The sequence below is a fragment of the Heteronotia binoei genome, chromosome 9 (genome assembly GCF_032191835.1).
Source record: "Heteronotia binoei isolate CCM8104 ecotype False Entrance Well chromosome 9, APGP_CSIRO_Hbin_v1, whole genome shotgun sequence".
NCBI classification, from domain to species: domain Eukaryota; kingdom Metazoa; phylum Chordata; class Lepidosauria; order Squamata; family Gekkonidae; genus Heteronotia; species Heteronotia binoei.
Genome location: NC_083231.1, coordinates 4003336 through 4134785, shown reverse-complemented (window position 1 = coordinate 4134785; position 131450 = coordinate 4003336). Strand labels below are relative to the sequence as shown.

Genomic DNA, 131450 nt, shown 5'->3' with positions numbered 1-131450 from the left:
CACGAGAGGAGACAGAACACGAAGGGACAGAAAGACAAGTCCAAGGGGAGCTCTTAGTTGAGGCAAAGAGAAGCATTCCGTCCATTAAGAAAGAAACGCAAGGGCAACACGGCCCTCCTGCAATGTCCAGGCCTGTGGAATCACCTTCACTTCAACAAGCCCTTCCTTTCTGGAAGTGAAGTGGAGGCTGGTCCTCGTCTTCCGGAGATTTCTCTCGGGATTTCACTGCTGTGGGCTACCTGAGCCTCTTCCTCCATGGGTCCCATCTAGAATCTACGGTGGGGGGTAGAAGATGCAAATGTCAGCAGAACCACCAGAGGACTCAGCTGTCCTGCTACCTTCTTTGGTTCTGGGAACACACAGAGTGGCAACCACAAAACATTAGAATTATATAATTATAGAGTCGGAAGGGGCCAGGGAGGCCATCTAATCCAACCCCCTGCTCAATACAGGACCAGCCTTGAGAATCCCTGATTCGTGTTTGTCCAGCTGCTGCTTAAAGATTCCCAGGGAGGGGGAGCCGACTCCACTGTCAAACAACTCTTACTGTAAAAAGGTTTTTTCCTAATATCCAGCTGGCATCTTCCCAACCATAATGTAAATCCATTATTATGAGTCCCCTCCTCTGCTGCCAGCAGGAATGGCTCCCTGCCCTCCTCCTCTAAGGGACAGAGCCCTCCTGTCCCCCCTCAGCCTCCCCTTCCCAAGTCCCCCCTCAGCCTTTCCCTCCTAGGGCTCTGTTGTCTCCTGGCCCCTGAGCATCCTCGTTGCTCTCCTCTGCACCTGCTCCATTCCGCCCACATCCTTGAAGGGAGGCAGCTGCGGGGGAAGCCCAGCCTGGAGCTGCAGAGGTTGCTGCTGCAACAGGAGCCCTGATGGAAGAAGGTTGACAGGAGTGCAGCTTCCCAAGCTGCCACCGAGGGAATCCCATGCAGCTGCGGAGGAATGGCAGCCCGCCTCATGGGGTCTCAGGAAGCCCACCCTGGCTACCTCAAAGGCTACAGGAGGCCTTCAAGGGGCAGGATATCAGGGGAAGAGGGAGGGGAAACGGTGTGCATGGGGGTGTCAGAGAGAGAGTGAGAGTGGGGGGAAAGGGAGAAGAAGCCTCAGACTGTGCAGCTGCCAATCCCTGAGGTGTGCCTGTGAGGGGAGGGGAGCCTTTAACACATCACACTACATTTTGTTGCGGGTCCGTTTATGTTTATCCAATCCCCTCTTGAAGCTGGCTCTGCTTGTAGCCGCCGCCACCTCCTGTGGCAGTGAATTCCATGTGTGAATCACCCTTTAGGGGAAGAAGGACTTCCTTTTATCTGTTCTAACCCAACTGCTCGGCAATTTCATGGAGTGCCCAGGAGTTCTTGTATTGTGAAAAAGGGAGAAAAGTGCTTTTCTCTGCCTCCTCTCCCACCTTCTGTGGGAGGTGGTTCTCCCGTTTGCATTTGTTCCTTCTCGTTCTCCTCCCTCCATTCAAGGCTGTCATTTTCTTACAAACACCCATCCCTCCCCAGCACCCTTTGGGCCAGACCAGGTGGTTGTAAAAGTACCATGAACGTTAAGGGGAAGCTTTGCACATTGAAAGTGGGACAGGGTGGGGCTGGTGGGAGACAGAGAGTGGTCCAGTTCTCCCCATCCAGAAGAAGGGTCTCTTTCAGGGTGATGAAGCAATAAAGCTATGGAGAAGTGCAGAAGTTTGCAGGAAGTAACTGAGGGGCGGGGGGGGGGGAAGGAGGGTGAAGCTGATTTATGGGTTCAATAAATGCCTCAGCAGTGGCTGGGCTGCATCCACAAAGGGCTCCGCTTGGAATTGTCTGCATCTTCTCTTGCTGGCTTGGGGGGAGACAGGTTGCAAGATACAAGAGGCCGGCACAGGCAGGAGAGAGAGAGAGAAGTGGCTTCTGATTGGAGAACAGCGCCTGCATGCCCGCCTAGCCCTGTGACTGGATCACAGTGACAGAGATAGCTAGAAGGAGAGGGTGAGTGGTGGTGGTGAGTGAGAGGAGGGCACATGGGAATGCAATGGGGTTCTGAGTGGTAGGGCCAGGTCCTTTGTGTGAGAGTGGAGGGGCCGGGACCCCATGGGCCCACTGTAGCTACGGGCACCTCACAATCCTCCCTGTTTCTCTCCACCTTGAGCAACTTAGAGTCATCCACAAACTTGGCCACTTCAATGCTTTCTCCCAAGTCTAAATCACTAAGGAACAAGTTGAAGAGCAACAGACCTAGTTCCGAGCCCTGCAGTATCCCACTGCTAACCATTCCCCATTGCAGAAAGCGCCCATTTATACTCACTCCCTATTTCCAGTTCATTAAACAGTTTTAATACACAAGAGGGCTTGTCCCCTGATCCCATGACCACTGAGTTGACTTAGGAGCCTTTGATGAGGAACTTTATCAAAAGCTTTCTGGAAGTCGAGGTCAACAATATCTACCGGGCCACCCTTGTTTGTTCACTCCCTCAAAGAACTCCCTTGCAGAATCCATGCTGATTCTTCCTCAATAGCTTTTGTTCACCAACTAGTGCCACCAACTTACCCAGTATCGTTATTAGACTGACCAGCCTGTAATTTCCTGGATCTCATCTGGAACCTTAGAATGGAGGCAGGTTTTAGTGACACATTGCATGTTTGTGGGCAAGCAGCGCCCATCTTCCACAGTGAAGACAGAGACAAAACAATACATTCCACTTCACTGAGAACTAGAAATAAGGCCCATTGTGAGATGAAATACAACAGGCTCTAGAAAACACAGGTGCCCCTGAGCTGGAGGTGGCATTCCCTCCCCCCACCCCACCCCCCGCAGCTCCCTACAGAGTGTAAAGCAAAAGAAATCCCCACCCCTTCCCTTCTCATGCCAACTCCGAGGCATCTCTTGAGCCAGCAGTATCTGCCCCCCCCCCCAACAAAAAGTGAGCAGAGAAAGGAGGGGGGTGAGGAATGAGAGAGAAAGAAGGGGTGGGGCAGAGCTGGCCCTGCCATGAGGCGAGATAGGTGACTGCCTAGGGTGCCAGCCTTCAGGGAGTGACAAATTGGACTCATTGATGCCACTTGTTGCCGCTGGCCCGCTTCCCTCCTTGGCTTCCACCTAAGTTGTGCAGCGCAGCACTGGGTTGCTCCTGCACAGAAGCGGCAGAGAGAGCCAGCGGCAGCGCACATGGTTCCCAGAAGAGCTGGCCATGGCAGGGAAGGCATGGTACTTGTGGGCTGACATGGCAGACACAGCAGTGGTGGACCCACTTGGCAGGCAACGTGGCTTCTTTCCACCTGGAGGAGAGGAGGGCCCCATAGCGGCAGGACTCAGCCCAGGCATGGGGAGGCTAGTAAAGGGGGGGTCTCTCTGCAGTTAGTGGAGCTGGGGAGGCACAGGGGCAGGAGAACACAAAGAGCAGGAGAGATCACTGAGGGGTCATGCATTGCACCCAAGAAGGTTAATGGAGGCGCCGGGGGGGGGGGGAGTGTCTGGGGTGGTGGCAATGGTTAGAGTAGGTTCTGGGAACAGCTGGGTTGAGAAAGGCCAGGCCTTTGAAAGAGGTTGCTCTCCAAAGGAATGAGAAAAGAATAGCAGGAATGGGGGGGGGGGGGGGCTGGTGCTGCAGTTAGGCTGTCTCCATGTCGGCTTTGAGAGATCAAACCCTGCCCATTTGGGGAGCAAGATAGGCCAAGGGAAATGGGGGGCTTTGGGGGATCCTAGTGCTGGCCTTTTGCACCAAGCACCTCAATTTGCCTCCTTCGCCAGTGACCAGAAGGTGACTTGAGTGGCGAGTGCAAGGCCAAGGCTCAAAGGAGGAAGGAGGCTGATCAGGCTGCAAGGAGGAGGAGGAGACAAGCTGACCAGCACTGCATGACCTTTGCCAACGGTGTGGCCCACAAGATGCACTGGTCTGAGCCCGACTCCAGCTAACAGCCGCATAAGTCGCCAGGGACAGGTGTGAATGAGAGATCTGCTGCCTTGGCCAGAAAACATTCCTTTCGCTTGGGGGCTGGGAGGACCAAGTTAAGCAATGGTGCAGGCCCTCCTGTGCTTTGTGTTGAGTGAGAGAATCCTTGGAGTTGTGGAAGGAGATAAGTGGGAGCAGACTAGTTGTATTGTGGTGCAAGGCCATGTCAGGGAGGAATGGGGGAAGGTAAGTGGCTCTTAGGTCAGTAGGTAAGTGAGCCATGGGGAGGGAGAGGCTCATCTGAGGTAGTAGGCTGATTCTGGGAAGGGGAACTGCAGGGGGAAGCTGGGGGGGGGGATCTCTGAGGTGTGGGAGGTTCTGCTGAGGGGACCCTTAGGTTTGGGGATGAGACCCACTTTGGCTGCATCAGGCCAAAGGTCAAAGTAATCCAATCATCTGATGTTGCTGGATCAGGGGAATGCTGTAGACATCGTTTATCTTGATTTCAGGAAGGCTTTTGATAAAGTTCCACATACTGTCCTTGTTGACAAGTTGGTAAAATGTGGTTTGGATCCTGTTACCGTTAGGTGGATCTGTCACTGGTTGTCAGATCGCACCCAAAGATCACTGAGAATGTCTGCTGGCAAAAAGAAAAGTACAGAACCATTCAAAAGGAGAGAGAGAGAGAATATTCTCTCCAAGGGTCTCCTCTCTTGGAGCCAACTGGAGAAGCGGCTGGTGTCTGGGGGCCAGATCCAGAGAAGCCTGCAGTTAGCCATTCAGGGATGCCCTGAAAACGGCGCGAGAGGTGAGCGGGTAGCAGGCAAGCCCCCAGAGGTCCCACCCTCCCGGGGAGAATGGCTGGACCAACAGTGGCAGCAGCTGAGATCGAACACCTGGCGTGGAGTTTGGGAAAGCTGAAGAAACATCAACCGGGGAGAAGGGGGATGGGGGTGGGGGTGGGGACAAAACCACACCTGTGATGCTGGGAAATCTGCTGGCAGGAGGCATCCACTTTCTCCTCCTGATGGTTCTACGGAGACTGCTAGGTGCACACAGGCCGGGAAAGAGGTCACAAGGGAGGGAGGGAGCTGCAGGAGAAGGCCGGTGGCAGCAGGGCTCCAGCCCGCTGGAAAGATCAGCATGGCCCGTAGGCCCTGTCAGACCCCACGGGGGGGGGGGTGGAGATGTGTGCGGCCGGAGGGAAGGCAGCAACTGCCTCAGCTTCTCTGAAGGGGCAGTGGGGGAAAGAGCCAGACCCTCCCAAGTTTCCCAGTTGCCAGGGAGGGCATCTGCTGGTAAGCACAGAGGCCCCTGCCCTGGCTGCGCCTGGCCTCTTGGCTCTTGCCCCGTCAGGGTTTGCTCTCACACACAGGCGAGCAGCTACAGTGGAAGCACCACAGGGAGCAGGGGGAGAGGAGCCAGTTGAGGCAGCACTTCACTCCATGAGGGGGCAGAGCCATTGGGATGTGCCAATAGGATGTGAAGGCAGCTTCCCCAGTGGCCCAATCCTCATGTGTTCTGGGGCTGGAGGGTTGAGTGACACGCAGCTCAGCCAATGGGAGAGTAGGTGAGTCATGGCTAAGACAGCTTGCCTTTTATGTCTAGAGGATGATCTTACAGAGTTCTGGTGAGCAGATTGATGCCTCACAAAGTGGAAGTTTGCCAACATTTAGGATGGAGATGACTGGAGCAGGAAATAGAAGAGGACAGAGAATAAGGCTGCCATGTCCCAAGTCTCCGAAACTCAAACAGCTGAATTTGAAAGCCCATTGGAGGCAAAAATTAAAAAGGTTCCTTCCATCGTGATAGAGATAAACCTAGGAAGTGATGCCCTGATGCCCTTTGTGAAAGGCTGTGCTTTGAAAGCTCTTAAGTGCTGCATTCACATGTGACAGGCTGTGTGAAGGGTTGATGCCTCACAGAGCCAAAGAACCTTGGAGGGACAGGCTGCTCCAATGGATTTAATTGGACAGAGCTTCTAGTTTCGAGCTTCTAGTTTTCTGGGGCTCCCTGCCCAGGTGAAAAGAGAGAGAGCTCAAAGAGAAGAGTGATCCCTGGCTTGTTTAGAAAGAAGCATTTGGGGGTGCTGTAATAATTCCACAAGTACACCCTGCCAGAAGAAAGGAAAGTTTTACTGGAGCAAAAGCAGGGCCTTTCCTGGCCTCTGCTTGAACAAATCTAACAGCCAACAACCAGCAGAGGAAGTGAAACCAAGCTGCAGCACTGGCCTTTTGACCCTCAGGGACCAGGGGGAAATAACTAAACAGTTCAATAAGGGAACATCACCAAATTCACAACTTGCCATGATGTAACAGGTAGTGCATCCCTGCCACCTGAAACCTGAAAAGTCTCAGAAACTTATACTGCAGTGTTCAGCAGACACTGAAAATACAGGGTCTCATCTTGGAGATTCGAAGACCTTGTGCAAAGCTTAAAGCTCTTGCTTGCTGGACACATACAAACTGGAGTTTGTTTTATTAATTAAATTTTATTCAAACTGGAGTTTGTGAAATTACTGAGTTCCCTCAGAGTTCTTACTGATTCACCTCAGACATTTTATCCCCGATTCCACCTGACCTTTCCCCTTCCACAGTGAATAAAATATTTTGATTATTTTTGAAATTTCAACAGCCTCTTGTGTGCCATTTTCAGAAATATAAGTTTGAGAAGAGGATCTGGTCTCTTCCCTCTTCCTTTCCCTGGGCTGAGCCTGCATCAAAATAGAACAACGTGACAGGGTGGGACAGTCATAAACCTTCAGATGAGGAGAAAATAGATAAAGGGGTTGCTCAGCCAGAAAGGAAGAAAAAGTGGAGGTAAAATCCTGCATGTGAGAGAGGGAAGAGGTCGAAATTGCTATACCCTTTAATGGACTCTCCAGATCTGCTGTGTGGGTCTAGATGCCTCTGCCTCAACCTGTGTAACAGGCAGCTGAACCAGAGCTGCCACCCACAGCACGTGCAGACAACTCGAAATGTTTGTCTCCTTGGCTCAAGACAGCTGGTTCTGTGGGGAACCCCGTGGCCATTCAGCCATCCCCCTCAGCCACAGGACAGCTGCTCCCGTGTGGCTGAGGCTCCATCTCACTTGCACCCTCCTCACCCATCCCAGAAGAATGTGTTGAGGAGAGAAAGACATCTTACCGCTTGAATCCTCTGGGAGGCATAATATTTCCCACATAGTCTAGAGGAGGGGCTCGGCACTCACTTCTCCGTCTGAGTTGCTCACGCTGCTTCATTTCCTTCTTTGCCTGGGTCAGAACTCGTTTCTTCTGTCGCTGATTCACAAACAAGGCTTCCCCTTGGATGAATCTGATGTAGGTGTTTCCATCCAAGAACGAGGGAGGCGGGACTGGCGGCTCAGCCATGGCGTCTCCCCTGGGAGCAGTGGACCATCGCCACATGTTGCTGTCAAAAGGCTCGTCAGGCCTTGGGCGACGGATTGGTGGCAGTCTCCCGACATCTAGCCACGTGTGGTATCCCCAGACATGCCAGGGGGCACTCTCTTCCACTCGGCAGCGCACTTTCTGACTAACCTTGAGTTTTGCATCTGTGCGTGGTGGTCTTTCCATGGCTAGTTTATGGCAGGATCTTCGAGAAAATCCCGTCCATGAAACAGGTTTCTCTTGATTCAAGAAGTGCCTCTCTTTCCATGTGTCCATTCTGAAAGGGAATTCAGAGGATCCTGGAGGGGGGAGGAACCAGGGGGGAGACATTAAGCTCCCCAGCATTTCCCTTGCATTGTCAACATCAGTTTGTTGAGGAACATCAGCCATGACAAATGCTCATGACTTCTTATGCTCTACTCACGGACGGTCAAATGTGTTAGGATGGCCTCGTGACAACGCTCCTGTATGCTAGTGGTGAATCTGTGATGGCTGGAATGACCATTTCCCCCCTCATGTTTTACTGGGCTGTGACTCTTTTCGTTTTCAGCCTCAAACAACTAATTTTATGTGGAAGAAGGTGACCTTGACAGGCATGTGACGCTAGCTCAGTTGAGTGTGACAGGAATTGTAGAGGTCAGGACAAGGCTTCCCCATCCCCTCCTTTTGGGCAGAGCTGCTGGTGGTGGTTAGTTTGTTAAGTGAGATGCTGAGAAAGAGACACTCTTCTTCCTTGTTTTCAGGATGATTCCACCGGGTGTCCCATTCCCTCCATTATTTCCTCTCTTCCCTCTCCTGGCAAACCCCATATCCTTGCCTTTTCCTGCTTTGGATCAACATTTGGAGCAGAGGTCCATCAGTGCTCTTAGCCACAGCTTATTGTTGGAACTCTGTCTGGGGCAGGGATGCTCTGTATTCTTGGTGCTTGGTGGGGGAAACAGTGGGAGGGCTTATAGTGTCCTGGCCCCACTGATGGACCTCCTGATGGCACCTGGGTTTTTTGGCCACTGTGTGACACAGAGTGTAGGACTGGCCTGATCCAACATGGCTTCTCTTATGTCTGGGGCAGTGATGCTCTGTATTCTTGGTGCTTGGGGGGAAGGAGCAACAGTGGGAGGGCTTCTAGTGTCCTGGCCCCACTGATGGACCTCCTGATGGCACCTGGGGTTTTTTGGCCACTGTGTGTAGGACTGGCTGGGCCATTGGTCTCATCCAACATGGCTTCTCTTCTGTTCTTATGTTCCTTCTCAGCCACCAACCAACCTACCTTTTATCGGACCCTCTCCCCACCCCCTCTTCAGCTATATTTATCATGTAATCACTTCATTTATACCCTGCCTTTCTCCACAATAGGGAACCAAAGCAGTTTACAGCATTCTCTTCCCCTCCGTTGTATCCTCACAACAACCCTGTGAGGTAGATGAGGCAGGGAACTGGAAGCTCTGCAGCAAAACAGGCTTCCTGTGGGAAGAGGAAAGCTGCCCAAAGTGGAGGCACTGAGGAAGGAAGGAAGGAAGGAAGGAAGGAAGGAAGGAAGGAAGGAAGGAAGGAAGGAAGGAAGGAAGGAAGGAAGGAAGGAAGGAAGGAAGGAAGGAAGGAAGGAAGGAAGGAAGGAGGGGGAGAGAGAGAGACCAACTGCTGCTTCTTCGACAACATAGGTATCCCACTGGTCATTCCACTCTGTTGAAGTTTTGCTTCTGAACAGTGAAAACCATTTGCATTACAAACTTGTACTGATGTTATGGGAAAGGAACAAATTATGTTGCTCCCGAAGGAGCTGCTTGCCTGGATTCTGTGGGCTTCTTTCTCTCCGGCCTCTCTATTCTGCTCTTCCTGTGCCTTGAGGTTTCAAAGCCTGAACAAAATGCTCCCTCTCCCACAGCAACAAGTGGTGATGTCACGTGCCAGGACTATGACTTCAGCCAAGGTTTGCAAAGTGCCATCCAGGGATCCTCATAGGGAGCTGGGCAGATGTGCAGGCAGGTGTGTTTGCTGGGGGGAGGGACGGAGAAACCTCGACTCCTGAAGCCCTCAGTCTCTGTGGAGCTGCCCGAGGACTGCTCAGAAGCTGCAGCTGGGACAGAAAGCCTCAGTCGGCAGAAGGCCTGTTCCTAAAATCCTGTTTCCCAACGTCTCCCTGCCTTTCCCAGTTAGCTCTCAAGCGGTGTGTGTTTTGCTGAATTAACCTTTCCATCGCCTCATTCTTCTTGTTAATAAAAAGACTCTTTGATTTGAACATATGGCCTGTTTATTTGGAGAGTTCTCCCAAGGACAATCCCTGGCGACACTGGTGTTCTGCTCCCAGCTGCCCCCTCGAGCGCAGTCTCCTTTTGCTAAGTCCCTCCACCCCCCACTAACAGGAGATTGCCCCTTTGGGTAAAGTAAAGGTACAGGTAGTCCCCTGGGCAAGCACCAGTTGCTCTTGACTCTGGGGTGACATCGCATCATGTTTTCACAGCAGACTTTTTACAGAGTGGTTTCCGTTGCTTTCCCCAGTCATCTACCCTTTCCCCCCCAGCAAGCTGGGTACTCATTTTATGGACCTCAAAGGACGGGAAGTTGAATCAACCTTGAGCCAGCTACCTGAACCCAGCTTCCGCTGGGCTTGAACTCAGCTTGTGAGCAGAGCTTGGACTGCAGTACTGCAGCTGACCACTCTGTGCCACAGAGCTCTTTCCCCTTTGGGTAGCAACAGTGATATTACGGGGTGTGTGGTTCTGCTATAGACCACCCAGCCAGGCAGAGGACTTAGACGAGTGTCAAGAAGAGGCTTCTTGTCATTGATTTCAGGCACCCAATTGCCAATGTTGGTTATTAATACTGATTGTGAAGTCTGCGTTTCATCTTTCATATATGCCTTTTAACATTTTATAATGCATTTGTTGAACGGCTCTGCTTGGCCTTGCTTTGCACTGGTCATTATTAAGCCCATGCGATTTCAGAGCAAACTGGAATGTGCTCACTTGGCCTTGAAACGCAGCTGGTTCTCTGAATTGCTGGAAAGAGGTTTGGAGCCTTATTCTCACAAAAAGACACTGAGTGACTATGGTGCGGGGACTGAGCACATAATTCAAATGCTTTTTGTCGCTTTTGCACACCTGATGTTGCTGATGTCATTAACTGCCATACCAAGAATATAAGTGTCCGGCCTTACCCTATGAGGTCAGTTCTGACAAGGAACGTCTTGCTGTGAACATGTATCTTTTCAATGAAGTCCTTAATTTATTCAAATCAAAGAGGGTGAGTTGATGAGAACTACTCAGAACCTGACAATGAGATACTCCTACAACAGACTGCAGTTTGCAAAGAGAAGGGACACAGTGGTCATGGAAGAACTTGGTGGGAAATTCAGAAGCTGAGTGGAATGGAGAAAAAAAAAAGCAATGGGATATGATTATCTCTGGATAAAAGGAGGTAGTAAGCATACAGAAGGACTCATCAGGACTGGAGTAACTCTGAATAGGAGAGAGCACATTACACCAATGCAGACTAGAGGACTGGTCCCTCTGGAGAAGAACGGGTGCTTTGGAGGGAGGGCTCTAATGGCATCACTTTCCTGCTGGACTCCTCCTTCTTGCCATCTGACACATTTTGGCCCAAACAGGCCTTCCTCAGTGGTCAAGCAAAATATTGTACATAAAGGCTCACAATACAAAAGTAAAACAATTTACAAGTTGATGTAGGACCAAAATGAGTTTTATAAGAAAGATCAATTTGCACAAGACGTCTAGCTGCATGCCAGTCAAATGCAGATGTGCTGAATGCTGTTGCTATTGTATTGTCCGCCTTCCCAATTGTGGTCCAGAAAATACAGGTGCAACACCTGCCCAGAACCCAGGGGTTGCAATAGTTCCTGCTTGTTTATGTTGAGAGTTTTGTTCTGTAATGAGGAGACAGCTAGGCCCATAACTGTTTTCAGCCCTTTGACAGGTGTTTTTGATATTACTTAGGTTATACATATTGTTTTTGTCACCGGCCCTATACGTGGTTTGTAACTAACCTTTTTGGTTCTCGATTTATTTCCCAGAGGCACCCGTATGGGAAAGGGTGGAATATAAATCAACCAAATAAATAAATAAACATTTTACCATTTGGTGTACCCCCCCCCTTCTGATGGAAACAGAAGTCAGTTCGTTAGGACCGTAACAAAAAATCTAAATGTAATTCAAGAGAATGGAATCTGTGGTCAGATTTTCACCCAGAGCATGTATTAGCACCTGCAACATACACAGCCAAGGAAGAAAACAGAAATGACTCAGCAGAGCTGGAATTCCTAATTGCCTCCTCCCCTACCCCCACCAATGCCCTGGCAGTTCCATGGGAGAAGTCAGAGCTGCAGGGCCTTTCCATGGACTAAGCAGGAAGGCAGGATTCCCTTGCCTTGGGAATGGCCAGCTTAGAAGGACAGGCTGCTGGTCACAGTGGAGAGGAAAGAAGGGTGGGAGTGAATGAGAGAGCGGCAGAGGGCGGGAAGAGCTGGAGGTTTCTCAGGCAGCAGCCGCTAGAATCGGAGCCTCTTGCAAATCAAACATTTTTAAAATTTATTTTTATTCAAATACGAATGTGGCAACCCACTCCCTTTGGTGGATAGTCTCCTTTCACAAGTAGCAATCCAGCTTCATTATACCACAGTCGTACAGAGTGTTGCCCCACCACTGGCTTTCCCGATTCAGCTTCCCAGTACTTGGGATGCAGAACCAGACTCTCCTCCTCCTCCTCCTCCAGAAATCTCCCTGCGGACATGACCCAAAGGGGTCCTGAGATTCCCTCCTCCCAGCACTCCCCCTGGAATTCTGCACCATCAGTTGCTGCGTTGTTTGAAGGCATATTTTAGAGTCTGAGTTCGATTCTTCAGAGGACTCTGATCCCTTCCTAGCGTGGTTTGGACCCTGACCCTTCCCCAGAAGGTCAACAGATCCCTCAACAAAGCACAGAGCTACCCTGGAAGAGAAGCCTCAAGAACCTTCTGCATCCTCTTTGACTGTACTGCTTTTCAAATGTTAAATTCTTTAGTTAAGAGTATGAATTTTACGTTTTACCATCTGCTTCTCTTTCCCCTTCTGCATCAACAGTCCCGGACATATAACGAGTTCTGTGCATTCGTTTAATTACTTTCTGTTTTGTACTCTTCCGTTTCGACAGTTCGATTTTGGGCAAAAGGGCAAGTATCTGATGAGGCGTTCACGTGAAGAGCGCGAGAGGCTTTTCCCAGCCCTTTGGCACCAGTGCTGCTGGGGGCTCCAGGCCTGGCCATCCGTCTTCTTGATGCTGCTGCTTAAAGCCCCACCCCACCCCCCCAATCGGGCACAGGGGACAGGGGCAGGCTGGAGCAGCAGACAGGGCCGTTTGGGCTCCTCAGGTCTCCTGGGTGTTGGTGCAGCCCTTGGAGGAGGGCTCTGTTCTGCCCTGACGCTGCCTTGGCTGAAGAGGTTCTGGCAGGTAGAGGGTCTTGTGAATCAGATCTTTGACAGCGGAAACATCAGCTCCAGCTAGGAAAGACAAGCACAGCCATGACCACCAACGGCCGCCATACCAATGCATTGAAGAACCTGCATGCTTTCTGCTCAACATGAGAGCACCTAAACATATAAGTAGCTGGGATAACCTTTTGCATCTATTGTGTCAAAGCATGGCAATAGTTCTGGTAATGATCAGGCTGGATTCAGAAGGTTGTCCATGTCCAAGAAGGGACTTTTTGCAGGCCCCTCTTGCAGGGAACATTCTGCCCAGCTGCCCCTCCCCCAGCCCTCTGCCTCTTCAGAGGGAGCTGCCTGGCCAGCAGCCATTCGCAACGCAGGAAGCAGCATGTGGGCGGCCGCTGCCCAGCCAGCTCCCTCAGCACAAGCAGGGACAGGGAGGGGGCCCCAGGCGGCCGCCTACCTCGCCAACTCCCATGTGCCGGCTCTGACCTTTGTGTTTCCTTTCTAGAATGAGGAAGTTCAGGGAAGGCAGGTCATGCCCTGACTCTTAAATCAGTGGCCTTTGAATAGCAGAGGCTAGGAGCAAGTGAGAAGGAAAGCCACTGCATTCATACCACAGCAGGTATTACAAAGCACACCTTCATATACAATGACCCATGCATCCCCATTCTACCAGTCTGGTTCTTGTAAAAAAAACCCTTGCTCATAAGCCCTGACCAGGCCAGCCCAATGATCTCATCAGGTCTCAGAAGCAAAGCAGGGCTGACCCTGGCAAGGACTTGGAAGGGAGACCTTAAGGAATGCCAGGGCAGGAGGCCGAGGCAGGCTGGATCCAGCCACTTCTCTGAACATCTTCAGGCCCCAGGAGGAGCCATCAAAGGTCCTAGTTGTCAAGAGTCATTCCATCTTTGTTCCTCTTGCCATATGTATCCAATTAGCTAACAATTATACAATGCTGACGCTGTGCTTGCTAATGCTTTGAAGCATCCCCGCCGCTTATCTAGAGGGAGTGTGGCATGTCTGGGAACTTGTATGTTACTATGCAACCAAGGTCAAGGAAGCTGGTGGAGAAGTGGTCGAAGGGATAGATAACAGACACCTGGGGTGATTGTAGAGTAGGAGGGAACCTGCGCAAATCCCCACTATAGCTTGGCGCACTTTGCTTGAACTGTAATGGTCAGGACAAGGGGTTATAAGACCTGGGAACTGGCAGGAGAGCCAGTTCCGATAACGCCTGTATCTGCCTATGATGCTGGAATAAAGATCTAGAACTTCGCTTGTCTTTTCCTTGCCTCTGGGTCTGACAAGTGACACCCAGGCATGGGCACATACCCATCCCCCCCCCACAAAATCTTGATTATAAATATTGGTGTGAGTGCATTAAAGCATGTGTTTTACATTTACTGACATTTTAAACACAGAATTTTGTTAATTTTAAAGCAAAATTCTAAATGTGCTGTTCCTAAGTCTCCTCTCATATATATACACACATACACCCTCCCATACAAACACCCCAAGTACCCCCACCACCTGGTCATGCAAGAAAAGTTGAAGAAGCTGGGGATGTTTAGCCTGGAGAGGAGGCGGCTGAGAGGTGATAGGATCACCATCTTCAAGTACTTGAAGGGCTGTCATTTAGAGGAGGGTGTGGAATTGTTTTCTGCGCCCCCAGAAGGTAGGACCAGAACCAAAACATTGAAATTAAATCAAAAGAGTTTCCAGCTCAACATCAGGAAGAACTTCCTGACCGTTAGAGGGGTTCCTCAGTGGAATAGGCTTCCTTGGGAGGTGGTGGGCTCTCCTTCCTTGGAGGTTTTTAAGCAGAGGCTAGATGGCCATCTGACAGCAAGGAGGACCCTGTGAATTTAGGGGGAGGTGTTTGTGAGTTTCCTGCCCTGTGCATGGGGCTGGACTAGATGACCCTGGAGGCCCCTTCCAACTCTATGATTCTAAGATGTGTCCCTCACCAACACCCAGCTGCTGCAGGAGTTCTGTGTATTCAGAATTGCTCTCCAGTATCTTCAGCAGGTTTGTGGATTCCATTCTCTCCAACTGCACATCCCAGTAGATGTAGATCTTCTGATTGAAACTGACGTACACCAGACAAGGGCTATTGCGGCCCCCCTTGCAGGCATAAAGACCTAGAAGAAAGAAAAGCAGAGGGAGGGCAGCTACTGCTTAAAGTCCAGCAAATACCCTGGAGGAGAGGCCAAATAGGGAAGGGATCGCAGAAGGCAGCCCAAGGATTAGAGGATCAGAAGGCAGCCCGAGGGTGGTGGGGCTGCAGGAGAAGCCAGCCCCAGCGCAGGTCAGGTCAGCTGGGTCAGTGGGGAGATGAGTGCTCCCAGCTGGTGCAGCTCTGCGCTGCCTTCTCCTGGGAGGATGAGCACTCCCCTCCGGCACAGCTCTGAGGGCTGCCTTCTTCTGCAGGACAAGGCAAGCCTGCCCCAGGATCAGATGGGTACATATGAACATATGAAGCTGCCTTATACTGAATCAGACCCTTGGTCCATCAAAGTCAGTACTGTCTTCTCAGACTGGCAGCGGCTCTCCAGGGTCTCAAGCTGAGGTTTTTCACACCTATTTGCCTGGACCCTTTTTTGGAGATGCCGGGGATTGAACCTGGGACCTTCTACTTCCCAAGCAGATGCTCTACCACTGAGCCACCGTCTTTTTTTACCAGCATTTTTCAGTTCGTGTCTACTGGAATCAAAATAATTTGAGGATTTCCAGAAAATCCCAGATCCAATACCAATAGAACTCACCCCCCCCCCAAAAAAAAACACCAGTGAAAAAAAAACTGTACACCCCTAGATATGAGGGAGAAGGTCCTTTTCAGTACAGAAATGCCAGGGGTTGAATGAGCAGGGAAAGCTGGTAGAGCCACTCTTGCTAACAGCAGATGATTATAGCTGTAGACTTGTTCTCGTGAGCATATGAAGCTGCTGTGAAGAAGAGCCCCTTTTTAAAAGCCGGAAAGTGGTGTACAGAGTATGGCATGAGAGGGGCTGCTTCTTTCCAGAAGAGCCTTGAGTGACAGGCTGCTCTGAGCAATCCGACTGGGCAGCATCAGCTGGGCAGGCACAAGAGGGATGCTGGGGAGGGTCAGTCAGAGTCCTGCCTGGACTGAGAGAGTCTGGTTGCAGCCTTAACTGGGAGCCGTTGAACACAGACAGGAGAGCCAGGCAGAAGTGGCTAGGGAGTTTGGGAAGGGGCACGGAGGTTCCCATTCAGGCTAAGGGGAAGGAGGAGATGCTCTACCCCGCTGAACAGGGAAAATAGCTCTGAAGAGCTCCAAACTCCATCCCTGGTCTGGTGTGAATGAAAACTGCTCAGAGAGACCTCAAGAGTCAGTCCCAAAGTGGTGTTTCAAGAGATGGGGTTTGGGTACTGAAAAGGATTATACTAACCTTCTGGGAAACCAAAAGAGCTGGAGAGATACTAAAGGAAGTTTGCTGGAGAGTGATGGGGAAAACTCTGGAACAAAAGCCTCTCAATAGAAGGTTTCAAGAAACTGCAAATAAGCTTAAGGAAAATCTCTCATTTGCCTGTACATAAGAACTAAAGTCAGTGCAAAAACTGGTTTTACCTCTGAACTTTCAGTCCCTGAATTCACTTGACCCTTCTCCTGTATGTCAAATGAAATATTTTGTTGTTTTTGAAATTTTAAAAAAAGAAGGCTCCTGGGCTATTCTCAGTGGTGTAAGTTCACGAGGGCTCCTGATCGTCCCCCCCCCCTCCAGCTCCTAAGCTGTGCCAAAAAGCCAAAATGCCATGAACTGTTGAAGGGTGGGACAGTCAGACTTCTGAGCAAAAGAAGAAGACCTCTCACAGGGGCGGCTCAGTCAGAGAGGGGAACGGAACAGCAGAAGGGACATTTTGCCTCTGAGGGAGGGAAGAGGGAAGGGCAGAAGGCAGAAAACAAAAGAACATCCAAATGGAAACACCAAATGGTTTAACAGCACCTTCAAAAGCAACAGCAGAGAGGGCCTCCAATGGCAGAAGCCCAAGGGGGTTTCTGACATTATCTACTTCCACTCATAGCAGCTCTCCAAGGCTTTAAACAGAGGCCTCTGCTACACAAGATCCAAAGCACTGCCACTCAACTGAGGCCCCTTCAGAGCACAAAGTTTGGAGCAAAGAGCCCAGAGGAAAGTTCTGACCCAGGCGACAGATCTGCCGAGCACTTCAGCCGCTCACCTGCACAGAAGGCGCTCACATTTTCATCTACCTGGAACCTGGCGACCGTCCGGCTGTGGTCTATGATATACGTCTGGCCATCCCAAGCACAAGCAATCACCTCCTCCTGCCCATTTCCCTGGAAGAGATCAAGGTGTCTGATCAGCACAGTTCTCTGTGATGTGTTGGAGCTCCCAGAAGCCTACCTGCCTATTCCTCTCCATTCCTACATCCATCCAGACACAGGAGAAACAACTTAGCACTAAACCCAAAGTGTGGATGCAAAAACAGCTAGCATGATGTGAGCATCGGAGCTACAAGCGCTGCAGCCTGCAAAATGGGGAGGGGGGACAAACAGCGGTTTGACTCTTGCTTCTCCGGCAGTAATGCTGGGACAAGTCTAACCCCAAGGCTGCCATCGAGGTCAGCAAGGATCACCTGGGAAGTGCCATGTGCTCCAGGGCCTCTGCCTTTGCAACCACATCACCTCTGCCATGAAGTCTCAGGGCCAACTTGTTCACTCTCAGTCAGCTAACTGGCTCATCACTGCTTGGGCCAAGAACTGCAGAGCAGGATGCCAGGGACTTGCTGAGGACAGTCTGTTCAAAAACCACAAATGGCTTCTCTATGGCTTTATGCAGAAGCTCCGCAAAAATGGTGACATACAAAGCAGCATTACAGTCCTCTTCTTAAAAAAACAAGGGTCAGCTAAAGGGAGGGAGAGGAAGTGGTGGCAGCGGGGAAGGAAGACACAGACCAATCAGCATCAGCATCGCTCTGTCCCCAGCGGAAGCAGTGGATTTCCCATCAGTTGCTCCGCAGGCGCATTTTGACATGCAGCTCCCTCCAGTTCCCCTCGCAGCTTTGTGATGCTGTCTTTTAAGGATTAAGAAACCACAAGGAGGACTGGAGGGAGCCGCGCATCAAAATGCGCCTGTAGAACAACTGGTGGGAAATCGATTGCTTGCGCCGGGGGGGAGCAGAAGCCTGGGGGTGCAGCAACACTAGTAAGGAACTGGTAACAGTGATGGGGAGAGCACTGGGGTGGGGGGGGGAGAAATGAGTTAGCAACTGGCAAAAGGGTGTGAATGGGAAGGCCGTGACAGAGCAGGAAGAAGAGGTGGTGCAAGGGGGGAAGGAAGATAAGGGGATGGCAGCCCAGGGGAGAAGTTGGCAGCAAGCAGAGGAACTGAGGTTTGGGGGGGGGGCCTTCCCTTCTTCCATGGGGCTCCACATGGGTCGCCCGCCTCTAATAGTCTATTTGACACACACTCTCTCTTCCTTCCTCTTTTTTGGCTGGTAGTGTCATCATTACGGCAACGATATCCAGCTTTCCCCTCCTGTTCTTCCTCCTCTCCTCACTAGAGCATCCAAGCGCCCTGCACGTCAAATGACTGGCTCAGACTTAATAAGCAGAACTCAGGCCAGGCCCACCCACCCCCGCCCCCCAAAGCCATCAATTTGACCCTCCTCTTTTTCTCTCAATTAGCAGCACCATCATTTGCCTTCCTTCTCAGGAAGTTCAGAGAGCTTGGGCGGGGCGCTGTGTCTGATCCTTCTCTTCACTTTGCAGCTCACGTTTCCCACGGCTCCAGTGGGATTCCCTTGCTATTATTTCTACAATTCACCTTGTTAATCTACCAGTTCGGCTAGAACAGTTTTTCAGTGTTTCTCCTGTGTTGAGCTTTGCCACTGTTTGCTTATGGATCTCCCTCTCTCTCATCTTAAGCCTCATGTCTTGCTTCTTAGCTCTAGCACACCTCTAGATACATCAGGGTAGATTTTTTTAAAAAAGTTTTTTAAAATTAAAAAAATTAACTAGATTTCTGATGAATGCTTTTCCAGGAAAAAAACCTACCTAACGGATTATGGATTGTCAATATGTATTGCATGAGGCAACATATTCATGTAATGTTCAAATAAAGTTTTTGCAAATGAGTTCCCATCCAGGTGGGCCTAATCGCATGTGGGTCCACAGCCGAGGGAGGGGAGGCACAGCTGCAACCAGAAGGCTGAGCAGGCAGCAGCCGGGAAGAAGGCTAGCAAAGAGAGACCACAGCGACCTGCCCCTTTCTGCTCTGACAGGCAACCTGGCTGGCTGCTGTCCCCCAGGTGGGCACCGGCTGCCCTCTGCCCAGCCCAGTCCTATTAGCTGAGAACAAAACCTAACAGGGAACTCACGGTAACATCCAGTTTCTCCAGAGCAAAGAGCTGGTGGTCGACCTGCACTGACCACAGCAGCTTGTCTGCCCTCTCCATCAGCTTCAGCGTTCCTGTAGGAGCAAGAGGGGAGAGAGGAGGAGGCATGAGCAGGACACACAAGAAAACCCCACCACAGTCTAGTTCAGAACTGTAGCCCTGCCGAAGACTGCCCATTCTCAGCCCAGTGCTGCTGCAGGACTAACGATGGCCAGCCCTGCGGAGCTTCCCCACAGGGACCATCTCGGGCTAGTCGGGGCTACCCAAGTCAGTCAGGGCCCAACAGAACACTGAGAGGATACTGGGAGCTGTGGCTTCCCCTGCGCTTGTTCCCAGGAAATCAGGAAGGCTTACCATCCAATGTGCAGAGTGCAAACAGACCGGAACCGCTGTGCTGCTGGGCGCCCCCTAAAGAGACAGAACACAAGGGGGCAGAGTTGAGTAAGCAGCACAGCCAGCACCTTCTAAATCTGGAGGGTCAGCGACTGGAAGAAATCCTCTCAGGGGTTTCCCATCCCTTAGCAATACACAACAGCAAGCAGCAGCAGCCGCCAGAAGACTCATGGCTTTGGAAAGGCCTCAATGCAACCTTCTCATTTGCACTGTGCCTTTCATGGGCTTAAGAAGAGCCCCAGGGTGCAGAGTGGGAAAGCTGCAGTACTGCAGTCGGAGCCCTCTGCTCACGACCTGAGTTCAATCCCGGTGGAAGCTGGGTTTTCAGGTAGCCGGCTCAAGGTTGACTCAGCCTTCCATCCTTCTGAGGTCGGTAGAATGAGTACCCAGCTAGCTGGGGGGAAAGTGTAGAGGACTGGGGAAGGCAATGGCAAACCACCCCATAAAACGTCTGCTGTGAAAACGTTGTGAAAGCAACGTCACCCCAGAGTTCGAAACGACTGGTGCTTGCACAGGGGACTACCTTGACCTTTTTTGCATGGGCTTAATTATGGCTTTTAAAGGTGTCTTCTGCTCAGTGCAGAAGAGAAGGTATAACGAACAGCAAATCTGACATGCTAATTTCTGTTTCAGGAGAAGTCAAAAATAATTTCACTGTTTCTCAAGCAAACTACTACTCCTTACCAGATTCTTCTGTTGCTGGTAGAATTTGTACTTTATCTAATAGCCTAAGCTAAATGCTGTATAATTTTTAACATTAAGTGTCTAAATACAAAGTCTAAGTGCTTTCCCCCCCCAAAGGCTAAGCTTAATAATGCAAAGAGGGTGGGGAACACAGCCACTCCTAATCAATCAGCAACGATCACCTTCACCTTCAGCCCACCTAAACCAAACAGACAGCAGTTCCCCAGCAACCACAAACTCAGAATTTTCAGCAGTCACACAAACTCAGGAATTCTCAGCAACTTCCCCAGCTGTTTAGCCAAACCTTATATCACTTATTCTCTGCTCTCTCTCTTTGTATATATATATACATTTTAAAAATTGTAAGTATTTTAATATCCAGTTGTCTTGTTATTTCATACATACACAATGAAGGAGCATACAATTAGATAATAAGCCAATCACAAGACAGGAAGCCCATGGATTACAGAACTGGGGTGTATTTTTACAAAGTCACTGAAGTGAAAAAGACAACGTTCTTTAAGCAATTGTACCAATAAAGATACAGACCTAGTCTGTTCTCAACTAGGTGGTTATGGCAGCCAATGTTACCACTCTGCTGCTACAGCATCAGCTCGCTCACAACCATCTGTCAAGCGTGCTTATTTCTGTAACTTAATTGTTTGTTAGACAAAGAGCAGGTCACCAGCTCTCTACTGCTCCCCCCCTTATTTACAACCATTGGGCAAGTAATAAATCCATCTGGCCCAAGGATGTTTATGCTACAGCCTGGCTGGTACCACTTTCAAGTCGCCTCTCCCACAGGTTCACACAGACAACTCTTATCTTCTGCTGGAGAAGTGCGAGAATGGGAGATGTTCCTTAGTAATAATCGATAGTGTTTAGTAACCTTTGAACCCGTGACTCAAGTATGTATCTGCAAAGTATGCATCTTTGAAGATATCCTATATAGCAATTGTGTAACCCTCTATACATCATTACTCCCAAGGCTTGTGTCCTTGGTACAGCTTCTGAATTTCTAACAATAAAACAGCTTTGATTTAAAACAAAAGACTGCTTAAGGTAGTTTAGCAACTGCTGGCACCTTCATTGTCTTCATTGTCTCAGGAAGAGATGATTAGCTGTGATACTTTCTCCAAGTCCTTTGCTGATAAAATACTGAGAACATGTTCTGACCTGGATACCAGCAGTGACACAGGCACACCAGGAGGCGGGACTTACAAACCACCTGGACCGTTCATGGATCGTTTTGTCCCTGTGCTGGATGTTGACAAGCTCCTGGGACCCCTGAAGGCCACACACCGCTTGCCCCCCGGACCTCTCCCTGCCCACCCTGGCTGCTAAAATCAGGTAAGGACCCCATCAACAAACCCATCTATCATGAACTAGCGGCTAGCTGAGGGCACCTTCCCTCAGCCACTGAAAGAGGCAGCTACTCATCTGCTCCTACAGAAAAACGGCCTGGCCAATCATCATCCAGTCTCTAACCTGCCCTTTCTCGGGAAAGCGACTGAGACAGCAGGAGCAGACATATGCTCCACGTCTTCTTGGATAACTCATCTGCTCCAGACGCTTTCAGTTTGGAGTCAGGCCGGGCTGTGGGACAGAGACAGCTCTGCTAGCTTTAGCTGATTCCCTTCATTGGAGTGTAGACAAAGGCCAAGCCTCTGACAGGATTTATCTGCAGCCTGTGGTACAGCAGACCACATCGTCTTGTTAAGGCGCCTGAAGGAAGAGGCAGCTCTCAGGGGACGAGTGCTGAACTAGTTCAAAGCATTCCTCACAACTGGACTCAAAGGGTAGCTGTGGGGGGAGCAGGTGCCATCAGCTGGGGGCCTATCTTGCAGAGTCCCACAGAATTCCATCTCCCTCCCCCTTAGCAAAAATCATTTGTAACTTCGGTCATCAATATGCCGATGAGACCCAGCTTTATATAATCCAAATCTCCTGGTGACATGGTAGAGGACCCGAAGGCTGCGGTAAATTGGCCAAGAGTGAGCAAATTGAAACTAAGCCCTGAAAAGACAGAGGTAATGGTGGCTAGGAAAGCGGAGGTCTTGAAGGACATTTTGCTCCCTACTTCTGATGGAATCGGCTGACTCAGTTAGGAGACTTTGGGGTTCTGCTGGACCCAACATTATTACTGGAGAAGCAACTTAATCAGCTGCAAAAAAGGCTTTCTTCCAACTCAGCCTAGCTGAAAAGATTGCCCCTTACCTTGATACAGCTGATATGGCAACCTGGATTCATGCCACGGTAACACTGAGACTACATTACTGTAACGCAACCTCTATAGAGGGTCTCCCCTCAAAGTCACCTTGGAGACTCCAGTTGATGCAGAACACTTGGCTATCATGGGGAGTCAGATGGAGCACACATATTACTTCTGTTCTGCAGACACTTCACTGGCTGCCCATCAGTCACCGGATTCAATGGAAGGTGCCGGCTCTCCCAGACAAGGCCCTTCCTGGCCTAGGACCCCCAATATCTGCCAGACCACCTCTCCTCCTGCGTTCCGCCTGCAAAGCAAGGCCGTCTACAGGTGCCAACCTGAAAAAGGGCAAAACCAACTGCCGGCACAGGTGCCTTCTCCGCTGTGGCCCCCGCTGTCTGGAACAGCATGCCTGAGGTCAGGAAGGCTCCTGCTTGCAATAGACAAGAGAGCAACAGAGCGGCACTGCACTGAATGAACCACAACCCTACTTGGAAAAATTATTAGGGACTGTGGTCTATTCCACCGTGCAGAGCTGCTGAAACTAGAATCCTTCCATGGAATTTTGCATCGTTGAATGTGTCACATTAAACCTATGCTTTGCTTCAGATGTTTTCGGATTTCTGGTTGATTCTACAACCCTAAAGCTATTGTGTACTGACAGTCGCATCCACTGTCTGTTGTCTGGACTCGCCCTGTGCAATCTGCCCGGAGTCTGTGAGGAGGGAGGACCAGAAATCACGTGAATAAATAAGTGCAGGAGCTGAGATGTCACCTACATACAGCTCCATTTTGTTTCGTCATTTTACCCAGCCCAGAATTTCTGCCACTTACCTCTGCCAATGTTTCCCACAAGATGGGTTGAAACATTCTTGTTATGAATTCTACCCGATGTCTGGTGCAGAATAACATCCCGGATTGGGACGTCCCTAGAAGAAAGAATGTGTGGAACAGAATGTCATTCAGAGAGAATGTTCATTTCAACCTGACGTAAAAGTCCTGATAAGAGCGTTCCTTAGCTGGCCCAGCAGAGCCCTGCCCCCATTTGCCCCGCCTTCTCCCCAAGGAGACCCCACCCTGCCCTGCCAGAATCAATTAATCAGGACTGTCCCATTTTGGATAATGGGTGGAGGAAGGTGGAGTATAAATAAATTTAATCAATATTGCTCCAGAATGGAGGCAGACAGAAGGTAATCTGGTGGGTGGGTGGGAAGGAGAGAAGGACACAGGGAAAGGGGAAAGGCTATGGGGGCTTCTAGGGAACAGCAATTGTGGTAGGGGGAAATCAGATGCCCCCACAACTCCTGGCACCATTCCCCCACTTGTTTAGGCATAATACACTGCATCATCCAGACCAGGGGTAGGGAAGGTTGGCTCTCTAGATGTTTTTTGCCTACAACTCCCATCAGCCCCAGCCATTGGCCATGCTGGCTGGGGCTGATGAGAGCTGTAGGCAAAAAACATCTGGAGAGTCAACGTTCCCTACCCCTGGCTCAGACAAACACAGCCACACAAAAAACTCAAAATGAACTTATAGGCTGTGGGGACATTCGGCAGGTGTGACACCTGTTCAGCCAGATGATTTTGGATCTGTTCTTCCCAAAATTTTTAGTAAGAACACGTATAATAACCTATCTACAGAGATGCCGCCCAAACTGGCCTCAGCCGCCCTCACTGGATTGTGGGAGAGTCACCTGGCAGCTGCAGAGCCATCTGCCTCCCCCTCTGCTGGACGCTGCCCATCCGCCTTCCAAGTACACAGCAGGACGGCATAGCCACAGCCAGGCTGGGACACGATCATCTCAGGAGCACCATCGGGGCCCGGATTCACAGAGAGGCTGTCCACCTGCTCTTGCACAGACGGGAAGGGGGGAAGGAAGCTGGCTGAAATATCATCCGCCTCCCTGAGAGCAAAATACCTACTTCCGACAAGAACAGGAAACTGATCAGGAGAGAAAATGCTGAAGGAGGGCTTGGAATGACAACCTGCATTGCAGATTATGTCACCCAGTTTCTAGGAGGGAGTCCTTCTAACTGGGCAGGGCCACAACAATGCTAAAATCACAGAAATGCAAGCTAAGTTGGGTTCCTGTTCAAACAAGGAACTGCCACCCCAAGTCCCGGCAGCTGAAGGGAGGGAGGGAGGGAGCGGAGAGGCAGGCCTGCCTCCTTTATCTTGTCAACCACATCCCTATGCTTCACTTGTAATACACCACACAGAACCTCTATGGCCCACATAATTGTCCCTTTGCAGGTTATCAGTCATCCAGCCCATGCTAGATACTACAGCAAGTTCACATAACTGTTAACTAGTGCAGCTCCTTGGCTACGGTTGCACTGGATGTTGAATGTGGTCTGCTTTAGGTGCAGAGAGTAAGTGTGCTATTGCACAGCTAGGGCAGGCTGCAGAGAATACTGAAGTCCATTCAAAATCTGGCACCCACTTGTGGGCCTTCTGGGACATCTGGCTGGCCGCACAGGGAAACGCGATGCTGGACTGGAGGAGCCACTAGGCAGGCCTGACCTGGCAGGGTTTTTCTGATGTTCTACTTCAGCAGCCACAAGGCTCTTCTTGCGGTTGTCTGGGTGGCCTCCTGGTTCCTGCAGGGGGTGCTTCCGCCCAGGGATGTGCCCGCTGCCCCTCCTACCTGTCCATCCAGCAGCCACTTCTTGAGCAGCACCAGTTGGCCAGAAATAGTCTCTGAACTCTCCGAGGAGTCTTCCCAGCGAAAGGCTCGCACCACACGGTCTGTATAACCCACAACTAACTCGTTCTTCCCATCTCCATCTGCCGGGAGTACAAAAACAGAGGACCGTCACATCACAATTCCATTGCATGTTCACACAAGAGCTGGTTCTTGCCCATAATGCTTCCTTCAGCATAACCAATGCTCTTGTATTATTTTGTTTTTGCACTGGTATGTCTTTGAAACAAGGTTATTTTAAGCATTCTCTTTCTGCCCTGGCTAAAGAAAGGCCTCTCTGAGGCTGAGACATTCCTCAGCGCAGCTGCGAATGTCATCTGTCATCTCTTTAGCCAGAGACTTTAACTTTTGATTTTGTAGAAAGTGGGTTTGAATTGGGGGGGGGGGGGAGGAAGAGTACCTGTTTGGGAATGATTCTTGAATTATATCCGCACCTAAATGCTTCGTGCTTTTTCCTTTGCACCCAATTGCTTATCGCTAATGGTCATAGTGAGGTATAAATATATTGCTTGGCCCTGAGGGGTCAGTTCTAACAAAGGATGTCTTGACTGTGAACCTGATGCTCATTTATCAAAAAGGTGGAGTTAACGAGAACTGCACAGCACTTGAGACACACACACACACACATTCAGAAAATGCTACATTCCAGAACCCATGTTGCTTGCTCAGAATAAAGTTATATAAACATACCCCCAACAAGCTGCAAGGTTCAATTAGCAGACTGATCAACTTAGCCATTAGCTGACTAATCAGTGGGCGGCCAGTTTTAGTTAGCGAGGTGAGACAACAACAGACTTGCTTATTCCAGGTCTGGTCTAGGACAGAAATGTGATCAACACAGCTAACTCAGGAGTCCACCCAACACCCCTTCTCAGGTCCTGAGAAGAAGGGATGCTTGGTGGTCTGCTCGTGCCCCTCTTCCCACCCACTCAGACGGAATCCCCTTCCCCCTTCTCCGTGAGTGGGCCCCCGTGTCCTTGCTCACCAATGTCACTGATCAGCATGACTTTGGTGTTGGCCGGAATGTGCTGCTTGAATCCCAGCTTCTGGTCCTCAGCCGGTGGGGGCTCATGGTGGCCGGGGGCATCCAGGTGCTTTGAGGGGGGAGGTGTGAGGTCAAACAGATGAAACCAGCCTTCAGCACTCATGGCGACTATCAAGTTCTGATGGAGAAGTTTTGTGGTCAGTAAGAAGCAACAGAAATGGTCTGCACTTCTCCCACATAAGAGAGGAATGAGGAACGACAGGGAGGCAAAGCCTGAAAAGGCTGCAGGGGCAACCTGCAGCAAGCCTTGCCCACTTTGGAAGCCTTGAGCTCCCCCCCCTCCCCGCACCTCCCCACTGGCAGGAACGGACAAGCGCTGAGCAGCATGAAGCCTTCAGGAAGAGGAGCAGCACCAGTGCCCAGTGGCCCCACCAGCTTTCATTAAGGGGAGCCTCACACAGAGCCTTTCGTTTTATCAGAAGGATGCATTTAATACAACTTGTTCTGGTTTGGAGCTCAGCCTGTGATGTCCAGTGCTGAAACGTGAAAAGCCCAAGGAAGCCTGGGCCAGTGTGTGCATGCAGGGAAATCTCACAGAGCAGCCTTCCTGCGATTGTTCCTCTCGGACTGAAGGCAGGCAGACAACAGCTATGACTGCTCGCCAAGGAGAACACCCTCCCCTCCCCCCCCCACCCCCGAACTGCATTTAGAAAAATGTGTATATTTTCCCCTTGCTTTGCTGCTTTAAAACATGACAAAAAAACTTCACCTGAAGGAAGTCAACTCACTCACATTCCAATTTACTATTTATTTACATTGTCTCTGCCTTGCCTTTCCTTCCACTGGGGATCCAAAGTGGTTTGCGTCATTCTCCTCCCCTCTGCTACTAATCAGAATCCCAGGCAGTCTGCAGCATGGGAACCTACGTCCCTCCCTCCACTGACCCCACCCCCACGCTTAGAATTTGGGGACTCAGTCTCTACACTGACACAGGAGAGATCATATCAGCGTGGTGCAGAGACTCTACAGAACATAAGAGAAGCCATGTTGGATTTGGAGAAACGCCGCCTGCGGGGTGACATGATAGAGGTTTACAAGATAATGCATGGGATGGAGAAAGTAGAGAAAGAAGTACTTTTCTCCCTTTCTCACAATACAAGAACTCGTGGGCATTCGATGAAATTGCTGAGCAGACAGGTTAAAATGGATAAAAGAGGTACTTCTTCATGCAAAGGGTGATTAACATGTGGAATTCACTGCCACAGGAGGTGGTGGCAGCTACAAGCATAGCCAGCTTCAAGAGGGGGTTAGATAAAAATATGGAGCAGAGGTCCATCAGTGGCTATTAGCCACAGTGTGTGTGTGTGTGTGTGTGTGTGTGTGTATATTGGCCACTGTGTGACACAGAGTGTTGGACTGGATGGGCCATTGGCCTGATCCAACATGGCTTCTCTTATGTTCTTACCAGGCCTGGGTGAGTTACGCAAAACAGATGGTAGCAAGGAGCCCACTTGTTGTCCCCCCCCTCCAAAAGAGTCTGCCCTCAAAGGTGAAAACAGCCCTGGGAAGGGCCCCGCCCACTCCCCACTGCTGGAAGGCAGGAAAGTGGGCAGACAGGCTCTTTCCTGCATTGCTGGTGGGAATGCCCCAAAACTGGTACTTTCTGGATGAGTATTCTGAAAAAGGTAAAATATATACTTGTTTTTAATATTCCATTCACCTCAGAAGCCATCTTATTGAATTACTGGTCAGATCTAAATTGTTCCTCTCTTCAGAAAGAGCTTTTGTCCCTGCTTTTATTAGCTGGGAAGATAGTATTAGCAAAACACTGGAAGTACACTTAAATTCCTTCACTGAAAAGCTGGTTTACTAAAGTCTGGGACAGCATTCAGGACAAGCTAACAGCATCTATAGTTCAGCAAGATAATCCTAAAAGCGCAGACTTGTTTGCTGAAAAATGGTTTGTCTTTCTAGACTATCTTAACAACTTAACATCTAAAGAGTGGGAAATGCCTGTTAAATACTTGGATTTTATATTGTATTAATCTTGTAATTTTATGACTAACTTTCTTTATGGCACTTCAGTAATACTCCCGGAAGAATATCTCTCATTTGTTTCTTCATTTGTTTAACTTTTTGTTGGTATGGTTTTAACTTGCATAAAAATGTAATAAAATGTAAATTATTAAAAAAGGAAGGAAGGGCCCTGGCCCTTTACCTGTCTGGTACTAGCATAAGCCACCAGGCTGACAATATTGTTGTCGTTTCCTAGCAACTGAGAGGGAATTTGTTTCTAGAAACTGTTGCTGCTTCCGCATGGTGCATTTTTTTAGATTTCAGATTTTTCTGCAACCCCGGAACGTTCCTCAGGTTCGTACAATCCTGGGCTCTAGTCCCCAGACAGGAAGCAACTGATTGGGCTCACTTGGAAATGACTCCGCTTCAAACTGCACTAAAAGTCATTAAACTGTTTTGGAAATGCCCTAAAATCACAGGAGGTTCTACCAAGAATTTTAGACTTGACAGCCAATAATATGGGATATACACAACTTTACAGGCACTCATATATTTTGGATCCAAAAGGCAGCTTTAGTTGCTAAGCAAACCATTTTTTAATCCCGGAAACCTCAAGTATCTTTCCTCTGTAGATGTCTGGGTCAATGATACGCCAGACCTTTGTACTAAAGATAGAACAGCCTATAGCAGGCTCCATGTGGCATGAATTCTTGTACCTGACCAACGGTATCTCCTCACCTTTATTCCCTGTTTAATTGAATCCACAATGTTGCATCTTCCTTTCCTAGCCTACACTCTTATCGTACCCTTCCCGCCCTCCTTTGTCTTTCCTTCTCTGCTAATAGGATATACTGGGGAAGAAGGTGGGGGGTGGACTATGTGTGGCTTGTTTGCTATGTAAACTTTTGTGTGTGAAAACAATTAAAAAAAAAAAAAAGATCTGTCTGGTCTGTTCATGGCCCCAGTCTCCAGATTTAAGTATCCATGCAAGAAGTCGTGTTGAGAATTATATTGGTCCTGCATTTGCATGGTGCAGTAGCAAAGTAATGGCTTCACTCGCTTTCTATCCCTATGCTTTTTTGAGCTCAGGTAAACGGAAGGGTTTTTGATTTCAGAACTTCTGCTCAGGTCTTCTGAAGCTCTCTCTAGTACTGATGCTCAGGGCTGGGAGCACCACTTCTCTCAGCCTGACCCTAACTGTGTTTTCCCGGATGCAAGTCCCATGGATTTCTTTTCACCTGGGCCCGTTTCCTAATAACTGGGCTGCAGTACTGATCTGCCCCCTCCTCACAGCAACCTCATGTGGTGTCTGTTCCCAGGCGACAGGCAGGGCACTAAAGCCCAGCCACTCCCCGCCCCCCCCCCCCCCCGTCATGCTCCTCTCCCAGGGCTGGAGAAGGAATCTGAAGGTTTCAGACCATCAGACCAGCAATGACAAAGCAGCATCACACAGCAACAAGGCAAATGCACAAGAGAAAGCCTTTACCTTTCCTTTATTGCACACATCCCCAACACCAACACAGGTGAGCTGGAAGAGAGTATTTATTTGATTAACTTTGATGCAAATGGTCCCTGGAACAACAACACAAAGTAGGGTGGGAAAGACAGAAAATTAACACAAATGCAAACAAAAAGTTAAAGCAGTAAGTTCTCAACTGAAATAAATTCAGGGAATCACAAGCCATTCAACTATCCCCAAAATTGCTCTGGACCAGGCCCCCAACAAACGACGCTTTCCTTCCAGACCCATGGAAAGCAGGTTACTATCATTCTTCAGCTCACACCCAGAACCACCAGCAGCCTACTCCCCACAGCAATTCCAATGCAGACCATGCAAAGTGCCCACTCACAAATGCCCAGCCACATTGTATGGTGCCCCCCGGCCCCCCCAGCAGCAGAGAGAGCAGCTGCTTCCCCTCATCCCAGTGCAGCCTGTGCTCCTGGGCTGGTTTACACCGACAGCAGAGAAGGGAAGCACGTCACATGGCTGAATTCCAGAAAAACAGGTCCCTGTACAGAGAGAGCTGCATGTCAAGATCGACCACTCATGAGCCTGGGAGCAGGATCCCCCAGCACAATCAGTCTCTAAAAAGGATTTCACAGAGCAGAACTGAGTGCCTAAAAATCTACTTCCAGCCAAAAGAGACAGCTTCGGACCGGATGGGGAGGACTGTTTTCTTTATCACGCACAACCTTTATACTTATGGTTCTGAATGCCACTGTTGATGAGCTCAGCCATGAAACAAATGACCACTCGACTTGGGTTTCTTGGTGTCTTGCACTGCCGCTGGCAGCCTCTTAAGTCACCTGAGTAGGTAAGAATCAGTCCCCACAATGCAGTAGCTTCTGCTCTTAACTCCCAGGTGTCCAGGGACTGGCTCTTGGGATTCTTCAAGGGTGAGTCTCGTCCACCTACTTTTAATATTTACATGAATCTCTTGGGTGAAACCAACCCAGGATATGAGGCGAAGAGTGCTGAAGATGCCCTCTCACCCCTGCTCTCTATCTCATTTCCAGCAGAGCCAGTCCTGGACTGGATGTGGATGAACAAATTGAACTGGGATGCAGGCAGGCCTTGTTTTGGGCAGGAGCTCACAGGAGCAGAGCAAGTCTAGAACCTCTACATTTTATTGTGCTTTCTTTCTTTCTTAGCGGCCCCGTGGCACAGTAGTAAAGCAGCAGTACTGCAGTCTGAACTCTCTGCTCACAACCTGAGTTCGATCCCGGTGAAAGCTGGGTTCAGGTAGCCGGCTCCAGGTTGACTCAGCCTTCCATCCTTCCGAGGTCAGTCAAATGAGTCCCCAGCTTGCTGGGCAGAAAGTGTAAAAGACTGGAGAAGGCAACGGCAAACCACCCTGTAAAAAGTCTGCTGTGAAAACGTTGTGAAAGCAACGTCACCCTAGAGTTGGAAACGACTGGTGCTTGCTCAGGGGACCTTTCCTTTTCTTTCCTTTTTTTCCTTACCCCCCCCCCCCAATAATTGCTACAAACCCCCTTTGAGAATTTTGCTGAACTCTAAGATTTGACAAACTTTTTAATATTTTTCCCCATAAAAAAATGGGAAAATAGCCAAAATAAAGTAGACAGATGGGAGTTTTTATCATGCCTTTGTGGCCACACGGGAGAAAGGTAATTTTAAAGTATGAGAGTAAGGTTTTATTATGACAATTATAAGTCCAGAAGCATTTGGAGGTGGATGCTGGGCTGACAGAACTTAGTGCCCCTTCCAGTGATGTCAGGGGTGTGTGGCAGATGCACTAGGGAGTTCTGACACCTCTTTTTCTACAAAATAACCCCTGGATGTAGGCAACAAGGAAGTTAATGGAAAAGGGCCCAATGCATCTGGGAGCTTGGAAGGCCTGATGCAGATGTACCTTTAAAAACACTGAGATAGAGAGTCGAATTGTTATTTTAAACTGGCTTATAGATTGTGGAATAGTGCAGAGTTGCCACTAAAATTTTATTTTTCATTTCCCTGACCAACATTTGTCAATTTCCCTGACTGCCATTCAAATATAACCACAAGTTAAAAAATGAATAGGTCATGTTGCATTAATGCAAGTGTCAGGCTCTGTAACTCTATTATGTTACAAATGTAGAATACTAACCATATGGACTCTTTGTACTAACCCAAGTCTTTCATTATGCTGTAACCAATGCACATATCAAAGGGGGTAGCAATTGATGTGTAAAACTTTGTTTATGTTGCCAAAGAACAAAAGAATGCGACGGTTGGTAGATAACACAGTCACCAAGCATCTTCTCAGGGGTAAGGAGATAAGTGGAAGCCCTTGTGTGAAAGTTTGCACCTTTACTCCCTTTTTGTTTTGAGAATAGGGACTTTGTTTAGAGAATCCTTTGATGTAGATTCCTTAAGACTAGTAACCGCCTGATTCCAGACATTAGTCTCAACTTCTGTATCTAGCCATGAGTTTCCAATAAAGTATACATTGTTTCAATGCATACCGCCTTGAGATTCCATCGCCTGACAGCAAAGCTTAATGAAATGTTCCACTCTTCAACTACACAAGTCTCAACTGCAAAAATATTTGTCAAAGTAAGAGATTTAATATCAGCTTCTTTCAACATTAACTGGCAACATCTGTTTTGCAACTGCACCAAAAATTACACCAAGATACAAACTTCAATTCAAGTAAACTCTGAATGCTAACAAGTAGGAACTTTCCAAAGCTGGGAAAGTTTCACTTTCACTTTCTGGAATCTGCAGATCAATAGCAAGAAAGCAGGTGGAGTTTCTGCAATCTAGAGAAGCAGACAACCCTCATTTGCAACCTTTATGCATGGGAGAAGTCAGGAAAGAGAGTGAGAGAGCTGGTACTTTGTAAACTCCAGCAGGAACAAAATTTACTTTGCATGGTGCAGAGTAGAAAGTGCTAGTTGTCTGTGAAATCCAACAGCGGCAAAGCTCATCTGAAACTCTGTGCTGGGTTTAAAAAGGTAGTCCCCTGTGCAAGCACCAGTCTTTTTCGAATCTGGGGTGATGTTGCTTTCACAACGTTTTCACGGCAGACTTTTTACGGGGTGTTTTGCCATTGCCTTCCTCACTCATCTACACTTTCCCCCAGCAACCTGGGTACTCATTTTACCGACCTCGGAAGGATGGAAGGCTGAGTCAACCTGGAGCAGGCTACCTGAACCCAGCTTTCGCTGGGATCAAACTCAGGTCGTGAGCAGAGGGCTCCGACTGCAGTACTGCAGCTTTACCACTCTGCGCCACGGGGCTCTTGTGCTGGGTTTAGCAGGTGACAAAACATCCATTCCATACACAAGCATGACCCAAACACATGCTTATCTTTATATGTAAGTTAAATGCAGTACTAGCAGATAGGGATGAAAACAGTTAGATGTTTACAGTTTGTATATTGCTAAACGTTTAAACTAGCCTTGCTTTGTAAATGCTACAGGCAGTCCTTGGAAATCCTGCAGGGACAGAGCTCAACAAACACATGAGGCTGGCTGCTGGGGGTGGAGCTGAGAAAAAGGCAGAGCTGGGAAAGGGCATCATGAGGTTTTACTTGTATTCTGCTACTTTCCTATTCCAGTTGCCACAAGAACAGATCAGGCTCTTGCAGCAGCAGGTCAAAAATCCCCCGCTTGAATATATTTTAATCACAATTTCCCTGACTTCAGACCAGTTTCCCTAACCAATTTCCATTTCCCTGACTTTCCAGAAAGTGGCAACCCTGTAGTGGAATTGCTTAATTCCAAATTCTGTTATTGATGTCAAAATTTGCTGCCTCCTGATGTATTTGAAAGCTCTCTTGGGGACCTGCCAGGATACACACTGGATGCAAGAACAAATCAATAAACGTGGCATGTAAGAGAACTGCTCCGAAGGAGCATCCAGTCATGTGAGCCTGTCTGTGCTCTGAAGGAAGAGAGTCCAGAAATTGGGGCTCCAGATCTGCTGTTTGTGAGGAGTAGGCTACAACGGGGGCAGCAGAATGCATTGAATCCAGTCACTCATTTCACCGCCAAAAAAGATCTTGCAGCCATGGGGGAAGGAGCCTAGTTACTACACACGGCTACTTTACATAGGCCTGCAAGAAAGATACTTTTACCATTTCTGTATAGTCCTTACATCCTTAGAAAAGTAATCATGAATCATCCATCACACACTTGCCCAGAAATAAATCTAACAAAGTGAAGAACAAAGAGATTACTGCAAGCCCATACCTAACAAATTTTAAGTGGCAGGGGGCCATCAGGTAAAGTGGGCGGGGGGCTGTGGGGCCCAAAATGACATCACAAAGGTTTTAAAAAATAAGCCCAAATTCTTGGTTTCCTTACCAATGCAACCAAGTAGGCTTAGTGGGCTGCTGCCCCCCCCCCCGCCTTTGCACTGAGCAACTTTTGCAACACCTTCCAAAGACTCAACCCCCCCACCCCGGGAGAATTCTCTCCTTTCTTCACGCATTCACACCCCTACACCTTCTTCCAAGCAGGCAGGACCCACTGCATTAGGTGAAGCAGCCCTTCTGCTGGCACTCTGCCCTGTTGAAAGGCACCCCAGATGCCACACTGCATACCTGCCCGCTGAGAGCCTCCCGCTGCCTGGGGGCTGGCAAGCAGGATGAAGGGCTGCTGGCAGAGCTGCGAGGCTGGGGGAGGGAGAACCTGAGCGATGGGAAGGGTCTTGTGGGGGGAGAGGCTATGGTGCAGGACAGCTTCCTGGCAGCCTGCAGAACTTGTGAAGGGTCTTGGGGGGCGGGGGGGAGATAGCACAGGAGAGCTTCCCGACAGCCAAAGAAGGGATAGACAGCATGCTGCACTGGGGCGCCTCCTTCTAAGTGCCCCCCTCCGCTCTCCAACCTGTCCGGGGTGGTAAGTAGCGCAGCCTGGCCTCGGTGATTAAGTGGTGAGGCCAGGAACTTGTGGGCTATGGGCCTGGATCACTGGTTTGCATCATTGCTGTGGAAAAGTTAATGCTAAGCTGAGAATTGCTTGTATCATATTTTTGAAATCAATTCATTGATTTTACCAATAAACTACAGCAAACGCAGACATTCAGCAAGTCAGGAATTTCTGCTACCTGGAGACTGTTTTTTTCTTCAAACCTCTCCTGGCCACATCAGTGTAAGTTTGCTTTGAATAAGATTAAGCCTGCTTCCAGAGCAATTTCTCCCTTCTTCTTTACAAGGAACGGAAGATTTATCCCCAGTGCAATCTGGGAGTCCAACTCCAAAATAACACCCGTTACTTTATAATGTTGCCATCTGGATTTTGGCGAACTCAGAATCTTTTGATCATCGCCTGTGTCAGTTCCTACGCAGGATAATGGGAGTCCCTTGTTGCATCTCAAATGCATCTCTCAGAGCTGAACTTGGCCAAAAATCACTGGAAGCCAGAGCACAGCTCACCACTTTTAGGCTAAGGATCATTTTTTGCTTCAGAAGCTCAAGGCCTGCTGTCCTTTCTTAAACAAGATACTTACCATTCTCAGTGGATAAAGACCATAAATGCTATTTGTAGGCAGCTAGAGCATATAACTGTAGATATCTTCCTGCTAGGTAAGGCAAAGGCCCTTTTGCCTATCAAGCATTGCCTTACAGAGCTGGATTATAAGAGCCCTGTGTTTTGCACTTGCAGCCTGCTTGAGTCAATTTTTTGGTATTTTACCACCTTGGACTCAGTCATTATACATGAGAAATCTAACAGCCTCCTACCATGCTAAGGCATTTGCTTTAACATGCCTTAAAGCCATCTCCTCTAAAGCATTACAAGACAGATTCTGTTGTATTCTGTATTCAGTTCATCTCTGCCCTTGTGGTCAGAGTAAAATCGACACTCTCACATGCTTGTTTTTTACCATTTTTAGAAACTGCTCGATCACACCATTTTTAATACATTCCTAGTTTAATCAACTGCAAAGGGATAACATACCCTACCTTTTGCTAGACAGTGAGCCAAACACAACCTATTAGGTTGTTCAATTTCTGTCCAGCATATTTTCCTTTAGTAAATAATATATTATTCTTTTTAGTCATTGCTCAAGAGAATATGATCATAGCTCTGAAAAGGAAAGCCATCCAGCCAGCCAGCACTGACAGTGTCATGTGAATTCCACATAACTGGGCCCATATAAGATATGAACATCCCTGAATCTCTCAGGTGTGGGTTGTGTGAGACTAATCTTTTTTTTTTAAAATGCTTTGGTGAGAATCAGGGAAACTGTATTTTATCTTTTAATCTTAAAACAGTTGGAATAAGAGATGATTTCTGATTTCATTTACATAAGTGAGCAGTTCTGTATTATTGTGATTCTTTCCTATTCAGCCATTTCAAGAGGACCAGACTTTAAGTAAACAAGAACCTTCGGCTGGGAGAAAAGGTGTCCACGTGACGCCCGGGACTTCTCTTCCGCCAAGCCTTGTGGGCCAGTCCTTAAGGGGGGGGGGCTGCTTTAAAAGGCCCGCTGCTGCTTCCCCCTCCTCCTCCTCCCCCCGGGCGGGAGTGGTACTGACCATGCCGTGGCAGGCGCGGACGGCCCAGGGCTTGCTGTCGGGGCCCTTGTAGACGGAGAGCCTCCCGCTGGTGTCGCCCACGGCCAGCTCGTTCAGCTGGGGAGGAGAAGCGGAGGGGGGATGAGCGGAGGGGGGAAGAGTAGGGTTGCCAATCCCCAGGTGGGAGCAGGGGATCCCCCGGTTTGGAGGCCCTCCCCCCACTTCAGGGTCATCAGAAAGCGGGGGGAGGGGAGGGAAATGTCTGCTGGGAACTCTTATTCCCTATGGAGATTTATTCCCATAGGAAATAATGGAGAATTGATCTGCGGGTATCTGGGACTCTGGGGGGGCTGTTTTTTGAGATAGATGCACCAAATTTTCAGTATAGCATCTAGTGCCTCTCCCCAAAGTATCCCCCAAGTTTCAAAAAGATTGGACCAGGGGGTCCAATTCTATGAGCCCCCCCAAAAGGTGCCCCTATCCTTCATTATTTCCTATGGAAGGAAAGCATTGAAAAGGTGTGCCGTCCCTTTAAATGTGATGGCCAGAGCTCCCTTTGGAATCCAATTATGCTTGTCACAGCCTTGATTTTGGCTCCACCCCCAAAGTCTCCTGGCTCCACCCCCAAAGTCCCCAGATATTTCTTAAATTGGACTTGGCAACCCTAGGGAAGAGCGGGGCCCCCCACCGCCCCCTCCTACCCGGTCGTTGTCGGCGTCGCCGAGGCAGACGGCGTGGGGGAAGAGGCCTCCGCCGAGGAAGTCGAGGGCCACTCGCTGCACGTAGCTGACGGAGCGCATGATGAGGGGCCCCAGCGCAGGCCGCCGGCTCTCCCTCTACGGGTACCCCCAGGGGCCACGCCCCCTCGGGGCAGGGGAGGGGCGGAGGAGCTGCTGGGGGCGGGGCCGCGCATGCCCGTGAGGCAGGAGCAGCCCGCGCAAACGGCCCCGCCCCAGAGCTCTCCGGAGGTGCGCGCGCAGGCTCAGCCTTCTCGCTGGCCGTCCGGGCCACGTGCTCAGAGGGCTTCGTTTGCGGCTGCGCGGCAACCTGTCGCCGGCAGAAATGTCAGCTTTGCCGAATTGCCTCTTTCTCCCTTGGAAGGTCACAAATGCAAACCGCTCCCTCCTGCCCAGCGAGCTGAGGGGAGGGGGGACTGCGCCCACCACTGTCGCCATGCCTGCCGCTGGGTGGGTGGGTGAGGGGGGTGGCACACGCATATATCAAGGAGGCGGGACAGCAGCACTCTGCATTGGTTGCCTGCTCTGAGACAGGGCTGTATCATCAGGTATGGATGCTGTTCCACGATTGGTGCGTGCTCACTTGCGTTGCTGCACTTAGGGTTGGGGGAGAAAGGACTGCGCTTACCTGTACCTATTGTTCATCGAGGGGTCTCCTGTGCAGGCATACAAAACGGGGCTCCACATTAGCCACCAAGATGAGTAGTTCTCTGCTGAGAGCACAGGGACCAGTGCGATGCTGACATCACTTATTTTAGATTGCCACGATCCCTGAGCAAGGTTTCCCCAGCAAGCCACGGCAGGTTTCCTGTAGACAGGTTCTCACTGGAGAACACTCCCTTCCAAGAGTGGTGCTGACTTCCCGGGTTCCCTGGGGTTTCAGGCTGCCCCTTCTCTTGTGCCAGCCCAACTACAAAGTAATCAATCTAGTCCAGAAGTGAGGACGAGGGGTGCATTCACATTACACTAAATGCATTTTGCAGCTGAGTTTTTATTGCGTAATAGCAAAAATCCAGCTGCAAGAAGCATTATTTTGCAGTGTGAATGCACACCCTAATAGTCCCTGCAGTAGTAAAACCAGATCAGCGACTAAGTGAAACCTGAGCTAGCTTCAGGTGCTCTCCACGCAATGCTCAGGCAACTTGTGTCTAGATACACAAACAGCAGCAGATCACCCACTGTGGAGGCAAGCATAAAATACAGGGCTAATCAACTTTAGCACTGCTAGTTTGAATCTGGGGCAACTAACACATGCATGGTGGTTATTGGATGTATGTTAACAGAATGGCTCTTTCCATCATTTATCTCAAATGCATTAGGATAGTATCCTTCTGACTGAAAACTGCTTGTGAAGTAGGACAGTGCCTCAGGACACAAGCTTGTGTGTGGCATGGGAACGAGCTTGTTAACTGCAGGGAAACAACATTTTGTATTTACAGGAGCCTCTACTAGGGGAGGGACGGTGGCTCAGTGGTAGAGCATCTGCTTGGGAAGCAGAAGGTCCCAGGTTCAATCCCTGGCATCTCCAAAAAAGGGTCCAGGCAAATAGGTGTGAAAAACCTCAGCTTGAGACCCTGGAGAGCGGCTGCCAGTCTGAGAAGACAATACTGACTTTGATGGATCAAAGGTCTGATTCAGTATAAGGCAGCTTCATATGTTCACAGGAACAAAAGCTTCCCCATCTTTCTTAAAGCAGTTGGAGGAGGCATGCCTGCACCCACATGCACATTTGTAGGATCACACAACCATTCCAGTGTATGGGTGCACATGGGCTCTGGTGCCCCACCATTTGCCAGGTATGCCCACAAGGGAGCAATTCCTAATTCCAGCTCAAGCCATGCACATTCCTGTGTCTTAAAAGCGGCATATTTGCTTTCAGCTTCATCTCACACAAACCCAGTGTTGAACCCCACCCACGCTGCCTTAAGACACTTGTTTCACGGTCTGAAATACCTTCTTCTTTTCTCTCTCATGCTGCTCACGTAGTTTCTGCTGGCAGATTACGAGCTGTGATTTCGCTGCCTTGTTGCTTGGGTAGAGCTGCAGCACCTTCTGGAAATCGGCTCTCGCTAGCTCAAACTCATTGACAGCTAGCCGGGCTTCACCACGCCGGAAGAGGCCTTTTTCATTGGTGCCATCCAACTCCAGGGCCTGGTGGTCAGGGGGGACAAGGTGCAAACACATAAGAGGACTCCAGACAGTGATGAGCACACACAGCCAGTCTTCCCTGGTCCTTCAGGGAAATTCTGGGCTTTGAGAGGCAAGGGGAAGGTTTGTGAGTAGGCAGGGTCAGTGTTCTCCAAAGGTGGAGCATGCTGCCAAACAGACAACACCTAAAATGGGGGTGAGGCAGCCTGAGAATGAGAAAAGCAGCAGCAGCCACCACCACACCTTGGTGTGGGGTAACAGAAGCAAAATTAACCTGGGTTTTAGTTCAGGTCACTCCCCGTAACACACCCTATGAAGCAATAGGAGCTTTACTGAGGAAATGCAATAAAAGTTTTTAAAACATTACATACAGTTCAGTGGCAAATGCATAAAAATAAAGCTAAACTAGCTAACTACTTACACAATTCTTACAGTAGATGGCTTGGTTCTTATAGCTAAAGCAAGGTATTTCAGACCGTGAAACAAGTGTCTTAAGGCAGCGTGGGTGGGGTAATTAGAAGAAAGTAAGAAATGCAAAGGGACAGCTTCCGTACTTTACAGAAAAACAGGCCAGAACCGCCTGACCTTCCACAACCAATCGCAGGCCTGTCTCTTTGGAATTTTCTGGACAGGAATACTCCCCCCTCCCTTACCAGATTCACAGCTAAACTGAATAAAATAAAATAAACTGGATAAAACTAAGTTGGTCTTAAAGTTGCAGCTTGACTCCTACTTTGTTCTACTACTTCAGACCAACACGGCTGACTACTTACAGCTAAACTGAGTTAACTAATTAACAGGATTGGGAGATTTTGGGCTAGTAACCATCACTCAAGAGTACTCCAAAATGAAAGTTTAGCCGGAGTTTTCCTCTTGACAAGGCAGAAGGAAGGGTAATGGGAAAACAGGAAGGAGGAGCGTGCTTCCCTGGAGAAGAAGGGAGGAAGTTGTGACAGGAAACTGCCCTGCAGAATCAGATCACTTAGAGGTTTCCAGGGGGCAGGCAAACAACAGTCCTCCTAAAAGATGGCTCTCAGAATTACACTGCCTGAGGTTAAATCTGAACTATCACTGCTGTTAGTGGGTTAGAGCCTTTCTACAGCTCTCATAAACAACTGCACTTACCTTTCTCCAATATTTTCAAGAATCAAAAGCTGCCTTGGGACATTGCTAAGCTGATGAGAAGACTTAGCTTCCACGCAAACTCTTAAATTCTGTCTCAATGAAATTCGTTCCATATCCTGCCAGGCTTCCTTATTTCGGCCCTAAAAGTGTCGCCTGAAGAGGAGCTGCAAGGGGGGGGGGGCAGCAGCAGACACTGAGACAAATCAGCTCCTTAACCCAACTTAAATAACAATGAGGAATGTAGAAAGCTGGCGTACAGGTGAACTCAGTTTTTCCAGGTATAGCTGTGCGAGCACTGTTACCTGGGAAAGGCAAGGCTTCACCGATGATCAATCCAGGATGTGCTAAAGCTCTCATGGGCATTCAGCTGCTGGGCAGAGAAACACAGATAGAGCCAGAATCTTGGGATAAAGGGAGAGGCTGAGCCATATCCTCTCGTCTGAAGCCACGCCTCTTACTGACCAGCAGTCACAGATGCTTGCCTGAGTGTGTTTGCAATGCCTTCTACTTTACCTTGTTGCAGTTCTCCAAGGCCTGGGCATACTCTTTCAGCTTCAGGTGGCACATGGCCAAATTCAGGTGGGCAGCCAGCCTCAAGCTCCTGGCCTTTTCCTCTTTTGCACCAGACAGGCCCGATTCATGTTCCAGCCACAACACTATCTTCTTATACTGTAATGTTGCCCGTTTGTACTTCCCCTCCTGGAAAACAATGGGAGTTTCAGGAAGAATGTCACACTCAAATGCCCCCTGTTCTCCCCCCTCCAGTGCCTGCACTCCTGGCCCCTGCTCCAGGAGGCGGGAAGGATTCTCCTGGCAAAACTGGCCATTCAAGCAGGCAGAGCTGACCATCCTCCCTGCAGGCTGCCTGCAGTGGGGACCATCTAGAGGCAGTGTCAAGTCTGCTTTAACTCTGGTCAGGCCTGCACTCAATCTTTGGTTCAGGAGAGAAGCATCCTGGGTAAAGCCATACTGTATGCCAATACTGCTAGCTCGAACTCTCCTCACCCCCCTCCTTTCCTTTGTTATGTAGTTGTGCTTTGAAATGGGAATATGTGAAAGAGATTATAGAGCCTTCTCAGGCCGGGCATCGGAGGAGGAGACGCTCAAGGCCAAAGCAGGCCTGAGAACGAAATGGTAACATCAATGTGTGAATGTGCCCTGCATAGTACCCCTCCCTCAAGAATCCCTTTGAAGTGTACCTTATATGATTGCATTCTACTGTATGATCTTTAGTCTTTCAATCTCCCTGTAGTCGAGAACCATGATATCAATAAATTAGCTACTTTGTTATCAACAAAGACTCGTTATTGAATCTGCCGACTTGACAGGCAGCACACATCAGAAGCCGCTTGCAGGACTGACTCGGCTGGACCTGCACCGCTGTCAGGGCCTGGAGGGCTGGCACCTTCTGGAGGCTGCTGCTATCAGCGCAGGGCTTTTGGTTGCAACCTAGAGCAGCAGCAGCAGCAGCAGCCAGGAGAAGCGTGTGAAGAGCACAAGGCTGGCCTAGCAGGGCTTGTTCTCTTTTCCCCCAGCAGCTCCATCACCCAAGCAGGTGGGGGTTGGGCTGGCAGCAGAAGCAGCTGCCACGCTGGCCTGCTTCCCAGCTCTCGCTCCAGCCTGTGCCATGGCAGCACTGTGGTGCCAGAAATGAGTGGCGGAGCAAACACCATCTTCGGCTTCTCTCCTCAACTTTCCTGGCCATTTAAATGTCCTGATGAAACTCCTTCACGGGATGCTGAATTCACCCACAAAACATTCTGCGTTGTCACTGCTTCAAAAGTGACAACCCTAAATTGTTCAAAGTAAAGTAAATTTATACTCTAAACTGGGGAAAGGATTAACTAAAAGTATGTTTTTAGAATGCTGATCTTCTCACACCTCAGCCACCCTGCAGATCACACTGCTCACAATTCTCGATCATCACAAAGTATCTCGTTTGATGTTCAGCCTGCAAAAGGGGAGGCGGCCAAGAAAGACGCTTCACTCTACAGCCACCTGCTGGGCTGGTAAAGAGAAAGTTTCCTGAACCTCAGTAGTCATTCCAACTGCCCTGCAGCATCGCACTGCTGGGGCTCAGGGGAAGGCAACTCCCACCGCCCAACAGTGTCCCACTCTTCCACAATAAGAGGCTTTCCCCTCTCCCCAGAGTCAGTGTGTTTATGTGCCTACTGGCAGAACAGTGAAATGGAGCCACCCACAACACACACTCAAGGGACCTCCCAAGGCATGCAAGAACAGTCCACACACCAACAGCCTGGCAAGCACTGAGGAAGCTCATTCAGTCCAAGAACATTGAGGATAACTGAGCGTCACTGGGGAGGACAGGCGGTTGCCTCATTAAGCCTCTAAGGGAGATCAGGGGGTGGTCATTCTTCTTATGGGAAGGAATGGGTCCTCGTTCTCTTCCCTGCCCAGCATGCCCTTCAGTTGTGAAGCCTACAGCACCTTGCAGCAGTGGGGTGGTATGAATGCAGATCCACAAAGTTTCCTCCTCTTCAATCCTAATTATTCCACCCATCTCCGATTGCCCTAGGATTCCCTAAACTATGAAAGAACAGAATCCCTAAAAGGTTATGCTCCATGGAATGAAAAGAGAATTAAGGGGGGGGGGAGCATGCTGTGAGGCACTCCTTCCACAACTCCAGTTAGCTCCTCCTCAAGGGAAGAAGTAAAAATACTTTCCCCTCCTGCAGTCCTGCAAGAAGCCATGCAGAGCTCAGGAGCCTGGTGTTATTGTGCTGGGGAGAACGTTTCCCCTATGCTTCCTCAAGACCCCCACCCCAATGTGGCATGGCTCGCAAGGCAACCAAGTAGAGACTTAAAGGTTTTGTTTTACAGCAAGGGAACTACTGCATTTTGTACCATCTTTCCTTCAGAGGGAATTTAGAGAGGCGCATCTGGTGTTCCCCTCTTCCACTGTATCCTCACAATAACCCCAGGAAGTAGGCTAGACCGGGAGACTGGTCACCTAATGAGTTTTACGGCTAAGCAGAGATTTTAATACTTAATAATCACTCTGCCACATTGTGTCGCAACTGACAACAGCTACAAATGTCAGAGTATTAACAATGAGCGAAGCACCTGTGAGGCCTTAAATTTCCTAACTGCCATAACCGGAAATCAGCTCCAACTGTAAGAGCTGCTTCTGATGCCACATGACTTTGAACATTTTCTAACACTGAAAGATACCTAAATTCAGAAAAGATGCCCACATCTCGTCTTCAACAGGCTTGGTATATTCAAGATTTACCCTCCCTCATAATCCTCCCAAAGGGGAAAAAACGATGATACCACTTTGGCATCAGGGTCAAAGTGACCCGAAACTACAGCAAAAAGTAATGGAAACCTGATAGCTCTCTCAATCAGGGCATGAGCTACTAAGAAAAAAAAAATCAGGCCTCAAGAATAACTTTTTTCAGAAATGCAGGATAAAGAAGAGTAAAATTTGGAATAAGGGTCAAAAAAGCCCTCTCATTGCAAGCCAGAAATTTCCCGAAGGAGGACTATAAAAGCACATCTTCTACTCACCTTGAAATAGTGGGTGCCCTTTTCCTTTGCAATGGAGCCTTGTTCCAGCTTCTCGTCAGTGTTCATCTCCCAGGACTCTTTAGCCTGAAAAGGGAAGAGGCCCTTTTGAAGAGAGAGCTCCTGAGAACTCCAAGTGAGCTCACACAGACTGCCTGATGCTGCTTCTGGACAGACCATGACAAAGTCACAAAAGATGTTAGCAGCAACTAAGGAAGAACAGCCTCTGGTTTTGGCAAGGGTCAGTGAAGGTCAGACTGGAGATCTGCTTTTCTCTCACACACATTTATCTTCAGGTCTGGGACATCAAGAGAATGTCGCTGCCTTACTTATTATGTCCCTCGCACACCAGTCTGGTGCAAAGCGAGAGAGCTTACACGGCTCGGGGGGGGGGGGGGCATATGCTTTCTACACAGCAGGTCCCAGGTTTAATCCTGATATCTTTATTTAAAAGAATCTAAGAGAGAGATGCAGTATTTCCAGAAACGTTGAAGTCACGGGTGAAAAATGCTCTCATTTTGTATGTTATATATTATTATTATAATGTTTTTAATAGTGATTTGTAAACTGCCTTCAGCCACCAAGTTCTCCCTTGACGAAGGAGGGCAGTGCTGAATAAACCATCAGGCAGGCCCAGGATCCAAGCCAGGAATTTCACACTGAGCAATTCAGGTGCCTTGTTTCCTGGCAGGATATACTAATAATTCATTAACACATGAAATATAATTTCCACAATTAAAACACACACACAGCACTTTACTGGACCAGCGGAAGAGAACTCCCTCCTCATTCTCTTTCATTATAAATGAACAGGTGAAGCTGCCCGTCAAGGTCAGCGCTGGTTCCTCTGGCTGGCCATGCGTGGCCCTCGAGGTTCTCCAGCAGCAGAGAGGGGCCGGGGCTTTCACAGCATCGACTACCCAGTTTCTCTTAAAGCCAGAGAGGCCCCCGGGGAGTGAACCCAGGACCTTCTGCCTGCCAAGCAGGGGCACAGACCCTCCCACTACAAAACCCTGCTCACATACCTTTTCAAAGCTTTTCAGTTTGATGTCATACTGCAGCTCAGCATCTGGTGGGATCTGAAACTTCTCTTTTCCAGCACTTCCAAAACCATAGCTGTGAGTGATAGGAAAAGTTCTAAGAATCTTGTGCTCTTGCTCTCTCAGAAACAAAGCCCTCATCAGCTAAGTAGGCCAGAGCTCCCCGACTTTTTGGAGGCACGACAGGCTTTTCCAGAAAGGAAAATGGCTGCCACTCATGACTGGTGGAGCCCATCCCAGTGCTGGGAGTTTTCATACAAAACCTGGACTTGCAGCAGTTCACCGCGATTTCTGGCTGAAGTCCTGCCAGGCTTCTTTGACGGGGGGATGGTGGGGGGCTGAATCTGCTCACTGCGCTGCAGCTCCTCCCCATAAGCGTGACACAGACCGCTCCAAAGCAGCTTCCAGGGTTTAACACCAGAGTTCATGCTCTGGCTCTGTGATCAAGGTGGTCTACATACATCATCAACATGATTCTGACAGCACATGTGAAATCTGAAGGCTAACCGCAATTCTACACCTACTTCTCTAGGAGTCAGCCCACAGAGCATAGAGAGAATTACTTCTTAGTTAGCAAGCACAGGACTGGGCTCAATGTCTTATTTAAAGCACACTGGAGATGGGGTGAGGGTTGGTTTTCTGAAGATGCGAGCTTGCCCAAGGCAAAATGAACCTGCCAGAAGGCAAATATGAACCTGCGACTTCCTGGCTTGCAGCTCACAATCCTCCCAGTGAGGAGGAAGGTGGCATTTAAATGAAGTAAATAATCCCTATCCTAATTTTTGTTTGTGAAGCTTCACACAAAGAATTTTGCAGCACCATGACCGAATTCAGATGTGCCCCCTGAAACACTTCTCAGCTCTTCTCCCAGGACTGGTATGCACGAGTGAGAAACAGAAAGGGCATCTTAAATGTGTTTACGCTGGGCTTCTGAATCCACTTATGGTTCTGCTCCAAGGCTAAACCCTCCTGAGCTTTACAAAGCATGATTCCATTATGAGCTGTGAACCAGGACAGCCCAAGTACAAACTGCCCTTCAGCCATGAGCTTACGAGGGCAACCCACTCCTCCCGACCTGCCTTACAAGGTCTTGAAGGTTTATTGTGTGGATTGCTCTGAAGACTCTGGGCCCTTTCAGCACTTACAGAGAATTCAGAATCATCTGAATGAATCCTTTCCAAACAGGAGCTGCTAAACCAGTTCTGTGGTCAGTAATATTTGTGTGGCTAGTCCTTGCAACAAGGAAGAAGTATCCTCCACTCAAAAATTCAGGCTTCAATAAAATGGAAACCCCACCTTTATCAGAGCCTTGCAACATCACCACAAAAAAGCAGCTCCCAAAGGGTGTGTCTGTTATATGTGTGAAGAGGAGCCTGACTTCATTTGAAGAATCGCAGCCTATATAATAAGTGCTGCTGAGCATTACTCCACAGAACATTTATAACTGCAGCTGTCAATAAAAAAAGAGCTCTTCACAAACTGCACACAAACTCTGCAGGCTGAAACCAGCACCTGGAAGAGTGGTGTGGAGTCTTCCTTCTCAGAGCTATTGCCTGGCTAAGTGCAGAGCTTGCCTGGACCCAGCCATCCGCTCTAGGGAATGCAACATGGAGCCTCACTCTTCCCCAGCTGTTGTCAAGCGAAGTGAAAAGCAAGCTCTGCAGAGCAAAGATGGGTGACATGCCTGTCCTTGCACTGCAGAGCCGCCAGCCTGGATCCAGCCAAGAACCCTCAGAGAGGTGGCAAAAAGCCCACTCCTCAGGGCGAAGTGCTGAGTAGAGTCTGTAGGCAAAGGATGGGGCATGGGCATCCATCTTCGACAGCCTACTCAGCTGTGGCTACCAGCACCAAGAAGCCTGAAAGCAACATGGCTGCCCAACTGAGCGATGATGAATGGAAGGTAGGAGGGGCTTGTTCCAGCAAGAGTTGCCATCTTCCTCACAGAAACGGGTGGCTGCTGCCTGTGGGTGAGGAAGCAGAGGCCTCACTTTACCCGCTCGCCAACAAGGAATCCCTCAATCAACTTTCAGATCTGGCTTTCCACTGACATACTCATCTGGACAGGTCAACTGAAGAACAAAGGAGGGAGCAAGTGACATACCTGGGCTTGAGAGATATCACAGATTCTTCTAACTTCTCCATGTTCTGCAACGCTTTGTCCAGGCCAGGGGGAAGGTCATAGTTTTCTGCCTCTCCCACTTCAAATCGCAGCTCCCGCTTGTCAAATACTCTGTCTCCATGCCGACCTTCTATCTCAACTGGTACAAAAGATCCTCTGATTTAAATGGAGTTTGAGACTGTGTATACACAATGCTCTGAATATTATACAGATCTACCAATACTAAAAGTAAAATTATACATCTCTGTGACCAGTTCAAGGGAAGAAAGTTTGACGGTTTCTACATGAAAAAAAGAGTACCAAAAATGAATAACCACAGCAAAATTCCAAGCACTTGGTACCTGCCAACCCAATCATCACCAGAAACTGGGGTGGGAGCTGGGGGGTAGTTTGTCCATCTCTGCTTCTTGCTGCTGCTTTCGCTGTTTGTGAGATGGAAGGAGGCTGCACTGCACGGCTCCGGATCTTGTGTGGGGAGACAATCATCCTCCCCCTTGCTCATGGATCATGCAGAGAAAGGGATGTGTGAGATGGGGGACGGGGTGCAGATCCTCTCCCAAAGGAGCAAACAGCACGGTCGGATTTGAGTATTCACACAAAGCAAGAGGTTTATTCCTGCAACTGCAGAATGCTTTTGTTAATTTTTGCAAAGCAAAGAGAAAGTAACATCTCAGTGGAAGAGGATATCCTGGATTGGATTTGGTCTTCCTGTTTACTTCTAGAGACATGGTCAGAAACTTCAAACTGAAGCTCCTGAAAGGGGAGGGAAGTCATAACCTCAGGACTGGAGAAGCGACAGAAAGGGGAAAAAACAACAAAAACTTAAGCTGGAAAAATAAGAGACTGATTTAGCTATGAAGAAAGCTTGCAGATAACAAGGCAACAGAGCTCAGGTGGCAGCACACATTCCCCCAGGACAAGGAGATTTCCTCTAATACCAGAAAAGCTGGGTTTCACTCATGAAAGATACATCAAAGGTAGACAGCCTCTTCCATCCTGTGAGAAGGAACACTCCAGTTGTTCCTCCATAAAATAGAAGGACTTTGCTCTGCTGCTCAAGTATCAGAAAAACTTTGAAACTGCCAGGCAGCTGAGTTCCTCAAGGCTTTTAAGCTTGGCATACACATCTGCCAAATCCCTTGGCACCTGTCGCATCAACCATCACCAGTGGTCTGACCTAGCCTCAGATCGCAAAGCATGGAGGCACACCATCCACCAGGCTGTCTCTTCTTTTGAGAACGCACGCATAGCTGGTCTTGAGGACAAAAGGAGATTGAGGAAAAATCGCACTGCTACAGCACCAACCCTAAATCAGACTTTTCCCTGCAGCCACTGTGGCCGGACCTGCCTGTCCCGCATTGGTCTTGTCAGCCACCAGCGAGCCTGCAGCAGACGTGGACTATTGCACCCTTCGTAAATCTTCGTTCGCGAAGCCAAGCCGAGACACATCTACAAAGCCAGGGACTTGGAAAAGAATCAGTAGTGCACAGTTTCACGCACCAAGCACTGAAGGCAGTCCAAATGGGAGCAACACTGGAAGCACAGAGACTTTTGTAAGCAGTATGCTGTTCTGAAAGAGACATTCCTTGAGGTCAATGGAGCAGAGGAAGCTACTTGCTCCAGCATCCCTACTCTGAAACATTGTTGAGTTGTGAATTAATTGAACCTCATTTTAAAAATTCCTCAACAGTTTTCTATCGATAAAGCTAACAGAGAGCAGATTACCGTTAGAGGTGTCCTCTAGCATCAGCTGCACACAACCACAACTGAGGAGGCCATGTTCCTCGCAAACATGAGGTGCTGCTAAAGAGGGGATGTATTCTATGAATGGGGCAGGGGAGCATAACGAACCCCTGATTGCCTGGAAGACAGGTTAGTCTGCCATGACTTGATCTGTCCCACTTCTGTGACTCTACCAGAGGAAAGCAGAGTTGCCGTTGTGGACAGAAGCCAGACCTTAAAGAGCTCTGAACATGTTCACTGATATGTGCAACTGCCGTCCATGTGCAAACGAAAGAAGAATCCATAACTCCCAATTATTCATTTAATCTGCACCATGTACCAGGATCCTGGGTTCCACATCTCAACCATATGACTATTACGTGGTAGTTTTAAAAACCTGTCTACCATTAATTTTATGCTTTTCTATATTGAGGGAGATTAAATGGCAATATCTCACTTCTCTGAACTGGTCACACATATTTCCCCCCCTTGTATTCACAAACATTTTCTATTGAACGCTGCAATTATGTTCATTATCTAAGAAGAAAAAAACCTTGTTTTTAGTTTGTGGATTGTTTTATTATATCTCATGTACTTCGCTCAGAGTCCAGCTGGCCAGGAATGGATGATTAACCAAATCTAACTTAATTCTCCTCCCCTCTGACACCTGTACTGTGAAAGACAGAAACTCCCAGCCCATAGAAGCTGCTGGAATAAAGAGCTGTACAGCTCTGGAAAGCCATTCTAGGAGCTTACTCTGAGATTGGTCATATCCCAGTCTCAGAATAGGAACAATGAGCTAGTGCTGCCTCCCTGACATCTGTGGTTATCAAATCAGCAACTAATCTCAGGAATCAACCATTTCCCTGCAGTCTCTTCCCTCCCTTGGGCAAACTCCTCCCTCCTTCCTGCTTGAGATGATGATATTGGCTTTATATCCCGCCCTCCACTCAGAGTCTCAGAGCGGCTCATCTTCCTCCCCCACCCCAACAACAGACACCCTGTGAGGTGGGTGGGGCTGAGAGGACTCTCACAGCAGCTGCCCTTTCAAGGACAACCTCTGCCAGAGCTCTGGCTAACCCAAGGCCATTCCAGCAGGTGCAAGTGGAGGAGTGGGGAATCAAACCCAGTTCTCCCAGATAAGAGAGCTCTGGCTGACCCAAGGCCATTCCAGCAGGTGCAAGTGGAGGAGTGGGGAATCAAACCCGGTTCTCCCAGATAAGAGAGCTCTGGCTAACCCAAGGCCATTCCAGCAGGTGCAAGTGGAGGAGTGGGGAATCAAACCCAGTTCTCCCAGAGAAGAGTCCGCACACTTAACCACTACACCAAACTGGCTCTCTTAACCACAGCAAAACAGTCTCTCAGCACTCAGGTGAATCAATGCTGTGCGTAACCTAAAGCCTACATCCCAGTCTGTGCTGGCAAACTGCTTCACCGCTGTTGAAGCAGTGAGAGGGACTACAAGGTGCCAAGGCGCAGACCTTCTTTGCATCTGCAGCATCTTCCTACTGACCCTCCTCAGTTCTTCAGCAGGGTGAAGGACAAGATGCCCTGCTAACCAGAAGCTACTTACTCTCTACCAGGGCTCCCTCATTGGGTTTGGAATAGCCTTCCCCCTTCTTCCGGATTCTTTGGATTATTCCGCCATCTTCATCCTCAGTGAGGTCTTTCCCCTTGAAGTCAAAGAGCTCTATCTGCAGAAGAACAAGCAGAACACGAAAAACCTCAGATTTACTTCTAACAAAAGTGCAGTAAAATGTAGGAAGTCTTACTTTATCTAAAGAGAGCAGGGGAAAAGAGCATTAACAGAAGAAGAGACTGGATTTATATTCCACCCTTCAATCAGTCTCAGAGCAGCTTACAATTTCCTTCCCTTCCTCTCCCCATAACTGACATCCTGCGAGGTAGGCAGGGTTGAGAGAGCTCTATTGAGAACTGTGGCTAACCCAAGGCCACCCAACAGGTGCATGTGGAGAAGGAGTGTGGAATCAACCCAGTTCTCCCACTATATCAAACAGACACTCAGAACTTTAAATCTCTGCTGAAGAACCACCCATTTGTTTCCAATGTAAATTTATTTTATTTAGAACATTTTACTACTGCCTTTCCACCTGATCAGGATCTTCAAGGCAGCAAATGCAAAAACATTCAAATAGCTGAACTATTAAAACATTTAAAATTATAAAATAATTCAATAAAATGGAACCTTAGGTGCTCGCCATGACTATTCCTTCTGCTCTGAGGTTAGAAGAGCATCATGGAATGGGTGACTCCCACCAATTTCTCAGGACTACACTCTTCTAACTTCCTGTCTCCCGGGTGGGAGTCACCTTCGCTCAGTTTGGTTATTTTATCAGCTAATGCTCCCAGAAACAGGAAGGAACAGAACGCAGATAAAACAAAAACCACAACAGGCAAGTCACTGTAAGAAGTATAACAGATGATAATCAGAGAAGAGATATGACCAGGGTTAAAGAAGGATTAGAGCCAGCCAGCCTCTGCCCCCGCAAACTGATCAGAGGTTTGGTCAGATTCAGAACCCTGTTTTTGTAGACATTCCTCTGTTATTTCTGAACTTATTTATTTTTGTTTGGGTGGAGGACAAGATGCTCTACTAGCCTCAGAGCAGAAGGAAATCTCATAGTGAGCATCCAAGGTTTTGTTCGCTCTGAGGAGGGCATCTTGGAATGTGACTTCCAATAGTGGTGTCCCATTGATAGCTGGGACTTGACAATCTTTCACCATATTCTGCAGCACTCTATGCCTGAAGGCAGCTTCCACTGAGCAGAAGGAATATTTGTATCATCTGGCAAAGATAAGAGACTGAAGACGGTAAAAATATAAGAGAAGCCATGTTGGATCAGGCCAATTGCCCATCCAGTCCAACACTGTGTCACACAGTGGCCAAAAAAGCCATGTCGCCTTGCATATTTCCTCCAGAGGCTTGATGATCAAAGGCCGCAGTGATGTCTGCACTTCTCACTGAGTGGACCGTGATCCCTGCTGGAACCGGAATGCTGCTTGCCTTGCTGGCATAGGAGATGCACTGCTGAATGGCAAAGCTGAAGGCTGATCTGGACATTTCCCCTTTTCCCCTGGGGCTGTTAATGAAAAGAGTCTGTCTTTCTGGAGGTCTGAGAAGTGCCACTCTGTCTTCTTGGGGTGGCTTGGATGCGGCAGAAGAAAGGGAGGTGGAGGCCTCTTCTGAAAGGCTGAGTTCACCTTAGTGATGAAGGGGGATCCGGCCTGAGCACCATCTTGTCCTTGTGGAAGACATACAGGCCTTCTGAGGTTGACAAGGCTCCCAGTTTTGACACCCTTCTAGCTGAAAACACTTGTGAGAAATAGGGGGTTTATGTGCAGCCATTTTACTGAGAACCTCCCTTAAGAACTGGAAGGGGGACTAGTGAGAGTCAAAAGAACTATAAACAGTCTCCGTGAAGGTAATCTGTGGCCCATGCTACAGCGGATCTGTGCAGTCCCTCGGAGAAAGCAGGCTGTCTGATTAAGGGATGCCAGCTACATAAAGTAGGATGGAACCATGGATTGCAGGGCCAATTTGGAGCCACAAAGACCACCTCCATCTTCCCAGCACTAGAGCCTGGGAGAAGGCCTGTAACAAAATCCTTCACCTGGAAGACACCTGGGGAAGGAGTTCTGAAGTTTTGGTGCCGTGACAGAGAAAGCCCTTCCTCAGATTACCATTCATCTAGCCTCCCAGGGCAGGAGCATTTCAAATGGCCTCCAAAGACTATCAGAGCGAACACACATGTCCATATGGGAGAAAGGGGTCCTTAAAAAAAAAAAAAAGTTTTATTAAGTTTTACAGGGAAAATTAGGGAATTGGAGGAAGGATCAGGGATAGGGTACAGAAAATAAAAGAGTAAATTACAGTTATTGCTACATAAAAAAAAACAAAGGAAAAAGTATAATTTATTATGTTTGCAAGTATTCAAAATTAGTACATAGATATTATCTTTAAATTCTACAAATCTTTTATGACCCTTTGATATTATTATAAAATCCTACTGTTTCACAAACTATTCAGTGGCAAATTCCAGATTCTTATCTATCATGTCTATGAAGGGGGTCCTTAAGGTATGTTGGTCCCAGGCCACCCAGGGCTTTAGAGGTCAATACCAACACCTTGCATTGAGCCTGGAGGCAAACGGGAAACCATGGTAGATGGAAGAAGACTGCAGTGACATGGTCCATAAAACAAAATGGAATACCCAGTACATTAAAATGTAGGCCGCTGTAATATCAACCAGCCACTGCAGTCCAAGTCCAGAGAGTGGCTTCTCCCCTCCGAGCCCTCGCCCGGGCAGGGAAAGGTCTTCAGCTAAGACCCTGCTGAACTTGGGAGCAGCATAAAGCTGCAAAGGTGGCAACAAGCAACAGGGCCTCTCTGGAGGCCGTGCTCTCACTGTCATGCTCACTGCCCAAAAACTGCCCAGCACCTTTTCTGTTGACACCTTAAGAAAAAAAGCTTGAAAGATCCCTGGACATTTTGTATGAATGGTTCTTACCCCACAGTGATATTTGAGCACATCTGCTAATCTGGGGGCTCCTTTGCCTATTAGGCCACACCCCTCTAATGTAGCCAATCCCCCAAGAGCTTACAAGGCTCTTAGCACAGGGCCTACTGTAAGCTCCAGGAAGATTCGCTACATCAAAGGAAAGGAAAGGTCCCCTGTGCAAGCACCAGTCGTTTCTGACTCTGGGGTGACGCTGCTTTCACAACGTTTTCACGGCAGACTTTTTTATGGGGTGGTTTGCCATTGCCTTTCCCAATCATCTACACTCCCCCCCCCCACAGCAAGCTGGAGACTCATTTTACCAACCTCAGAAGGTTGGAAGGCTGAGTCAACCTCGAGCTGGCTACCTGAAAACCCAGCTTCCGCCAGGGATCGAACTTAGGTTGTGAGCAGAGCTTAGGGCTGCAGCACTGCAGCTTTAACACACTGCGCCACAGGGCATCAGAGGGGTGTGGCTGAATATGCAAAACAGTTCCTGCTACAAAAAAGCCCTGCCTAAAGTCATGGTTCTCAGGAGAGGGCGGAGATCTCACACTTCACATGTAATTCTGGAAATTTCTGGATTGCCGCACTGTGCAGGCAATAAAGCCTATTAGTGATGTACAGAGAGGTTAACGCAGAAAAAAATTAAGTGGTTATACCTGAATTTGCTTGGGCTTTTTATGTGTGTGCGTGTTTGCGTGTGTTATGTGAATTATATTGTGGCAGCAGATGTTTTAGTTGTAAACTGCCTTGGCTGAAACGGCTGAAAGGTGGCATAAAAATGTACATATATGTAAATATGTAACTGAACATCATCCCTGAGATTAAGCAAAGACCACAAAGAAGAAAGGGTACATGAGCACAAAAGCGACACACTCTTCAACACTTGCCAGAGTTGCTTCTCTGTCAGGCTGTTATAGCCTGTGTTGGGCCTTTCAGCTCAAATAGCTGCTGGAAACCTCCATTCTGCTCCTGCAAGGGCAGAGCACTCTCAGCACCCAACACACTGAAGTAATGGAAGAGCTCAACACAGAGGGAAAGAGAGGGGCAGCCAAAAACAAGAAAGTGACAATCATCACAGAAACAGGGCAAATAACCATGCAGAGCCCACACAGGCAGTCTGTACAGACTGCAAATACATGTATTTGCATTTATTTTGCATCTGCTTATTTATATCCTGCTTTTCTTCCCAGTTGAGACTAGAAGCTGTTTGTACTGTTCTCCCCTTCGGCATTTTCTCACACCCACCACCCAGGGAGGTAGGTCAGACTGAAAGTCTGTGACAGGACCAAGGTCACCCAGCAAGCATCCATGGTAGAAGAAGGGATTTGAACTCAAGTGTCCCAAATCCTACTCTGACACTCTAGCCAGATTTTTTCATGTGGCCACAAGACTTCAAAGATTCCACCCACCAGCACTGTTTAGAGATGGGAAGGCCTGGAAAAATAAACTGGGTGGGTGGGGAATTCCCAATTTTTTGCCAAAGCCTTTTTTCAGTTTTTCTGGTGGAAATCACCAGAAAAGGAGGAGGAGTGGGTAATCAAACCCATTTCTCTGGATTAGAGTCCACTGCTCTTAACCACAACACCACACTGGCTTGAGAGGCTGATGGGCACAGAAAACTAAAGGGAGTGTAATATTTGCTCCTTTCTGAGGACCGCTTTCATGAAAATAACCCCTTTAAAGGAGAGGTCCTTTAAAGAGACCTTTCCATAGTATTCTGAAGTGACATGTGTTATCCTGCCTACTTGCCTTCCTTAGTGCTTCCTACTTCTTTTCACTGCCACCAAAGGCTCTTGCCTTAGAATTCTTAGCCAAATCCTGAGTAGCAGCATGGCTTGGTTAAAGCAGTGTCACCCCAGAGTTGAAAAAACAGGTTGCTTACCTGTAACTGATGATCTTTGAGTGGTCACCTGTGCAGTCTACACACATGGGTTTGTGCCCTTTGCTCCAATCTGACCATGGAGAACTCCAACAGCAGCGTAGCGTGTTTTTGGTGGGCTCCTCTCCCACTCTCGGGAGCAGGCTTGCAGAGCGCATGCCCAGAACGGGAGAGGAGCCCGCCTCTCGCTCAGTTTCTTCCAGCTGCTGCTAGCAAGTCCAACCGCAGGTAAGTAGAAGGAAGTGCCAGCAGTGGGGAAGGCTGGGCGAGTCGTGTGTGAATGCACAGGTGACCACTCAAAGATCATCAGTTACAGGTAAGCAACCTGTTTATCTTCTTCGTGGTCCCTGTGCAGTCTACACACATGGGTGATTAGCAAGCTGTAGTACTTGGGACGGTGGGTGCTGGTAGAAAAACCGGAGCAACCTAGAACTAAGCACAGGTTAGTAACATAAAACCATGCTGTCTTACAGGCTCACCTGAGATCAGTGGTGATGCTGTCACTGGAAAACAGAAGATAACACGGATCTTTCCAAAGGACGCATCTCGCCTAGAGTGCACATCATGGGAATAATGCCTCACGGAGGTGGTCAAAGAAGACCAAGTGGCTGCCGCACAAATGTCCTCCAGAGAAATTCCATGGAGAAAGGCAGAGGAAGCCGAGACCGCTCTGGTAGAGTGGCTGTGGATGACTTCAGGTAAGGGCTCTTTTGCAGTCTCGTAACAAAGCCTTATAGTGGAAGATACCCACTTAGAAAGGCATTGAGGTGATACCTTGGCACCTTGCTGAGGTATACCATAGGCCACAAATAGTCTGTGGTCCTTTCTGAAGGCAGCAGTCCTTTGCAGATAAAAGGCAAGTGCCCTATGCACGTCCAGAGTATGTAGTTTCCTGGATGTCATCAGTAGGATTAGGGCAAAAAGTTGGTAAGACTGTGGACTGTGAAAGATTAAAGGAAGAGACGACTTTGGGTAGAAAGGTTAGGTCCGGGTGGGGAACCACTTTATCTTTGTGGAAAACAGTATACGGAGGATCAGATCTAAAAGCTGATACGTCGCTTGCTCTTTTAGCGGACGTTACAGCCACTAAAAAGGCCGTCTTCCAAGAAAGGAGTTGCAGGGAAGTTGTGGCCATGGGTTCAAAGGGTTTTCCCATGAGTTGCGTGAGTACGAGAGAGAGACTCCATGAGGACATCAGAGGCTTAATGGGAGGTTTTAGATGGGAGTATCCCTTCAGGAATGCCCTAGATAGTGGATGCGAGAAAACTGAAGAGTTATCCACTAGGACGTGGAAAGCTGAAATGGCCGAGAGAATAATAGCTTCAAAGAATAATAGCTGAGGCCTGCGTCAGAGAGGGAGAGCAAGTAGGAAAAAAGCATCTGCAAAGGCACCATATACGGGTCCATGGCATGCTTTCCTGCACAGATAGAAAAACGTTTCCATTTCAGTCAATATGACTTTTGTGTTGAGGGTTTCCTCGCATTCTGGAATACCTCCTTGACTTCTGGTGAGAAGGTCAGGGTCTGACTCTCCAGGCGGTCAGTCGGAAAAACTTTGGGTTGTAATGGTAAACATTCCCGTTGCGCGGAATCAGAACATCTAGGACCAGAGGCAAACGACGAAACACCACTTGTGAGAGCAGTAGCACAGGAGAAACCAAGCTTGATGTGGCCACCATGGAGTTATCAGGATACAGTCTGTGTGGTCTGTCCGTATTTTCTGAATAGTCCTGGCTATCAATAGGATCAGAGGGAAGGAAAATGTAAAACAGTCTTCTCGACCACTGGTGTAGAAAGGCATCCCCGAGCGAATGGTTGGTTGGGGGGCCCCTGCTGAAAAAGACTGGACATTTTGCATTGGTAGGGGATGCAAAGGCGTCCACCTGAGGGGAACCCCATGCTCGGAAGATTGGACGAAGATAGCAATAGTTGAGCGTCCATTCTAGGTCGCTGGGCAGTGCTCTGCTGAGTGCATCTGTATGAGTGCTCAGGGACCCTGGAAGGAACACTGAAGAGAGAAAGACGTTGTTGTGAATGCACCAGTTCCACAGATGTTGAGCTTGTGTGCAGAGAGAGGGCGATCTCGTGCCCGTTTGTTGACGTAGTAGACAGTAGTTGCATTGTCTGAAGCCACCGGAACATGACGGTTTTTCAAGTGTAGAACGAAAAATTTCAGAGCAAGCTGAACAGCCATGAGTTCTAGTGCACTGATGTGCCTCAAACTGTTAGTTGTGGACCAGGTTCCCTGTGCTGTGAAATCTTTGCCGTGGGCTCCCCAGCCACTGAGTGAAGCATCTGTGGTCAACATTCTTGTGGGCGGCGGAAGCTGAAAGTCCTTGCCCATCAGGAGGTTGTTGTCTATTAACCACCAATTTAGAAAATGCAGAATGTCCTGCGGTATTGTCAGGAGTAAGTGTTGAGAATGCATCTCCAGCTTGAAATGGTGGAGAAACCACAACTGAAGTGGTCGCATCCTGAGACGGGCAAATGGAATCACTGCAGTTGTGGCAGCCACGAGACCTAACAAGCGTTGGATGGATTCTGCTGTCTGCGTCGGAATTAGAAGGAAGGAATGGATTAGAGCTTTCAGGGTTTGGGCTCTGCCTAAGGACAGAAAAGCCTTGAACGCTGTCATGTCGATGACTGCCCCTATGAAAGGGAGAATTTGCGTGGGTTGTAAATGCGACTTTGCAAAGTTCACAGGTTCTTGAGAAACCCTAAGGTCTTGTAATGTCCTTCTGTAGCTGACTGGCCGATGGTGACACTATCAGCCGGTCGTTGATGTAAGGAAACACTTGAATTCCCTGCTGACAGAGGGCTCTCGCCACCACTGCCATGCACTTGGTGAACACACGAGGGGTGGTGGCAAGGCCGAATGGCAGAGCCTTGTACTGGTAGTGTGTCTGTCCTATGGTAAACCTGAGGTAACAGCGATGATGTGGATAGTGACATGAAAATACGCGTCCTGCAGGTCCAAGGAGGCCAGCCAGGCATCCTTCGGTAACAATTGAAGAATCATTTGTAGGGTGATCATCCAGAACTTCTGAGGGCGTATGAAACGATTGAGGTCTCTCAGGTCCATGATGGGGCGCTTGCCTCCATCTTTCTTGGGGACAACGAAATAACCTGAGTAGAACCCTGCCCCTTTTAAGAATAAGGAGTGTACTTCGTCGAGGACTGGAGATGGGGGAGTTAGAACGAAATGTGGGAATACGGGCAACTCGAAAAATTCGATGGCGTACCCCACTCTGATGATTGTGAGGACCCAGACATCTGTAGTTATGGACTCCCAAAGATGTTGAAAGAGAAAGTCTGGTTCCTGGGTGGGGAGGAGTGGCGTTTGGTAGGAGTTCTGTGTTTTGTGGAAGAGGAGTGGCGTTTGGTAGAAGTTCTGTGTTCAGTGGAAGTTCCAGATAAGGAAGGCCGTCAAACTGATTGCTTGTTATTCGGTGATGGGCGTTTTGACTGATTGGGTTTCTGCTTGTTTGAGTAGGATGGTTTGGAAGAGAACGAGAATTGCTTCCGCCTCCAAGTATTAGAGGACTTTGAAGGAAAGTATCTCCGTTGAGAAGACCATTGCCTGGGACGATAGGGCTTGGATGAAGAAGAAGGGGTAGCCACTCCTAGGCATTTCGCTTTCTTTCTACTGTCATCGACATTGGAGAGAACCTCGTCAGTGGTGGCATGAAAGTGGCCCTCCCCATCAAAGGGGAGATCTTCCACCTTCGTCTTGAGGTCAGGTTGGAGCACGGTAGAACGAAGCCAAGCATGGCAGTGTATCGCTATTGAAGTGGCTAGTACTCTGGAAGAGCACGATGCTGCATGTTTCAACAAGTTTATTTGTTGGCGAGAAAAAGCAGACAACTCCTGGATGATAGCTGTTACTTGAGGAAGTGCGGCATCGGGGAGGTTGGTCAGCAGAGGTGTCAGGCGGTTAGCCAAATTATAGGCCGAAAAATAGGCCAAATAAGTGTGAAGCTTACTCAGAGTGAAAATAATGTTGTATAGCTTTCATCCTAACGCATCCAACTTACGGCCCTCTCGCTCAGGAGGAGAAGGATGTCGAGTTGGTTTCAATTTCGAATCTGAATGAATTATCATCGAATTCAGAGCTGGGTATGAAAAAAGAAACTTGGAGTCGTAAGATTGTACTCCGTACAGAGCATCAAGACGTTTCAGAGTAGGTGGAATAGAGGCAGGCGTCTCCCAAGCCTCTTTAAGGGTTGCAAGATGGACAGGCAACATTGGCAGCAAAGTTGCTGGTGGCAGTTGGTCCTGAACGAGTTTATAAACCAGATCTGTGACTTCCGGCTTTTCTGTGTTGACAGGAATGTGCAATGCTTCAGCCATCCTGGTGATCATTTCTAAGTATGGTTTCGCCCCTTCAGATGGTGATAACGGGCTAGGAGGAGTGATGTCGTCTGGCTGATCTGGAAGCAGCGGGTCGGTGGGCTCCGAAGAGGATGATGCTGATGAAGATGCGTTAGAGCATGGGTCCTCCATGTCCTTAGGTGCTGGAACAACCGGATCCTTGTGAAGTAAATCATCTGGCATGTAAATGGGCTCCAAGACAGAGGCAGGAAGTTGCGAATGAGCTCCAGCAGCAGCCGATGCTTTAGGGGCCATGTAAGGTGAGTGTTGGCGGTTGAGAAATAGAAGGCACCTTAGTGACCTTTATAGGTCTGGCACTCGCGGGATAATGACGATGGTACCATCGAGAGTTGGTATCTGGAGATGGTGTTCTCCAAGGTGTAGGGGTTGGTGAATAGTGTCTACGGCGTGCAGATCGATATCTCGATGTCGAACGGGATCGATGGAGGTTTCTGTTTCTATGAGAAGCTCAAGAGGTCGATCTGTGATTTCTCGAAGTCGATCAACACCTCGATACCGACCTTGAATGATGACGGCTTCGTCGTGATCCTCTGGAATCTGAGCATCTATGCCTGGAAGCGGAGCGTGAACAGCGTCGGCTTCGAGACGACCTCAAAATCGAGAGGCGATGTCTTGAAGTCGAGTGGCTGCGACGACCTTAACGCGATCGGGTACGCCTAGAGCACGAACAAGACCTCTGAAGCGGGACGCTGTGAGAAGTAGCGCTATGCAAGGTAAAGTGGGCAGGTCTAAGAAGAAGACGCCGAGGAGAGTTGATAGTCAGATTGGTATTGAAGGCCTGATGCGGCAGAATCGAGAGCCTTATTTATCGTAGCTGCAGCCAAAAGTAGTGCATCCATATTGAGGGTCTTGATATCAGGAATTACAATAACGGATGAGTCTAGAGGAGCCTTCGAAGTCCAGCATGCTGATGAAATTGGTAGCGATGCAGCGGTTGTCGTAGAAGTCGAGGTTGTCGCAATCGAGGCTGTAGACGTCGGAGCCGAGTAGATCGAAATTGTAGAGCTCAATGGAATCGGGATCGTAGAGATCGAAGCTGTCAATGTTTGTTGTGTAGAGACAATTTCCAGTTTCTTGGCTGGACCCTTCGGTGCTACAGGCCGATGCCTATCTTCCTTATCGGTTTATGCTTTTTATGTGAAGCAGCCAACGAAGCCAAATCTCCCTGCTCCTTTTGGGAGGGAGGCGGCAAAGAGGTTGAAGCAGACGAACGAGGCATCAGGGAGAGTTCAAGTAAGTGGCTTTGAAGACGCGCAACTCGATTTTTTCGCATCTGCTTGCCAAATCCTTTACAATGGACACAAGTCTCGACTTTGTGTCCTTCTCCCAAGCACAAGAGGCAGTAGGAGTGGCCATCCATGGAAAGGAGTTTGGCCCAGAACTTTAGACACCTTTTAAAAAAGGTGGTGGTCCCCTTTTTGTCTGCCGGGGGGGGGGGGGGGGGGAGAAGAGGACGAAAAGAAAGTCGCTCACCACGAAGAGACGACAACAGAAGAACGACGATGAAGAGAAGAAAAATGACGATGGAAAACGATGAGGTGACGAGCTAGGCGCAACGAGGACTGGTAAGGGTGGCGGCAAAAAAGAAACTGAGCGGGAGGTGGACTCCTCCCCCGTTCTGGGCATGCGCACTGCGAGCTGGCTCCCTAGGGTGGGAGAGGAGCCTGCCAAAAACACGCTACACTGCTATTGGGAGTTTTCCAAGGTTGGATTCGAGCAAAGGGCACTAACCCATGTGTGTAGACTGCACAGGGACCACGAAGAAGATCTATTCTATTAGTAGAATGATAGAAATGTCAAGTGTATGAGATGGCTCTGAGGTAAAAGAGGATACTTTAAGTAAAAGTTTTCTCTTCAGCATAGGATTTATTTAGAAGCATAACAGGATAACGGTTTAAGTGAATGTCATAAGTCTGATGTTATCATATAGGTGCAGGTCTTTCTCTAAAATTTCTTAAATAGACCTAGCAAACAAAGGCTTGTTTTACTTCCACAAAGCTTAATTCCCTAACTTGCCACTTCCACAAAGACCACATGCTTCTATCACACTCCACACCCACTCAGCTCTCTTCCCACACACACACATACACACACACACTGAACAAGATCTCTCTCTGCAAGCCAGTCAACTCCACCCCTAGGGTACAGCTATCGTTCAATCATAACATACTTAAATTACCCATCCAGCCCCCCCTTTACTCTATTTTAACCCAATGCAACACACATATATACTGCTAAATTATCATGGAAATAAAACAAAAAATATTTACAAAGTGAAACACCACAGGGAGGAATGGAGTCTCCTTCCCCCTTCTATGTAAACTTTTCTACCTGCCTACACTCAAAAGCCTCTACCTGCCCTGCTGAAGCAGTCATTCACACAGTCCCCTTGCATAACCTGCATTCTCCAAATCTGATCTCATCCTGCTTTGCTTCCCCTGGCCGAGTGCTGAAGAGCAGGGGCTCCCGGAGCTGCTGCCGCTGCCTTTGACACAAGCTCCTCAAGCTTCAACCTTCCAAGCAGGTAGGGCTGCTTCTGCCACAGATGCAAAGGACGTCATCTCCAACTCACCTCAAAAACCAGTGTGGCATTGGGAGGAATCTTGGGAGGGCTGCCAGCAGAGCCATAGGCATATTCGGGCTTGCAAGTGATTCGACAAAGCTCCCCAACGGTCATGGTTCCCACAGCAATGTCCCACGCTTTGATAACTTCACCTACACACAGAAAAAGCAGAAAGGGACTACATGATTACTTGGATCAAAAAACTCAATAAGGAGGTATAATCCGTTCTTGCATGGAAATTGTAAGTTATGGCACTTCCTCACCCCTCAGGAAGAGAGTTTTTAAAAAGGGAGGGGAAACGAGGCAGAAGAAGAGATTGGATTTATACCCCACCACTCAGAGTCAGAGTGGCTTCTAATCGCCTTTCCCTTCCCCTCCTCACAACAGACACCCTGTGAGGTACAGCTCTTTTGAGTTAAACAATTTTATTTGGTAATATATGGTAATCATATCCAATACTAATAAAATATTAATAAACACTTACTACCTTCCCCATGCATTATACTTTCCCCACCTCCCCTCCCCCCAAATCTTGACTTCCGCTGGTGCTAATTACCTAAAATTCTAATATCAAAAGGTATCTTTAACTTTAAAAGAATCTTAATTAAAATTTAATTTAATTTAATTTAATATATATAATTTTGCTGAGAAATAAACACACACATTTCTTATACTTTTTAAAGTCCCACCCAGTTATTATAGTTCATCTTCTTTCTTCTCCTAAAAATCTAGGTGGTAGTCTCAAAAATCAAATGTCCTTTTACTTTCCATTCTTTTTCTATATATCTTCTGAATTTATCCCAATCCCCTTTAAATCCCTCTAAATCATAGCCTTTCAAGATTCTTGTAAATTTATCCATTTCACTCCATGACATGACTTTTACAATCCAGTCCCATTTTTTCTGGTATTTTATCTTGCTTCTATAACTGCACATATAATGTCCTAGCAGCTGAATGGAAGTACCAAATTACAGTTCTATCTTCTTTTGGAAATTTCTCCATTTGTAATCCCAATAGGAAAGTCTCTGGAGTTCTCTTAAGTTCATATCCCAAAGTTTTAGAGATTTCTTGTTGAATCATTTGCCAAAACTGTTTCACAAGTCCACCACATATGGTAGAAAGAACCTTCATGCTTTTTGCATTTCCAACATCTATCTGGCATCTTATTGTTCATTTTCGCTAACTTTTTAGGAGTCATATACCACCTACACATCATTTTATAACAGTTTTCTTTAATATTATAACATGTCGAAATTTTCATAGAGTTCTTCCACAAGTATTCCCATGTTTCAATCTGTATTTCTTTATTAACATTAACTGCCCATTTTATCATTTGAAATTTTACTACATCTTCAGTAGACCATTTCAGTAATAGTTTATATAGTTTTGAAATCAACTTTTCATTATCTCCAAGCAGAACCATTTTCTAATTCAGTTTGCACTTTCCTTATTCCTTCATTTTTAATATCATTTTCCACCAAGCTCTTTATTTGTTGCATCTGGAACCAATCATACTTATTATGCAATTCTTCAGCTGTTTTCAACTCTATCTTGCCACCCTGTATTTTTAATAATTGATTATATGACAACCATCTTGCTTCCCCCGTCTCCACTGATATTTTAATTACTTCTGCTGGCACTATCCACAACGGTTTCCTTTCATCTCCATATTTTCTATATTTCACCCACGTATTCAACAAATTACTTCTTATAACGTGATGAGAGAAAAAACCATCCATCTTTTTCTTCCCATAATACATATAAGCGTGCCAACCAAATTTATTTCCATGACCTTCCATGCTAAAAGTTTTCTATTCAACAAAGTCACCCATTCTTTTATCCATACTAAACATATTGCTTTGTGGTATAGCTTTAAATCTGGTAGCTGAAATCCTCCTCTTTCTTTTGCATCTGTTAAAACTTCCATTTTAATTCTTGGTTTCTTTCCCGCCCATACAAACTCTGAAATTTTTCTTTGCCATTTGTTGAATTGTTTACTTTCTTTCACTATCGGAATAGTTTGGAACAAATACATAATTCTTGGTAAGATATTCATTTTTATTGCAGCTATACTTCCAAGCAAGGACAAATTAAGTTTATTCCATTTAACCATATCTTCATTCATTTTATGCCACAGCTTTTCATAATTATTTTTATATAGATCAATATTTTTCATTGTAATCTCCACACCCAGATACTTTACTTTAGAGGTAACTTCGCATCCCGTCAACTCCTGCAGTTCTTTTTGTTTACTCCCTTGCATATCTTTGCATAAAAATTTTGACCTCTTTGTTGATGTAAAATCCTGCCATTTCTCCATATTCTTGTATCTTAGCTAGTAATAATGGTGTTACTTGTATAGGATTTTCATTTATAAACATTACATCATCTGCAAATGCTCTGTATTTGTAAGTAAAGCCTTTAAGTTTCAAAACTTCTATTTCTTTATCTTCTTGAATTTGCATCAACAAAACTTAAAGAGTCGTTATAAACAATGGAGAAAGAGGGCAGCCTTGTCTTGTTCCCTTACTAATTATCATATTCTCTGTAAGATCCGCATTTAAGCAAAGTTTTGCATACTGTTCAGAATATATTGCTTTCACCATTCTTATAAAGCTTTCCCCAATTCCATTTTTTCCATCACTGCAAACATAAAGTCCCAGTTTAAATTATCAAAAGCTTTCTCTGCATCCACAAAAAAATAAAGCGACTTCTTTTTCTGGATGTCCTTTCATAATATTCTACAATATTTAAAACAGTCCTTAAATTGTCCCTATTTGTCTTTTTGGGACGAAATCCTGGTTGTTCCTCCTTAATAAAGTTCATCAAGTATTGTTTAAGTCGTTCTGCTAAGATTCTTGTATATATTTTATAGTCATTATTTAACAATGAGATTGGTCTGTAGTTTTTTACATTCGTGACAACTCTATCCTCTTTTGGAATCAGCGAAATTACTGCTTCCTTCCATGTATTTGGTATTTTCCCCTACAGTCTTATAACATTCAACAGTTTTTGAAGCTTCGGTGTTAACTCCTCTTTGAGAGTTTTAAAATTTTTTGCTGTATATTCATCTGGACCAGGTGCTTTTCCCATTTTCATTGAATTAATTGCCGCTTCAATTTCTATTTTTTCAATTGGCTCATTCAAACTTTTTCCATATTCTCTGTTAAGGGAGCTATTTTAATTTTCTTCAAATACACTTCGATCTTCTCTTTGTTTATCTTAAACCTTTAAACAATTTGGCATAATATTTAAAAAAATTCTCTTTTGATTCCTTCTTGATCCATAATCTCTTTACCATCAACTACTATTTCGTTAATAATTTTATTTCTCTTTTTTTTCATTTGCCAAGCCAAATATTTTCCAGGTTTATTTGCTCCTTCAAAAGATTTTTGCTAGCAATCTTTTCAGATTCCATTCCAATTCTTATTCAACAAATGTCTCATTTGTGTTTGAAGTATTGTAATTTTCCTCATAATTTTCTTTTTCCCAGGTCTCTTCCTCAGCTCTCCCTCTTTTTTCTTTATTTCATTCTGAATGTCCAACAATTGTTTTTCCTTTGCTCTTTTATCTTTATTGTTCAGTGTAATCAATATCCCTCTCATTACTGCTTTGTATGTATCCCAAACCATTTGAAATTCAATATCCTCCTTATCGTTTATTTGGAAGAAAGCTTTAGTTTCTTTCTCTAGAGATGCCACTATTTATTTTGTAGTAAATCTTCATTTAACCATCTTCTCACCTTTGGGGTCGACTTAGCTGACTACAATAATGGATTATGATCTGCTCCTACTTTAGGTAAGATCCCTATTTTCTTTGTAATAAGACCTAAGTCTTTTGTACCCCACAACATGTCAATTCTTGAAAAGGTATTATGTCTTGCTGAAAAAAAGGTATAGTTCCGCACTTCAGAGTTGAACTTCCTCCATATACCCTCCAAATTTTCGTTTAACTAATTCGAAAAAGGACTTTGGCAATTTCCCTTCTTTATTATTTTTCCCCCCAGATCTATCCAATGCATTCTTAATTGTTCCATTAAAGTCCTCCATTATCATAATTTGCTCATATGTCACATTATCCAATTGTTGTGCAATATCTTTAAAAATTATCTTTGCTCCATTTGGTGCGTACAGTCCCAATAGCAACGTTTTTCCCCCATTTACTGTTATTTCCACCGCTACATATCTCCCATCATTGTCCTTAAAAATCAATTTTGGGTTCAATTCTTGTTTGATATAAAAAATCACTCCGCTTTTCTTCTGCTCAACCAGTGAAAAAAATTCAAGCCCCAACTGTTTATTCCATAAAAATTTATAATCTTTTTGTTTAATGTGTACTTCCTGCAAACAAATTATATTACAATTTTGCTTTTTAATCCAATAAAACGTTGCCTTTCTTTTTGTGGTGAATTTAGTCCATTTACGTTCCAAGATAATAATTTGTAATCCATCATGGTTCAAATTCTTTTTTTTTTTTTTTTTTTTAATAAAGAATTTTTATTGTTATGTATTCCACCACCAATCCACCTCTGTGAGAGTCCCAGGCCATAGATACATTATAATAATCCATAAATTTATAACTGTTAACATTCCGTCCAAATACAACTCCGTCACTCTGTTTAAACATCTTATCCATTCATTTTCTTATTAACCAACCAATCGTCTTAAATTGTTTAAACTTTTCCAAATATCTCACCATCTTCCTAAACCATCCCTCCTCCTGTTCCCTAACCTTTAATCCATTCATTCTTCGTATCTTCATCGTTAAATACTCCAAAATAATTATACTATTCATTCTATCCCTCCAGTGATTAATTGTCAATTCCTCAGCTTCTTTCCAATTCCTTGCTATCACTTGTCTTGCTGCTACTAACATCAAATTAATCCATTTACTATCCTCTTTTGATCTTAATCCCACACCATCCAAATTAATAATTGCCATTGCTTTGGATATACTTATTTTCCATCCCATAATCTTTGTCATCTCTATGCCAACCTGCATCCAGAATTTTTTCACTAAGGGACAATCCCACCACATGTGACTGAAAGTTCCAATTTCTCCACATTTCCTCCAACAATTTTTACTCCCTGATTTAGAAATATAATACATCTTAATGGGTGTATAATACCATTTCTGTATCATCTTCAATCCCTGCTCCTGCACTAACCTAGATGTTGTAACAAAGGGAGGTAATCTAAACATCCTCTCCCAATCTTCATCTAAAATTTTATCTCCAATATCTGTTTCCCAATGTTCCTTCAAAAATTCTCTCGGGGATTTCCCTGTACCTAATAAAATCTTATACAATTTTGAAACTATTTTTGACTTATCTTCTCTATACTCTTTCACCAATTTTTCAAAGGGAGTATTAATTCTTTTACCAATATTTTTAAGTTCTTCCTCCTTCAGCAATGAGGAGATTTGACTTTTTAACAACCAATTAATATTATTCAAAATATTATACTCCTCTTTCTTCACCCCATCAGTACCCCAAACCTCTTTCAATTCTTGAATCGTAATCCTCTTCAGTTTATCTCCTACTTCCTTTGACAGTGATCCCCTTAATGGAGCAAATTTATCATAGTACCACATTTTAATAATAGATGATATCTCCGGAGCGAGTTCTATCTTCCACTTCTCCCATACCCTACTGGGCCCTATAAAAGTTGATAATTTATCACCTATCTTCTTCCTCCTTTTCGTTCTATCAAATAAACTTTCCTTTCCTCCTACTACCTCTAAATTTTCCTTTTCTATCCCGTTCAGCTCTTCTCCTAACTCTCCCTCCAACCAAATCATTAAGTGCCTTAATTGATATGCATCATAATAATAAATTATATTGGGAATCCCCCATCCCCCATCTTTAATACCATAATATCTATACCTATTGGCTGTCCTTGGTTTCTTTGATGCAAAAACAAATCTATCTATATCTCCTTGCCATCTCTTCAGTACGTATTCTGGTATATGCCAAGGCAATACATAAAATAAATAAGTCAACCTAGGAACTAGAAACATTTTAACCATGGCATTCCTTGTACTAATTGACTCCTTCCTCTTCCTCCAGTCTCTCATTTTAACTTGAATTCCACTCCAGATTTTTTTATAATTATACTCAAATATTTTTTTTAATATTCCTAGGAATATTAACCCCTAAATATTTCCCATTTTATTTGCTATGGGAATACCCAAAATTTTTGAAGCTGCTAATTGTAACCCTGGTTTTACATTAACACACATCATTGAAGATTTTGAAAAATTCACTTTTAACCCTGACACTTCCTCAAATTCCTGTAGTATCTTTTTTAAAGGTGCCACTGCGGGCTCCAACATCCTTAATTGTCACCATCATGTCATCTGCATACATTGTTAAGAGATTCCCATCTATTTTCCCTTTCCCTGGAACTTCAAAGCCTATAATTCTTTTATCCTTTTTAATTTATTCACTAACGGTTCCAATGCTAAAATAAATAACATAGGGGATAAAGGGCATCCCTGCTTCGTACCACTCAATACCTGAACATATCCCTCTTTATGTTCTTCATAAAAATGACACAGTTCTTGTGCATTTGTGATTGTGATCCTTTACCCTGGAAGTTCAAAACTCACACCTTCTGGTAGTATCCACCTATACCTTATTTCATTGTCTCGTAATTTTTCTGTCAGTTTCTTGTATGTCCTTCTGTCTTGGCAGCTCCTTTATGAATCTTACTCTGCCGCCTTCAACTGTCAATGTTTTCCCAGAATTTTTATTTATGATCTTCCCCACCATTTCTTTTGTCATGAATTTTATGACCACATCTCTTGGTAAATTATTATTTTTGGCAAAAAATGAATTAACTGTACATATAGTCATATATATTCCTAGTACCTTCTAGATCTTCCTCCAGGAATTCCGCAATAATTTTCATTATATATTCCTTTAAGTCAGTTTGTTCATCTTCAGGTACTCCTCTCAGATGAATCTGAGTTTCCATCAGTTTGCAGTCATGTATTACCACTTTTTCTTGTATTTTTTTCAAGGTGGAATCATGTGCTTTCACTCTCCCCTCCACTTCTTGCACTTTTTTAGATGTTACCAGTTTCATTTCTGAGATCCTCTATATCTTTTTTCCAATATCCTTTCTAATTGCCTTTTTGGAGGCAGTTATTAGCTCTTTCATTCCTTTCATCATCCTTGCTTCCATTGCATCCAATTGCTCCTGCATCTTCTCCAGTGAAGTAGCCCTAGTACGTATTGGCTATGGTCTGACATGCAAAAATGCTAAAAAGATTGGCCTCACCAAATTAAAATCCAACTATCGGGTTTTAAAGAATAAATTTTGTTTTCAATAAGCCTAAAATCGCCATCCCTGGAGCCTCCTAAGCTCAAATATAAATTTTCAAAGTTTATATTTTTTTCCAAAATGGCGGTCGCGACTTTTATGTCCCTTTTTAAACTTTTAAAAACTTTTTTCTGGAGGCTTCCAAAGTAATTTTAACAATAATGTCCAATAGTATTTACCTTACAATGTTCAAATTCACCAGTTCCACCAGTTTTCAATGTCTCAAATCCTTTTAAATAACTTTAAAATTTTGACCTTCTTGTAATGGCCGCCGAAGTTTTTCTATGATTTCTCAGTCCTAGAGTAGGCTGGCTGACTCCTAATTTTCCCTTCTTCACTGAGCACTTCCTGCTTTACTTGCCGCCAAATCCCGTTCTCGCTGGTAGAAAGATCTCGTGATGCTTGTAATGTACTTCCTTCTTTTCTTGCCACCAACTCCCGTTCTCCTTGGTAGAGAGATCTTGCGATGCTTGTAACATACTTCCTGTATCGTCTGTTAAAACTGCAGCTCTATGACAATGGGGCTTTCCAACCGCAACCACAGGTATTCAAAACAATTATTTTCTTTTCTCTTTAGTGTAGTGGTTAAGTGTGCGGACTCTTATCTGGGAGAACCGGTTTGATTCCCCACTCCTCCACTTGCACCTGCTGGAATGGCCTTGGGTCAGCCATAGCCCTGGCAGAGGTTGTCCTTGAAAGGGCAGCTGCTGTGAGAGCCCTCTCCAGCCCCACCCACCTCACAGGGTGTCTGTTGTGGGGGAGGAAGGTAAAGGAGATTGTGAGCCGCTCTGAGACTCTTCGGAGTGGAGGGCGAGATATAAATCAGTATTTTCTTCTTTTTAACACTGTCTTTTAGTATTTTACAGTCCCAATTTCGCCCCTTCTCCCCTTTATCAATAGCTTCTATATTCAATCTTCCACCTTTTAAATTTTAATTTTTACAGTTCTTATTGATCCCGGAATGAAAGATAACGATCTGTACCTTTTGCTATGGTTATCCAAAATGGCTTCGGTCTTTCATAAATTCAGATGTTAGTAGAATCAAAGAAGGTTTGGATCTTGACAAGCTTAAATCAATTGAATGACTCTGTAAACTTTTGTAGACGCTGGTATGCAACTCTTCTCCGGAGACCCTTCAAAGCCTCAAAGGAGCCCCCCCCCCCCGGACTCCCTTTAAGCCAAAATGTCTTGGACTAATCTCTAACTGAGAAAAGTAGGCAGTAGGCATTGGATCGCCTTTTTCTACCCCGAACAGAAGTTCCAGTCTGCTCCCCTACAGAGAAGCAGTTCAGCTTGCCATTCTCCAACCCCCCCCCCAAACTTGAGGCACAGCTCTTTCAAGAAGTGCTTTTGAGAACAGCTCTGAAAGAACTTATGACTGACCCAAGATCACAACAGCATGTGCACAGAGAGAAGTGGGGAATCAAATCTGGCTTTCCCAGATTAGAGTCCATGCTCCTAACCACTACACTACACTGGCAATTGAAAAAATCCAAAAGGGGGTTGAGGAAAATGGGTAACTTAAAATGATATCAAAAATTAATACATAGCACTAGCACAAAATTACTGTCCAAAAACCTTATGATATTAGAACAGAACGACCAAGTGCAATTCAACAAAGAATTCACCAGTAGTCCTTTATTGCTTTCAGACAAATCAACAAAATTGTTTACACATAACACAGGGATCTTGTCACTACAATAAAATCGTTAAAAGCAATACACAAAATTCCCACAAAAGTATAATTTCAAAACAGCTGGTAAACAAGAGCTGTCCCAGAAAAAAACAAGCAAGACCAACTTTTTTTACAGGTCCTTTTAAAGGGACCTAAATATAAACGAAATATTATCTTTTATTTAGTCATTGTTTAAACTTAACCAAAATACCACAGCCAAACTAAAACAAGACATAGTTAAGAAACGGACTTAATTTTCCATCCAAGAATGCACTGAGTTACCCTAAAACATGGATCCTAGGAGGGGGAGTGGCCTATTCACTGGAATGTTCTCCAGTCAGTCATACACAAGCCATGTCGCCCCCGGTAAAGAGGTAAAGACAAAAATGTGTGAGCCAGAGGCTAAAAAACTGTGAGCTAGATCACACTCACTCAGCTTAGAGAGAACACTGCCTGTAACCATCTACTAAGGGTAGAAGGGGACACTGATTTCCGCAGCAGCAAGATGGAATTAAAGGAAACAAACAAGGAGTCAGATTTTCTCAATGCCTTTGTTCTCTGAACACAGTAACTCAACTCAACGGGGAGGAAGAATGATGTGGGGAACAACAGGCTGATCATTTTAAACTCTGTCCCAGGAAAAAATCTTGAAGACAGATAACTTGGTGGTAAGTAGTAGTCAGCATGAATTTTTCCCTAATAGGTCTTGCCATACTAGTCTCCTTTTCTTTTTTGATCATGGATAATGTATATTTGGGTTTTAATATTGCATTTGATAAGAAGGAATTGGTAGGACAATCACACCCAGAGAGAGATGGTCAACAACTCCTTCTTAGAATCACAGTGTTGGAAGGGACCTCCGGGGTCATCTAGTCCAACCCCCTGCACAATACAGGAACTTCGCAAGTACTGCCCCCTGCTTTCCCTTCCATGATCTGGCTAAATTCACAGAATCAGCAGAACTGTCAGATGCCTCTGCTTAAAAACCTCCAGAGCCCACCACCTCCTGAGGAAAGCCTGTTCCACTGAGAAATGACTCTAATTCTTAGGGAATTATTGTTCTGGAAACTTGCAATATGACTAGACTCTGGCCTCTGATACGTGAACGCACCTCTGCACTTCAGCCTGCTCTAAACACAAACAAGCAAAAAGTCTCCTAACAGCGACATAAAAGGTACAGAGCCAGGCCTCAGAGTCAGCAGGAGCTCACTGGAGCACAGCTCCTGAACCTTTCTGATGGGGCCCCCCCCCTCCCTCCCTACCTACCTTGTCCATTGAATAGGAGGTGCAGCTGCATAACATCCCTGGATGAGTGCAGGCAGCCAGGCACCAGGAGCTTTGCCACACCCCCAGCAGCCCTCATTAACCCCCGAAGAAGCCTGCGCCCACCCTTTCTCCACTTCTTAGGTCATTTTGGGTGGTGGATGGCTTGCTGGCCTTTTGACTGGGGGGGATCTCTAGCCAGCCCAAGCAGACCTCGCTCACCCAGGGCTCTCTTTCTTGCATTAGCATATGCTAATGAGTTATGCTAATGAGCTCCACCACCTATTTTTCTACAAAACGACCCCTGTATGCAGCTGTTTATTTCTAAATGGCAAGCTAGGTATTACATGTAAATGTAGGTTTAATTAGATTTATATCCTGTCCTCCCCGCCGAAGCAGGCTCAATGCAAAGTACTTAATGACAAGCATTTTGGAGGGCCATTTTGAAACAAAGCATAAAGGGGGGGGGGGTGTCTGCTCCAAATGGCACTCCAAATATCCTGCTCCAAATGGCAGCTTCCCTCTCCAGATGCTCCTCCCCTTCCAGAATTCCAGGTCTGGTTTTGTGTGGGCCAACAGACTGCTGTTGTGCTGGGGAGGATGTGACTGTGGGGAAAAAGAGAGGATGAAGGAAGGTTTAAACAAACGTACTTTCCCAGTTATATTGAAAATACCCAATACAACAGCTGACAGAATACAGGACAGCAGCTAAGCATTAAGGACAGCGATCAGAATAGCCAGAGGGCTCTCTGCGGAACAGCCTTGCAGATGATGAAGGAGGGCATTGTTCAGTATGTAAATGTATTTCTGAACCAAACGCTATTCATGCCAGAAATAGAACACATTACCTTTTCCAAAGTCAAACGAGAACTTGTCCTTTCTATCACGGCTTGAGTCAAACTGTGTGCCATCCAGAAGCCACCCAGTATAGTGGACTGTCACTTTATCACCTATCATGGGAGATGTTGCCCCCACGCCTTCTTTCTTCACAATCTGTGGAATGAAACATTGACACGGGGTGTAATTTCATTATTTAGAAGCCCAAACTACCAAAAGAGAAAAGCCAAGCTGAAGAAGGGGAAGCAATTTTTCAAAATTTCTCTTGCAGAGCTGTCTGGAGGAATGCTTCTATTAAGGCATATTCACTGAAAAGCTACAAGGCAGTCATTTTTCTTTTGAGAGAGATTCCCAGCCCAAATTCCTACAATCTCAGATATAGATTAGGACAGGATAAGATAAGGATAGATTAGGATAAAGTAAGGATAGATTAGGATAAGATAAGGATAGATTAGAATAGATTAGATAGAGGATAGATGGATGGATAGCCAACCTTTACAGTTTCGGATACCAGGACCCCTTTTTATTATATTCCTATAGATTGGGGGGGGGGGGGGGCACTTGATAGTGTATCTTCCAAACTGTCCTCAAACAGGGAAGTGACTTGGTATGCTTAACCAAAGTGTGGATGTAGATAAAGAGAGCTCTTTCACAGTCACAATGTTATGGTCAAAGAGTACTTTAAAAGAAAAAACAGAAATTCAAAGAGAATTTAAAGTCGTGGTAATAGTGGTAAACTTCTGTTGACACAGCCCCAAATCATCTTTTAACTACCACATCATGCTGCTGACTCATGTTCATTGTATGGTCTGCTAAAACCCCTAGATCCTTTTTGCACATACTACTCCCAAGCAGCATTCCCTAAACTGAGTTAGCACAAACTAGTTCACAGTTTTTTAGCCTCGGGCTCAAACATTTTTGTTTTAGCTCAGGAAGGATGGCGCCAGAGCAAACTAATTTATGCAGCAATCACTTGCTCACAACTTTGATTCCAGTTGCTTACGAAGTAGAATTTTTGCTCACAAGACTCCACAGCTTGGTGCTAACATTGCTGCCTAGACAAGTCTCTCCAATCCTATTGTTGCTGTAGGCCTAAAAATATTAAAAACATTTTAGAATCATAGAATCCTAGAGTTGGAAGGGACCTCTAGGGTCATCCAGTCCAGCCCCCTGCACAATGCAGGAAACCCACAAATACCTCCCCCTAAATTCACAGGATCTTCATTGCTGTCAGATGGCCATCTAGCCTCTGTTTAAAAACCTCCAAGGAAGGAGAGCCCACCACCTCCCGAGAAAGCCTGTTCCACTGAGGAATTGCTCTAACGGTCAGGAAGTTCTTCCTAACGTTGAGCTGGAAACTCTTTTGATTGAATTTCAACCCATTGGTTCTGGTCCTACCTTCCGGGGCCACAGTAAACAATTCCATACCATCCTGTATGGGACAGCCCTTCAAGTACTTGGAAGTGGAATAATATCAGCAAAAATATGTTTAATAATACATTAAAGAGTACAAAATTTTCATTTTTTATTGTTTAACCTCCATATTAAACTGATTTATGGTCTAGGACCTGCCTACCTTAGGGACCGTCTCTCCCCACATGTTCTCCAGAGAGTGCTGAGATTGGGGTCTCAGAACCTCCTTACAATCCCTGGGCAAAAGGAGGCCCGTCTGAAAACAACTAGGGACAGGGCCTTTTCGATTGCAACCCCCTGTTGGTGGAACCAGCTGCCAGAGGAGGTGAGGGCCCTGCGGAATCTTGGACAGTTCCGCAGGGCCTGTAAGACAACCCTCTTCCGGCTGGCATACAACTGACCGATATCTGAATATCCAAATTCATGAACATCAGCATATCTGAACACTGGAAAACTTGAAGAACCGACTTTTAGGGAAGATGTAGCATGGTATATTGATAAATGTGTTTTTATGTATTTTACTGTATTAATTATTAATGTATTTTAAGCTGATTTATTGTTAGAGTTTTATGTTGTAAGCCGCCCTGAGCCTGCTTCGGTGGGGTAGGGCGGGATATAAATCGAATGAATGAAGAAAGAAAGAAAGAAAGAAAGAAAGAAAGAAAGAAAGAAAGAAAGAAAGAAAGAAAGAAAGAAAGAAAGAAAGAAAGAAAGAAAGAAAGAAAGAAATTTAATGCCCTACTATGAATGAGCAAATTTCTGTTCTAATAATACACCTTTTTTTGCTTACTTACCACAGAGTCTTTTTTTCTTCTACCTTCAACTTTTATTTCTTCCTATCTCTTGTACTGGCAGATACATACACTACAGTAGCTGTCAGAAATTCAGATACATATACTACAGTAGCATAAGATACGACAGATTGCAACTGCCAGTTATTGGAAATACTTGGAATTTTTACTATAGAAAGCAAGCCCATGTGTACTTCTAAATTACATAAACATAACAGTACCATGTGGGCTAGGCACACCCTCTCAGTCATTTAATTTAGCTCACAAGATCGCTGAGAGAATGAAATGGAAGGAGAATGATGTAAACCATCTTGGGTCCTCTTTGGGGAGAAGGGCAGGGTATGTTTTTTAATAACTTCATGTATGTCCCGACTTCCTTCCACCCCAAGGGGTCCCATTGTTCTCCTGTCCTGCACTTTATCTTCAGAACAGCCCTGTGAAGCAGATGAGGCTGGGAGTGGGAGCCTGGCCCAAGGTCACTCAGCCAGTTTGGGGGGGGAGTGGGGGGGGATTTGAACCTGCTTCTCCAAGGTCGTAGTCTGACACTCCAACCACTACAAAACACTAGCTAATGAAAAATGAATACAATAAATAATAAAATTAATTTCATATGCTAAGTTATCAACAATGCATTTTATGTTGTTAAAACACCAGAAGTCGTTTCAGTTTCACAGGAAAGCAAGCACGGCATATATTTCAACCTTCCCCCGAAATTTCCAGTTTTTACTGTGACTTCAAAGTTTCCAGGAATGATACATCTCTACTTCTATCTTAAAGCAGAGACCATAAGAAACATGGCCGAGAAGAAATACGGGTTTCCACCCAGCAGTCCTGTGCAAGGGATTGTGTGTCTGGCCCTCAGAAAAACAGGCTCAGATCCTGGCCCAGACTCTACTAAACTGCCTTCAGCTTCTCCAAAATCTATGCTGCATAAAGCGATTTTAACGACTTTATCCTCACAAACGTCCTATGAAGTCGGTCTGCGGCAGCACCGCAGAAAGGTCTTGCAGAAGCCAAACAAGCATCTCACGATGAGCGGGGGGGGGGGGGGGGGCTGCTGCCACTCAGGGCGGCCCCAGCGGAGGGGAGACAGAGCGGCCAAGGCTCCATCCAGGGGGAGAGGATCTGCTGAGGCTCCAGGAGCAACTCGAGAGGGAGCGCGCGGGAAGCAGGCTGGAGAGAGGGCCCTGGAGGGGGAGCCCACCTAGCGGCATGACGGGCGGGCTGGTCTCGCAGCCGGGAGGAAGGGGGGGGGGTGTTTTGGCCGCGGCTTCGCCCCCCAGCCCCCCGCCGCCCCCCCCCGGGCCGCCCACCTTGAGGACTCCGCCGTCCTGCTTGGGGGTGATGTCGACGCCCCCCTCGGCGCTGCCCATCTCCTCGGCCTTGGCCTCCTCGGCGGTCATGGCGACGGCGATGGCGCCTCTTGCTCGGCCTCCCCTCTCCACAGCGCCGCCTCCGCCGAGCGGCCCAGAAGCTTCTAGAGCGGCAGGCCGCGAGAAGAGGGGAAGGCGCGCGGAGGCGAGGGCGCATGCTCAGCAGCGGCCCCGCCGCAGAAACAGAGCGTGGGGGGCGTGGCCGCGGGCGGAGGCCCAAAGAGCGCATGCGCTCACCTAAGATCCCGCGAGAGCGAGGAGGGGGCGGAGCAGGAGAAAGGCTCTCTCGGCCTCTCATTGGCCAGGCCTGCCCAGCCGAGCCCCCCCCCCACGACCGGCCCTCTGGGGGTCTCCGCCTGTGGGCAAACCCCGCGGGGCTGCTGCTGGTTGGCGCTGCCGGAGGGGAGGGGGAGCCCCAGGATGCAGGCATCCCCCGGGAGAGGGCGCGACCACCAAGCCGCGGGGGGTGCGTGGGGAGGGGACCAGGCATGCATGGATGCAGCCCTCACTCAGTGGCACGCACCGCCGCAGCGCAAAAGCATAGCTTTAAAGCGGGGTCCTCTAGTCCAGGCTCTTGCATGATGTTGCCCCCAACTCACCAACCTCAGTTGTTGCAAGGCCTGGATCGGACAGAAATGTCGCCTTGTTGGCGGAACCATTTGTGGCCCTGCCTACCCCTCACAGGGTTGTTTTTCAAAAAGGCGGGGGTGCGGGGGGGGGCGGAGAAGAGCCTGGAATACAAACAGGCGGGGACACAGTTAGACTGGACAGCACAGTGCCAAGAGGCATTTGAACACTTCGAAAGAAATTCGGATTTATATCCCACCCTCCACTCTGAATCTCAGAGCAGCTCACAAATCCCTTTATCTTCCTCCCCCACAACAGGCACCCTGTGAGACGCTCTCTCAGAAGCTGCCCTTTCAAGGACAACCTCTGCCAGAGCTAAGGCCATTCCAGCGGGTGCAAGTGAAGGAGTGGGGAATCAACCCAGGTTCTCCAAGATAAGAGTCTGCGCACTTAACCACTACACAAAACTGGCTTTACTGTTCACTGCCCCACTGATGGACCTCCCAATGGCGCCTGGCTTTTTTGACCACTGTGTGACACAGAGTGTAGGACTGGATGGGCCACTGGCCTGATCCAATATGGCTTTCTTATGTTCTCATGCCGGAGCCTGTGTTACCACACCCTGACAAGAATAAACAGTTCACAGTGCAAGTTGATGCCAGTGATGTTCTGATGAGTGGAGTCATATTACAGAAGGGAGCTGATGACACAGAAATTAGTCTGTGTGGGATAGGGTTGCCAAGTCCAATTCAAGAAATATCTGGGGACTTTGGGGGTGGAGCCAGGAGACACTGGGGGCGGAGCCAGGAACAAGGGTGTGACAAGCATAATTGAACTCCAAGAGAGTTCTGGCCATCACATTTAAAGGGACAGCACACCTTTTAAAGTGTCTTCCTTCCATAGGAAATAATGAAGGATAGGGGCACCTTCTTTTAAGGCTCATAGAATTGGACCCCCTAGTCCAATCGTTTTGAAACTTGGGGGGTACTTTGGGGAGAGGCACTAGATACTATATTGAAAATTTGGTGCCTCTACCTCAAAAAACAGCTCCCCCAGAGCCCCTGAAACCTCCAGAACAATTCCCCATTATACCCTATGAGAATTGATCACATAGGGAATCATGAAGACGTTTCCCCCTCCCCCCCCCCCTTTCTGGTCAGTCTGAAGCAGCGGATCAGCCTCTCTACTCACCATTTGCTGCCAGCTTCTTCACAGAAACAGAGACACACCATCATAAATTGAAGCCTTTCAAGTCAAGCCTCTGGAGGTGCAAAGGCACATGGTCCTTTGCGGGCGGGGCTCCCTCTCCCCCCCCTCCCCGCCAGCCAGCTGATTAGGGCTGGAAGCAGCCTGGGAAAACTGAAGAAAGGCTGCTGCAATCGGGGCTGGGTGGGAAGGGCAGGGCAAGGAGAAGCTGCTGAGATCGGGGCTGGGTGGGAAGGGCCGCCATTCCCCCCCGCTTTCCAGATTTTTGGCTAGCGGGGGGAGAAGGTTACAAATCGGGGGTCCCCAGGCAAGGCAGGGGATTTGGGAAGCCTAGTGTGGGACAAGAAAGCAACTTGCATTGACTACTTGGCAGCATTGGCTTGAAGAAGTTAAGTTGCTGTTTGAGATCTGGACTGATCACAGACACCTAGATCTAGTCCTCCCTCTTCCAGTCCTTGTTCAGAGAAAGTAAAAAGGACCCTGGAGGAGGAGGAGGGGGAGGCAAAATTGAACTGGAGACGAAAGAGGATGGCTGCCTGTATAAAGGAGATAGATTATGTGTTCCCGAGCTCCTGAGGGGGGAAATATTAAAATAGTGCCACAACCCACTTGCTGGGCATTATGGGTGTGTAAAAACACTGCATTTAGTGCAGAGACAATTTTGGTGGCCCAGTATGTGTAAATACATCTCTCAATATACTACTTGTCCTATTTGCATAATGGTGAAAAAAGGGAAGGGAAAACCCTTGGAGACCGCTTCTCGACCATGCACCATTGTTTCTATGGTCTTTTATCACCCATTTCTCCCCCAGCAAGGGGAAGACTACAATTTTAGTGATTGCAAATACATTTTCTAAGCAGGCCCATTTTGAGCCATGAAGTCAAGTGCCTAAGAAACTGTTCCTGCAGCGTGTGGTCAAATTCCATTCTTTCCCAGAGAAGGTGATACCGAACTGAGGTGCCAGTTTGCGGCTAAATTTTGGAAAGAATTTTTGAAATTAACTGAAATGGAGCAGGGCTTAAGCTCCACTTATCACTCAGAGACTGATATTGAGCAAACCCTCAGCATGGGCCATGGGGATGATCAGTGCCCCGCTTGCCACGTCAGACGAGAGCATCTCAGTGTAGGTCTTGAAGAGCCCAAGAACTTCCACAGTCTGAGAAATGGTCACCCAGTCCTCACCCTTCCCGAATGATCCCTCTCAGAGATCAGGGCACCCAGGGCTACTCTCTGCTCCATCAAGTGCTCCAGGATGGCACAGGTGCAGTTCCAGCAAGTGCTGATGTCACCGGAGAGGCAGTGATCTGGTATGCCCGTCAGTGTCTGTTTCCCAAGCAGCAGATAAGCATCTTTATTGCTGCATGAGAGTGACCTGCAATGTTCCGGCATTTTTGGAGATGCCTGTATTCACAGGTCACGGCGATGTACCTGTGATCCTCTTGGGATCCCTTACCGCATTGTGGAGAAGGTGGACTGCACAGGGGATGCGCTTGAGGCCCAGCTGCTCAGTCGCCACCTTGATGTTTGAGCCGCCATCTGTCACCACGAAGCCCATGCTAATGTCCCTGCTTACCCAGTCCTCTGCCTGTTGATGATGGTTCAGATATTGTCCGCTGTGTGCGGCGTGTCAAGCGTGGTGTGCAGAAGAGCTAGGCAATAGCTGGCCTGGTGGCCCTGGCCTGCCAACTGCTAGTGCCCCCACCCCCACCGAGTTGCCACCAATGCACAGTCAGGTCGTTTTCGCACTCACCTTAATCAGCAGCCAAAAACCAGTTTCCGTTTGCGCCGCAAAGGCGCCGGGACTTTCCGGCTCTTCTGGGTGCTCCGTGGCAATTAGTGCGAAATCCGCACAGATCCTGCGCAGTGAAGAGGGTCGTCGCTGCTGATTAAGGTGAGTGCGAAAATGACCTCAGAGAGATACTCTTCATGAGCATGTTGGGAGCTCCAGCGATCCGCTGTGAAATGAACGTCCCCCCCGGCAGCATGGGACAAATGCTCCTTCACTAGAAACCAGGCGGCCCTGCAAAGAGTCAGTATGACAGTCCTGCTCATTATGGTGTGAGAAGGCCTCAGCCATAGGCCTGGCTGAACAGCTCCATTTTACAGGCCCTGCGGAATTGTGACAAGTCCTGCAGGGCCATGCTGTCAGGCAGAAGCGTGTTCCCTGGCTGAGGCTAAGCGATTGTCTCTTGGGCCAGGGATAACGGAAGATTGGTCACTTACCGTGAAGCTTCCTTCTCGGTGGACTGGCAGTGAGTCGGTCCGACTACTGGGTATAGGCTCCTCCTCCTCTTCACAGGGTCGGGTCTTCTAAATGATCCGAAGGGGGGGAGTGGCCTATACCTCCCAGCTCCCGCCAGGTGTATCCAAGCCACATCCCCCTAGGAATAAAAAAGTTCCACAACCTCCCCATTCACATACAGAGGCAGATGAACGAGGAAAACCGTTTATTACACTTCAACACCCCTAAAATAGGAGATTGAAGCAAAACGTTGCCAATACAGAAAAGCAACACCGCTCAGGAGAGGAACTGACGAGGCTCCAAGATCTAACTCCAAAACCCAGGAAGCCGCTCAACCTCTGACGGGCGGGCCGGACCGACCCACTACCAGTCCACCGAGAAGGAAGCTTCACGGTAAGTGACCAATCTTCCGTTCTCCGGTGGTCTGGACAGTGGGTCGGTCCGACTACTGGGACGTAACAAAGCTGAACATCCCCGGGCAGGACCGGCTTCCCTGTTTAGAGTGCATGCTGCAGCACACGCCTCCCAAAGGCCGCCTCCGCTGAAGCCCATTTATCCACCTTTTAGTGTCTGGTAAAGGTATGTACCGATCTCCAAGTTGCTGCCTTACACACAGCTTCTAATGATGGGAAAGACCGATACACAGCCGATGTTGCAGCACCCCTCAAAGAATGAGCCGTGATCCCATCTGGAGGGGTCTGACCTTGGGCCTTGTAGGCCAGATCAATACATTCCCGTAGCCATCTGCTAAGGGAAGAAGTGGAAACCTGCTGTCCCTGTGATTTTTTACTGAACGAAACAAACAGGGAATCAGACTTTCTCCACCCTTTGGTGCGCTCAATATAAAAACTCATGTTGTCCCCTAGGGCACTAAGTACTGTAATGAATGTCAATAAATCAAAAGTAGGCTTGTAACTTACAGATACACACCTGAACAGCAAGACTGCTACAGCACAGACATTGTCTCCAGTTTTTGATGCAATAATTCTGAGCAAGAGGTGTCAGTTATCAGAGACTGTTAAAGAAAATATTGCAAGCAGGTTAATGTTTAAGCATGTTTTCTTCTAAGAAAAAAAAATCTTTGTGTTTGTCTGTCCTTTATAAAGTTTCTATCTCTGCTACCTGGCATTGAACTCAGGGGACCCTCTAGGTTTGCAGAAAAATCCGGCTGTGGAAACCACAACCGTGGGGGATTTAAATTCCCCCTGAAATAAAATACCTCAGGGCCAGCACTGTCTGTGCTGGCAGCAGGCTGGCAGCTGCCCTGGGCCCGTCAGGGGAGGGAAGACTGTGCCGGCTCCCTTGGAGCTGCTCTGGGTGAGCAGCTGAGTAGCTATGGGGGGAGGGGGGGCAGCCTCAGAAAATGAGTGTGATGTGGCAGGGGGCAGAGAACGCGAGAGAGTGATAGGCAAGGGGGAAGAGGAGGGGGGACAGAATGCAGAAAGAGGCACAGAGGAAGGGGAGGAAACAAAGGGGGGGATGCCCCCTCTCCTCAACCTTCTTGTGGCTCCCCACTTGTTGTTTTCTAATGCTGTAGCCCTCGTTCCCTGGGCATCTCTCGCTCTCTTCTCTGATCAAACTGTCTTATTCTGTAATCCACCTTCGACTCTCAGCGAGAAAGACAAAAAATAAATCAGGTGAATAAATATGCATCAAGACTCATTACAGTACACAGTTTTATATCATTGATTTTAATAATTACCATTATTGAACAAGTACATCTTATGCTTTATATACATATAGATGAAATATTACTTTTTCAGTATCTGCCAGTACATAATATATTATCTTCTTAATTCTAGCTAAAAAAAACCCCGGAACACCAAAGGAGAGGCTCCTGGGTGATTCTGGAGAGACATTATCAGGTGTGTGTGTGTGGGGGGGGGGGGGTTGGGGGGTTTGGGACACAAAGCGGCTGAAATGACAGGACCTGCTGCTCTCAACACAGACGATGCTGGCAGATTCCAGTCCAGTCACCCTGGCCTGCCCGCTGTCGCCCGGCAAAGAGTCTGAGGAGGCAGGGAACCACCCGCGAGAGCCAAGAGTGAAGCAAAAATGACAGAAAGACGCAGACTGTTGTAGCAGCAGATAAGGTGGCAAGGAAGAGGAAGAGTGGAGGAAGGTGGTGAACAGCTTGGGATTTAAAGCATCAGCTTCCCTGGAAAGCAGAACTTGGTCCCTGTTTTCCACAGACAGAATAGGTAGATATCAGAGGTGAGCCCACAGCTTCACAGAGCATCTGCTGTCCTCCCTGACTGACGGCGCCAAGTTTCCCCTCTGCGGCTCTGGCTTCAGTAATACGCAGAAGGGCTCAACCGACAGCAGATTTTGTAAGTGTTCCAAAATCAACTGTCCCGCTTTCAAAAAGCACCAAGCCATGGATCAGAGGGGACCCAGCTGATATGATAGGTTAGTAATTACTGCTTAGGAGCATCACAGAAAACAAACACTGTACAGCGTACAAGTCTAGACCTCAGCAATAAAAATGGGTTTCTTGTGAGAACATCAAGCAAAGCTGGTTCTTTTTGCAACCATTTCCAGCCTTTAGAGTGCAAGGAAGGGGGGCAAATTCATACCTTCACAGCCACCTGAACACTTGGGGGGGGGGATACAGAAACTCTAAAGGTAATGGAGATTAAAGACCTTTGCAGAGTGTGATGTGAGAAAGAGACTGCCTAAAGTTACTCCATGATCCACTAATATTGCTTCGGGCAGTAGGAGTCTAAAGCCACCTTGTCTGGGTAGAGGGTCAAAGCAGGGTTGGCAGTTCCGCTGTCTGACCTGCAGAGGACTCTGCTGGCACAACCCGCAAGGGCGGAAGCAGGAAAACATCTTCCATGTTGGCGCAACTTGCAGGGGCCCACTTCTCCAAAGGATTTCCCGCTTCCAGATAGAAGTGACAGAATGGGGGGGGGGGGCTGCCCAGAAGGGTCAAGGCCCTCTCAGCCGTGGAAAGGAGAGCATGTCTGGGGAAGGCCTGAGCTTGGATGGTCCCTAGGAAGACCTTCCAGGAAAGCCGTCTGCCCCAGGGAGGAGGAAAAGGAAGGGTCACCACTCACCCAAGATGGCTTCCTGAACTTTCAGTTCAGCCCTGTTTTTAGAAACTAGTGGGGGTGGTTTTGGGGGGGGGGGGGTCAAGGTGTTCTGTACTCTTCAGTGCTAGCCAGCCTGCTCCTGCTAATGTGACTAGGATTGTAGGAGGGCTGGCCAAGAGGAAGGGAGCTCTGTGGTGCTCGGATTCTCCAGGCTCACAGCCTCAGCTTCTGTTCCTCAGCTTGAAGCTGCAGGGCAGGCAGCTAGAGCTCCCCTTCCCACCTCCACCCCCACCAGGCAGGTCTCCCTCCCCCCCCCCCGGGGGGGTTCACAGGTTCACTAGATGATCAAAACTATGAATGTGAAATGCAAATGGCCATGTTAAAAAAAGCAGGATTGTCCAAAACCACTTTTTCACTGAAGACCGAATGACAGCCGTTCACTCCTGTCACATACGGAGCTCCTGTGAGCCTCAGTCCCCAGTCCGTGGCCCCACCTAGGAAAGACGTCCCGGTCCTTCAGAACTGCACCCAACTGGAGGGCTGGGGAGACTGGCTGGGGATGCTGCTGAGAGAAAGGGAAGAAAGGAGAGCGTCAGCGGGAGCAGACACAGGCATTCCTCTGCAATCCTGGAATGTCTCCTCCCCCTTAAGACCTCCTTCCATGTGGCTTCTATTGGGAATCCCAACACTGAAAGAGGCAGAAAGAAACACAAACTTTTTTAGGGCTTTGGAATGGTTTACTAGAGGAGATACAGTTGTGCTGTTTTAAGACAAAATAAGCCTGTCTGGATTTTGGGGTGGGCTGGGGGGAGAGCTGAGGTAACCAGCAGATTTTTGTCCTGAACGGGATGGGCATGTCCTCCATGCTCCCCACGCCCCTAGTGGATCGACCTCTCAGAGATGGCTACCTGGCTGCAGCACTGAAGTCTCCCCAGAGGTCTGTGGTGGCTGGAGCTGCAGCGGGCCCTGGTGCCTTTGGGACAGGAGGAGGCAGGTCCAAGTCAAGCAAGATATCTGCAAGGAACAGAGGCACAAGTATGCTTGGTTAGACTTCTCTCCCCACAACACTTCCTTCCACAGAGCTCACAGCAGCAGAGATGGGTCTTCAGCACCTGCCTAAGTTCAATGCTGACGCTTCAGCCAGCGTCCCTCAACCATTCACAGGGCAGGGAACTGGAAGCTCTGCAGCAAAACAGGCTTCCTGTGGGAAGAGGAAAGCTGCCCAAAGTGGAGGCACTGGGGAAGGAAGGGAGGGAGGGGTTTGCTTCATGGTTCCACACCCAGTTTTTCTCTGCAACCATCTCCACAGGCCCTTCCTTATCTCTCCAGGGAGGCTTACCTAGATCTGCCCCCTCAAAGAGTCAGCCAAAGGGAACACGATGAACCTGAAACCTTCCTTCTGTTTTGGGAGAAGCTCCCTGTGGTCTTCCTGGCAGGCCCCAAACGAAGGCTCATTCTTGCTCGCTGCTGGGGGGTCCCTCTGCCAGGCACACCATTACTCCTATGATGACTTCAGCGCAGCCACCAGCTTCCCTCCCGCCTGCCCACATTTCATGACAGGGATCACCTGCGGCAGGATCTTCCGGGTCTTGCTTCCCATAGAGAACCACAAGAACAATAAGAGGAAACTGCAAATAATTGCAAATATGAAAACCAGAAAAGGTCGCGGTTATAAATTACTGGCAACGTATTCAAACTATAAAGGTGTATAATTCAAAAAGCCTTAAAAATACATTTAGCACAAAGCTGATAACATCAATTTACACAAGTGAATTCCTATGACATCAGATGTCAGATAGATGTTGGAAATGTAAAAAACATGAAGGTTCTTTTTACCATATGTGGTGGACTTGTGAAAGAGCAAAACAGTATTGGCAGATGATTCAACAAGAAATTTCTAGGATCTTGGGGTACGAATTCAAGAAAGTGCCAGAGATTTTTCTCTTGGGATTACAAATGGAAAAGTTTCCAAAAGATAGAACTATAATGTGGTATATGCTCTCAGCTGCTAGGACATTGTATGCGTAGTTGTGGAAGCAAGAAAAAATACCAGAAAAATGGAATTGGATAGTTAAAGTTATGACATGGAGTGAAATGGACAAATTAACAAGAACTTTAAGAGACTATGATTTGGAGGTTTTTAAGATGGAGTGGAAAAAATTTAGAAGATATGCAGAAAAAGAGTGGAAAGTAAAAGGACATTCGACAACTTTTGATAATGATTAATGTATTTTTCGGACCATAAGACGCACTTCCCTCCCAAAAAAAGTGTGGGGGGCGAAGTGCATGCGTCTTATGGAGCGAATACTAAAAAAGGAGATGAGGCGGGGGGAGGGGCCTGCAGCCCCCGGGAGACAAACGCCAGGATCGCTCCCTCCGCCCCCACCGCAAACCCAGCACTTCGCAGGCGCCGGCGTGCTTCCCCCACGCCTGTGTGCCTGGCTGGGAGACAAGCGGCGAGACTGCTCCCTCCGCCCCCACTGCAAATCCAGCATTTCGCAGGCGCTGGCGTGCTTCCCCCGCGCCTGCGTGCCTGGCTCTGGCTGTGTGGCCCCCAGCCGAGGCGACCCGAAGGCTGCAATGGCGCCCGCATCACCGAAGATGGCCATTTTCGCACGTAAACGAAGGTGTATCTTATGGTCCGGTGCGTCTAGTGGTCTGAAAAATACGGTAAGTCTTAGAAGAAAGAAGAATATTAATTTTTGGTTTTAGTAGTTAAGTGTATCTTTAAATGTTAGTAGTTTTTGATAATGATTAAGATTAAGTTTTAGAAGAAGATAAGAGTATAAATACTGGTTCTTGATTAGATTAGAGTACCTTTAAAGATTATTATTTTGAATTATTATCATCAGCGGGAGCCAAGTAACGGGGGAAGGGTAATTAGAAAGTAATATAGGGGATGGTGGTGAAAATGATTAAGGATGTAGAAATAGAAATTGTTACCTTATGTTACCAATGTTTATAATTAAGACTGGGGGGGAGGAAAAAGGGGAATGTAAGGGGAAGGCATTAAGTGATTATTAATATTTTATTAGTATTAGATATAACTGCCATATGTTACCAATAAAAATTGTTTTAGCAAAAAATACATTTAGCACAAAGCTGATAACATCAATTTACACAAGTGAATTCCTATGACATCAAACTGACTCGGCAAAAACCCGGCAAACTCGAATCATCAAGATATATTAAATTCCACCACAGTCATCTCCACACTTTATGAGGCAATCATAATGCCATTTTTCATTTTTTTTATAAACAATTTTTATTAGTAACATATGGTAGCAAAACTATATCTACAACTTATAAAAACTTAAAGAAAAAGAAAAAAATTTTCTACCCCATATCTTACTTTTCCCCCACCCCTTCCCCCCGTTACTTGACCCCCGCCAGTGTTATTTACTTAAAGGAAACAAATATTAAAGGTACCCTTAACTATTAAAAACCCCCCAAAATTATATTCTTATTTTAAAAAACTTATTCATTACCAAAAATTGTCCAATGTCCTTTTATTTTCCACTCTTTTTCTACATATCTTCTGAACTTCTTCCACTCCAACTTAAAAAGTTCCAAATCATAGTCTCTTAATTTTCTTGTTAGTTTCTCCATTTCACTCCATGACATAACTTTTGTAATCCAATCCCATTTCTCTGGTATTTTTTCTTGCTTCCACAGCTGCGCATACAATGTCCTAGCAGCTGAGAGCAAGTACCATATTAAAGTTCTGTCTTCTTTTGGAAATTTTTCCATTTGTAATCCCAGCAAAAAAATCTCTGCCACTTTATTGAATTCATATCCCAAAATCTTAGAAATCTCTTGCTGAATCATTTGCCAAAACATTTTAGCCCTTTCACAAGTCCACCACATATGGTAGAAAGAACCTTCGTGCTTTTTACATTTCCAACACCTATTGGCATCTTGTTGTTCATCTTTGCTAATTTTTTTGGAGTCATATACCATTTTTCAGAGACTGTCAGTGGTGCAAGAGCTAAACCCCAATTCCATGAGATGATCGCGGGGCCGCGCGCTGAAGCCGGCCATTTCAATCTTGACTCAGAATGTTGAATGTATTGATTAATGAATATATGAAATACTGCAAGACCCCATTTTGAACATCTGATGAAGCCATTCAGTGCGAAACGGCCGGCTCCAGAGTGCGGCCTCACGATCGTCTCATGGAATTGAGGTTTAGCTCCTGCACCACTGACAAGCCCTGAAAAATGGCATTATGATTGCCTCATAATGTGTGGAAATGATTGTGGTGGAATTTGATATATCTTGGCCTGATGATTTGAGTTTGCCGGGTTTTTGCCGAGTCAATTTTAAGTCATAGGAATTCACTTGTGTAAATTGATGTTATCAGCTTTGTGCTAAATGTATTTTTTTGAATTATACACCTTAATAGTTTGAATACATTGCCAGTAATTTACAAACACGACTTTTTTCTGGTTTTCATATTTCCCATCGGGAACCAGCAGAGCAGCTGCTCCTTCCTCTGCCAACTGAATCCTTTTCTGAAAAGGGTGCCAGGGTGATTATTTTACCCTTCCTCTTATAATGCCAGGCCTTTATCAAAGTTATGGGTTGCTGATTTAACCAGTGACCATTTTCTGCTGTGTCAGTCAGGAAAATCATACAACCACCAAGACTCTGAGACGCTCCAAAGCCAGTTCCCTCTGCAGAAGAAACCAACCAAAACCTTTGCTGGACTCCTGGGCTCAACTTCTGGCCTTCTGTCCAGCTGCCCCTTCTGGAGTCCTCAGGTGCCTCTGGGGATGGTGGCAGTTCCAGCCCAGCTGTTTCCAGGCTGGTCACACTGACCCCGATGGATTCTCTTGGGCAGGCCTCACCTCTCACAGCCTTCCTGGGCCTCACTCCACCACCTGCCTCCCCACCACATGGGGCCAGAACTCCAACGATGCCCCCAAGACATCACTGGGCCTGGAATTCCTGCCCCTCCCGCCTCAGTCACTGCCAACTGCTTCAAGAGAGCGTGAGAACAACGGCCGTCCCACTCTTGGCCCCACTTCTATAAGCACTGCTACTTCTCCTGACGAGGCTTGGACTTGCCCTATCTTCTTGGTATCACAGTTACTCAAAATATTTATAGCTTTTGTCTCTTAGAAAAAATCAGTCAAGGTAAAAAAGTAAAGGTCAAGGTTGCCCTCTGTGCAAGCACTGAGTTGCTACTGACTCATGGGGTGACGTCAATCACATTTTCTTAGCAGACTTTCATGGGGTGGTTTGCCACTGCCTTGCCCAGTCATCTACACTTTCCACCCGCAGCAAGCTGGGTACTCATTTTACCGACCTCGGAAGGATGGAAGGCTGAGTCAACCTCGAGCCGGCTACCGGAACCAGCTTCTGCCGGGATCGAACTCAGGTCACGAGCAGAGCTTGGACTGCAGTACTGCAGCTGACCACTCTAAGCCACGGGGCTCTTTCCCAGTCAAGGTAGCTGACAGTAAAGTAAAAAGTGCCCGACAGCCAAAAGCTCAGCCACGTCTGCCGCAGCCCTCCCCCAAAGGGCCTCTGGAGCGACTCTGCAAGCGGCGCTTACCTGTGTTGCCCCCGCCATGGCTGAATTTCTGCACGGGGGGTGGGGTGACATGATTGGCAATGGCCGTCAGGGGAGGAGGCGGGACAGCAGGGAGGGCAGCTTTGCCTCCAGGCGGTGGGGGGAGCAGGCTTGGGCCCCCCGATCCAGCTGGACGTGGCTTGCTTCCCCCACTTTTCTTGGTTGGCATGTTCTGGAAAGAGAAGCAGACCATCAAGGGGAATCCTCCCCAAAAAGACCAAAAAAAGAGGGGGGGGAATCCCCGACTCTCAAAGTTAGATATCTCAACAGAATGCACTCTGCATGTCCGGAGTCGAGAACTATGAGATCCTCACCCCAATATTCAATTTAATGGTCTGCCCTTCCTTAAAGCCCAGGTCCAACTTGGGCCGGCTGTCAATTTCCTGGGACTCCTTGGAGATTTCGGTCTCTTGTTTCACCCACCTAGATGATAGAGAGAGAGGAAAGAGAAGCATACGGACAACACCTGCACCAGGCAGCAACACGACTAACTGCAGGAGGCACGAAGGGCACAAGAAACAGCTCAACAGGGATTTCCTAGCAAGCACTCGGATATTCTTTCCATGATCCTGGAGACAGGAAAGCCCAGAACTTACCAATACGCTCCTCAACTCTGCCTCCTGCCTGTCGTCTCCCGGGAAGCGCAAAGGAGGGCTGCAGGAGGCCCCGGGAGGGAAGGCAATGGGGGACACGGAGAGGGCGTGCAGATCAGCTGCTGTCCTGGGACCAGAGGTGTCAAACTCATTTGCTACAAGGGATGGATCTGACATAAATGTCACTTTTGGGGGCCGGGCCACGCGTGTCATGAAATGTAGTAACAGGTACCAGACATAAAAACTTCATGAAGGACTCAGGCAAAACCAATCAACAATACTGCTTTTTATTCAAGATACAAACAAAAGCAATTGATTTAGTGGGGAATCAACACAAAAACCAACTAACTGTTTTATTATATGCTAGACTAGTTTTTTTTCTTCCAAGGGATACCATGCCCCCCCCAGCAATTTCCTTTCATTTCTTTACAGCTTCGACCACACACACCTGACTGTGTGCACCTGCACGCCCCCCCCCCCCCCCGCATCACTTGCTCCAGAGCCAGAGAAGAGCCCTGGACCGGCAGGCCCCATGGTTGACACCCCTGGTCTAGATGGCAAAGAGCTTCCCAGAGGAAGTTGGAGGGGCAAATGGAACCACAAACATGAACGGCAGGAGTGGATGCCTGTGACATGTATGTTCAAGCCCAGGAATTTAGCATAATCCCAGGCCAATGAGATCGCCACACAACTTTTTGCAAAGAGCACAGCTTGGAGTTCGCTCTGTTGTTCCATGCTCCTCCCACGTGGTCGGAGACAGAACTATCTGCAACTTGGCTTTATAATTGCCATGCACTGAACAATGATCTAGATACAATTACTGATATCATGAAGGCGGTGCTTCAACTCCTGGAAGCTGGACAGGGAAGCAAGAGAGCCAAAGAGACCTCCTGGTCCAAGGGGCTTGTATAGAGAAGAACATTATCATTCAGTTGACAGCTACAATTGATGCAGAAGAGATTCAAGTCGAAGAGCAAAAGCTGGAACTGAACTTTGAGTTCCAAAGCAGCTCTCAGCCAGCACGGCAAACAGACTGTCCCAAGAGCGGCAGCCAGGCAGGGACCACAACAGTGCAGCGCCCTGCCCCCGGCACACGTCAAGCAGAGGGTCAAAGGCTTCCACCCACACGCAATGCACTAGAGTTTCCAATGCATACTGTGAGGGCCTAATGATATAACATCGTTTCCATTCAAAAGTAACACCAGGCCAGGGTTTCACTGAACTAAGGTTCGATTACACACTCCACTAAGTATAATTAATTAGAGTGCAGCAAACCAGGATCTGAAATGGAGACATGAAGCCGGTTTATGAAGCATCATTGGTCTTAACTATGGTTTCACACCATGTACAAGGGTGGAATGGCGGCTTAGTCTTGAATCTGCTTCCCTTCGTTGCTGTGCAGGCGTCCCTCTGATAGAGGCACCTGGCAGGAGCAGCCAAAAAGAAAACCCTCTCACCTGTCCTCCCCTCTTATTTGCCTCCTCAACCACACCTGTGTGGCCTGGCCTGCTGCCAAAGATGCTGGAGGGAAGTTCCCCAGCCCTGCAAGCCACCAGCCAATGGGAGGGGGGGACTCCCAGAGGATTCCCTTGAGTGAGGTCCTGGCAGAGCACCCGCATCTCTGGGGGGGGAACCATCTGCTAAGAGGAATCAGGACACAGAGTCCAACTGCAAGATGAAGAGTAGCCTCAGTTAACACAAGCCAAGGTTTCATGCTACACTTGAGCCAAGGCAAGGTCCAGTTTCTTTAAAGAATTATACAGTTGAAAGCCAACAGCAGAAGCCAGGGAGTCTCTCCAAAAAGAAGTAGAAGAAGATGCTCTCAGTGCCTTGCTGGCTACTCCCCTCAAGCTCCAGTGCTCTGGAATAAGCGGAGCTGGTGCACGAGGCTCTCCAGGAAACCCTCAAGGCAGGGCGAGGCCCAGACCTGCCTTCTCTCACGCAAACGACTGAGCATCAAGCCCTCCGGCTCAGCCACCCTTCCTCTCTTCCCTCAAGACTTCCCGGCTGGGGAAGTCGGATCAACCATATGATGCTTTGACATCAAGTGCTTCAAAAACTGCCTGCTAACCTGGATTCTAAAACACATTGTAATCCCAGTGGATGGGATACAAACCAATCTCAATCTGTTTAAATGTCTGAAATGAGATGTCCCGTTAAATTGTGGTTGCACCAAAGACTTCCCAAACCAGACATTATCACTGTGGGAGTACACAAGCCTGAAAGACTTCAAGCTAACTCACAAATGAATTGTGGCTCGCTTGTGACAGCTCAGTCTTCTAGGGATGTGGTGCAGATCCTAAACAGCTGCCTGGCTGCTGTGTTACAAGGGAGCACATGGAAACTAAACCCTGAGAAGACCGAGGCCATGCTGGTTGGGCAGGTGGAGGTCTTGCAGGGCATTCTGCTCCCTGCTTTTGGCAGAGTTCAGCTGACGCAGTGAAAAGCCATGCTGGATCTAGCCAGTGTTCCCTCTAAGCTGTGGAGTCTTGTGACCAAAAACTCTGCTTTGTGCGCTTCTGGCATTAAAGTGGGGAGCAAATGATGTGGCTACTGCATCAATGAGTTTGGTCTGGGGCCCTCCTTTCTGAGCCAAGACAAAAATGTGTGAGCCAGAGGCTAAAAACCTGTGAGCTTGCTCACACTGACTCAGATTAGAGTGAACACTGGAGCCAACACTGTTTCTGGAGAAGCAAGTTAAAGGAGCTGCCCGGCAGGTTTTCTTCCAACTCCGCCTCTCTCCTAAGACGGCCCCTTCCCCTCGAGATGGCTTACTGGGTCACCTGGATCCCTGCCCCAGTCCCATCAGGGCCAGACTACTGCATTGCCCTGGCCATGGGTCTCCCCTCAAAAGCAGTCTGGAATTTCCAGCTGGTGCAGAATGCTGCAGCTCAACTCTTATTGGGAGCCAGATGGAGCAGGCCTCTTCCTCCCCTTCTGCAGTGACTCCACCTGACTGCCCATCAGTTACTGGGCTTGGTTTAAGGTACTGGCTCTCCCATACGAAGCCCTCATATATCTGCAAGCCCTCTTCTCTCCCTGTGCTCCACCAGGACAGCTTCCTCCCTCTGAACAGGGTCTTCTGCAGGCGCCAAAATCAACAACTGCCCCTTCCGGTGCTTTCTCCATTGCGCACCCCCCCCCTTGTGGAACAGACTGCCCAAAGAGGTCAGGAACGCCCCCACCCCACCCTCCTGGCCTTCTGCAAACTATGCAAGACTGAAGTATTCCAGAGGGCTGTTCCGTGCAGGGAAGAGGGTGGCACTGGACAAAATGTGCACTGCAGCCATTTACCAGGACAAACTGTTAGGGCCTGTGGCCACTACTGCTCTCCATCACTTACTGTAGGCAAGAGACTGATGTCATTCTGTACCCTTAAGGTGGCATGCCAGTACTTGTGCCAGGCTTCAGTTCTTTCTGGTGGCTCCGTAACTATACAAGCTATTGTTCATTTACTGTCCCACTTTGTTGACTGCCCTGGCTCACTCCAGCCTCTCTGCCTCGAGCCCCTGTGGAAAAGGCGGACTAGAAATAACATACATTAAAAAAAAAAAGCAGTGCAAAAGTTCTAGTCCCGAGTGGGCTTCACAAACCAGCGTCTCCAAATCAGGCAAACTGTCAACTGCAGGCTGCTATCTACAGAAATGGTGCCGGGGATTTCCCTGTAGGCTCTTGTGTTCAGGGCACCAGACCAAGTGAGCATCAGCCATGCAGACGCAGCATATTAAAGCAACGAGGCAGTACTTTGGCTCCCTGCCATTCAATCCAAGCCCTGTTCTGAAACAAGGGCGGCAACCTTCCCCAGATGCAGAGAAACAACTGCAGAGGGGTTGAGCAGCTGCTGCACAGTCTTACAGCGGATGTGCTCGGGTGTTTGAGCCACATGTGACCACGCGGGAGGAGGTGGCCTGTGCTGAAGAGGCTTCTGCCTCAGCTTCCCCAGGCAAGAATCCAGACAGAGAGTGAGGGAAACGCATGCAGAGATCTTCCAGCTGACAGTTCTGCCGCTTCCCAGAGGGCTGGCCGGCTGTGGGGGTGGGGGGTGTAGGACCAGGGAAGAGTCCACCACCAGGGCAGAGAAAAACGGCCGCTTTCTGTTCAGGTGCTGGAGGGCAGCTTAGAGAAGCCGGGGCTGACCTGGGGTCCCAATTCCGCTTCAAGAAGAAGGAAGGAGAATGCCAGGAAACCTGAACAGGCAGCAACTGGACTTGCTTGTTTAGATTCCTCTTTTTATAACTTTACTCCTTAATGTCATATTTTGCAACCAGCGCTTAAGTTCTCCCGACGCCCTTGGGGATTTTTGCATGTTGCTTGACCCCTAATTCTTTCTGTCACTTAGTAAATTCCTGCTTTTCTTCCCATCCCCGAGTGATGAATCATCTGAGATGGCAGACTGAGGAAACGTGGGCCTTGTGTTGCTGCGGCCTCTTCAGAGCTGCTACCCGATGCAGTGGGTGTGTGTGTGTGGCTGCCTGCATGCACAAACACCCTTCCCGGGGGGGGGAGGGAGAAAAACTAAGGCACCCCCCCACCTCTGCTCTTGCAATGAGAACCAGGTTTACCATCCCTGGAGCTTGGAGGGCGTCGCAAGATGGATATTGGATAAAATACTCGGGAATATTACAAATCATTCCAAAGACCTTTTGGATTAACACATCCGGGAACCCCTTTGACTCTGAGAACACACACAAAATACTGTTGCCAGTGAGGCCTTTAGAAAACTAGCAGATTACCCTGCATGAGTTATCAAAAGAAGATGTTCCAATTCATCTTTCACTGCCTTGTGTGTTGTAGGTGAGATTCCACCAGGCCCTGGGAAAATCAACACTCTGAAATCTGGGGCATCAAGTACCTGGGATTATGCACGTACTCAGTCATTCTACAGATTTCAATGCATCCACACTCAAAGGCAGCATTGAGGAAAGCTGCCAGCATTTAATCCTTCGCAGTCTTCAGAAATTACCACATCAGGCACTTTGTAGCGAAGAGAGCCAGAATAGCCGAATTGGTTGCTCTGTTGCTATTCATGGGTCTTACCAATTGCCTTGATCCAGCCTTTGCTATATTTATTCCTCAGCCATTTATGCATTCCAACTCTAATTAGCCCTCCTTACGCTTTCCCTGTATGTGACTGTCGGTGACTTCTGCCCCAGCATATCTGAAGAAGTGGGCAGGCTGCACACAAAAGCTTCTTATACCCAGAATTGAATCTGCTTGGTCTTCAAGGTCCCCGGCTGGACTCAGATTTTGCTCTGCAGCTTCAGACCGACGTGACAACCCACCTGAAGCCAGGATGGGGTCACACTGCTTAAGAGTCATCAACTTTACATGGGAAATGAGGAGACAGGCAAGAAGAAACTATGGAAAGAATCACTGTAGACAACTGGAAAAAGTACTCCCTTGTCATGGGCCAGCCAACTGCCACTTCCCCTCTTCCTCCTCGGAATCTGAAGAATTGGACCCCGCAATGACAGAAATCCCAACTGAGCAACTGGATCTAGCAGCAGACCTAACAGGGGAAGCATCGGGAAGGGAGAACACTTCCCAGTCATAGTCAGGCGGCTCGAGATGCCACAGAGGCCGGCTTCCCCACCAGCCTCTCCTGAGCCAGCAGAGAGGAGGAGGAGAAGGAGGAGGAGAGAGGGCTTGGTGGCTCAAGAGAGACCAAGGAGAGCCCACTTGGTTGCTCAACAAGGGTCAGCATTAGTTCCTGGAGTGGAGTCTTTGCAGGACCAGGGCTGACAAGCTGACAGGGAAACAGGCAAAGACCCACACCTGCAGGAAGGTTAACACAGCTGTAAGGAGCGACACCTGGCCTCAGAGGATGAGTCCGCAGAAGATGCAGATAAAAGGAGCAGGCTGATCAAGGTTTAGTGTGGAAGTGACCTTGCTTGTGATCTCTTTGTGCACTGGCCTGTTTGGCAAAGAGAGCTCTGCCCTGACCCTGCTGCCTTGTGCCCTGCTTGCTCCTGAAGCCTGGGGCCCAGACCCCGTATCCTGCTCCCGTTCCCAAGCCTCAACGCTGGATCCCTGCCCCCTTGACCCTTGGCCTCTGACTCTGGACTGGCTTGTAGACCTTGCTCTTGTCATTGTGTATTCCAGAAACCCTGGGTACAGCAACAGTGCCAGGCTTACCCTGAATGAAACATCATCAAAACAAAATTACTGGAAATTAAGCTCTCTATAGTATGCCCTTCTGACTGAAAAAAGGATTCCTGGAGGTGCTCCCCTTCTTCCTCAGAGGTTCTAGCTAATCCCCCTCCCTTCCTGCCTGGCAGGGAAAGGAGCCACAGCTCAGCCAGAAAAGGAGGAAATGGGAGCCACACCCAGGTCTGAAGCTACAACTCAGCTGCAGAGCACGTGCTCTGATGGCGGAAGCTCAGGCCCTCTCAGTGGCTGCCCTCAGCAGGGCTGGAAAAGAGGCTCTGCCTTCCTGCTCCAAGAGGGGATCCAGATCAGAGAAGGGTTAGAGGGATCCCTGGTCTGACTCCACAGAAAGCACTTGCAGTAAGAGGAGGGAAAACAATCTTAGGCAAGTATAGAAGCGGAGAGGAAACTTACTTGAAATGATCCTGCAGAGAAACGTTGAAGTCGAAGGCATCACCCCGGTCTCCAAAGCCTATGCCAATGAATGCACTGCGCCCTGGAAATGTCAGTGGAACAGCCATTCAGTAGAAGTACTGGTGGTGACAAAGACTTTAGCAGCATACCCCACCACCAGGCCTGGGGAAACCTCTGGTAAACACGGCCAGCATCAACTGTGTCCACATTCAGAGCTATGCCTTCAAGAGGAAGCCACCCGCCTTGCCTTAGTTTACAGCCTTTTCATCCCAAATGTTTAACCTCTTAGACTTTAGTACATTCGCTTCATCTCTTCCTTAACAGCAAAACCTTTACATCAACAGTGGGAGGCAGATGGCTGCTTAAAGAAAGATGGCATTTGTGTGACTTGTGGCATCCTGCACTACTCGCAACATGACCTGATTCTAGGACTCTTCCGCACCGCAGCGCTAGGCAGTGCCTGCTGAGGCTACATCAGCAACTGCGTCTTTTAACATGAGTTTTAAGCACGTCTTTTAATGTGGTTGAGTTCAGTCCCAACGCAAAATAACGGTGAAGAGCCCTGCCCGACACTCAGGGATTGTTTCCAGGCATGGCAGCTAGTGAAAGAGAAGCACTACTGGGAAGGTGTGTGTGTGTGCACACAGTCTCCCCGAGTCCTGCTTCCAGCCCCTCTTGTCAGCCAAATCCTTGCGAAGGTGGCTAAGAGCAGCCCTGCTCCAGTTCAGGGGAGGAGAAGAAATTCTGCCTGCTCACCGTTCCCATCCTGAATCCGGATGACAAAGTACCGGCTGGAATCCGTCACCGTCTCCACAGCAATGCCCGGATACTGATCGATCGGGGCCTGAGCAAAAAGTTCCCCTGAGGAGAGCATCACATTTTCAGAACAGGAAGACAGCAGCAGAGTAGCGCAAAAACATTGGATCCCTTTCATTGCGGCCACCAAATGACATTAAAACATCTTTTGTGTCCTTTGGTTTGGCTTCAGTAAAAGGTATGGCATGATTCTGTTTCTTTTTTCTAGACTTTGTACGGACTAACAAGGCTGTTTTACAACATTTTCTCACCATTTCACAAATCAAAACAGTTGTACAGAATGTGAATTAACAACCCAGTGATCTGAACTTGTATTGCTAAACCTTAGCTCATGAGGACAAACAGAGCATTCAGCATAAATATCAGAAAAAACTCTATTGCCAAGCTACCAGTGAAGAAGAAGAATTGCAGATTTATACCCCGCCCTTCTCTCTGAATCAGAGACTCAGAGCGGCTTACAATCTCCTATATCTTCTCCCCCCCACAACAGACACCCTGTGAGGTGAGTGGGGCTGGAGAGGGCTCTCACAGCAGCTGCCCTTTCAAGGACAACCTCTGCCAGAGCTATGGCTGACCCAAGGCCATCCCAGCAGGTGCAAGTGGAGGAGTGGGGAATCAAACCCGGTTCTCCCAGATAAGAGTCCGCACACTTAACCACTACACCAAACTGGCTCTGACATGAGGTGACTACAGGGCTTGCTACTCCCCCCCCCCCGCTTTTCTGGCCACAAGCCCCACTGAACTCTGCAGGCTGTTCTTCTGGGCCAAAGGCTGCAGAGCACCTCCCTCACAGGAAAGAGCCCCCTTGCGAGCCACGTGAGAGGCAAAGGAGACGTTCCCCATTCCCCAGCGGTGCTCTCTCTCCAGGGCGGGTGGGCGGACACGAGCACACCCTGCTTGTCGCCTGACCTGGCATCACACAGTGTGCTTCCCTGGGCCACACGAACGGCAGCAACTGCTGTGGAGAACCCTGTCCTACGATGAGGCACATGTGAGCACAGCGAGAAAAGGATGCCCACAAGGAATTGGCCAGAAGTCAAAGAAATCCACCGTGGCCTCCAGCTGGAGCAACCGAAACCGCCATCTTCTTCAGCACCGAGCACGAAAAAGACAGCAAAGACAGGGGAGGGAGGGACACGCAGCCACTTCCGTGACACCTCCAGGTGTGTGACCAGCCTCGTCCAAAAGACAACCTCTATACTAGAGTCAGAGTATTACAGTTAGCCATACTGCAATGTGTGTTTCATTTCATTACTTGTACATGAATGCATATGCACTAGCCAGGAGAGAGTGATTCATAGAACAACAACAATAATCATGAGCCACTTGTTCGTGTACTGTCAGAAGTATGTATTCTAAAAACATGACTGTAGCAACGTTTTCCAATAATCAAATTAGTTCACACAAATTTCTTGCGAACATATTTTATATGTCATTTTCATGAGGACCTTTCATACAAAACTTCTACAATGAACACGCTGCCAACCCGCATTCTCTGCAGTAGCGGATGATAACCCGTCACTTTCAAAAGTGTTAGTTGGTACAAGACTAAGCACCAGAATTCCTGCGTCAGTTTAGTTCCTCTCTGAATGGGAGCCGACCAAAGAGGCAGCTCTGTGCTAATGCCACTTAACATTAAAAGATTCAGCACCTCCTGCAAAGATGGAAGGGGGAACAACTCAGTCTTAATTATCATTTCACACTGTTGTGCATTACATGTAACTCCATCCGCTCTTTGACGATCGGAACTGAGCACAGCACGAATGCTTATGTGACTGCGTATTACTTGACGGCTCGCACACAAAGTTGCCAGTTAGGGTTTAATGGCAGCAGTAACTGAAGGTATCACCATCAAGTGGGCATCCTGGCACACCAACAGAAAGGGCAGGATTATAGTCACACCTCCCCAAAAGCATGAAGTTCTGCCACAAGCCAAGCAAAGCTGGACGGATCCCTGTGCTTTCGGCTGCACCCCCAAGGAAGCTCTGGGCAAATGCCTCTGAAGGGTCACTCGCTGCCTGATCTCCTGCAGGGCCTCACCTGAAACTTTGTCCTCCAGTTTGATATATGCAATTTTGCCCTTGGAGGTGATGCGGAGTCGTCCAGTCCAATCTGGCTGATCCAGTTTCCAGTCAGAAGCTCTGCAAGGGGAAACAAATGGACAGGTGTTTAGTGATAAGAAAGCCCCTCTCCGCTTGCTGTCCTGTCAGATCTCCAAATAGCCTTGCTGATTCACCACAACCCTAGGACACAACAGGTTTAGCGAAAGGCCGAGGCTCAGAGAGGTGCTTCTCTGCAGAGGGTGCGTTTAGGGAAGGTCAAAACAACTGCGGAATGGACTCTCCTACCTCACTGGCTTTTACAGACAGGAACCAAACCTGGGACGCTGGCTGAACTGTTGGGGTTGCCTAGCAAAAGCCACTGAGGGCATCTGTTTATTAAAGATACAGACCCCCCGATATATAAATATTTTTAAAGATTTCAGATTTTTCTGCAAACCTGAGACATTTTTCAAGTTGTAGAAACATCTGTCTTGTCTGTTCACAACTCCAGTCTCTGGCTTTGTATCCTCAGATTTAGTCAGGCTGTGAATTAGAATATACTCAGGGCTTTTTTGGTAGAAAAAGACCAGCAGGAACTCATTTGCATATTAGGCCACACCCCCTAATGCCAAGCCAGATGGAACTGCGTTCCTGCTAAAAAAACCCCAACAACTCTGTACTCATTGTGTCTGTCCCTTACCTGGAAGCAGCCATAGCCTTTGCTGGCTTCCTTCTCTCCTTTCTGCCCAGCAGCCAGCCTCCCTTTAGCTGCATGGCTTCAGCTCATTTTGTCCAGCATCCCCCTCCCCGCACTATTTCCTCTTCCCTCATCCTAGCAGCTCCCATGTCTTAGCTTACAGAATTCTCTTCCCCTCAGAACAACCCTGCAAGTTAAGTTAGGCTGAAAATCCATAACTGGCCCCAGGTCACCCAGTGAGTTTCCACAGGTGAATGGGGATCTGAGGACCCAGTCTGAAATGCCAACCACTATGAACATGTGGACATATGAAGCTGCCTTCTACTGAATCAGACCCTGGGTCCATCAAAGTCAGTATTGTCTTCTCAGACTGGCAGCGGCTCTCCAGGGCCTCAAGCTGAGGTTTTGCACACCTATTTGCCTGGACCCTTTTTTGGAGATGCCGGGGATTGAACCTGGGACCTTCTGCTTCCCAAGCAGATGCTCTACCACTGAGCCACCGTCCCTCCCTGAAGAGAGCCAGTTTGGTGTAGTGGTTAAGCATGTGGACTCTTATCTGGGAGAGCTGGGTTGGGTTCCCCACTCCTCCACTTGCAGCTGCTGGAATGGCCTTGGGTCAGCCATAGCTCTGGCAGAGGTTGTCCTTGAAAGGGCAGCTGCTGTGAGAGCCCTCTCAGCCCCACCCACCTCACAGGGTGTCTGCTGTGGGGGAGGAAGGGAAAGGAGCCTGTGAGCCGCTCTGAGACTCCAAACCCAGCATCATCTGTCAATATCAGCTGCAGAGCAGAAGCCAGCAGCCAGGCCTGGGCGAGTCATGCAGTTCAGGTGTTCTCAAGCCGCGTCCAGCGAATCTTTTCCTGGCAGGAGCCAAGGCCGGGATGCCGGCTAGCAGAGGTCCCCAAGGGCAGCTGTTCATTAAACCATTCCGGCTCTAAACTCCCGAAGATGCAGCCTCAGGAGCCCCGACTGCCGGGCTCAGGAGCCCAGAGGGGCGAGTGCTGGAAAACAAGCTCAGCTGCATCCGCGCCCCCTCCCCCCCCTCCTCTCCCCCGCCCTCCCGCCCGGGAGCAGCAGCACCAGCCCCCCCTCCTCCTCCTCACCGGTAGCCGCGGTTGGAGGCCCGCGGCGGGATGCGGAAGACGCTGACGTCGGGCTTGACGCACAGCACCGACTCGTACTCCACCTCGCCCCCCGCCGCCATCATCGTCGCCGCCGCCCCGGGCCCCGCACGCACGCCCGCCCGCCACACCGCAGGAGGAGGAGGAGCGGAAGGAAGAGGAGGGGGAGGAGCCTAAGGGCCGGGCGCGCTTCCGGGCAGCCGCGGCGTCGAAGGCGGGGGGCGCCATCTTGAGGCCGGGCCGGTCCTGCGCTTGCGAGGCGCCCTCGTGACGTCACGGGCGAGGGATTGTGGAGCCGGAGGAGCCGCGCAGCCGCAGTCCTGCTCCTGTGCGCGCTCGGGGGGGAGGGAGGGCGGGGGCGTGGCCTGGCACTCCCCCCCCCCCCCCCGCTGCTGGGCCCTCCTCCTCCTCCGGGTTGGGGGGGGACGGGATGCGCGCGCCTCCCTCAGTCCTCCCCCCCCCCATCTCTCCCTGGGCACGTGGGGCCCCAGAGGCCTTCTAAGGGCCGCACCCTCCATCCCACGGGAAGCTCCCCGGTCAGCCGCAGAGGGGGCCTGGTAGCTCCTCCATTTCAGTGGCCTGACTTGGTGCCTGGCAACATGGGCTACTCAGCGAGGCATATGGGATCACCCCAAACTCTGGGCAGCTGGTGCCAGCTTCGGGGGCACGCTGGGAGTTGAGGCCCCACGCCAGCACAGAACCTTCAACCAGCTCTGGTTGTGCCACCCCGCCACGGCCTACGATCCCTCCGCCCTCATCACAACCCCCCCATGGGGGGTTTATAATTAATAATGGCTTCAGAATTAAGTATTTTAGCTAATTAATTTATAAGGGAGATCGTGGGTTGGGTTTAAATTTGGTTGGTTAACTTTTAGAATTGGCAGGTTGGTAAATGAAGGGAATTGACTGGCAAGGGCAGAGAGGATTGGGGAGTTAATAAATTGTAGGGTGCGAGTTGTGCTTTCTGCATTGGCTCCAGCTGAAGTAGAGACCAGTGGGAGATGACAGGCCTGGGGATTCCAGTACTCCTGGGGAGGGGAAAGTATGACAGAATAGACAACGATATAAGGGATGGAGACCAACACCAGGTAGTGCTCGACCACCTTCCAGTCTGTGTCCCATCCTGACGGTGACAGGTAGTGGGGCCAGGTTGAATTACTCACCTCCATCATTGGTGTTAGGCAATGCCAGGTCCATAAATAATAAGACCTCCGTCCTCCAAGAGTTTCTGCTCGAGCAGGACGTGGACCTGGCTTGCGTGACTGAGACCTGGGTGCGTCAGGAAGACACAGTGGCCCTCTCCCAAATGGTTCCCCCAGGTTACTCAGTCTTTTACCAATCACGGACTAGCGGGTGGGAGGGAGGGGTGGCTCTATTCATATGAGGGCCTACTCCTTTAGGGCTCTCCCTGCCCTGGAGATCAATGGTATTGAATATGCTGGTCTGGCGTGGGACGTTGGGGAGGGGTTGGTGATTTGGCTGGTATACCATCCACCTAACGCACCAGCCAGTGACTTACCATCCCTGATCGAGCCCATAACAGGCTGAGCATTGGAGTACCCAAGACTTGTGATCCTGGGTGACTCCAATGTCCATGCTGCTGGCGCGGCCTCTAGACAGGCGATGGACCTAGTGTCATCCATGGCGACACGGACTCTCCCAATTTGTTACATCGCCCACTCACCAGGCAGGGCACCTTTGCGGCCGGGGTTATGGTGGACGATATAACTGTGGAGGCGGTGCCATGGTCGGAGCACTTTGCCCTTAAGGCTCGTGTGGATGCTCCACTCCAAACCTGTTTGGGCAGTGAGCTTATTTTGGCTCGCCTGCAGAGTCCGATGGACCCTGAGCAGATCCAAATGGCTCTACAGGATCCCTGGCCCCTGGCGATTCTCTCGATGATCTGGTTGACTCCTGGCATGGCCGCCTCTCCAGAGTCATTGATGAGATTGCGCCTCGACGCCCTCTGCGCCCCTGTGTTATGCTGGCCCCATGGTATACCCCGGAGTTGCGACAGCTGAAACAAGGACTCAGACGGTTAGAGAGGCTATGGCGGCATACTCGAGACGAAGCGACTAGAACATCTTATAGAGAGTTTATGAGGTTCTATGAGATGGCAGTCAAAGCCACAAAGAAGACTTACTTTGCGGCCAAGATCACGTCTGCAAATTTGCGCCTGGCGCAATTGTTTAGGACGATTCAGAATCTTACAACACTGCCGCAAGGCAGGCTGAATGCTAAAGAATTAGAGATAGGCTGTGAGGCTTTTGTGAAATTTTTTGCAGACAAGGTCACGTCACTCCGCCATGACCTCCCCGCCACATTGGATACAGTATGCGAACTCGAGGCCCCGTGCCTGTCTTCTGGTTCAATCCAGGATCGCTTCGACACACCCAGCTTGGAGAAACTTGACAGAATCCTCTCTACTGTACGCCCAACAACTTGTGATCTGGACCCGTGCCCCTCCTGGCTAATTAAAGAGCTTAGGTGACCTATACGGGACATCATAAATAGATCCCTCTCGGAGGGTCTTTTTCCAACGCCTCTTAAAGAGGCTGTGGTCCGCCCTCTCATGAAAAAGGTTACATCAGATCCGACTAAATTGGCACATTACCAGCCGGTCTCAAATTTTCCCTTTTTGGGCAAAATTATTGAGAGGGCAGTGGCGTTACAATTGCAGAGTTTTCTGGATGATGCTTCCATCCTAGATCCCCACCAGTCCGGCTTCCGCCCAGGCCATGGAACGGAGTCAGTGCTGGTCGCCCTGGTGGATGATCTCCAGCGGCATCTGGATTGAGGTGGTTTGGCAGTGCTGTTGTTGTTAGACCTATCGGCTGCGTTCAATACGATCAACCATCAGTTACTGACCCACTGCCTCGCCGACGCAGGGATTCAGGGGCTGGCCATGCAATGGCTTTCCTCTTTTCTTGATGGTGGGGACAAACAGTGATGATTGGGGGAGAACTGTCCCAGAGGCACCCACTTAATTGTGGTGTGCCTCGGGGTGGTCCTCCCCCCGATGTTGTTCAACATCTACATGCGCCCCCTTGCCCAGATTGCCTGGAGGTATGGGTTGGGTTGCCACTAGTATGCTGATGACACCCAGCTCTATCTCTATCGGCCTGGCGATGTCACAGAAAATCTGGACCTGGCGCTGCAAGCCATGGCAGGTTGGCTCAGGCTGAGTAGGTTGAAGTTGAATCCAGCAAAGACAAGAGGTCCTTTGCCTGAGCCGTGGCAGCCTAGGAAGGGAAATCCCCCTACCAGAAAAGGCGTGCAAGGTCAAGAGCCTGGGGGTGCTACTGGAGCCTTCCTTGCCAATGGAGGCCCAGATAGCAGCCACTGCTAAATCCTTTTTTCATCTTAGGCGGGCGAGGCAGTTGGCTCCCTTCCTGGAGCATGATGACCTGGCAACAGTGATCCATGCAACGAGGTTAGACTACTGTAATGCCCTCTACATGGGGCTGCCCCTGTGCCGAACCCAGAAACTGCAACTACTGCAGAACGCGGCAGCCAGACTTATTGGGACTCCCTAAGTGGAAGCACATACAGGTGAGGCTGCAGGAACTGCATTGGCTGCCAATTGTGTACCGGATTCGTTACAAGGTGCTGGTTATTTCCTTTAAAGCCCTATATGGCCAAGGACCTGCCTACCTTAGGGACCGTCTCTCCCCATATGTTTCCCTGAGGGTACTGGCTCGCAAAATCTACTGACAATCCCGAGGCCAAACTGAAAGTTTACGAGAGAAAGGGCCTTCTCGATTACAGCTCCCACTGTTGTCCCCACCCCACAAACACCAAGAATACAGAGCATCCCTGCCCCAGACAGAGTTCCAACGATAAGCTGTGGCTAATAGCCACTGATGGACCTCTGCGTATGCTTATCCAATCCCCTCTTGAAGCTGTCTTCTATTGTGTCTTCCCTTACTCGCCTTTTTTCTAGGCTAAACAGCCCTAAGTGTTTTAACCAATCCTCATAGGGCAGCTGCTATACCCCCCTGACAATTTTGGTTGCTCTTTTCTGCATCTTTTCAAGCTCTACAATATCCTTTTCCACTATGGTGACCAGAACTGCACAGCATTCCAAGTGTAGTCTCACCATAGTCTGGTGGCAAAAGTTGTTTTCTCTATTCTTTTTCTAATTATGGCCTGTAATTTCCCAGATTCCCCAGATCCTTTTTTTAAAAAATGGGCATTTCATTGGCCAGTCTCCAGTCCTCAATACAGAGGGTGACCTTGGACACGTTACATGTTAGAAGATCAGCAATTTCACATTTCAGTTCTTTAAGAACTTTAATATACCATCTGGGTCTGGGGATGTGTTATCAGTTATCAGTTCTAGAACTTTTGCCCGTTTCACTACTATTTACCTAAGCTCCACATCCTTCTTGCCTGAAAATGTCCATTCAGAAACAGGAATTTGTTTTACATCTTCAGCACTTGACGGAGGAGGAGAATTCATTCAGCTTCTCAACAATTGTGTGTCTGTAAAGTCCTGTCAAGTTATAGCTGACTTATGGCAACTCCAGCAAGGGGCTTTCAAGACATGTGAGAAGCAGAGGTGGTTCGCCATGGCCTTCCTCTGCAGAGTCCTCCTTGGTGGGCTCCCTTCCAAGGACCATTCCCTCCAAAAAGCCCAGGCAGCCCCTTGCCAGCCTCTCCCCACCCCTTCCACCTCAGGATAGCTACGTGAGGGAGGCAGAGCCGTAAAAGCCGTTCATCCAGTCCAGAATCTTCCTGGGAACATTTTGGCAGAGAGGCCCTGCCCCCAGTTCCCCTCCAACCCAACCTTCCGTTCTCTGGGGGCTCCCTGCGTGTTGCCAGGACTGCCAAACGTTAGGAAACGGCAGCCAGTCACACAAACTTCAGGTGCAGACGGGGGCTAAAGATGCGAGGAGGGGCTGCTGTGGGGCAAGGTGGCTTGTGATCCAAGGCAGCTCTGTGGCACAGATGGGAGCGCCTGGCATACCTGCTGTTTAAACTACTCTATGGAGAAGTATCACAAGACGCCATTATGCTAAGCAAAAGCAGAATGTCCGGAGCCCGCCCAAGGTGCACCCCCTTCACCTCAGTCAGCCACTGCATTTGCACCCTTTCTCGACACTTCTTGTCTGCCGGTCAAAGCCAGTTAGCAAATGGCCATGTTGCGTGCTCGCCCACCCTTTGCCCCTAGGATGCCCTTTCTGAACATGATGTCTGCCTTAGACTCCTCCCGCTGAGGCCCACGGACCATTCCTACGGAAGTGCCCATCTGCGGCTAAGGGCTGCTGCTAGCACTGGACCTGGAAGACGAGTGTGCCGGAAAAGTTATGACATGGAGTGAAATGGACAAATTAACAAGAACATTGAGACTATGATTTAGAAGTTTTTAAGATGGAATGGAAAGAGTTTAGAAGATATGTAGAAAAAGAGTGGGGGGAAAAAAGGACATTGGACAACTTTTGATAATGATTAAGTTTTAGAAGAAGAAGAATATAAGCTTTTAATAGTTAAGGGTACCTTTAAATATTAGCATTTTAAGTAAATAACACCGGCGGGGGGTCAAGTAATGGGGGGAGGGGTGGGTAAAAAGTAATATATAGGGTAGATAAAAGAAGTTGTTAGGATTTAAGAAATAATTTTGTTACCATCTGTTACCAATAAATTGTGTTTTAACCAGAAGATGAGGGCCCCCACAAAGGTGATCCTGGTTTTAACTCAAGTCCTGGATTCCTGAACGGCAGAATTCCCAGCTGCCCTGGCTGCAACGAGGAGACCTCTCCCTTCCCCTCCGTCCCATCTCCACCTGGGGCCTGATGTAGGCAGTGTTGGGACTGGGGAGCCCCACCTGCCCATCTCCTGCCAGCCATGAAGCTCCAGCCCTGGCCAAAGTGGGCTCTTCTTCGGGCACAAAATGCTGGGAGTCTTCACAGTGCCACAAGACTCGTCTTGCTTTCCACCTCCCAGGGTTGCCGTGGAATTCAAGTGGGAGAACTCTCCAAGGCCCAGGTGCCCCGTGAGAAGCAAAGAGGGACGGCTGCGGCTGATGGATGAAGCAGATTCCTCAGGACACAGGCTGCAGGGAGAAGCGCCTCCGGAGGGGCCCAAGAGGAGCAAGTCCGTGCTCTCGAGAGGAGGCAAATGATGGTTTGCTTTTCTCATTTTGCACTCTTTATTCCACAGCTGTTGGACTAATTTTTTTTTTATGATGCATAATTTTATACCGATTTTTGCGAGTCGTGAGAAACTCAAGCCCTGCCCCAGACATGGTCAAGAACTGCCTTTCCAGCCACCTTGTGAGGTTGAGATCCCACCCTGTGCTTCTCCACCCACTTTCTCTGCAGTTCTCACAGGCGGGGGGGGGGGGGGGGGAAGAGAGATGCTCAGAAACATTTAACCCCGTGCTGACCTCCTAACGTGCAGGCGGCTCTGCCATCTCCTGCCTCGCTTCTTGCGGAGGCGCAGCACCGGCAAGACCCACCGGCTGGAAGCCCAGCAGAGCAGCTCTGCAGGGGCAGCTGGCCCTCCAATCCCAGGAGGAAACGTTGCCCAAGAAATTAAGATGCACTCCACAAGTTACCAGAAACAAACTCAACAGTGGCACCGAAAGGTTAAACATTCACTTTTTTTATTAAGAAAGCATGCACAAAAATAAATTTGTGAGGCCACATCTCTCTCCTATCTCCTTGACATAAAAGCATTGTGGGCGGCACTGCAAGAGGTGGGCAGGCGAGGGACTCCTCTCCTCTCCTGGGGGCAGGCAGGCTGGCACTGGGGGCTCCCGCTGGGTCTTGGGCTGCCTGTGCCAGAGTCCACGACTGCGTATTTCGTCCAACGTTGACCCACTCAGAACAATGCAGTCCGTTCAGAGCAAAGAGAGGGTCTGGCTAATTTGCACACCGACCTGCATATATGTACATATACAAACAAGGCGCAACTGACTATGCAAACGAGGAGCCTCTGAATACATAAAGGAGAGACCTTTCCTTAACCCCTCCCTCCCCAGCATTCTCAGAAAGGCCAGCAATCTTACCAGGAGGTCTGCTCGTTAGTCTCCTGGAAAAGCACCGATTGGTATCCGGAGGAGGAGATCTCTCTCTCTCTCTCCACTGTGTTCCACCAGCCCTTCCCGGCAAGAACCTCCCCATCACATCATCCTCTTCCTGGGGCATTACAGTTAAAACTCCTCCACAAATCTGGCTCAGGTATTCTCCTCTCAGAGCACACAACGATGACCCTTTCCCTCCCAAGACCAAAAAAGGCCCCCTCCCCCCTCAGAATCCAACGCGACAGCAAGTTAAAAGCAACGCTAAAGACGTCCCCACCCCTGGCACGGCATTGTTCCCACAATGGTTGCGTTTCCAGCTTGGTTTCCCCCTCACACAGAACAGGCTTGCTGTGGGCAGATTATGAAGAGCAGGAGGAAGCCATTGTGGGGTGGCTGCCGTGCAGCTGAGCGCCGGTCCTTCCAGCACCCACGGAAGGACCCGTCCAGCCTCTTCACTCCAGCGTGGCCTCAGCACTCCAGGCCTCCCTTCACCTCCTCCAGCCACCACGTAGGAAGGGGGCAGGAAAGACTCCCTCCGCTTCCCCCCTCCCATCACAAACTCTTGCCAGAGAATTGAGGGGGCAGAAAACGTAGAACTTTTTTTTTAAAAAAAGCTTGCAGGTAAAAGGGGCACTTCTTGATTTGCATTTCTTATCTGTATATTCAAATAAGAAGCCTTGCTGCATTATTAGAGAAGGCAATAAAAGAAAAGAGGCCAGCCCCAAGGAGTCTGCTTCCATAAAGGGGTCTGGCCTGTCCGACAGGAGGATCCAAGGGACACAAACAGCACTTCCCTCATCTGCCCAGGGCAGTGATTGGAAAAGGGCAGTGATTGGAAAAGGGCAGTGTACAAAGCAGGGCACGCCTCCCCCATCTTCCTTCCCCAGACACTCCCCCCTTTCTGGCCAGCCTCCCTTCCAGCACCTTCCTGCTCTGAAGGCCTCCTCCCCCCTCCTGCCTCAGGCGGTGTGAGGAAGCTCCCAGACTCCTTTAGATCGCCTCCCTCCCCCTCCCCTCACCCCGTTACAACATTTAAGAAAGAACATAATTATGACAGACTTTCAAGATCCACAAGGCTCTCTCACTCTTGCAGCCGACACAACAGAGTCACTGACCACCTGGAAGGGAAAGAGGGATTGCTCAACACGAGTGACGATGGAGGAAGGGAAAGACGTCCTCCAGGATTTCTCTCACGGCACCACAAAACAGTCTTCTGCCAGCCCTCCCACCCTCCCTCCACAGCTGCCAGGCAGCAGGTCACACCCAAGGCCAGGAGATGGAGCAGAAGGGGGGGGGGCTGTGCACAATTATGGAGGATAAGAATAATAATAAGAACAACAAACTAAAGAAGAGAAAAGAGGGCAAAACAGGGCATTCGGAAGGATTATCTTCGGCAGCATCTTGCAGCAGCTTCTCTGGCGGAAGAAGGAGAGGATATATTCCTATATACAGGCAAGGCAAAGAGGCGGAGGGGGCTGGCCCTGCTACTGGGCGCCCCCTCCCCCCCCTCCCCAACTCCCCTTCCCACCCCCTACGCAAGGGACATGCGGTCAAGTCTGTAACTTGCTAGGTGATCAAATCCCAGTTGAAATCATCAGGGATTTCCTCATTGGCGCCTGGAGGTGGCCGTGGAACCAGATGATGACCTGAATACATTGGGAGGAAAGAAGAAGAAAATGGGAATTAAACTGCCTGTTGTGTTGAAAAGTGGCTAATAATGTGAACTACTGTGTACCATGGTGGGAGGACAGCGTTCTTTGATCCCCAACACACACACGCCCAGTTATGTGCCAGGTGAACCGCAATCCTGCTCTGAAAATTATGCAATCGTTGCTATCAATACCCACACTGCCGTTCTAGTTTTTCTAGTTGGGCACGTTCTGGAAATTCCTTGGCTCTTTCAATGCAGCTTGGAGTCACAGGGTATCTAAATAACGGGAGGAAGGAAGGAAGGAAGCAGCCCTCCGAGAGCAGGGGGATGTCGTGGCCAGGCCTGCACCCCCCGCACCACCCAGTAGGAGGCATGCCTTTGCTGCTGGACTGGACATCTACTGTGCTTCATTTCACCTGCCCAGGGACACAGCTGTTTGTAGGGAGGACTGATCTCCATCACTCTTGTTGTGACTGGCCTTGAGAGTCTCTCTCTCTCTCTCAAAACAGCTATAAACTCTTTGCTGCTCCAGGAAGAAAACCTGTACTTAATTATGGCAAATGTACAGGGCTGTCTGCGCTCCACAAAAGATGCTTTGTCTTTCCATTCCCCACTGGCAAGCACTAAAGGATGGTGAGGCAAAATGTTATAGGAGCAGCCAGCGGCACTTTGATCAATCCAGAGCGGGGAGCAAGGTGCCCTCTCCGCTGCAGTCTTGCGAGCAACAATTCTACTTTGTGAGCTGCTGGCCTTCAAGTTGTGCTCTGAGGTCATCCCTCCTGAGCTAAGTCAAAAATGGGTGAGCTAGAGGCTAAAAAGCTGTGAGCCAGCTCACACTCACTCAGCTTAGAGGGAACAGTGGCTGGGAGACCCACACTGCTGGGAGGAGAAGAGTTAAACCTGGCTGCCTGTTTGGAAAAGACGGGGGGGGGGGATGAAGAGCATCCTGTCAGGCTACCTGTCATACCAAGCCCATTCTTCCAAGGGGGGGCGGAGCGAATTCAAGTGTAGGGTAACTAATATTTCTCTTTCTGGTTTATTTCCTAGAAAAACGTACCCTTGCAAGCTGACACTTCCTAGCTCATCTGTGTTGGTATTTTGAATAATGCAAAAAACTTCATTCCTTAAAAGGTGTGTGAATGAACCCACTCACTAGACCAGGGGTGGCCAAACTGGTTTGGGAGCCCCATGCAGCTCTTTCACACATATTGTGCAGCTTCCGGAGGACCTTAATGCAAGCACTGGAACCTCAGTCAGCCTCTGAACATTAGCCCATAGGTAGACAACTATTTCTGACATGTGTGAAGCAAGGAAGGCGGGAGAAACAGGCAGGCTTTCAAGCTGTCCTCCACCACCACAGAGGTCACCCAGAGACCTAGATCAGGGAAAGAGAGCCTAAGAGCGGAGGGAGCCACTGGAAGGAGAGATGGAATTAAAGAGGGTGGTGCAGGGTTCTCCCTTAGTTGCGTAGTTATTGTAGGAGCTGTATTTACTAATCTTGGGGTCAAGGCAAAGAGAGATGCATGATGATGCAAATGGTGGTCAGTGTTTTATTTATATACTACATGTGTGTGTGTCCTTCTCCTGCTGGCACCAAAAAATAATTCCCTAACTTTTCCCTATGCTGGTCTTATGGGGACTGTTATTCCCAGCTTTTTAAAAAATAAAAGTCTCCTTCTAAGAAGCATGGACATGTTGTAAAGTGCTTACATACATATTTTATCTTTCTGTGCAAAGAAAGTATTACGAATTGTCATAAATACATGTCTTGCAGCTCTCAAACATTTGACATTTATTCTATGTGACTCTTATGCTAAGCAAGTTTCACCACCCCTGCATTAGAGGCTGCTTGGCCTAGCTACTGATATTCCACTTCTTGGTGGGCAAAAAGGCCTTAAGAGATCATTTCTGTGATAGTTTGCACCCTTCTCATTTGAGAAAGAATTTACCCTAAACAGATGCTAAGACTGAGAAGGAATTGTAGTGATGATAGGGATTTCAATAGGCAGGCAAGGATTTTAGAAGCACAAGCTAGAAATACCACAGAACGCCTAAAATAAAAAACAAACAGATAGGATGCTTATCCCATTGATATATGATAGGACTTAGAAGTACATTTGAGGTGTTTTGCAAAAATATTGGGTTCTTACTATATGACATCTCCAAATGTAAATCATGTCCTTTGCTTACTTACAAGCATTCAAGGAATTTGGGGGATATGTTAGTATGCAGTGAAGTGGGAAAAGATACCTTTGGCTGAACTTCCTTTAGGCAGAACCATCCCAAAGGGTAATTTACCCAGATGGCCTTTGCAACAACAGGCTCAGGACTGACGTATTTTAGGATTAACTAAATACTGGGAGTTACTGTACTCCAACATTTGCTAACTGTCCATTCCAAAAGCACGATACATGCTGTGAAATGGCCTTGCAGTCTCACGTACGCAGGAATGGTCAGAACCACCATTCAGACCACAATATGCAAGCATCAACCTTGCATCAAGCTGGGAAGGTGGCCAGAGCTCTTCCTAAACATCAGGGTCCTCTGAACAACAGCTGGAATTTTTTTGCTGCTGAAAAGATTCCTGGGCCTGCATCAAGATTACAATCAAGTGTTATCAAGAAGGGAAGCACTTTGGACAGGAGCTCTCCAGGGTCTGAAGGAGGAGGATTTAAATTGGACTCCTTTTTTGTAAGGTGAAACAGCTTGGGGTTGTGGACCTACTTCCCCATTAAGAGATTCTGCTTTGGAGAGCACAGGAGCCTCCTACACGGCTACACGTGTCTGCAATGGCCTCTAAGCAACAAAGCTCCCCAATAATACTGAGTTTGCTCTCTCTCTTTCTGAGTGGAATTCCTCCAGTTGGTGTGGAATGCTGTGGGGTGCTCGCACTAATAATATCCCACCCATTTATTGATTGCGTAATGCATGGTTAATTTTTTTCCCCTTGGGGCGGGGAGGGGGGAGAATACAGGTATATTAACTCTCAGCTGGAGGCTCAGCCAGCTCCTTCCAGGTGAGATGGGCTGTTCAGGTGGGTTCCCGGAGATGCCGGTGTCAACCGTTTTCCTTCTGGCCAAACCCCCAAGGTGGGCACACCACTGACAACCCCACCAAAAGGGGGGCCAGTGTTCCTTTTGAGAGGAGGAATTATTGTTAGTGTGGCAAGAACTGCTCTGGCAACTGACCCAGAAGGCATGGGGCTATATGGCCAGACACTACTGGCCCAAAGGAGGGCTGGTGCCCATCACCCTCTGCACCCAGTGTTCAAGGCATGATCAATCACCAGGGCGAACTGTGCCACCCAGAGGTGAAACTGAAGCTCTTCCATGACCAGCTTCACTGCCAGAGCTTCTGACATTCCAAGGGTGAAAACTTCTGGCTCAGGCAGAGGGTGGGAAACTCAGGATGTCAATAAAGCTGCTACTGAAAGTGTCCAATTGTAGGTCCCAGTCTGCTTTGAGGGGAGGGCTGCCAGGACTGGAACATCTCCTCCCACCTGCCAGTGCTGGCCTGCTGCTAGGTGTGCAGCATTTGCTCAAACATCTGGAACTGTCAAGCAGCCGACTGCTTGCCACAGCCATTGCTGATCATAGGCCTAGGCTCCGTGATGTTCTGAGATGGCTCACCACAACCACCAGCGGTTTAGACCTGCCAGGAGAGCCCCTTGTTCCTCCACAGGGGACATGGTGCCCACATGCGCCACCTCTACGTGACCCTCAAGGGGAAGCAGGATGAAAGCAAAGTCAGCACCACTCCATAGACTGAGTGCACAGATGTTGACCACAGCTTTGCTGCACATCCACCACTCTGGAAGTTGTTCATGTCACCTGCCCAGGGATAGGGTTACTTATGGGGTGATGGTGGTGAACAGTATTACCCCCTCCTATCTCCTGGCCAGAGAATCTCCATCAAGTACCCTGCAGGAAGGTGAGCATCTATTCACAGTTAGTCTTGGGAGGCAGTGAGTGAGTGGAGTTATCAGGGAGGTGCAAGATAAGGAGAACTAGTTTGGATTGGGCTTGAAATTTGAAATGGTTTGCAGCAGCATGGCTGGTGAAAGAGCAGAGGCAGTGATGTGCACTGTCTGTGGCATGTCTTACTTGAGGGCAAGAGCAATTATACATGCAGCAAGTGTAAGTTGGTAGCCCTGCTGGAGAAGAAGATACAAGACTTGAGGCACACTTGTCCACACTCCAGTTTATAAGGGAAGGCAAAAATTTCATGGACAGAACCCATTAAATGCTCTTGAGAGGGAAACAGGAGGATGAGGAAAACTAACACAGGACAAAGAGGCATAGAAAAAGGTAACCCACAGGAGCAGGACAATCAGGAGGCTTTCTTAGTCTCTGTTGCTAAGCAATCAGTTCCAGGATCTCTCCATCAATACTGATTCTGGGACACTGGTACAAGGGCAACTTGCCCAGCCCCTGCAAAGTTTGAAGGAGATTTCTCAGAACCCCGAGGAGGAGAGGACTCAAGCTTCTGCTTCCCAATATAGGAAGAAGCGTCTGCTGGTAATTGGGGATTCCCTATTGAGAGGGGGAGAGCCTCAAGTGTGCCGACCAGACTTGTCATCTCGAGAGGTCTGCTGTCTATCAGGTGCATGCATCCAGGATGTGCCTGAACGAGTAGGAAGACTTCTCAAGCCCACAGATGATTATCCTTTCCTGCTGATCCATGTGGGAACAAATGAAACTGCCTGGCACAGCCCAGAACGTATTAAAAGAGACCACATGACTCTGGGTAAGAAGATGAAGGACCTGGGAGCACAGACTGTTTTCATCAGTTCTTCCTCTCAAAGGCCATGGCTCAGGAAGGGAAAGAAGAAGACTGCAAATAAATGACCGGCTATGTAGATGGTGTCATCAGGAAAGTTTGGATTTTTGGACCACACACTTTCGAGATGGGAGGTCGTCTATCGGGAGATGGTTCACACCTCACGAGGGTAGGAAAAAATATGTTTGGCAAGAGCCCTGCAAACCTTTAAATTAAATCCTTTAAATTAATTTTAAAGGCTTTAAATTAAATCCTATGGGGAAGCAAGACAAAAATTCAAAGCTTGGTATGATGCCAATAACTGAAGACAAGAACACTACAGTTTTGCAGGAGCAGCAATTAATTAATTACATTAATTCACATGTAAGTACAGAAATGAAACCTCAGGGAGCATAAAATATGGATTCTGATGTCTCTACACCAATGCACAGAGAATGGGAAACAAGCAAGAAAACTGGAAGTCCTAACAGAGGAAAGGGACTATGACCTAATAGTCCTTAACTGAAACTTGGTGGGATGACACTTCACAACTGGGATATTAGGACTGAGGGATGCAACTTATTTAAAAGGGACAAGTAAGGAATAGGGGAGAAGTTGCATTATATGTAAAGAAGGTATATATTAAAACAAATAAAATGAATGGGGATAAAACAAAATCAATTTTAATAGGGATAAATGTAAAGTCCTGCATTTAGATAGGAAAAATCCAATGTATAAATTATAGGATGGGGGAGGCTTGTCTGGACAGTAGTATGTGTGAAAAGGATCTAGGGATCTTGGTGGATCATACACTGAACATAAGTGAGCAGTGTGATGCAGTAGCTAAAAAGGCAAATGCGCTGTATGAGCAGACGTATAGTGTCCAGATCACACAAAGTGATGGTATCCTTTTACTCTGCTCTGGCAAGACTTCACCCAAAATACTGTGTTCAGTTTTGGGCACTGCAATTTCAGAAAGATATAAACAAGCTGGAATGTGACCAGAGGAAGGCAACAAGTATGGTGAGGGATCTGGAGACCAAGCCCTAAGAGGAAAGGTTGAAGGAGCTGGGGATGTTTAGTGTGGAGAGGAGATACGATCACTGTCCTCAAGTACTTGAAGGGCTGTCATATAGATAATGGTGTGGACTCATGTTCCCTCTAAGCTTAAGAGTTGTGAGCAAAAATTCTGCTTTGTGAGTTATTTTATAAGAAAAAGTAGTATAATACTTGAGAAAGCATATTATTATGGACAGAACTCTCTCACAGAGTCATAATTGGTAGGACTACCAGCATATTTGGGTATTAAGCAAATTTCATAACATTGAACCTATATAATGCATAATCATTAAACACATTTATAGCATATTAAGTTTTGCCAAAATTATTAAAACAAAAAATCTTGAAAATATTTTTCTTATATTATTTAAATATTATGTCTTCACAATTTTTTTCTAGTGATCCCCAAAATATCCCTTTTTTTTCATTTGGAAATTCAAAAAGTCCTCAGATCCCCCCTGCCCCCCCAGCTATATATTTTGAGTGTGAACAAGAACATAAGAGAAGCCATATTGGATCAGGCCAATGGTCCCTCCAGGCCAACACTCTGTGTCACATAAGAACATAAGAGAAGCCCTGTTGGATCAGGCCAATGGCCCCTCCAGTCCAGCACTCTGTGTCACATAAGAACATAAAGAGAAGCCCTGTTGGATCAGGCCAATGGCCCCTCCAGTCCAGTACTCTGTGTCACATAAGAACATAAAGAGAAGCCCTGTTGGATCAGGCCAATGGCCCCTCCAGTCCAGTACTCTGTGTCACATAAGAACATAAAGAGAAGCCCTGTTGGATCAGGCCAATGGCCCCTCCAGTCCAGTACTCTGTGTCACATAAGAACATAAAGAGAAGCCCTGTTGGATCAGGCCAATGGCCCATCCAGTCCAACACTCTGTGTCATATAAGAACATAAGAGAAGCCCTGCTGGATCAGGCCAATGGCCCATCCAGTCCAACACTCTGTGTCATATAAGAACATAAGAGAAGCCCTGTTGGATCAGGCCAATGGCCCATCCAGTCCAACACTCTGTGCCACATAAGAACATAAGAGAAGCCATGTTGGATCAGGCCAATGGTCCCTCTAGGCCAACACTCTGTGTCACACAAGAGGGATTTTTCCCCCATCGCAGCCTCAAATCTTCCTGTCAGAAAGTCCTGGGGAGAAAACTCTTCTCCCCCCATCCCCTGAAAGTTTATGTACCCCCCACCCTGCACCTTCCTCTCTCCAGGCTGGTGTCCTTCTGGCCAGGCAATGTCCACAGCACACCACACAACTGTCTGATCTGTGTTACTGACCCCACCCCCCAAGAGGTGTATGACAGCAGATGTAAGCACAAGTCAGCAAAGTTCTTTCTTCCTGTGTTTTTATATTATTACATATATATTATGGACTACAACTAGGATACACATGTCCTTTTGTGATTTACCTAGATTTGCAGAAACAGAGAGGATCTGCCCACCTGGATCTATCTGTATTTTTATGTGTGTGTGTTGTGTGCATGTGAGTGTGTGTGGCGACCTTTGGTGACTGAGCCCTACGGGGGACCTGGAAGATATTCAGGGAGGTGGCTGAATTAAAGCCTGCTCCTGTCTCCAGACTGCTGGTATTCCAAGGGTTGGCCCTGCTCAGCTTCCGAGATCTGACATCGAGATCCCTGGGCTTGCAGCTGGGCTGTCCTGGTCAGGGCAGCAAAGAAGTTCTTTGACATTTACTTTCAACAGGTCCTTCTTCCACATGGCCTTCCTACCTGGGCGATTATATGCTGGAGAGTCCTGGGTGGGCATCTGGTACATGGGAGATGGTCCAGAATAGAGATGCGGAGGCTGCGGCTGACCATAGGAGTTCACTAGCAGAGAAAGGGGAGAAGTGACCGTCAATAGCCCCAGTGACTGGCTGGCAGCAAAGAAACAAGGGATGCGTTCAGCGGCTTCTAGGCATTCCCAGTGCCTGCCTACAGCTTTATGCTGTGGTCACCCTCATGAAGCGAGGATGCTTCCCATTGGGATAAAGGAATCTGGTCAGCTGCTCCTTCCCCAGCCACAGAGAAACCCACAACACCCACTGATCAAAAAGAACTGTCATATACAGCTGAAGAGAAGTCTTCAGAAAACACCAGTCTGTTTGGAATGGCATCAGTTTCCTTTCTAGAGGTGAACTCATTTCACTCCCTGCCGATCACCCCACGCAAGACTACCCACCCTCCTCCTCCTCAAGTTACAGGACAAAACTGGCATGCGTTCATTATTATAGCTCTTAACACACTTGTCTCTTACTATCCTTTCATAAGAGTAGTAGTCCATCCTTATTCCATCTTTCGTTTTTCAATCACACACAAAAGCACCAGTTCTCTTCCCAGGTATAATACGGGCCTTGCCTGGTTGCCTGGAAGTCCTTCTTGCGCACCACAGGGAAACAAACGAGCACTTGCACGAGACAGATAATACTGTCCTCACTCTTAGGCTAAGTCGAGTGGGGGGTGCGGGTGGGCAGTGCTTGTTTCCCAGGCAGGAGACATTTCAGAGGCGGCTGGCCCTTGCCTGCCTCTGCATTGCAACCCTGGTATTCCTTGGGGCTCTCCCACCCCAACACGAGCCAAGGCTGAGTTTCTGAGCTTGGATGAGATCAGGCCAGCCTGGGCAACAGCTAAGTGCCCGGATGTTTGTGCAGCGCAGCCTCAAAGCAGCAGCTGCCACCGCAAGGGAGAGAAGCAGAATCCAACCTCCTGGGCTGAAGTCCTGGACAACAAAAGACATTCCAGACACGAGAGAGCGATTCATCGCATGTAGTTCGCCCCCTGCTGGGAGTGGGTGGGTCCTGGACCCTCAGGAACTGGGAAGGCTTGGCTGCACTGCGGAGTGCCAATAAGACATTGTTTTTTCCAATCCTACACAGCAAGCCTTCCTGAGTGCTTTGGGTGAATCTCCCGCTGAGGCTCTTTTGGCTGCCCAAATCCGCTGCTTGTTAACTGTGCAGAGAAACTGGTCAGCAGCCCCCCCACCCTGCCCCCTGGCCATGACATAACGGCAGGGCAGAGCAGCGTGTGCCTCAGCCCCTGGCCCTTGAAATGCGGCTCCACAGGCACACCTCTGGCAGGCAGGGTCTCGCTGGACGTGCTTCGCAACCCAACGTCCACCAGTTTCAGCACAGCCTGTTTTCCCCACAGCAGCCCTGGGCTCATGCGCACCACTTCCCCGCGTAGCACAGCCAGCCGCTGCAAAGCCCCTGACTACTCTCCTCCGCGTGTGGCATGTCTCCTTCCCCAGGCCAGGTGAGTGTGCAGGGCCTGCTGCAGCTGAGACCAGGCAAGACCGGCCCCTCAGGCTGAGCCGGGACACCCCAGCCCTTCTCCTGCCCTGTCCCCTCCCGAACGCCCCCCTCCTCGGTACCTTGGTTCATGGGCTGCTGCTCTTGCTTGCCACTGCTCATGGCACAGGACTCGGAGATGCGGGGCGGCTGCGGGGGGCCTCCCAGGTGAGGGAGCTGGCCGGTCTGGGTCAGGAAGTGATTGAGGGAGTCACAGAGGTTGGCAATGTGATGCTGGTCGAGGGTCCAGTTCTTACGCTCAGCTTGGCGTAGGCTCTCCATCAACTCTGCAGGGGGCCAGAGAAAGAGAGGTCAGACTCTCTCCACCCCTCCCAACAGCTGCTTCTTCCCGACACTTCTGCCTTTACTCCTGCAGCTGAGAACCTCGGGCCAGGGAGGGTCCCTCCAGCCCAGCATCCTGGCCTCCCACCCAGCAGCCAACCGGCTCCTCTGGAGGGCCAGCAGTGGGGCAGAGAGGCCGAGGCCTTCTCTCGATGTTGCCTCCTGGCTCTGGGCCTCAGAGGCTGCCTGCCTCTGATCAAGCAGGTTCCCTTTAGCCCCCAGGGTAGGAGCCACTGCCAGGCCATTCCTCTGTCTAATCTCCTCCTGAAGCTGCCTGCCTCTACATCACCCACCTTTTGCCCTTTCTACGAGGCCGCTGGCCGAAAGACACAGAGCGAAGGGCGGAAGGAAGTGGCGTAACGCAACCGGTTGCCTACCTGAGAACTGAGAGTGTTCAATGCTTGACCAGTTCAATCGGTTCACCATCTTGAAACTTTCTTTCAGGGAATCAATGTTGGAGCACCAATCCAGGGGGAATGCTGGAGAAGAGGGTGCAGAAGTCAGCTGAAAGTGCACGGTGCCTCTCTTCCCCTGACTCTCGTCTCAAAGGATATGAAAAGGGGGGGCGTTCTCACTAAAATAGTGAGTGAGCCATTCTTTCACTGTACCAAAATGCTTCTCCTCTCCCTAGTGTAGTTTACATCAACGTGGAACTCCAACCCAGACTGGGACAAAGGTCTCTTTCCTGGGAAGGAGAGAAGGAGCCAAAATGCTCCCCTCATTTTGCTTCAAGGGACTGATGGGGCTGCAAGGAAGGCCCAGCAATGAGATCTTGGCTGGGGGCTTCCAAGGACATCTTGGCTCAGGCCCACTAGAGAACCTCTGGGAGCCCTTCACAGCCTTAGCTCTTTTTGCTGCTGCTGCTGCTCAGCAGAACCCAAAGGCAGGCTCAGAGCAGAGCTGATGAGCACAATCTCTGCTGCCCTCAGGGACACACCCATCTGTCATGCTCACACCTCCCGCTGGGGTCCCAGGACCGTCTTCAGCCACTGACCCCTGTCTTGGGGTCTACCATGTGCTCTTAGGGAGTGGGCGGGGCCAAGCGGGGCTTCAGACCGGCCACTGGAGACCTGATTGGCTGCGCAGATTTAAAATGTTGCTTTGGCAGCAGCTGCCACTCCAGCACTGCAGCACACAGGACTGTATGCCTGAAAGTCTAGGCGAGAAAGTTCTCTGAGATATGTTAATTTCAGTAGCCATCCTGTTAATCAGAATGTCTGCCTGAAATGACGACGTTGTTATTCAAGTTATGCACGGCCTCCCATGCGGTTGGCTCCGCCTCCTGTGGCAGCCATTTTATGGTTGGCTCCACCTCTTGTGGCAGTCATTTTGCAGCTGCACCCAAAACCCTGTGTCAGAATTCCAAAGGTGCCTACAGGTTCAAAAAGGTCAGAGACCCCTGCACACTCAAAAATGAAATGTGTGGTATGCCTTTTGTGTGTTGTCTAAGTCTCACAGAGGGATTCCTCTGCCAGAGAGGTTCTCCAAGAAAAGGAGGCATCCTAAATCCTGGGTAAATGTGTCTCCCCCCCGTCCATTCACTCCTGCTACCTTGATCCCCTCTGGAACTCACCAAAGCCAGCGCTATTGATGGAAGCCTGCGATTGCTGCTGCTGCTGCTGCGAATGCGAGTGTGGGTGGTGCTGCTGATGCTGGTGGTATCCTCCATGCTGCATGGAAGAAGGGTGAAGGGACATCACAGGAGGGGGGCCATAGTTCTCGCTTGCCTGCTGCTGCTGCTGCTTGCCACCCTGGGATGGGCAGCCTTCTGGGGTTGGCGTGTGGAGGGAAGGGGCCGCCCCCACCGCCGAGGGCATCTGCTGCTGCTGCTGCTGGTACATGTAGTAACTGTGGTTGGAGGGCTGCATGTCCCCCAGGAGGGAAGAGAAATCTGAAGGCAGAAGCAAGAGGAAAGCGTTAACGGGTGAGGCCACGGGGAGAGGTCATCGGGAGGAGGAAGGGGGCTGGGGTGTTACTGATGGGGGATGCCGCCAAGCTCGCCGTTCTTTCCCACTGGATCCCAGCAATGCTGCTGATGTTCTGACCCAGGGCCTGGAGTTAGTAATGGGCTAGACGGAGGAGAACAAGCTGAAACTTAATCCGGACCAGACAGAGGTTCTCTGAGCTACCTCAAAGGCAGCAAGAAAATAAAGAGCTGCACCAGTCACTAGAGATAAAGCAAAAAGGCCGGGGCTGATGGTGCAAAATATACATCTTATCACACAGTTGAACTGCTGGTGGGCACACAAGACAGGGCCTTTTCTGTAGCAGCCCCACACAGGTGCAGCTCCCTCCCCACCCCCCTTGGAATCTTCCAGAGTTTTATTTAGGGCTGCATCTGACTAATTTTAGTTTTCATTTATCGGCAGTCCTAACTGAGGTTTTAAATTGTGTTCTTTTATGTATTTTTTATCATTGCTGTTTTATTTGCATTATTTATGCAAGGTAGAAAGTGTAATAAACAAACAAAAGAGGGCCATCCGCGTGACGGCCCGGCCCACCGCGGTTCTTCCCCAGGAGAGAGGGGCCTGCCCCCCTGCAGCAAGGGCTCCTGGCCACACTTCCCAGCAGCCTTCGGGGCAGCCGGAGATCCTCCCTCCTTTTCTTTTGTGAGCACAAAACCAAGGAAATATTAGGATTTTTTACAACAGTAAATATGACCCAGGACTTCCTTGTGTTTGGCACCTGCTATCTTGGCTTCACATGATATCCTTCCTAGTTTTGATAATTAGGAATAAAAGGATGGTACAATCTGTAAGACCAGAGTCAGCCTTCGAGAAGGCCCCAGCACAGACAAGGAGCTGCTTCAACCAGCAGGGCCAGTCTTGAAGGGGAGGGCACCAGCAGACAAACCAGGGGTGGACTTCGACAACAAACAAGCAGCAAGTGCTGCTCAGACGCCAGGACCTCCTTGCTCCTCCTCCCCCAGCCCAGCCCAGCCCTGCCCGGCACTCTTGTTATTACCATGCTGGGAGGAGGAGGAGGAGGATTTCTCAAGCATCGATTTATACAGATTCCGGAACGACCAGCTCAGGTCCTGGAAGTTGATCTCAGAGTAGGAGAATTTCAAGTCGTGGCTGGTGCTGTAGTGGGGTGGAGGCACATCCGTCCCTTCGCGGTTCTGCCCTCCAGCCACAGTGGCTGCCACATCCACGGGCCCCGCGTTCTGCAAAGGACAAAAGGGGAGGGGCATCAAGCACAGCTTCGAGGGGCGTCACCCACAGCCCCGCCTCCAACTGCTTCAACACACCAACCAGTTTCTGGATTCTCAGAGGCATGTTTGGGGAGTCACTCCAGGCACCAAAACGGCTTCACATGGAACAGGCCCGGGAGCCAGGCCAGCTGGGAGCAGCTGTCCCAGGCAGCCCCATCAGGCCCTGAGGGGAGGGGCAAGACGATGGGGAGGGGTCCCTCAAATATCATCTGTAGCACAGCCAGGTTCCACCCTCTTTTCTCCCCTGCGTGTTGTGCACGCACACCCATGAAATCACAGCCATCCCACTGATGCCGAAGAGGCAAAGAAAACCCTCTTCTGTACTGATCAGGTGGCTGCAATTCCATCCCCTCCAGCCTCTGGGCCTGGCTGCCTTCAGCTGGAATCATCTTGAAGAGGCCACTGGGCTTTTGAGCCATGAACAATACTGCTCTGAAGTAATTAAGCAGGTGAAGCTACCTGGGGCAGGGAAAAGCTTTGCCAGGCTGCTGTCAGAGGCCTCCAAGCAGGGCTCCTCAGGAGAAAAGTCACCCTGCAGCCAACTTCAAGCCTGCCCGAGCCCCCTTTGCCTCCCTGCTATCTTCCCAGCAGTCTGAGAGAAAGAGAGCGCGGCTGGCCCAGCTGAGACCCCTCCCTTACTCTTCACTGGAAGGTGGGGTGTGTGGGGCGTGTTCACCTGAGCTGCTCATCCCTCTCTGCATCCCTTTACACCCTCCCCTCTTCTGCCTTCTGGCCTCCCCTTCCTGATCCTCTTCCCCAGCCTCCCCCCACTCACCTGACTGTAGCTGCCAATGGGTGAGGTGCTTTGCAGGGACAGCTGGGGAGTGGACTCAGGGGACAGCGATGTGTCTGAGCTGACGGGGACAGCCCCCCGGGGGCTCTTGCTTGCTTCTTGCTCCGGGGAGTCCTGTGATAACTGGGGGTGGAAAGAAAAGCACCGTCTGTGCACGTGCAAGTCACAACTGTACAGGAAACAGCATTGCAGAAAAGTCGCCAGGTGCAGGCTCAGGGCAATACATGCGCACGCACACAGACACACAAAAGGACAGAAGCGACACACATCAGCAACATACATGCTGGGGAAACGGAGACATCTGATTCCCAAGTCAGAGGGTCACACACCCTATTCACTTCCTTCAACATATGTCAATATTCTACCAAAGGCCACACGGACTACGCTAAACAAACCAGCCCACTGACGTACACTGGAAAGCCGGAGCACTTCCATCAACGGACAGCTGACAGTTTGCTTGGGAGACCCTGCTACTCCTCTGAGTAGGAATGAGCTCTGGCTAGGGGACTGCTCGCTTTTGGGTGTGGCAAAATGTCCCTGAATCCTCTCTCCACATGGCCTTTAATGTCACACCAAACTTCTGCACAGCTCACTGTGGGGTCTACCGGGATTCCCTGGTGGTCCCTCTCTCACCCAAGCACAGACCCAACTCAAGCCTGGCCTCCTGCTGCAGCGCAAACTTGCAAGCCGTGGCCTGGGATACTGGCCTTCAAGACCACTTGCTGCAGACTGGCCGAAATTGGGTTGCACTAGAAATACCACAATTTCACACTGGAACAACGGAGGGGCAGAGAACAGAGAGAGCCTACACAGCAAGTGAGCTAGCTCTGTGCCAGTGTTTAAAAGTCATCATGGCTCCTTCCAAGAAATCCTGGGAACTAGAATTTGGTGTCGGTACTAAGAACTTGCCATCGTCTGCATCAGAAAAGAATCTCCAGGGTTCCCTACAGAAACTAAATTATTGTTAGGCCTGCAGTATAAAGATGCTCAAGACAGAGAAGGGGCGGGGAGCTGAAAGAAAGGGAATGGGTGCAAAACATTAAAATTCGGATGCCATGTTGGAGATTGGGATTAAAAATGGGCACCAAGTCTGAACAGGTTGTAAACTACCATGTTAGCAAGATATTTTGGTGTCCTCTTGCTATTTAAAGTGCAAGAAAATTCTTCTCAATTATGTAAAGTGAATAAGGACCTGTGTTTGGGTCTCTAAATGATGACGTTTTAAGCATTACTATGTTTGGGTGTGGAAGCTGGACAATAAAGAAAGCTGATAGGAAGAAAATGGATTCATTTGTAACGTGGTGTTGGAGACTTTGATGGCTCCCCAGGACCACCAGAAAGACATAGTAGTGGGTTCGAGTTCAACTCAAGTCTGAACTCTCCCTAGAAGCTGAAATGACCAAACTGAGGTCACATTATGAGAAGACAAAAGACACTGGAAAGACAAGAATGCCAGGAAAATTTGAAGGCTGCAGGAAAAGACAGAGACCCAACCTGAGATTATGCAAAGTAAGCCAATTTGCACTGGTCACTGGGCAGTTTAAAACAATCCCCCCCCCCCCCCCCCGGCTAGTTGTGCTTCTGCTAATCATGAGGAAGACCAGAGGAGGCCTCGGGATCCTGCTGTTCCTTCTCCTCTGTGTTGTAAAGTTCCAGCAGCCAGTGCCAAAGCACCAGTTGTGGCTAGAAATGTTTCCTTCTTTCAGCCTGACAGCAGAGATTCTCAGAAAGCTTATGTGGAAGCGTGCCATAGCTGCAGCCCTAGCAATGTCTTCTGGGGGGGAATCTGGTCCATTCCTCCCACCTTAACGGACTGGGAGGGAAGCCACACTCACATCATCATCGGGTGGGTGCCGCCTCTTCCGGGAGATGTCAGGACAGGTGTCTATTGTCCAGTAAGAACCCTAGAAAGAAATAAGATTTCCATTGGTGAGAAGAATGTAAAACCAACTTTTCACTTCAGTGCGCAAAAGAACAAAACAGGCTGGACAAGAGAAATTCTGATGCAAACGTGTGAAAGGGAATCAATGCCTCCCTGCAGAAACTCCGCAAAGTCTCCTACCAAGAGACGCCTCTGGGGCCCTGAACACGACATGTTCCACGGCTTCCTCTGTAGCTTCCCCAAATGCAGACGAACAAAGCCCCCGGGCTTGCTTCTCCTCTACCTCAGCAGCTATTGCCTTTCCAGAAACCAGGGCAGGGAAAGCCTATTTCCCAATAGCTGCTTGCATTTATTTTTTATTTTACTGGTTTGTCTGTTCACTCATGGGTTTTCATTTATTGGTTTGTTTGTTCATTCACTTTTGCCACATTTTGCCAGACAACGCTGGCAGAAGTCCTCCTCACCAGGTAGGTCAGCCATTATTAGATCCTCTCACCTTTCCAGGGTCATCCCGTGGGCGAGGCACTTTCCGAAAGCATTTGTTCAGAGACAGATTGTGACGAATTGAATTCTAAGAAGAAAGGGGAAGAATTACACACATATAAATAACCAACAGGAGGATTATGTGTAAAGCAGGTCAATAACTTTTTCTTTTATCAGATCTGCTTCTGAGTAATGAGAAATATCCTAAACTATCTCCTCACCCACCTCCCACCAAGCTCTTCTCTGCCTAGCAACAGCCCTGACCCAGAGAGCTCCGGCCAGCCTGATCTTGTCAGATCTCAGAAGCTAAGCAGGGTCAGCCGTGGCTGGTCTTTGGACGGGAGACTTCCAAGGAAGCCCAGGGTCAGTGCGCAGAGGCAGGAAAGGGCAAACTGCCTCTCGACATCTCTGGCCTTGAAAGCTTTAAGGGGTCACCACAAGTCAACTGTGATTTGGTGGCAAAAAAGGGAAGACAACCTGAACCAGGAAGAGCACCAAGAATGAAGCTACTGACTAAACCGCAGAGAAAAACAAAAGCTGGGGTTCGTTTTAAAGCCCAGTTCAGATCTGCTTGTGACCTTTCCGAGAGCCTCGCAGCAGATGCCTGCGCTACTCTGCAGGTGCTGACCAGAAGCTCACAGAAGCCACGGATGTAAAGGCTGCAAGCCCCTATGGATTTAAAAACCTCTTTCCCAACAGCAGCGGTGACATTGACATTTGGTGCAAACTATATCTCTAGGGAGTTCAGCTACTGTTTCTCAAGGCAAAAGGCTGGGAGTCCATTTCCCCTTGCTTATTTTCCTTAGCTGGTGTTCCCACACGTGTGTCTACTGTCTCAAGCAGAAGAGGGCAGGCTCCGCAAGAGGGAAGTGGCAGGCACAGGGAACCAGAGCTCAGCAGCAACCACCTCCTACCCCCCCCCCCCGCAAGAGCAGTGACCAGGCCTCACCGCTGCCTTCAGGAAACTCTGAACCCAGAGCCAGCATCTCTTCCATCACCAGAGTGCTGCTGCTTTTGCACCACTTTGCCCTGGTCAAACTTTCCCAGTGAGCAGGGAAGAGACAAGCCCCTGCTGCTACTCCTCACCTGTGCCCCCCCCCCCAGGCTTCCTCCTGCAGTTCTCCCAGAGAGGATCCACACATCAGGCTTTCAGCCAATGAATGGGTTCAATATGCCCTTAGCCTATTTAGCAGGTGAAGTCACAAACTGATGTCAGCATCACAACTCATGTGTTGAACTACGCACAGTTTGCTGTTAGACATGCCAAGAGTTGGTGCTTTTGAGAGCTGAATTCAGTTGAGGGAGATTTATGCACTGGAAAGGCAGTCTGTGAGCTGAACTGTTAACAGGGCTTTATGAATGTTTCTTACTTAATTGGAATCTTTTGGATGCGGACTATCAGATAATAATTGTATCAATGCAGAGGGGAAGGTGGGTACATGCTGGGGAGGCATGCCCAGGGACGGTGGATCAGTGGTAGAGCATCTGCTTGGGAAGCAGAAGGTCCCAGGTTCAATCCCTGGCATCTCCAAAAAAGGGTCCAGGCAAAATAGGTGTGGAAAACCTCAGCTTGAGACCCTGGAGAGCCGCTGCCAGTCTGAGAAGACAATACTGACTTTGATGGACCGAGGGTCTGATTCAGTATAAGGCAGCTTCATATGTTCATATGTTTGTAAGGCAGCCCTGGGAAACGACAATGCTACAGTTTTAACCTCAGGGCGCATCTAAAGGCTTTGGCTAAGACTTGAAAGTGCAGTGCCTCCTCTTCCCTGTGAAGAACACCCCAGTGGGTTAATAGCCACAGTGTTCCTGGTGCTGCTGAGCAGCCGCCAGGCCCAGGACCAAGGACTCCTGTCCACCTTCCCATTGGCAGGGGGGTACCTTGGCCTACTCCAGACTGGCACATAAACATCTGGGCCTGGGAGAGGGCATGCCCATTCGCACCGGAAAAACTTCAACTATATAATGTTTGAACAGATGGGCAGGTTTAAATATAGGGCTGTCAAAAATTAGAAGATAAATTCTTCGACACAGGAGTCAGTGTGTTCTTATGTCACTCTGTAAGGCACCCTGTGCACAGGTGGCAGCAGCAGGTAGCATTGAGGTTACACTTGAACAGGTTCTTGCCGGGGCTGAGGGCCCCTGTCCAGAGGTGGGCATTCTCACCTTCCAGCCAATCCCAGCATTCTTGTAGTAGGGGAAGTTGTCACAAATCCAGCGATAGATCTCACTGAGGGTCATCTTCTTGGCAGGCGATGAATTGATGGCGTAAGTGATCAGGGTGGCATAGCTGTAGCGCGGCTTCCCATCCTGATGGATTGCAGCATCGTCCTTGCTCAGGGTAGCGTTGGGGTCAGTGGGTGAGCCGGGGGGGCACTTCCGGGCAGCCCCGGGTGGGCCCGCTTGTGAAGCACCCCCTAATTTCTCAATGGTCGCTCGAAGAGTGAGCTGGGGGAGCCAGTCAATGGATGTGAGGCTGCTTTCCAAGTCGGAGGCCATGATGCTGGAGGAAAAGGGGTCTCCTGGGGGGAAAGGAACAGGCCATGGGGTTGGCTTCTCACATGCAATGGTTTGAGAGGTCTACACACACTAACCTCCCTCTCCCCCCCTGCCCCGTTTCAAAGGCGAGGGCATCGAAGCCAGTCCAAGAAGCCAGTCCAAGAAGTAAAAACTGCCACTCATATGATTACCTAAGAAGAGTTCAGATTTCCCGCCAGCCAGGAAGGGAACCCCAGAAGGGGACTTCTTTGAGGGCTGTGAATATATTTATGGAACAACATCTGCATCCCCGCCTTTCTCCCAGCACAGTCAGCTTTCAAATAGCCCAACAGCAAAAAGGGAAGGGAGTCTGAGGGAAGGCTTTGAAGGCAGCCTTGGTGGCTGAGTTTGCATTTCTGAGCAGAAGGCAGCAGTTGTCAGGCGGAGCTCCAGCAGTCTTCAGGTTACAAATGAAGAACCAGAAAGACTGTCCTGCTTACTAATTCAAAAATGAAACTGGCTGCATTTAAGCCAAGGGCAGCGATTCTTAAGGGCAGGTGGCCGACAAACTCCGGCAGCCTTCCAAAGGTGGAGGGAGGGCAAGTGGGGGGCACCTGGGATTTTGGACAGACCCTTCTGTCAACCCTTGGGATGGCTTCTGGCCCTGGTCCCCTCACCTGGAAATTTTTGCCCCCAGCCTTTAACAAAGGGGCACACAGCAAGCAGGAGTCAAAGTGGACAATGAGGAAAGTGCACCTGAGATCTGTGCATCACTGGCAGACATCAGAAATCCCCCTATATAAGGAAACTCTCCTTGTCTGCAGCCCTCCTTCCATGTCCTGATTTCAAGCTTTATTGTGATGCGCCAGGCTGCCCCCCCCCCCCGCCGCCCGGTGATCCCTCCACAAGAACTTTATGTACTTAGAAAATGCATATGATGCTTCTTCGAAGATCTACTTGAGGTTTACAGCTACAACACTCCCCCCCCACCCCCCATTAAAATAGAAGCATTAAATAACAGGCCAACATCATTTTAAAAGCCAAGGTATGATAAATGATGAAAAATTCATTAACAACCATGAATGCTGACACGCTTTATAAGCTCACAGCCTTCCTATTTGACCTTTTCAGCCACTTACCCAGCAGGACAGAGGTGAAAGGTCAGAGAGAAGCCATCTTGTTTGTCCACTAATGTTAGATAATACGTTGGAATACCTGAGCCATATGGGATCCCTAAGCAGTCACCCCACCCTCACCTCCAGTAGAACATATGCACAAGACCTCAGGTAAAGGGTAGTCGAAAAGCCCTTGATCAGCCTGAAAGCCATTACCTGACAGCTGTGACCAACAATGGTGAGGAAGATGGATCAGTGGGCTGAATCTGAATCAGCCTTCATACAAGCACTGTACAATTGGACAAGTCCAGCAACAAATCTGACACCAAGAATCACAAGGCTCAGAAACCTGTAGACCACTACAGCTTTCCAGGACATTCAGTGGGTGACCTCAAAGAAGCAGTTTTATTGCAAAGGAACTTCAGGAACAGATTAGAAAGGGAAATTACTGAGCTGCAAGTTACTACAAAACTCAGAACAATGGAATCTCCAGGACTTAATAGGGATATTGGTTTCTTATCTCACAACATATGCTAACCTCATCCAGCCCTTACATCTGTATTCTCACCAATTTCCCAGAAGGGCTACATATCCTCTTTATTTTATTTCTTATTTGGAAGAGTACACTGCAATGTAATGTAACGAATAGTATCACAGAATAATAGAGTTGGAAGGAACCTTCAGGACAATGCAGGAAACTCACAAATACCTCTCCCTCCACACATGCCCAGTGACCCCTGTTCCATGCCCAGAAGATGGCCAACCCCCCCCCCCCAAACCCTCCAGGATCTGTTATTGGCCCTGCTGGCTGGGGCTGATGGGAGTTGTAGGCAAAAAACATCTGGAGAGCCACTGTTCCCCACCCCTGTCCTAGACCTACTGGCTCCAGAGAAGTGGCTTGTGGGCCTCCATCTCCCAGGACCCCTTCTGTCCCTCTGACTGAAAGGAAAGCTGGCCAAGGAGGGACCCAGGAGGGAAGCATAACAAGGCCAAGCCACAGACAGGGAAGGGGGTTCTCTCTGGAGAGGCTGCAGGAGAATTCCCTCACTCCAGGAGGGGGAGTGGATTTGTTTGAATCAGAGAAAGGGAATGTGAATCTAGTCACGTTAGAGCTTTTCTCTTTGTTTTTGTACCAACCTTCACTGTTTTCATATTCACTGTGCACTAAAGTTCTACCCAGTTGTTCCAATCTAGAGCACTTATAATAATAAACTTCTTGTAGTTAAATTGCCTGGTTCTTGGATACAGGGGTGGCTGGGTGCTCTGGGCCCTCCCACACAGAGCCTTCCCAGAGTGGGGCAGCCAGAAGAAGGTCCTTCCTGTTCCCCTGCTGTGTGACAGGATCCCTGGCCTAGAGAAAAATGGCTGCCTGACCCCAAAGTGGCGAACAGCATTTCCCTGGGTGTGAAAGAAAAGGCCACAAGAGCTAAGCCCTGATGCAGCCCTTCCCGCCCTCCTTCTCAAGATATGCCTCATTCACCGAGTCAACATTGCTGTCAGATGGCCATTGAGCCTCTGATAAAAACAGGAGGAGGAGAAGAAAAGGCAGCGATGGAGGAGACTCCTTCACCTGGAGTCTCAGAGCAGTTTACAGCCTCCTTCCATTCCTTTCTCCACATGACTCCCTATGAGGTGGGTGGGGCTGAGAGAGCTCTCAGAGGACTTCTCTTGAGAGAACAGCTCTGTGAGAACGGTGGCTGACCCAAGATCACCAAGCACTGCATGTGGAGAAGTGGCAAATCAAACCCGGTTCTCCTACATTAGAGTCCGCGCACTTAACCACTACACCAAACTGGTTCTCAAAGAAAGAGAGCCCACCACCTTCCAAGGAAGCCTGTTCCACTGACAAACCACTCTGTCAGGAAGTTCTTCCTAATGTTTAGCCAGAAAATCTTTTGATTCAACTTCAACCTGTTGGTTTTGGTCTGATCTTCTGGGGACACAGAAAACAACTCCACACCATCCTCTAGATGACAGCCCTTCAAGGACTTGAAGATGGTGATCATATCACCTCTCAGCCGCCTCCTCTCCAGGATAAACATGCTCAGCTCCTTCAAGCTTTCTTCATAGCACTTGGTCTCCAGACCTCTCACCATCTTCATTGCCTTCCTCTGGACAACTTCCAGCCTATCTATATCCCTCAAAACTGAACACAATACTCTAGTCAGGGGTGTCAAACATGCAGCTCGGGGGCCAAAGCAGGCCCCCAGAGGGCCCCAAGCAAATGGCTGTTGTCTGCTTCCCTCTCTCTTGCTTTCTTCTGCATCACAGCTTGCTTTGCCAGGCTTGTTCAATGGCATAGGAGCTACAGAGCAAAACTTCTATTTTCTCCATTGGCTGAGGCTCCTCCCCTGAGGAGGAAGGGGGAAGGAATAGCTTGCTTTGCCAGGCTCTCTCAATCCCACAGCAGAGCGACTGATTCA

General features: G+C 48.6%; 4 protein-coding genes across 6 annotated transcripts; all 4 read right to left on the bottom strand.

Moving 5' to 3' along the window:
* Positions 1-11791: 11791 nt before the first annotated feature.
* ITFG2 (integrin alpha FG-GAP repeat containing 2) lies at positions 11792-36876 on the bottom strand. The gene is made up of 12 exons (XM_060246169.1): positions 36721-36876; positions 36041-36136; positions 29542-29583; positions 26040-26217; positions 24998-25137; positions 24044-24195; positions 23184-23278; positions 19415-19468; positions 19043-19134; positions 16883-17000; positions 14650-14823; positions 11792-12751 (listed from the first exon to the last, which is right to left on the bottom strand). The coding sequence occupies exons 1-12, from the start codon at positions 36817-36819 to the stop codon at positions 12618-12620; spliced, it is 1374 nt and encodes a 457-aa protein (XP_060102152.1). The 5' UTR covers positions 36820-36876; the 3' UTR covers positions 11792-12617.
* A 1803-nt stretch (positions 36877-38679) lies between these two features.
* On the bottom strand, positions 38680-76666 carry FKBP4 (FKBP prolyl isomerase 4). The gene is made up of 9 exons (XM_060247268.1): positions 76413-76666; positions 72907-73051; positions 61805-61947; positions 50012-50132; positions 46699-46855; positions 44583-44673; positions 43561-43644; positions 40543-40728; positions 38680-38907 (listed from the first exon to the last, which is right to left on the bottom strand). Exons 1-9 carry the CDS (start codon positions 76500-76502, stop codon positions 38680-38682), a joined length of 1245 nt encoding a protein of 414 aa, XP_060103251.1. The 5' UTR covers positions 76503-76666.
* Positions 76667-82160: 5494 nt separating this feature from the next.
* Positions 82161-101071, bottom strand: NECAP1 (NECAP endocytosis associated 1). Of its 2 annotated transcripts, none has more exons than XM_060246167.1 (8): positions 100911-101071; positions 99112-99212; positions 97012-97116; positions 96256-96337; positions 89416-89524; positions 89084-89273; positions 84432-84537; positions 82161-84088 (listed from the first exon to the last, which is right to left on the bottom strand). In XM_060246167.1, exons 1-8 carry the CDS (start codon positions 101012-101014, stop codon positions 84040-84042), a joined length of 846 nt encoding a protein of 281 aa, XP_060102150.1. In that variant the 5' UTR covers positions 101015-101071; the 3' UTR covers positions 82161-84039. The 2 variants fall into 2 exon arrangements, with proteins under 2 accessions (XP_060102150.1, XP_060102151.1); XM_060246168.1 differs by having other exon boundaries at positions 84023-84085; positions 100911-101035.
* An 8178-nt stretch (positions 101072-109249) lies between these two features.
* FOXJ2 (forkhead box J2) lies at positions 109250-127988 on the bottom strand. 2 transcript variants are annotated; one of them, XM_060246164.1, is made up of 10 exons: positions 127601-127984; positions 125448-125522; positions 124905-124973; positions 123052-123192; positions 122027-122228; positions 120636-120953; positions 119440-119541; positions 118804-119007; positions 117165-117263; positions 109250-109601 (listed from the first exon to the last, which is right to left on the bottom strand). In XM_060246164.1, exons 1-10 carry the CDS (start codon positions 127931-127933, stop codon positions 109522-109524), a joined length of 1623 nt encoding a protein of 540 aa, XP_060102147.1. In that variant the 5' UTR covers positions 127934-127984; the 3' UTR covers positions 109250-109521. The 2 variants fall into 2 exon arrangements, with proteins under 2 accessions (XP_060102147.1, XP_060102148.1); XM_060246165.1 differs by lacking the exon at positions 118804-119007 and having other exon boundaries at positions 127601-127988.
* Between the last annotated feature and the right edge of the window lie 3462 nt (positions 127989-131450).

What these genes read in the sequence shown, in the direction of transcription:
- ITFG2 (XM_060246169.1), bottom strand. Translation starts at nt 36,819, where the DNA reads ATGCGCTCCGTCAGCTACGTGCAGCGAGTGGCCCTCGACTTCCTCGGC. An exon ending in GATGGCTCTGCAGCTGCCAG is followed by an intron (nt 23,279 to 24,043) that starts GTGACTCTCCCA and finishes TCTTTCTTCTAG; the next exon opens with GGACGTCCCAATCCGGGATG. An exon ending in TGTGGGAAACATTGGCAGAG is followed by an intron (nt 19,469 to 23,183) that starts GTAAGTGGCAGA and finishes CTGTCTCTTTAG; the next exon opens with GGGGCGCCCAGCAGCACAGC.
- FKBP4 (XM_060247268.1), bottom strand. Translation starts at nt 76,502, where the DNA reads ATGACCGCCGAGGAGGCCAAGGCCGAGGAGATGGGCAGCGCCGAGGGG. An exon ending in GTGATATCTCTCAAGCCCAG is followed by an intron (nt 44,674 to 46,698) that starts GTATGTCACTTG and finishes TATCACTCACAG; the next exon opens with CTATGGTTTTGGAAGTGCTG. An exon ending in AACTGAAAAGCTTTGAAAAG is followed by an intron (nt 43,645 to 44,582) that starts GTATGTGAGCAG and finishes TTCCCTTTTCAG; the next exon opens with GCTAAAGAGTCCTGGGAGAT.
- NECAP1 (XM_060246167.1), bottom strand. Translation starts at nt 101,014, where the DNA reads ATGATGGCGGCGGGGGGCGAGGTGGAGTACGAGTCGGTGCTGTGCGTC. An exon ending in ACTGGAGGACAAAGTTTCAG is followed by an intron (nt 97,117 to 99,111) that starts GTGAGGCCCTGC and finishes TGCTCTCCTCAG; the next exon opens with GGGAACTTTTTGCTCAGGCC. An exon ending in TCTCTGCAGGATCATTTCAA is followed by an intron (nt 89,525 to 96,255) that starts GTAAGTTTCCTC and finishes TCTATCATCTAG; the next exon opens with GTGGGTGAAACAAGAGACCG.
- FOXJ2 (XM_060246164.1), bottom strand. Translation starts at nt 127,933, where the DNA reads ATGGCCTCCGACTTGGAAAGCAGCCTCACATCCATTGACTGGCTCCCC. An exon ending in GGCACCCACCCGATGATGAT is followed by an intron (nt 123,193 to 124,904) that starts GTGAGTGTGGCT and finishes TTCCACCCCCAG; the next exon opens with TTATCACAGGACTCCCCGGA. An exon ending in GCAGCAGCCCATGAACCAAG is followed by an intron (nt 117,264 to 118,803) that starts GTACCGAGGAGG and finishes TTTCTCTGCTAG; the next exon opens with TGAACTCCTATGGTCAGCCG.